The following is a 107,654-nucleotide window of genomic DNA, read 5'->3' as shown; positions in this document are numbered from 1 at the left end:
GGTGGCCCCTTGCTAAGGGCCATCCAGTCCCTGTACCAAAGGAGCGCGTGGCCGGCAGTAAGTCGGACCTGTTCCCGGTGAGGGTTGGACTCGGCCAGGGCTGCCCTTTGTCACCGGTTCTGTTCATAACTTTCGTGGACAGAATTTCTAGGTGCAGCTGAGTGGTGACGGGAGGATCTCGTCCCTGCTTTTTGCGGATGACGTGGTCCTCCTAGCTCCATCGAATGGTGACCTCCAGCTCTCACTGGGACGGTTCGCAGCCGAGTGTGAAGCGGCTGGGATGAGAATCAGCACCTCCAAGTCTGAGGCCATGGTCCTCAGCCGGAAAAGGGTGGATTGCCCACTCCGGGTCGGGGGGGAGGTCCTGCCTCAGGTGGAGGAGTTTAAGTATCTCGGGATCTTGTTCACAAGTGAGGGTAGGATGGAGCGGGAGATTGACAGGCGGATTGGGGCGGCGTCAGCAGTGATGCAGGCGCTTAACCGGTCTGTTGTGGTGAAGAAGGAGCTGAGCCAGAAAGCGAAGCTCTCGATTTACCGGTCGATCTACATTCCAGCCCTCACCTATGGTCACGAGCTCTGGGTAGTGACAGAAAGAACGAGATCGCGAGTACAAGCGGCCGAAATGAGTTTCCTCCGCAGGGTGGCTGGGCTCAGCCTTAGGGATAGGGTGAGGAGCTCGGACATCCGGGAGGGACTCTGAGTAGAGCCGCTGCTCCTCCACATCGAGAGGAGCCAGTTGAGGTGGTTCAGGCATCTGGTAAGGATGCCTTCCGGACGCCTCCCTTGGGAGGTGTTTCGGGCATGTCCAACCGGGAGGAGACCTCGGGGCCGCCCCAGGACACGCTGGAGGGATTACATCGTCCGGCTGGCCTGGGAACGCCTCAGGTTCCCTCGGAAGAGTTGACGGAAGTGGCTGGGGAGAGGACTGTCTGGGCTTCTTTGCTGAGGCTGCTGCCCCGGATAAGCAGAGGACGACGAGTACGAGTACGAGTAATTGATAACAAAGTTCTGACTTATTTACACCTGCCCTGTTTGCTTTGGTTCATTTGAACTCAAGTTCATTTGCCCCCCTAAGTGCAGTTCGTTTGGGCAGGTGTGAACACAGCAATCACACTCAGGTGTGCACCAAAACAACCAGACCGAGACCTTCATGAAGAGACGGTCTCGGTCCGGTTACAAACCAACATGAGCATGTTACAGTCCTGGAGGATTATTAATGTGCACCTCCTCCTGTACTGCCTTAATATGCACATTCAGCACATCCAATGCATCAAAACATTGTTTTCTAGTTGGAGCCACGCCTCGTTTTCAAACTGTATGCTTTGACTAAAATGAACAATGACAGCAATATAGTCCACGATGAGCAGCGCTAAAATCAACCTGCGTAGTTGTCCCTCCATTGTGACATTAGAAAGTGTCACATTTATCTTGCAAGTGTACTCTTCTTCAATGTTTGCTTTACTTCCTGGATTTTTCCCACATGGAAATTCTGACCAATCAAGAGCAGCTTTCTCACACAAGGCATTTGATCTGGTCCTCTTGTAAATGCTGCTGTGAGAGTTCTGAAGGCACCCTTAAAATGACTAACGATCATTCACTACAGATTGTGGTCAGTATTTGTCTGTCGCTGTGGTCCAACAAAATGTTGTCAAACATGTTTCTGAAAAAGGGGAACATCCCTGAACAAACACACCGCATCATCTCCATGAGCTTATGAATAATTAAATTCAAGTTTGTGCGTTGTCAAAGAATTGTTGTCTGGACCCACTTTGCATGAAGTCAAATGATACGGAGGTACTGTACTCTGCTCAATTTAACAATGAGCCATTTCAGCAGCCGCCTGTCTCAAGTCACACATTAAGATAAACAAAGAGCAGCAAACAAAGATGGACACAGTTCTGCTCATTATGGCAGGTAAGTGTTTTATAACTGTTTATATTCTTTTCTGACAGTACACTGAGAAATCCTCGAGGCTACCAAGCTAACAAATGTTATGATGCACTATAATAATTGATGTACGGATTAATGCAGACTGAATACGCACATTCTTCACACGGCTGGATAAAGACCGACAGTACCGAGGCCTCAGGTCTGAGGGTTCTGCCACCGTCACCATGTCGGCCACTTGCACTGAAATATTTCTGTTTCTCCAGACTTCATGTATTTATATTATGTGCTTACAGAATCAGCAGTAAAATGTCTCGTGTGACGCTGATCTGATTTTATAACATTATTAGATCGTTAATACTGAAGCTTCAGTGTTAGAGCAAGTTTTAATTTCTTTATACACAGTTAGCTAGTTTAGTTCAGTGGGTACCAACCTAGGGGTTGGGTCCCTGCAAAGGGCCGCCAGATAAATCTGAGGGCTCATGAGATCATTCATCAACTTATTCTGATGCACACATTTGTAATGATTTATGGGACTTTTATCTTTGTTTGTTTGCGAAGGATTGGATCATGTTAGCAGTTACTGAAGACGTATGACATTTGCTTTAATATAGGACGATGTAATGTTTACATTTGTCATGTTTTAAGGTAAAATCTGAAAAAGAAACAGTGTAAAATGTAATGGAGTAGAAGTAAAAAAGTAGCATAAAACAGAAATACTCAAAATTGTATTTATGATCATGTTTGTCAGAACAAAACATGTGAAGCAACGTTTTGCAATCGTGCAGCACGAACCTACAATAACCTCCCAGATGATGTTAGACGAGCCCCGCCTCTGACCACTTTAAAGTCGTTCCTTTTTTACACTGCGTACTCCACCCTGTAATGACTGCAAACTTATTTTTAATTTCAAATTTAAATCATTTTAAATAACTGCTTTATCTTTGCACTGCCAGACTGCACTTTTTTTTAAAGATTGTAAACCATTTAGTAATTCATTTGGCCTTATATATCTTTTTTCCCCTCTATTGTAAATCTGTATAAAATGTTTTATATTTTGCTGTGTATAGCACTATGAATTGTCCTGGTGTATAAAATGTGCTGTGCAAATTAAACTGCCTTGCCTTATGTGCAGTACATGTACTGTGTTATATTCCACCACTGATGTTACTATAAAGACAAAGACATGTCTGAATACACTCTGTTGCGACGTGACGTTATCTGTAGTCTGAATGTGATCACTATGCATGTGTGTCACTACAGGGCTGTGTGCTGTCTCATCACATGCTGAACGTCAGTACCATGTTGTTTATGACCCAAAGACCTGGACTGAAGCACAAAGTTACTGCAGAGAGAAATACACAGACCTGGCTACTGTCGACAACATGGAGGACGTGATGACCCTGATCAACATGACAGATACAAGCAAACTGACTGACACAGTATGTTCCAGCTATTTGAGTTCACTTTTCTCTGTCTTTCATTTCAAAGTCATTTTGATAAGTGTGTCAGTGACAGGTGGTTTGAAAGTATTCAAATCTGATCCTACATAGTAACTATAGTAAATATCTCCTGTAAAATGTAGTAGAGTAGAAGTATAAAGTGTTTTTAGTATAAACTTCCCTCATGGTGTTTGAGCAGACAGTGGGTGTTTCTCAAAGTCAGGGAAGGATCCTCAAACAGCCGAATTTCAAGGACGCTACGTCATCAACCCCGCTGAAGGACTGTTCCAATGTCAGGGATCCTTCTGAAGTTCACTGAGTCCTTCTTTCTTGCATGTGTTTATCCTGAGCACGTATAAAATCCCCACAATGCTTTGCAAAGGATTCGCTGGAGGTGAAGGCGGGGCCTCTTTGATGAAACCTGCGCCAGCAGAGCTCGGCAGGATTTAGATAATGCAATGGCGGTGACAACGACCACAGTAAAGACACTGGAATATCCTGCAGGTCAAAGCATCACTCATTTGTTTTGAGGTGAACATATTCCAAAAGATTACACAGCAGTATCATGTACAGGCAGCAGGTCAGCTCTTTCATATCAGATCTGTTCATATTACTGTAGTGGAGTGTGTGGTGACACCAGGCCTGGAATTTCCTCATTTTAGGGGCAAGGCTACTTGGCCTTTCGCGTTGTCAATTTTTTGAGGGCACAAAGGCCAAAAGCCAGGGCAGCGAGGCCATACAATAAAACAATGATTTTAAGTCCACGTCCATAATGAATTTAATTTAAGGACTGAGGATGTATAACTATCTCTGAAATGAATAAATAAAACGAGCTCAAGTAATAATGAGTATAATAAGTAGCCTAATAATGTGATTTATTTAACAGCACTAATAAGCCCAGTGTGTTTTAAATATAGAACAACCAGGTTCATGTATTTATAAGCAAACAATCTTAAATATTAGGCCTAAATATTTTTTGAGTGTACATGATAAACTGATTCACTGAACAAGACTGGCTTACAATTATTTCTGATGTGTTGTTAGACAGCTAACAAACTACAGCAGGGCTATTCAATTACTATTTCAACTGGGCCGCATTTCAAAACCAGATCATGTCGATGGGCCACGTTTTTAGCAGCGAGCAGCAGATCCACTTTTTTTTGCATACATATATATATTCATATATACAGGCATGGCCCTCCTCAAGTTGATGCATAAACAATAAAAAATCAATCAATCAATCAATCAATCAATCAATTTTATTTAGAAAGCCCAATATCACAAATCACAATTTGCCTCACAGGGCTTTACAGCATACGACATCCCTCTGTCCTTAAGACCCTCACAGCTGATCAGGAAAAACTCCCCAAACCCCCCCCCCATTAACAGTATCTAACAACACACACTATCTCTCTACCAGCATCTCACTCTCTCCTCTCCTCCACACACACACACACACACACACACACACCTCACCTCCTGATGCTTTCCTTACAGGTCAGTTAGACAGGATATAGTTTTATACAGTCCATGGCAGCAACAGTCATGTTTACAACAACAGAGTCACTGTTTAAAACCCAATAATATCTGACTGGAATATAAATATTCCTCCTGACATCACAACACTGAGTGAAGAAAGTCACGTTATCTCAGCATGAAGACAAACATCAGTATCAGTCATTCATCCTGCTCTCTATCCCTCCTCTACTGAGGACACTCACTGTCTGCAGGTCGCTGCCTCAGGTGCATGTTCAGATAAAGTGTTAGCCTACACACAGACAGCCTTCATTTAGTTTGTCTTTAACACTTTGCTGTTAGCCTCGCGAGCGTGATGTGCTTGTGTCGACCGCGATCATAAATCATAATAGCGGTGAATGAGAGACTGTGCACAGAGCAGATTTAAATATGGCTTTCTACATGCTGATCACATGTCTTGATAAAGTACTGGCTTGGCTGGCAGAGGTTTTATCACACTTACTTACTTACAGTAACAGGAAGCGTAGTTGTTGTCAACTAGAGTAATCTTGAAGTTATATTCCTTTCATCTGCACCGCGGCCTCTCTGCTGTTGAGTTTGTGTGTCTAGGCCCGTTTCCACCGCAGGAACTTCGGGGTAATTTTACAGGGCCGGGGCTGTTGGTGCGTGTCTCCACCGCAGGAACCACCCCCGAAGGACAGAGTTCCGGAACTTTTACAGGGGCTAAATAAGTCCCTGCCTCGGAGTAGGTACTCAGTACGACCCAGAGAAACTCCTGGCTGGGGCTTGGGGCTTACTTGGTGCTGATTGGATATACTCAAGACGGGATGTGACGTCAACAGAAAGCAACAAAATAGCCGGCATTTTTAAAACTCAGCAGACAAAGGTTAGCTCGTTCATAGCTTCCGCCGTTATGTTAACAAACTCAAACAGTCCGTGAAAAAAATATTTTTTTCCAGCGGATATCTTAGTTACAACATGATTGAGCTAGCAAAGCAGTTTTGTGTTGCTATGTGTGGTATTTATTTAGTTTTGGGAAATCACAATGTCTAGAAAGCATCAGCTGACAGGGACAGCAAAGCTAACATCAGGACGTCATCTGCCTCCCGTTGTCAGATACAACATGAAACTACTCCAGTTAGCTCAATCATGTTGTAACTAAGACATCCGCTGGAAAAAATATTTTTTTCACAGACCATTTAGTGTATTTAGTGTATTTAGTGAGTTATTACAGACACCGCTATCGGCTAACAGCTAACGGTGTCCCTACGCCGCTACGTCGCCCCGGTCAAAATGGTCGCGCAACAATTACGTCACATCCAGAGCCCGTAACTTTACAGGAACCTTCCTCCTACTCCGCTCTCTCAGTGGAGACACAGCGGTTGAGAGGGCCGAGCGAGAGGACGTTCCTGTAGTAGTTCCTGCCCCCCAAATAGTACCAGGAACTTCTTCAGTGGAAACAGCCCTTCTGTGTGCGCACGCACTGTGAGGAGTGACATGCAGAGAGCAGGGGAGAGGCTGCAGAATGATGATGAAACCGAAACTTTAAAAAGTGACGCCGATAATGGCGGAGCTTACTATTATTACGGTGTTGATTAAACTTGCCTTGGGTTGTTTTATACCGGGTCTCGGTGCCGATCCCCGCCCGGGCGTTTGATGAAGTCTCCTGGCTGGCCGGTGATAGACTGGTGTCAAACTGTCGTTACAGCCCGTCCGAGCAGTTCATGCCAGGCTCGAATCAAACCCCCCCCACTGGTGATGTACCCATCGTCTCATTTGATGTTGCCCAATAAGAATCCAGGATGTCATCGCATTATTTTTTTCTCAATAGACGCAGGTGTCAAAGCCGTGTTGACAGGAAAGAGGCAGAGGAGAAAACCGCAAAATCACCTGGGGCAGAGCGGGCGGGGCATCAAGGCCACTGTGGCCTTAGAGCAGATATTTTTTCCAAGGGCACAGGGCCAAATTGGGAGGCCCTCCTGAAATTCCTGCCCTGGGTGACACACACATAAAATATGGAACACTTTGGAATCACAGTGTGATTCTGTGTGTGAGTCTGTGTTCATACTGTAAATGATCATTTAGAACTTTTGTCAGCTGTTGTCTTTACTTCATTACTCCACTTAGGTGGAATTTATATTTCTGCATTGAATCGACGGCGTAGCGATGGCGTAGGCTCTGCGTCGACATGGAGCCTACGCCATCGCCTGACGTGCACCTTCCCAGAAATGTTACTACACACCACAGGACGCAGACCTCCTGTCTATTTCTGTAAAGTGAAACCATTTCCCTCAGTTTACTTTAATTTCACAGCAAAGAAACAACAAATGAATAAATTAGCATTTTAAGTCCTGTGTGTGATTTATCCTGGCTTCATATGTGCAGAGGAGATTTTCAGCTCGCCGCTAGGCTAATTTATACAATGTAAAATGCCACAGGCTTGTGCTAATAATGTTATATGTTTGTGTTCTTGTGTTTGAAATCGTCTCACGACTTTACAACACTGCACAGAAACCTCCGCCGCCAACTAGTGTTTTGAAGGTGTAACTGCAGAGTGACACAGACACACCACCGCACAAGTATAAATGCTCACAATGCTGTAGGCGACGTGAGTGGGCGACGTGCGTAGGCTCTGCTGCAAAAGTATAAATCCCACTTTACTCTTCAGTATGATCCAGAAATATATTCTCCCTAAAAGTCGCGTGACTCTGAAAATACTGCTACATTTATTAAAATGGTACAACAACATTAGAGAGTGCCAAAATAATCACAGCACCCAGAAACCTCTCAGTCTGCTGAGGGTTAGTGACAAACACCTGGGGACACTTGTTAGCCTGTTTCAATGTGTGTCCACTGAATGCTAGGAAGGACTCTTGCCTTGCCTGTGGAGGATCCCTCCTTGGAAGGACTCATCCTACCAACAAAGGATCCTTGACTTTGAGAAACACCCACCATTTCCCTGTTGAGCTCAAAATGTAACAATCAGCATATAATGTACGAAAATCCTGAGTGCTTAACATAAGAACAGTTTTGTGCATAATGTAGTAAGATATTACATTATAGGAAAACTATTACAGTATTAACTATATGTTGAATAATGTACCTGTAATTAATTCAGTGTATGGTGTAATAATTTAACAAAACAAAGAGTACTCTCCTTGTTTTCTTAGAGCAAAGAAAGTCTTCTAATTTCACATGACACCAGTGTTATTACAAAACTGTTATCATGTTATGTGCTAATGTTTTTCTTACATTATGTGCTGATTATTACATTTAAATCATTTCATTATGGGCTGTTATTATATTTCAAGTTGCTACAACATCACTTACACTGAAAGTGCATTAGCAGGAGATCTCAACCCCTAAAGTCCCCCAACTGGACCTCTAGAGCTTCTAATAAAGGCCTGGTGTGTATCAATACACTGATCAGAAGATTATAGTGATGTTGCCCATCAAATTTAACAGCAGAACCTACAAGGCTGTAATTTTTTTTACATGCCCCAAACTCAGTTTTAACATCAACTAAATAAACAACAACAACAACTAACTCCAACAGCACCGATATTCCGACCCACTCTGTATATTTCGGGCTCTAACTCGACCACATGTTATTCAAAACACACGCCATTCATCTCAAATGAAAGCTGAGACTCCGCTGTTTCCACGTGTATACTCCAAATCACTCTCCCTTTAACCATCACAGAGCTACAGCCCAAAGAACAACAACAACAGAAATCTTTGCCAAAATATATTTGTAATATGGCTCTTACCTTATTAATTTCGCCGTAAAATGCGCATTCTGCCGTTCATTCACGCTCCGTTTGCGTACTACCGAAAGTTGTCCGTCATTCAAATGAATCCGGGCAGAAAAAAAGGTTCCGGGGGAACAAAAACAATGACCACTCACAGCAGCCGACATCTCCCCGCAACACGTTCTGCTGACTCTGATTGGCTTACAGTGCTGTCAGTCTCTTTTTGGTGGGTATAGCGTCATTCTATTGGCTCTAACAAATCAAACGAGGTGTCAGTCACTCAAATCGGCCAAGCCGTGACGGAGATACGGGCCTCCAAAACTCAGAATAGAAACAGGTTCACGTGTAGTAGGTGTGTATTGGTCAGTTTGGAGTGGGAAATAGAGTAAAAAAAACGAAACAGACAGTTGTATATGTATATCCTAAACATCAGTAGGGATTTACAGAAACAAAAAATGAAAGATACAGGATTGTACATGACAAAAATCAATCAATTTTGGAGAGCTCGCCTGAATTTTCTGTACTAAAACCTCTCTAATATTGTTCTGCTTCACTTTATGAGAATCAACCTTTGCAGAGTTAATGTTCACATATTGTACTATGATGTGATAGAGGTTTAGAGCTGCAGCTGCATCATTCCAAAGGGATACTCATCCTGAAAATGCTTTGTTTTTTTAGGCGAACCTCAAAATGTTTCATTTGTGCTGTGTGCCATCTTCATTTACTCCTCACATATAACACATATACTGATATTTACACATCTTAACAAATCTCACAAGTGTTCCCTTTACCATGACACCAAAAGTATTCAAATGCACCTTGTGGTTGCAGAGATATATGCATTTCATTATGGATATGCAATTTTCAAGCAGGGGCCTATAAAATAGGGCCAGGTACCAACAGGTTTTAATGTCCAGTATGAACAGCAGGAATGATTACAGGAGGCAAAACTTGTTTCACTGTTCATATGAGCTCCTGAATGTTGTTTGAAGACAGACTTCAATTTTGTGAACCTGTCCTTTAAGAGTTTTACACATTGAATCTCTCAGCTGTAAAATCCTGTAATAAAGTGGTGGAGGATCAGACTGACAGGCAGCATCAAGACTGTTAATGGCAAGTTTATGTAAAAATGTTGCCTTGAACAAAAGCTAGAGCGAGCTCTAATTCTTTATCTCACTGTCAAATATTGCTTTTAGCAAGCCTGGATTGGACTGTACGATGACGTCAACAGCTGGAGGTGGTCACTGTCAGACACAAGTTTCTACAAAGACGGGGAGACAGAGTTCAGACGATGGGGGAATACACAACCAGACAGTTACGAGAGTAACGAACACTGCACAGCGATGTATGAGGATGGACTATGGAATGATCTCTCTTGTAATAACAGCCTTAAGGTCGTCTGCTCATATGTCAGAGGTGAGAATATGAACTAGTGAAGTTTTCCTTCTCTGCTTCTCTTTGCCTCTTTGTTTTCATTATTTGGGCCTCTGTAGTATCAGTCAATCCATCAAACCAACTTTATTTGTAGCACCTTTCATACAGGTGAGAGCAGTTCAAAGTGCTTTAAAGGTGACTGACAGGCTGAGAATAAGACAGAACAAATGGAAACAGTAAAACAGCTCAGTGTGTCTCCTGATGACATCACAGAGGGCTGATATGGACAGACTGCACACTTGTATGTTCACGTGAACACAGTGTGTGTGTGTGTGTGTGTGTGTGTGTGGTTCAGAAATACTGTTATTAATGTATTTTATTTGTTAAGATGATAATGTTTTACTTTGTTATTATTACATATTCATTAGTTTATCAATATTATATAATGGTTTGAAAAGTACCACAGAGAGGCATGGATGGGAGGCTGTATGTTACGGTGCCTCTACACAGCGCCTCACTGTGCTCTATTTTCAGGGTCGGATGTGACATTTATCCTCATCACCAAATCCATGACATGGACTGAGGCCCAGAGCCACTGCAGAGTAAATTACACAGACCTGACCAGTGTGAGGAACATGACAGAGAACCAGAAGGTACAGGAGCTGATACCTGCAGGAGAACGTGTCTGGATCGGCCTCTTCAGAGACTCCTGGAAGTGGTCGGATGGAAGTAGCTCCTCATTTAGGCCCTGGATACCAGAGCAACCTGATAACGCTAGAGGGAATGAGGATTGTGTGGCTGCACACTTTGGCTACTCCGGACAATGGCACGATGACAGCTGTGACGACAGGAGAGCGTTCATTTGCTACAGCACACGTGAGTTCTGACCCGTTATTCAAATAGTATCTAGATTTGTGTTTACTTCAGCATCAAATGAGAAAATACCAGAAATGATACAAAACATCAGGCTCTGGACAATAAATTTTAACCCTCATGATGCTGATCATTTTTATGGAGTTGTTTGTAAAGTGAGCAGCAGTGGTGATCAGCTGCAGATGATCAGTTTGTGTCGACTTAATGCTGAAAATATGCAACAGATGGAGGATGTAACTACCACATTTTCCCTGTTAGTGTTTAAACTGATGAAATTCTGAAGAAGGCAAATATTATGTCAACATATTATATGTTTGTTGTTTTAGCTGTGGGAGAAAAAACCAAACAGCAAACTACGACAAAACAAGTGTTCAGACTGAAGTTTCACACACAGGACTCCTCTCTGGATCCGAATGACCCTGCTGTGATGGAGGACACCTTGAAGAAGGTAAATCATGTTTTCTAATTTGATTCAAAACCAATCAATTGACTCTAAAAGCAAATAAAAAAATACAACTTTATTGATCCCCAGAGAGGAAATCCACATTGCAGCAGTACAAGAAACAGACTGAGGAGGAAACAGATAAAGAGCTATTTAAAATCATAAATACAGTAAAATAAGAAGATTTAATAAATGACATTCAGAAGCTATATACATGATATACATTACAATACTTTGGTCACATACAGGACATGACTTGAGCATTGTGCCAATCCATATGTGCAGAAGTAAAGAGTGTGTTAGTGCCACTCTGCAGGCCTTATTGATGTGTGACTAATGAAGAATCAACAGTCAGCAGAAACTTCACTATCTGCCACCAAATGCAGCAGGAAACTGTACAAATACAATCCAGCAATCTGAGAAAAGACAGAGAGTTTACAAGAGAAGACAAATCTACAACAGACCAACAGGTCGGCACCACCTTAGGAAAAACAAGTATATATGAAGCAGAGTGCTCCTAAAATAGAGCTTCCAGATGAGTCCAATATAAATAAGAATGCAGAATGTAATCTGTGTATGTGAGTGATGAGAATGATGAGGAGTTTTGTGTCTCAGCTCAAACAGAAGCTGAAGGACCAGGGGCTGGGTGACAACATCAAACTGAGCTGGAGGAAGCAGCCAGATGGAAAAGTCTTCCACAAGGAAGAGAAGAAGAAGAAGAAGACCAAAAAGGATGAGCTTTAAGGCTGAATTGTTGTGTTTGGTTTCATCAGAGAAAAGTGGATTTCTTTCCTTAAAGTCTTCATGTAATGGGTCAGAATAGATCTGCAACAATTAGCTGATTAATCCATCAGTCGCAACTATTTTGAATTAATCCTTTTAATTATTTTGCAAACAAAAAAGTCAAATATTTTCTGCTTTCAGTTTACGAGATTTGAAGATTTGATGCTTTTCTTCGTCATATATGGTCATGAAGTTAATATCTTGGGGCTCTAGATGAAAGAAGAAGTTTAGAATTTATCTGTTTTTTATTGTTTTCTGACATTTTGTAGATGAGATGTGGTGAGAGTAGAAAAGATATTTTAAGATGAGAAGGAAGCTCCAGTGAGGAAAAACACCTCTGGCACTCCCCCATTTTGTAGCGAAAACGCCTAACATGACGTACCCAAAGAAACAGAAACACTCTAGGTGATACAGAGACAGAGTAATGGGCCTCTGAAGTCAGTAAAAAATTGAATTTTTTGCCTAAGATAAAATAAAAAATGTGTTTCAGGATGAATAACTGTCTGTGGCTTCATCTGAGCAGGTAAATGACACTGTGGGGCTGTAGGCACACTATCAATGAACACTTGTTTCAAATTTGAAGAAGACTGCTCAAAGTATGACCATTCTACAGTGTTTTTACCATGAAAAGATCCAGGCGGAGCTCCAAATGACAAGGCGCTCACTCGGCTTCAAAAGAGTACTATCAGTGATCAAACAACACTCAGCCAGCTTCAAACATTGTACCTTATTGAAATCAGGTGTGATTATGATAGCTGATGTTGTTTATGACACAGAAACACCATAAAATATCACCAAATAAAGCCATATGAAACGTGAAAGTTATGATCCCACTTTCTAGATGGTATATCTCAGCCAAAAATAGTGGTAGGAGTGAGACTCTTACCTTTATAAACCAGCTAAGTCCCCGCTAACAGCTCCACATAAGATTGCGAGTAATCCTTTAACTTTTCCCGTCGAAAAACGGCATGACATGACTTGTCACCGCTCATCGCAATTTTGGACTTTGTGTGTTTAGGCTGCTCTGGTGCCAAATACATAATAAATAAAAGAAAAACGATGTTATTTTTGAAAAGTCGAGAGCTTCCTGAATCTGGCAATACCATCTGGCTTACCATGCCCTAAGGTGAGCCTATAAAGCACCAGCTGGCATGTAATCACTCATAGTTTGACTGAAACCCGTCTCTGAGCAGCCTTAAAGCTGGAGAGATAGTCTCCTCACTCAGAGAACCAGGGTTACAATGTAACTGCACATTCTCTTTTACATCAAGACTATCTCTCCACTCCGTTACATGTTCCATATGTTCGGGGAACTCTCTCGGACACCCTGTGAGGAGACAGTGCTGTTCCTAAGCCCACACAACAGTAACAAACAAACTATTTACAAATGTTCATTGTTTACACAAATAATGACACATAGATGTTGACACTGCTCTCAGTAGATACAAACTGAACTGTTCTTCAGAGTCAGTTATGAAATTCAAATCACTCTGTTTGCATAAAGTCAGACAGGTGAAACCAGTGATGGAGGAAGTATTCAGATCCTTTACTGGAAATGAGCTTGTGGCTAAATGTGGCACAATACATCTGTTCAGTCTGTATGAGATGAATGTGTTTTTGTACATGTTTTCTGAAAATTAAGTTATACACTAAAAGTACCAACACCACACTGTAAAAAATACTCCACAACAAGTAAAAGTCCTGCATTGAAAATATTACTTTAATAAAAGCATTAAATTATAGTCAGGAAATATACTTAAAGTATCAAAGTAAAAACAGTCAATGCAGAGAAATGACTCATTGAGAATGTGGCATGATGGGATATTATTAGATTGTTATTATCACTAATGCATTAATGTTCCAGCTGCTTTGCACTCTTGTATTTGGTTGAGGTGGGGTACATTTTTAAGGCTACAGCTAATGACTTTTTTCATGAAGGGTTATTCTTCTGGTTATGTTCTTGTTCAATTCATTGATTTTTGGTTCATAAAATGTTTAATTATACAGAGCTCAGAGTGACACCTGCAAATCTTTTCTTCTGATCAGCAATATCATGCAGCCCTAATCTGAATCTACAAGGTAACCACAGTTATTTTTTTAAAAAAGTGCAGTAAATTAAGGCCTGATGACACAGAAATCGTTTTAGCAGCTGGAGGCAGCTTTTGTACTTGTTTTTAATTAGAATGAAGATTTTTGCTCAGTGTTTGTGTGCTGCTACACACCTCACATTTCTTCACTCTAGGCGTCTGCTGTTTTTGCCAGAGTGCTCTGAACTCCTTCAGCTGCTTCAAAAACTTCAAGCCAGAGACGAAAAGCACCCAGTGTCATCTTTTTTTTGTATTTTTTCCCCATTGTCCAATTGGATGATTTGAGAGGCGGGCCTTCAAGTTTACAGTTGGTAACCACTGGAGGAGAAACTGGTGGTAGCGGTTGCTGGATACCCAGAGCTATACGGCCCAACGATAGACAGCAGGTTGTCAAACTCCCCGAGTCATCCTAAAATCTGCCTGTAAACGTCCATGATGGAGGAGAAGCTCCTGGACCAACTGGTGGTACTCCCCATGATCCAGCCTCTTTTTTAGGGTCTCATGTACCCACACAGATCTCTGTTTATCAGCTGACAGCCTCTCACCCTCAACCAGAGCTACAGACAGCACCCTCTGCCTCAACATGGCAGCAGCTGCACACTGATTACTGTGAAATAAATAAACAGTAGATTGATTACAGAGGAAGGTTAGTGTGAGGATGCGTTTTGTTTTTAAAGGCAGTGACGTTTACCTTGAGTTTTTTTAACCTGCAGAATGCTCTCTGTGTCATCAGGGCCTTAAGTAGCAGAAAATTGAAATACTCAATAAAAGTAGCTCAGAACTGTTGTTCAGTACAGCACTGAATGTACTCAGTTTTCACCACACTGGAAAAATGAAATATCGACCTGGTGATTTTGGTTCGTTTTCATTTGGTTCATCATCTTTTAGTTTAGTCAGATAAACCATTTAGTTCCATGATAGCGTGACGTGTGTGGTTGTGCTGCTGCCGTGGTCCTTCCAGATGCCTCCTGCTGCTGCTGTTATCATTAGTCATTAGTCATATTTCTACTGTTATTATACACATATGACTATTGTCACACATGTATACTGCCAGATATTAATACATACTTTCAACATATTGTACCACAGTAACCAGAACTATAACTATAATATTATTACTTTCATTAATGTTGTTGTAAGCTACTGTCATTACCGTCTGTCTCTCTTTCTCTTTCTGTCTCATTGTGTCATACGGATTACTGTTAATTTATTATGCTGATCTGTTCTGTACGACATCTATTGCACGTCTGTCCGTCCTGGAAGAGGGATCCCTCCTCATTTGCTCTTCCTGAGGTTTCTACTGTTTTTTTTTCCCCGTTAAAGGGTTTTTTTGGGGAGTTTTTCCTGATCAGCTGTGAGGGTCATAAGGACAGAGGGATGTCGTATGCTGTAAAGCCCTGTGAGGCAAATTGTGATTTGTGATATTGGGCTTTATAAATAAAATTGATTGATTGATTGATTGATCTCCCGAGTGTCTCTCTGCTCTCTGTCCTTCACAGATGTTTTTGGCTTTCTGTGGCTGTGGTCAGTAAGGAACCCTCATGTTGGACCATTAAACCAGGGCCGTGCAGAGAAATTTAGAGGGGCAGGTGCTAAAAGAACAAGTACAACTGTGCAGTAAAATGACATGAAATTTGACATGGATGTAGTCAGGGTCACCCTGAGCAGGCATCATCTTAAAATCATTTTAAAATTTTGAAACATGTAGGAATAATGTGCATATAAAAAAACTGGATGTAGTTCCCCTTTAAAGGGAAATTTCGTTTTATTTCGACCTGTCTCCTATCGTCCTAAATTTGTTTCAAGTGACTAGTGACATAAAAATAATAGTTAGCATGTTAGCCGTTAGCCTAGATACAGCCGGGGCGCATAGTAGCGTCAGACCTGTTAAAACGTAAGTGAACGGGCAACCTTCAAGTGCAAAGTTAGTCCACTAAACAAGCTTTTTCTCCACAAAGACCGCCTCATATCGTTAGGATAAATGTCAGAGAACATATAGAAAACGACATGTAAACGTGTTGTCTTACCTTACCGGTATGCTGCCATGTTTGTTTATCATTTAGCTCTGCTTTCCAAAGCGCGGCTGAAATCCCGCGAGAACAAGCAGCAATCTCATACCGTGCTTGCTCTTGCGATATTTTGGCCGCGCTCCTTGTCTCTACAACAAACATGAATATTCAGATCTCCTATGATCAGGCACCTATCAAATGTCACGAGAATATTAGACAGGAGATTTTCAAAGTCCTGAATAAAGTTCTTGTTATATTTAGGAGGGCGATAAATTAATGCAAGTAGCACAGGAGGAGACGAGTTCAACTCAATGAGCTGCAGCTCAAAACTAGACTGAGTGATATGTGGAATCTGTTGGCAGTGAAAGCTGGATTTATACACACACGCCGTCCCACCTCCTTTACTAGTTGTACGTGGGGAACTAAAAAAGTTACAGTCAGGAGGGAGAAGCTCAGAAAAACATACGGAGTCACCATCTTTCACCCAGGTCTCTGTGATAAACATCATGTGTAGATCACGGGAGGAGAAAAAGTCCTTTTACAGGAAGGTCTTATTTGTTAGCGATCTAGCATTAATTAAGGCCATGTTTAGAGTGATGTGGAAGTTTAGGTCGGGAGTAGTGCCATCAGTTGTCCCGGACACTTTTTGCAATGGGCGAAGGTTCTGGTAACTGACACCTTTAGAAATGTTGATAGAACAGTACTTGGGTGGCGGTGGTCTATTACTAATTATGGTTGGTATGAATGAGGGGGATACTGGTGGAGAATGAGCTACTGATGTATTAAAGATAGGCCCATCTGGGCAGCCAAAAACAGTGGGGGAGATGACCATGGGCTCAGTGCTGGCCTGAACATAGGAACTGATAGAGTGAGAGGGCATTGAAACAGAGTGCATTGTCTGCGGTGGCCTGTTGGGGGCGATAGTGAAACTGTTATTGCAGCGAGAGGGCACAGAGGAAGATGAGGGGGCGTGTGATGTAAACACGAGTCAACATGGTGATGACATAGACATATATACATAGACGCCGCATCGACTGCCTGAGCGCGTCCTAGCCGGCTGCCATCTTGGATGGGTCTCGCTTCGCCTCCACAGGGCATTCACTTCTATTGAGGAAGGAGCTGTAGGCACAAGTAAAATAGAATAACTCACTGAATTTTCAACTGATTGTCATGCGGTTTGGTTTGTTACAAACGGCACACATGTAGTTATGATACAGGATGCTTTCGTACATTAAAAATGCAGGATTTCATGCTTTAATACTTTCTGCAGATAGCAACAGCATGTTATTTAGGTCACAACACAGTTCTTTTATTCACCTCAACCCCAGAGTGGGATGGAGATATAAGGATGGATATATATATATATATATATATATATATATATATATATATATATATATATATATATATGTATATATATGTATATATACATATATACACATATACACACACATATATACACTGTATAAACACAATATACACAATACAAAACATAGTATATTAATAAATTTATTAATATAGTTTAATAAAGAAAAAGCTTGATTGTTGATTGAGTTTATTTCTCACACACACACTCTCTTTTATACCCACAGCCATCAGACTTAATAATTCTTTGTTAAACAGATGATCTTACAGACTTCTCTGAAATTTTCTTTTCGGGGATTAATAAAGTTCTTCTTATTCTTATTACACTGACTACTGTGATCCTTCAAAAGTAGTAAAAAACATTTTCAGTATTTACATAAACACTGAAATTAATTTTGGTATTGGTATTATAACTATGAAAATGGGACTGTGGTCAAGATAATTTGAAAAAAGATACAGAAGGATGAGCAGCAGGGGATATTTGCAGCACAGCTGGTAGAAAAGTGAATATGTGCACAAAGGTGTGCTATACATAATATGCTATACTGTGTTTTGTATTACATACATTACATACATACATATACTGTGTATATATATGTATATATATATATATATATATATATATATATATATATATATATATATACATATCTCACTCTGGGGTTGAGGTGAATAAAAGAACTGTGTTGTGACCTAAATAACATGCTGTTGCTATCTGTAGAAAGTATTAAAGCATGAAATCCCGCATTTTTAATATACGAAAGCATCCTGTATCATAACTACACGTGTGCCGTTTGTAACAAACCAAACCGCATGAAAATCAGTTGAAAATTCAGTGAGTTATTCTATTTTACTTGTGCCTACAGCTCCTTCCTCAATAGAAGTGAATGCACTGTGGAGGCGAAGCGAGACCCATCCAAGATGGCGGCTGGTGAGGACGTCGGCTCCGATAGGCAGCGGCAGTCAATGCGGCGTCTATGTATATATGTCTATGGGTGATGAGTGGATAGCATGCTGCATGTTAGCCATTAGCACTGAGTAGCCCAGTTTGTTTGGGTGAACTCCGTCTGACTGGAAAAAAGAGCGGCGGTTCCAGAACAAATTGAAATTATCGAGGAAGGAGAAGTCGGCTTGATTGCAGGCATGCTGGAGGTGGGTGTTGAGAGCCACAAGCCTGCTGAAGCATTCAGAGCTGGGGGATAGCAATGGCAGAGGACGGCTAATCCAGACAGACAGACCACATCTTTTTAGCAGACTGAAGAGGGTGTTGAAGGTGTTGAAGGTTGCCTGTTCACTTACGTTTTAACAGGTCTGACGCTACTATGCACCCCGGCTGTATCTAGGCTAACGGCTAACATGCTAACTATTATTTATATGTCACTAGTCACTTGAAACAAATTTGGGACGATAGGAGACAGGTTGAAATAAACTGAAATTTCCCTTTAAGTTGCAGAACTGGTCCAGTCACCACAGTCACGGAAAGCCACCACCATCATACACGACCCTTCACATCCGCTCCACAACTCATTTCAACTCCTTCCTTCAGGCCGTAGATACAGTGTCCCTCGAGCAAGAACAAGCTTAGTCAAAAAATCATTCATTTCATCCACCATCAACGTCATCAACAACTCACAATGAAATCTTTTAATGTCCTCACTGTATTTATTCTGCATTGATGTTCTATGTTTAAACTTGTGGTTTTATTCTATGTATTTGTGAAAGACGAATTTCCATTGCTTCTTGCAAGAGACAATAAAGGTTTTCTGATTCTGGTAAATGGACTGCACTTGTATTGTGCCTTTCTAGTCATCCAACCATTCAAAGTGCTTTTTACGTGACTAGTCACATTCACCCATATTCACATACTGGTGGCAGAGGCTACCATACAAGGTGCCACCTGTTGCAGAGTTTTTTTGACACACTCACACACCAATGAGACAGCCATTGGGAGCAATTTTGGGGTTCAGTATCTTGCTGAAGGATACTGTACCTCGACATGCAGGCTGGAAGAGCTGGGGATCGAACCGCTGATCTTCAGATTAGTGGAAGACCAGCTCTACCTCTGCACCACCCACGAAAGTAATAATCAGTCACACAAATGAAACTCATTATCTAAATGTCACTGCTGAGTCTCTGCCCATGGCCTCCTGTGTTGCAACAGAGGTTACATCACATGACCTTTCATCTGCAGCAGGTGAAAGGTCATCATATGATGTAAACTGACTGATAGCAACCAGGTCATTGTATTGATAGCTAAATTATTATTCATTGTTAAATGTTCTGCTTGATTACAATCACGTGCGGCCGTCGTGAAAAAAATGCCTTGACAAAAGGGCACTTTGGACATCAAGGGGCAAAGAGGCAGGTGGTGGAGCACCTTCAGCCTCCGCCTCCTACACATGCCTGCATCAGTCTAAATATCAACACAGGGAAATGTAATTCGTGGCCTGTTCAGTACAAAGTGAGCAACGATACATATGAGTCATCATGATAAATGAGCTTAGGCAAATAATTGTTCCCATTATAATTTCGCATGAAGTTGAAAGCGCAGTCAGAGGTTAATGTTTAACATGATAAGTAAATTTAACCGCTGCACATCTGCAGTCACAGACAGACCGAGAGGAACGGTAACACACAAGGATGGAAAAAGTTCTGAGCATCATCGCTCTGTCAGGCAAGTAATTTATACATTTTTAAAAATTACTTATTTCCCATTTGTAATATTATGTTTTGTTGCCTCTCTGTGACTTCAGTGTTCACTGTTCAGTGCTTCTCCTTCATCGGTGTTCAGTCTAACTTTAATGTAAAATGACGATTTGCATTAGTGAGTTAAATATCAAAGTACCAAAACCAGTGGTGGAAAGTATCAAAGTACGTTCACTCATTTACTGTGCTTAAGTACAAGTTAGAGGAACCTGCACTTTACTTAAGAATCTTGATTTTCTGCCACTTTAGACTTTTACTCCACTACATCTCAGGGGTAAATACTGTCTGTTTTACTGCACTTCATTTTGTGATAACTTAGTTAAGTTGCAGAATCAGATGAATAATTTAACATATAGTCAACACATAAATTATGATGTATTATTTCGATTAAGATAAAACTTAATTTATATATTATATTCACAGGCTACCCAGCAGTATATATATTTAATTGAGCTTTATATTCACCAGCTGCTACATTAAAGTGATGAACACATTAATGCATCAGTTACATAATCCAATGATGTTATATCTATTATTCTGAAATTTGCCATTCTGTATAATGAATCCCTTTACTTTTAATACTTTTAAATATATTTTGACGCTGACACTTTAATTAAAGAGGCAACAGACAGCATCTTTTCCTAAATATATCATGATGAAAATAATGTGGGCTGCACAGGGTAGTGGCCACAGTAAAATCAGACTATCAGCGTTTACATAGGTTACTTAGTGGCTTTGCAATCTTTGCAATAAGCTTCTGCCACCGGTGCTGAAATTTCGCGGAAAAATCTGCTTTACAGCAGGAAACGCGTCATGTTTTGTGAAACTGGTCGGTCAGCCAATCAGGGACTGGAGCTGGTCCTTATGAGGAGTTGGGCATGAGATAGTTGAGTCACGAGCACAATGGCAGACGGACAAAGTTTGGAGACAAGTGAAAAACGGCCTAGCAAAAGAAAAGGAGCTCCTCTGTGTGAGAAGGCAAAGAAGAGCAAAAAGGAGAGTGATAAAAGAAGAGGAAAAGCAAGAGTCAACCTCAGTCAGGCGTTCAAGAGATGGAGGGAGCTCCGTGACCAAAGAGGCTTCAAAACCCATGTCCAGCTAGCTTTCTTTCTAATGGATCAGTAAGTAACACGGCTAAATGTTAGCTAGACCAGAGAGGACTGGACTGTACTGGCTGCTAGTTCATTCCTAGCTGGCCAGCATCGCAAATCGGTCGGCTGACATCCTGGTTGCCATTCTACGGCAGCCCTCGGACAGTGATACCCCCCTCCCTTCCTTCTGTTCTCTTCTCACGGAGGCAGCTATCCACGGACATCGCCCAGCTAAGTTACGCCCAGCTAAGTGAACACTGGACTTTGTTTCCCATTCAATTTTAGCTCAAACAGGACGCATGGTTTCCATACTGTAGCGTTTATTCTAGAATGGGGACTGTTTACATGTGCATATTGGTATAATTCCACTGTGTCTACTGTTGTTTGTACTGGTACTGTACATATTGGTATCATTTACTGTGAGCTGTTTGTACTGGTACTGTACATATTGGTATCATTCACTGTGAGCTGTTTGTACTGGTACTGTACATATTGGTATCATTTACTGTGAGCTGTTTGTACTGGTACTGTACATATTGGTATCATTCACTGTGAGCTGTTTGTACTGGTACTGTACATATTGGTATCATTTACTGTGAGCTGTTTGTACTGATACTGTACATATTGGTGTCATTTACTGTGAGCTGTTTGTACTGGTACTGTACATATTGGTGTCATTTACTGTGAGCTGTTTGTACTGGTACTGTACATATTGGTATCATTTACTGTGAGCTGTTTGTACTGGTACTGTGCATTCTGCTATAATTATTTGCATTACTATTTGTTTTTTCTTCAGATAAATCTGATAATTGTTGCTCAGTCTCTTTACTCATTTATTCAGTAGAGTGTCCACACACCTTCTCATTCTACATATACATAGAGGTATACTGGTGGCTTTACAGCCTACACTTTACTGATTATCTCTGATCCTCACGGTCAATTTGGTCATTGAGACAGTGCGAGCAACACCGCTGACGCTAGGTGGCGCCAAGCTAAAAAAAAAAAACCTGAATCCTATCTGTTGCCTCTTTAAGTCAGATTTTCAATGCAGAACTTTTACTCGTAACATTTACACTGTGGTATTAATAATTTTACTTCCACCACTGCCTAAATATAATCTAATCATTGTGTGTCACTACAGGGCTGTGTGCTGTCTCATCACATGCTGAACGTCAGTATCATTTTGTTTATGACCTGAAGAACATGACTGAAGCACGAAGTTACTGCAGAGAGAAATACACAGACCTCGCCACTATCGATAGCATGGAGGACGTGACGACCCTGATCAACATGGCAGATACAAGCAGAATGGTCTACTCAGATGGATACAACAACGTTAGTTCACTTTTCTCTGTCTTTCATTTAAGTGTCATTTTTGACAATAATGTTAAAGACAGGTGGTTTAAAAGTGTTTAAATTTGATCCTACATAGTAACTAATTACTAAGTGTAGTACAGTAAAAGTACAGTACTCCCTGTGAAATGTAGTAGAGTAGAAGTATAAAGTGTAGTATAAGGCTGCTGTCAGCCCTAGAGTCGTCTCCTCTGGTCTGAATCAGGGACTCATGTTGTTCCAAAGTTGTATAATTGCCTAGAGTTGGTTCGTGTTCTCACGGCAGCATTTACAAGAGGACCAGATCAAATGCCTTGTGTGAGAAAGCTGCTCTTGATTGGTCAGAATTTCCATGTGGGAAAAATCCAGGAAGTAAAGCAAACGTTGAAGAAGAGTACACTTGCAAGATAAATGTGACACTTTCTAATGTCACAATGGAGGGACAACTACGCAGCTTGATTTTAGCGCTGCCCATCGTGGACTATATTGCTGTCATTGTTCATTTTAGTCAAAGCATACAGTTTGAAAACGAGGCGCGGCTCCAACTAGAAAACAATGTTTTGATGCATTGGATGTGCTGAATGTGCATATTAAGGCAGTACAGGAGGAGGTGCACATTAATAATCCTCCAGGACTGTAACATGCTCATGTTTAACCCAAACAATGTGTCATGTGACTGCAGAGTTCATTTGAAACTGGACTGAGACCACCTCTTCAATAAGGTCTCAGTCCAGTTGCATTTGCCACCATTTCTCACAACATCCTCCTTAACAGACTGGCCTCCATTGGAATCACTGACACACCCCTTTCCTGGTTTAAATCCTATCTCTCTGACCGTACTCAGATTATCCAGCTCAAAACATTCAAATCTCAGCCATTTCCAGTTCCTTCCGGTGTTCCTCAAAGTTCTGTCTTGGGCCCCCTTCTGCTTATCACCTACTTACTTCCTCTTGGTTACATCTTCCGTAAATTCATCATCCATTTCCATTGCTATGCGGATGACACCCAGCTCTATCTGTCCACCAAACCTACCTCCAACCTCCCACCCTCCTCCGTCTCTGACTGCCTTCAGGAAATCAAGTCCTGGTTCTCCTGCAACAGTGATTAAAATGAGTTACTTTTCATTGGCACCAAATCCACCTTAGCAAAAATTAAGAGTTTCACACTTGACATTGATAACTCCTCAGTCTCCCCCTCCCCGCAGGTTAATAGTCTGGGTGTCATCCTCAACAGCACTCTGTCAGCCTATTCAGTATGACTCCCATCTGCCTAGCCACACACATCCATAATTTACACAGAATTTTATTTACAGTAAACTTGTTTTGCTCTTGTTATTTATTTGTTTATTTTATGTTACTTGATTCCTTACCTCGTTGACTTTTTATTTGCTGTTATTTTCTCTGTCTTTGCCTGCAAGGTGACCTTGAGTGTCGTCAAAGGCGCCTATAAATAAAATGTACGATTGTTATTATTATTATTAGAATTATTATCACTTACATGGAAAGCACATTACAAGGGGATCTCTTAATGTCCAGTATGATTAGAGGAAGCAAAACCTGTTTCACTGTTCATATGAGTTCCTGAAGACAGACGAAAAACTGTGAACCTGTCCTTTATGAGTTTTGCAAATAGAAACTCTGTTATGAAAGCTGAGCCAAATCATATGCAAAATCCTGTCATAAAGTTATAGAGGATCAGGCTGACAGGTGGCATCAAGGCTGTAAATGGAAGTTTTATGTAAATATATTGCCTTGATCAAAGGCCAGAGCGAGGTCTAATTCCTTATATCACAATCAAATCTTGTTTTCAGCGAGCCTGGATAGGGCTGTACGATGACGTGGACAGCTGGAGGTGGTCACTGTCTGACACAAGTTACTACAAAGACGGGGAGACAGAGTTCAGACAATGGTCGCCTGGAGAGCCAAATAATGAATACAGTGGAGAACACTGCACATGGATGTATGACAGTGGCCTTTGGAATGATGCCCCATGTGAATGGCAATATAAGGCAGTCTGCTCAGACGTCAGAGGTGAGAATATTAACTCATGAAGTTAAAAACATATCAGGTTAGTTTCTTGACCTCTGACCCTTCTCTGCTTCTCTTTGCCTCTGAAGCAGGTTCATATAAAGTCTGTTGACCCTTACAACTGGAATATTAACACAGGTTCATTTCTAATTCAAAACTAGAATTACCGCCTGTGGTTGTGTGCCTTTGTAAACTAGTCAAGTTACAGTTTACATCCATGCCTGTCCAGACTCATGTAGCCATGACAGTCAACAATGCTGCAAAGACGCTACAGATTCTAAAACATGGATGCTTCACACACATCTTCAACTCTGAATATCTGCCAGTAAAGTGTTTTTGCAGAACGTTATGATGTCACAGTGATGCTGACCTTTGACCTTTGGGATATAATCATCACTTCATGATTTCATCATGAGACATTTGTGTGAAATTTAGTCATAATTAGTGTATCAATTCTTGAGTTATGGCAAAAACAAAATTTTTGTGACTTCACGGTGACTTTGACCTTTGATGCCAAATTTTAATCAGTTCATCCTTGAGTGCCAGAGGACGTTCGTGCCAGATTTGAAAATATTGCCTTAAGATGTTCTTGAGATCACATTCATGAGAATGGGATGGACAAATGGACGGAGGGACAACCTGAAAACTAAATAAAAAACTAAATAATACGTATTTATGTTGTATGCAATGGTGTCTCTTCACAGCACTTCACTGTGGTCTATTTTCAGGGTCTAATGTGACATTTGTCCTCACTGACGCCTCCATGACATGGACTGAGGCCCAGAGCCACTGCAGAGTAAACTACACAGACCTGACCAGTGTGAGGAACATGACAGAGAACCAGAAGGTACAGGAGCTGATACCTGCAGGAGAACGTGTCTGGATCGGCCTCTTCAGAGACTCCTGGAAGTGGTCGGATGGAAGTAGCTCCTCATTTAGGTACTGGAAACTGAAACCTAAGGAACCTAATAACAACTATGGGAAGGAGGCTTGTGTGGCTGCAGACTTTGGCCAATCTGGAGGATGGGAGGACTGGAACTGTGACTTTGAGAGAGCGTTCATTTGCTACAGTGGTAAGCTGTCATTTGTTTAGCCTTTAAATGTGGAGTTAGATTTCCTTTATTTGCAGATACAGTAGACAAACTCCTCAAACAACAAACAAAGAGAAAAGAAAATGTCCAAACTCATAAAGTTATGTAGATAATACATTTTAACATCTGTAATGTTGATAATGTTCATGAAAATATTTGGACAATTAACATGCTGTAGGGATCAGCTGCAGATGAGTTTTTGTTGTGTCATAAGTCCAGTTCAGACCAAAGATTCAAGATGAGGCAAATTGAAACAAGCAACTACTTGAGATGCGCCGCACTGCAACCAGATGAGATGGTGTATCATCTCTACTCAACAACTCTCTGTACTTCTGATCTGTAACGTTGACAGGAAGTGACCTCACGATGAGACGGTGTATCATCTCTAGTCAACAACTCTCTGTACTTCTGATCTGTAACGTTGACAGGAAGTGACCTCACGATGAGACGGTGTATCATCTCTAGTCAACAACTCTCTGTGCTTCTGATCTGTAACGTTGACAGGAAGTGACCACCATGAGGCGGCGTATCATCTCTAGTCAACAACTCTCTGTGCTTCATTCTGATTTGCAGCTTTTCAGACTTATTTTGTGGCTGAATATAATTTGTAGTTTCTTAAAATCTGAATGAGGATAGTGATAGTGAGATACTGGCTACAGTGATGAAACAAAACCAGCATCAGATGGACTGTATTCATAATCAATACGCACAATAATATAAATAACCAGCACCAATTCATCAGTCAGTGAGAATGTGTGTGTGGGCGGGTGTGGGCTGGCACATACAGCCAGCAGCAGCAGTGACCCACCGTCTGACACCAGCACACTGTGAGGACAGAAACAGAGGGCTCTGTGGGGATGGAGCACCTGCTGCAGCAGGCAAACACATCATCTGTGGTCATTTTGACTTGACCAGCGGACTTCACTACAAGCTGATTGGCTGTTGAAACAGGTGACGTGCTTTAAAACCAGCCGCCGGCCATTTGACCAGCTGAGTGTCAGGTGACACCATCAGCCAGCTTGAGTCGAGCTCAGACCGGTCAGTTCACACTGCTGCTACTTTTCTCTGCAATGTTCTAAAACAGTTTCGTCTTGTCGCGGATGTTTGGTCTGAACTGGGCTCAAGACTGGCAGAAACCAGCAATAAGGTCCATGCTAAGATAAGCTAAGATTTTCTTGGGCCATAAAACAGCTGCCTTTAGAGATTAAGCTGATGGAAAATGTAATACCTTATTTTTCCTCTATCGTTTAAAGTGTCAGTGCCTGTTTCAAAGAAAGCAATGAAAGTGATGAAGGTGAGGTTTGAGACACAGGACTCCTCTCTGGATATGAATGACCCTGTTGTGATGGAGGACATCTTAAAGAAGGTAAATATTTCTAATATTACAATAAACAGAATGACCAGGTCATTTGTTTGATTTGGCTGACTACTAAGAACGTTGTAAAAATGCTATATGCAGCGTAAGCATGTATGTCTCCATTATTGAGGGCAGATGTGTCAAAAATCATGCAAACAATGAAGCAGTTACAGTTTAGTGAGGAGTTTTTCTCTGCTGGTGATTTTCAGGAAAGCAAATGTTTTTGTGTCTCAGCTCAAACAGAAGCTGAAGGACCAGGGGCTGAATGACGACATCAAACTGAGCTGGAGGAAGCAGCCAGATGGGAAAGTCTTCCACAAGGAAGAGAAGAAGAAGAAGAAGACCAGTCCGAAAAAAGATGAGCTTTAATCTTTCAGTCCACTCTTCCGTCATCTTCAACTTGCTTTTCTGCTTGTTCTTCACAATAGCCCTCATTTATCAACCTAACTTAGAAACCAGCTCAGATCTGAGCATAGAAATCTTATGAGAGGATTTGTGTGTGACTCATGAAACATTCCTATCTTCAGTGTAGGAACGATCGGGTGTTGACAAATGTGACAACTGAAAACAATCGTCATTTACAAATTCTGCCCCAATAAATTCTGGGTTAATAGGCCACACCCCTAGAGTTTACAACATGGAGATACAGCAAAGAAGAGAGACCTCTCTAGGCTAGAAATGGAAACACTGATGTCCCACGTCCAATTTAATCAACTGTATGTGCAACCCATGTATACTTGTAATAGCATGAGTTGGACAGACAGTTCAGTGTGGTGTCAGCAGTGATGCAGTCGTTTTTGAATTACAGAATGAACTACATTCCATCCCTTACCTGTGTCATGAGCTTTGGGTACTTACCAAAAGAATGAGATCAAAGATACAAGTGGCCGAAATGAGATTCCTTCATTGGGTGTCTGGGCTAGACCCTGGAGGCAGTGAGGAGAGGACCTCCAACATCCAGAAAGAGCTCGGAGTAGAGCCTCTTCTCCTTTGTGTCCAAAGGGGCCAGTTGAGGTGGTTCAACATCTGATCAGGATTCTCAAGGCGCCTCCCTTTTGGATGTGTTCCAGGCACACCCAACTGGTATGACACCCCGGCGTAGACCTAAAACACACTGGGGAGTAGGGTGACCATATTTTGATTTCCAAAAAAGAGGACACTCGGCCCGGCCACGACATAGCCTACTTAAATGATACTCGCAGTTTACTCAAAGATGCCTTATCATTTTAATATATTTAAAATGTATATGTATGGATAGAAAATTCAGTAATATTACAAAATAATATCTCTCAAAGACAGAAATTCAGATAGGCCCCAATAGGGGACACATAGACACACTAGAGTGTGGCGATCCAAGCCCGATGGTACCCGACGGGTCGGGCTGGGTTTGGTCGAAAATGTAGCTATAAACTGTATTCGGGCTCGGGTCGGATTCGGTCAGCTTTATGTGAAAATGTTGTGTAAAAATAAATAAAATCCTATTGTCTGTCCTGTTTATTGCTTGGGCACTGTTATTTACGTGACAACACCTGAACATAACACACACAGACACACACACACACATTGGCTGTTTGTTTCTACCTCTCCCCTCGCTGGAAGTCTCGGACCTCCAGCCGCCCGCCTCCACCTTGATTAAACGCTGAAAATAAAATGAAAGCGGAAGACATGTTTTTCCTGTTTTATCTTATTTTGTTTTATTTCTCTCTCTCCTCTCGCTAGAAGCGTCGGACCTCCCGCCTCCCGCTCCCGCCTCCCGCTCCCGTCTCAATCACGGCGGTCTCCCTCTCCGCAGCGGAGCACCCACGGTGCACGCTCGGCCTGTTAAATAGCCTGTAACCGTAACACCTGTGTGACACAAGCTCAGTGCTTTGGTCATTAAATAATGTCGGGCTCGGTTCGGGTTCGGACAGAAATATGCGGCCCGTGCCGCACTCTAACACACACACAAACACACGGGGACATTATCATCAGTTTATAAAAACCCCCCGGACGGCCCGGGCGGGATGTGAAAAGTGGACATGTCCGGGCAAAAGAGGACGTTTGGTCAGCCTACTGGGGAGGTTATATATCTCATGATGGATGGATGGATTTTTTTTTGATAACTGATTACTCATTTAATTCGGGTTTCATTTTGAGGTTTGAACTGTTGGTCGGACAAACTAACATTTGAAGGCGTCACTGTGAGCTCTGGTCTTTCTCAATATTTTCTTTTCTTACATTTTACAAACTAAACAATAAATGAATTGATCAAGAAAATAACCATCAGATTAATCTACTATTGCTCCACCTCGACCAAGTACCAGAGTCAAAAGCTGCTGTAACATTCATGCACGAGTAATAATGATCTCATAAATTATATAATAGTATGCAGGATGTATCATACCAAATGCTCTCAATGAGCCATTTCTCTGCAGTGACTGTTTTTACTTTGATACTTAAAGTGCATTTTCTGATAATAATTAAATACTTTTATTAAAGTACCATTCTTAATGCAGGACTTCGTTCGAAAGTATTTTAACAGTGTGGTGTTGGTACTTTTACTTATTACATTTTCTTTCATAGACCATGTACAAAAACCATTCCTCTCACACAGAGAGAAGAGATGCATTGTACCAAATGTTCAGCCATGTTGGCAGCGTGGCTCAATGGATGCCACAGTTGGCCGGTCTCCACACTGATATTTGCTGTGCTTTGGTATGAAATTCATGAACCTCAGAGGATGAACCCAACTGACTTTGGTGAATTCCTGACCTTCTCCTCTAGCGCCACCGTGGGGTTGGCCTTTGTGATTCACACTGAAATATCTTGATAACAATACGATCACACACCATGAATTTTACCACAGATATTCAAGGTTCCAGGAGGATACATTCAAACAACTAAGGTAATCCTCTAATCTCTTGAATCAGATATCTGCATGCAGAATCTGTAGGCAGCAGTACAAGATTTTGGTATCAGATACATTCTGGTTTCCATGTGCATTCCAAGCAGTGTTGACCAATCACGTTTTAGCAGGCTTTGGTTCGCTGCAAGTAAACAGTTCATCTGGAGAGTAAGGAGACAAAAGCATGGGCCAAAATGCAGTCTTGGAACCCTTCAGCTGATGTCTGACAATTAATAGACTCACAAGTCAGTCTTTAGATGCTTTGCTTAACTAAAGACTGATGACTTTCTCCCTAAGTTTGTGTTTAGATGGGTGGATACAATTTCAGAGTTTAAAAAACTCCCTACGTTGCAGAACCAATAGTAAATCTGCAGGGCGGTCCTTCGGTGGCTCGCTGAACTCTTGTGCTCGTAAACATAGTCCCACTAGAAACACGTGTAGCGGTACAAAATGGCTCAGCCGCGCTCGCAGAAAACGCCGTCAAAGTTAGTGGATGTTTGTTGCGTTTGCGGCGACACATTCTCACCAACTAAAAGAAAACATAATCTTTTACAAGGCCATGACTCATCCGTCCGGCCGGACTATAGAGGGAATCACCTTGTTGTTTACAAATACTTCCGAGTAGAAACCCAGCAGAGCTTTTAGCTATATATACACACACATATATATCTATCTATATATATACACACATATATATCTATATATATATATATATATATCACATTTTTCACATCACTGTATCACCGTTTAGACTAATCCGACATTTGTAAAGTCTATAAACACAATGATTGAACAAACATTACTATTTCTTAGCCGTTAGCGGTGTCTGTAATAGGTAATAACTCATTAAACGGTCCGTGAAAAAAATATTTTTTCCAGCGGATATCTTAGTTACAACATGGTTGAGCTAACAAAGCAGTTTTGTGTTGCAATGTGTGGTATTTATTCAGTTTTGGGAAATCACGATGTCTAGAAAGCATCAGTGGCTGCAGCTGACAGGGACAGCTAACAGCAGCAGCAAAGCTAACATCAGGACATCATCTGTTAAAAGCCTCCCGTTGTCGGATACGACATGAAACTACTCCAGTTAGCTCAATCGTGCTGTAACTAAGACATCCGCTGGAAAAAATATTTTCTTCACGGATGAGCACACGTTTGATAAAACAGAGTTAAATCTCTCGGCATCCATTTTCAAGCTCTCTGTGTGTTTGTTTCCTTGCGGACGAGAAAAGGGGGAGCGCACATTTCCGGGAGGGCGTGTCCTTTTCAAAAATGCAAGACGCGTTGCTTTGTTGCTGGCCGTTTTCGCCGGTGTGTTAAACACACTTTAGAAAGGAGTGTCCCCAGACTATCAGAAGACGGAGATCTCTGATTGTCTGGTGGTGAGACTAGACAATTAATGTCTGACACCGTTTGATTAATCTGCATTCATACATTCATTCATTCATTCATTTTCTGTAACTGCTTATCTTGTTAGGGGTCGCCATGGTGCTGGAGCCTATCCCAGCTGACATCGGGCGAGAGGCAGGGTTCACCCTGGACAGGTCACCAGACTATCACAGGGCTGACACATAGAGACAGACAACCATTCACACTCACATTCACACCTACGGACAATTTAGAGTCACCAATTAACCTGCATGTCTTTGGACTGTGGGAGGAAGCTGGAGCACCTGGAGGAAACCCACGCTGACACGGGGAGGTCAGACTCTGCACAGAAGGACCCAGGGTTTGAACACTCATCGTGGATTCATACTAGGAACCCTCTTTTATCATGTATAGTAAAAAGGTGTTTTGCTTATTTTTTAAAAGATGTTTTTCATGTGAAGAAGGCCATGTTAAAGGTTGTTTCACCACGGGAGAAGCCAAGAAGTGAGATTCTGGTCTTAACTCAGTTTTCTCTTTTACAATTTTTATTGATTTTACATTAAACAGTATACTTTCGTTTACAGTGTACATACACCTCATAGAATATAGGAAAATAATAGCATAGTAGATGTAACATTCAAATACTTACAAGTATGTAAGATCCCTCACCCACTATGCCTCACTCTCAGAATAATGTTTTAATTGTCCTTATTCAGTGGTGTTTGCAAACCCTCATAATACTCTAAAAAGGGGGCCCATATTTTCCTAAATGTTTTCACTGAGCCTTGGAGGGTATGCCTAATTTTCTCTAATTTCAGAAAATACATGATGTCTCTAATCCATTTTGTGAAGCTAGGAGGAGCTTGTTCTTTCCAGGAGAGGAGGATGAGACGTCTAGCGATCAAAGAGGTGAAAGCTATAATTAGATGAGCTGTGCTTCTAAGGGAGTGAGTTTCAGGGGTGAATCCAAATAGGGCACATATAGGGTTGGGATTGATGACTCTTTGAGGCATCTTAGTATAGGCGCTAAAGATATTGGACCAAAATGTCCTAAGCCAAGGGCAGGACCAAAACATATGTATATAGTCCGCTGGTTGACCCTTACAGCGAGGGCATGAAGGGTCAACATTAGGGAAGAGTCTCGCCAGTCTTGCCTTGGTCAAGTGTGCTCTCATAACAATTTTCTGCAATAGATGGTGAAATGTCATTTAACTTAGAGTTTCTTGCTTTTTTTTGCCCTGGAAGAGTATTCAATTATTTGCCCTCGAAAATAAGCCTCGAAGGTCTCCCATAGGGTAGAATGGGAAACTTCTGGGGAGGTGTTGGTTTCAATGAAGAAGTTAATTTCTGAAGATCGTGATTTATAAACTGTTCATCGGCCAGGAGGAGAGGGTTAAGTTTCCAATTGCGAGAGCGCCTGGGGCAGTTGGGTAAAGCTTTGTGAAATGAGACAGTACCGTGATCTGAGATTGTAATACTATGATACGTACATGAACTAATGTTCCCCAGTAGTCTATTGTCTATCAGAAAGTAGTCGATCCAAGTATATGTGTGATGAACACTGGAGAAAAAGGAAAAAACTTTTTTGTTATAAAAAGATATCCGAAACGCCATTCTGAGCAATGAAATCATTAACAGCTTTGGCAGATTTGGTAAGGTGTTGGGCCCTGTTAGATGGTCTGTCTAATACTGTGTTTAGTGTGCAATTGAAATCGCCCCTTATCATCAAGTTGTAATGGTTATCACTTGGAAGAGAAAAAAAGCAAAACAAAACAAAAAAGAGAGAGAAAGGACAAAAATAGGGGAAATAAAATATGTATAAATGAAAAACTAAATATGTAAAAAAAAAAAAAAAAAAAAAAAGGTGACATACAAGCTTCTAATCATAAGGTAAAAGAAGGCATCTGGAAAGGAACAGGGGGCTTGGTCAGCACTTTTAACTAGCAGCTTGAGAACAACAGCTAACTTGCACTTGAACTCTGTTATAATGAACAAAAAGTACATTAAAGGGGATTACAGATTTTTAGCACAGAACTCTGCGCAGTAATACTACAGGCTCTATAGGCAACTGGAACAGTTATAAACTACTATCGCTAATAATAACAGACATCTATTTATATATGTCCACATGGACAGTGAACAGAACAGCAACATAAATAGCAGAGGGGAATTGTATATGTGTAGAGTGCAGCTAAGGTTTCCTTAGTTTCGTCTATCAGTGCGGCGCTTAGGGCATGTGCATATGTGAGTGTTTATATGTGCATGTGTATATGTGCGTGTGTGTGTGTGTGTGTGCGTGTATGTATATATGTGGGCCTGTATGTTATAGAGAGTGTGTCTATCATGTAAACAGTAGCCCGAGTCATGTGACTGAGCCGAGGTCCAACGGAGAGCCGTGGCTGAAAGAAAAAACAACAACAAAATACAAACAAGCCTGTGACCAGGGGCATATTACACAAAACTAGGATAAGGGATTAAGCCGGAATATCTTGGTTATCCTGGCTCAACTTATCCGTGATCCGGTTGCACAAAAGCGGGATAGTGGACAGCGGGATATGTTATGACCTAAGTTACCATGGAGATTTATTCTGTGGAGCTAGCCTGCTCCAGACCAGGGGCCTGTATCACGACGCGAGATCAACCTTTCCTGGGTTACCCAGACCCATCCGGGGTTGACTAACCCAAACAATGACAATCAGGATAATCGGTATCATGATGCTGGATATCAACTCGGTAACTCAACCCAGGGTTGCTTTATCAAGAGCCGTGAACGCGCATGCAGCGGACCAATCACAATCATGAGAGAAGCGCAGCGTCACTGAGCGTCCTAACTGAGCGTCCTCATAGAGCGCCGTATGTGAGGAAACGAAAACGTATTTCTCATGAGGATCAGAGATTAATTCTACTAAAATATGAGGAGGAGAAAAGCAAAGTTAGAGAAAAGGCCAACACTGTGGCAGCTGCAGGAGGAGGAAACATGCGTGGCAACGCATAACGGGATGAATAATGTTTAGTTTTAGTTTAGATTAGTTTATTTGCACATAATGTTAAAAACAGACAGTATAACATTTACAAGATTAAAAAAAGAAAAGTGCCGGAGAGGTTAGAAGCCACTAAAAGTTTATCAAAGAAATTCCCCTGTCAAAACATCAATGAAATCACATAATAGAGAAGAAAAAAATGGGTAAGGAAAGAAGAAATAGAGGAGAAGAGAAGGAAAAATCAAGACAAAATAAGGCAGCAAATAAAATGATGTGTAGGTTAAATGACTCATCACTGGTTCAAGTAGCTACAGTACCTGTACCTGTACATCTGACACTGATCACACCCATGAATCCCATGAAATCAATGCTGCGCAGATGAATTGCGTGTATTACAATTATCGTCTAACATCATTGTGTCTGATGAATTGGTCTTCTTTGTCATAACGTTATATATGCTACAATAAAGCTTAAAGCTGACGCCACAATTAAATCATATCAACACCAAATTGATAGTCTGAATAAAATCATCCTGATATTGAGCTGTGTTGGAAATTAACAGCTGTGCAGAAATATACCTAGTGTCCCTCTTTAAAAAACAAAAAGGAAAATCCCTCAAACACCATGAAGTGTAGACATGATAGGCTACTTTCCACATTTCCAGCAGCAAAGCTGTCAGTTAGGCCCATTATCTTTAACAGGGATCATTTCCTCCAACAAAACAAAATGTTGGCACTAATTAATGGTGCTATTAAGTGTTCGCAAATGATCAGTTTCTTTCTTATGAAGGGGTGGGATGAAAGTTTGACTTCTTCCCACTCCTTTTTGAACAATCTTTTCATTGTCTGTTGTTGTTGCTTTCTTTTCTTTTTTAATGTTCAAAATAAACTTTCAAATCAAAATCAATCAAATGAATTAAATTTGTCGTCATGACTGGGCTGCATTTCTGTCAGCGGAGTCATTTTTTTCCGAACAGCTGATTGGCCAGTGGGTGGTGCGGTTTATAGGATCAGATTCAACCCTGAACTTACCCTGCTCCGGAGCAGGATAGCCGTTCAGAGTAAGTTACCATGGTGATCTACCCCGATAAGAACTGAACCGGCTTCGTGAGACCGAAAACCCAGGGTTAACCCTGAAGTTACCTCGCTAAGACATTAATCCTGCTTCGTGATACAGGCCCCTGGCTAAGTTCCAAGATCTATTTAATCTCATCTCAGTCAGCAGTCACCACAAACGGAACCCAATAGTTATTCCACTGCCCACTGCACGTTGTTATCACATTCAGCCAGACCCACTGTCATTATTTAAACATTTGTGATCATTAATTGCAATCATTTTAGATAAATGATGATTTTAGATGATTTTGCAATCATTAGATAATTTACAGTTTCTCACAGACTATCTATAAAATACACATCCCATATAAATATAAATACACATCAAAGAGCAACATGATGTTCCTTTATTGAATAAGGATAAATCAAAGCAAGTAAACCATCAGCTCCTTTCAAAACTGAGGTCACACTCTGATTCTACAAGATAGAAAGCACGGAATCAAACATATTATACAACACAAGAATAAATACACATTCAAAGGTCTGTATACGATACACCCCGCATGTCTGCACACTGAAATAAATGCAGGACAAATCCATACACAACAAATGAACAGACAAATGAATGGATGCAGTAGCCTCCCTGCAAGCTTGTATACACACAGTATACAGCACAAACAACATAAGAGGCCAAATCAATTTAAATAGAATTTAAAAAAAAAACCAAATTCCTCTGCCAATGCAGGCCACATTTAACTGAAATTCACAGCATGCATGTTAACTAAAGTAATTTAACACATATTGGTCCCTGACCAGCCGACCACTGTCGTCATCAGGGAAGATGGCAGGATTGTCCCAGTCATGTGTGATGGCACTCTGGGGGCCCTCTCCTTCCTCAGGCAGGCCACATTGTGGAGGACACCACAGGCCACAGTGATGTCACATGCTCTCAAAGGGCTGACCCTTAAGTGGTGAAGACAGTGAAAGCGTGCCTTCGGGAGGCCAAAGGTCATTTCGATCCTGGCCCTTGTCCTGGCATGGGCATGATTATAGGCCTGCTGTGCTTCCTGAGGGTCTGTGTATGGTGTGAGGAGAAAAGGCCCCCAGCAACACACCAGAGAATTCACCTGTCAATACAAAATCTCATCATCACAACCTCATAAATAGAGGGACATTCTCGACACAGCCATGATGTAAAAAGTCGTTATTAACAGAGGTTGTGTGGCTCACCTTGTGATAGGCGCCGATAGATTCCAGAGGTCCGAAAGACTCGAGAGTCATGGACCGAGCCAGGCCACTTTGCCACAACATTGCTGATCAAATAGTCAGCATTGCAGACCATCTGAAATTATAAGATGAAGACTATTAAATGCTGTGAAAGGATTTCCTATTCACAAAATCGGGGGATATATATATATATATATATATATATATATATATATATATATATACTTATGATCAATCAGCATACACATGCACGTACACACACACACACACACACACACACACACACACACACACAAAATTGCATACATATAATGAAACAGCAGAGGAGCATGAAGCATGAGGAGCTAAGATAAGATAAGGTAAGGTAAGATAAGATAGAAGGAACTTTATTTATCCCAAAGGGAAATTCAATTAAGTCAGTGAGCTCATGTATTTATCAAAGAGTTATACAGTCTGATGGAGTTACATTTACACAATTTCACTCACATCTGCAGTCAATTTCACTTACAATTTCAACTGATTCATAATCAGAGTACAACTACGTTTTCGGAGATGTTAATTAACTATTTGGATTGTAACTGTGATGGTTTCAGCGGAGCAGTGAGTGTGTATTTGTGCACTACTTACGCATTCAGGCCGTCTGCAACTTTGCCATGCTTTCTCTCGTTGTTTTATTACTGTGGCGGTGTTGCCTTTCTTTATGATTTGATCCTTTACCTCTTCGTAAGCCTCCATGAGGATTTCTGCCTGCGACGGGGAAAAGTACGCCGCTCTTGTTGCCATGGTGAATCGGTGAATCTGTGATCGATGGCGGGGTCTATTTGAGGAAGCCGCGTGCGTGCACTGATCCAGGATTGGTTTCACCTGGCTTGATGAATCCGTGTCTGCTCATCCTGGCTTGGTCTTTGTACAACCAATTAAGCCTGGACGCTCTTGTTTTGGATTCGCTGAACCCAGCTCAGTCATTTATCCTGGATGTCTGAATCCTACTTTTGTGCAACGGGCCCCAGCATTACACCCAAAGCACCTACTAGACTAGATTATAAACAACTTTGATAACGAAAAAGGAACAGACAAAAAGCATTATGATTCCTGATACTTCACAATGTGTCGACACCAGTAACTTATCCGAGAGGTTGTAATATACTCAGTATGAAAAAGGAAAAGAAAGAAAAAAAATACGAGCATTACATAGTCAGAATGGTTTATGATGTGGAAGGTGTGGGAGAAGTACCTTGCCGGCTTTTTTGAAGAAAGGTGGAAACTTCATCAGGAGAGAAAAAAAACAGTTTCTGTCCGTTCTTGTCAGTGACTTGCAGTTTGGCAGGGAAGAGCATCCTATATCCGAATCCGGCGTTTCTCAGCTGAGACTTGACCATGAAGAACGCCGCTCTTTTCTTGGAGACCTCCGTGCTCTAGTCTGGATAGATGTGTATGTCGGATCCGCGGAAGGAGAGAGACCCAGCCTCTCTAGCCAGCTTCAGGATACGCTCCTTGGTCTGGTAATGGTGGATACGTGCGATGAATGGGCACGGAGGGTCGTCCTGTTTCTTTCGAGGTATGCCTATCCTGTGCGCCTTGTCTACAGCTGGAGTGGTGGGAAAAGCCTCTGCGCCGAAAGTTTCTTTCAGGAATGCTTCCATAAAAGCGATAGGCTGCGGGCCCTCTACCCTCCCAGATAAGCCAGTTATACGGATATTGTTGCGCCTCGATCTGTTTTCTAAGTCATCGGTCTTAAGTTTGAGCGCATCGTTTTCTTTGGATAAGGCCATGCAGGTGGACTCGAGAGTTAGTAGCCTGGTTTGCATGTCCCTGAATGACGTTCCCAGTTGTTGAATATTCTGGTCGTGGCACTCAATAGTTGCTCGGTCAGCAGAAAGTTCAGCAGGAAGTTTGGCAATGATGCAATCCTCCACTGACTTTAGTAGTTTCTCCATGTCAGCCAGCGTTAGCGTCGTGTCGCTAGTAGCATGCTGCTCGGTTTGGCTAGCATGTGTGTCGTTGTCATGATTATTTTTGGAAGATTGCTCGTCTGTAGGTTGGGTTTGCTTTCTAGTAGTTTTTCCCATAATTATGAGCCTTTCGTACAGGTCTGCGCAGGTTAACTGCAATAATGGAACACGTATGGTTCAAATTTTGGCCGGATTTTTAACAGAGCTCTTCCGGTTTGCAGCTTACTCCGTCATCGATTAAACCGGAAGTCCCGGTCTTAACTCAGTTTTGACAGAATATGTAGTTTGTAACACACTTTGTCTTTGTACAGCACAACACTCCTGCCAAATGTTTGAAAGTATGAAAAAGTGGATCCATTGTAGAATGAATCTTTATAATGTAATGGAAATGTCACTGCCTTTAAATGACTAATGATCATTCACTACAGAGTGTGGTCACTGTTTGTTTGTGGCTGTAGTCCAACAACATGGCAGGCCTGTCAGACATGTTTTTGAAAACGAGGAAAACTGCTGAGTTTTTTGCCTATTATGCAAATAATTGTTGCGTCAGAACACTTTGCATGACGTTAAAATGACAGTGAGGTACTGTGAGGCGTTTGTGTTGAACATCAGGAGCTATTTCAACAGCTGCAAGTCTGAAGTCACGCATTCAACAAACTGAGAGCGAACAAGATGGACACAGTTCTTCTGCTCATCACAGCAGGTCAGTGTTTGTTTTATCAATGTTTATTCTTCTGTTACAGCACTTTGATATATCCCTGTGTGGTACACATTATGATGCCAGTTGGGGAAAACAAAAGTTTGAATTGTTTTTTTCTAAATGAAATAGACCAAGTAAACATAATTTAAAGACATTTTCAAGAAATATTATTATAGGCTTACACTTATGGGTACGTTACCTTAACGCAACACAGAACTGTGATAAGAAATGTTTTTAAAGTCTTACTGTTTAGAATTGTAATTAAATTGAATACAATACTAATGTCTGAACGTTTCCCTCAGACAACACTGTACCACTGTGGAACAGCCCATAGAAATGAATGCTTAGAGAGTGTAAACATGATTTATTAAACTATCATAACCCTCTTCTTAACAAAGTCAGTTATATTTCAGTGTTTGAGGGCACCCCTTAAATTACACACAGCAGCACATCTTTTACTCATATTTATTGAGACTATTTATTTCAATATCCTCACAGTCATACAGTCAGACATGTTCGTCTGAACATGGGTGGGGACACATACTAAGTGAGGGGGTGTGGGCCCTTTTCAGCATCAAACACTTAATTTCCTTTTTTCTGGAGAAGTTTTCTGCATCAATTTATGACGCAAATGTCTTGATGCCGCTCTGACACACAGACACACTTGTTTTATTTCACAACAGTGACATGGTAAGACCTTGGGCAAACATTGAAATGTAACGTGACAACGTAAAGAGATATAAAAAGTTATCTGTAGTCTGAATCTGATCACTATGCATGTGTGTCACTACAGGGCTGTGTGCTGTCTCATCACATGCTGAACGTCAGTACCATGTTGTTTATGACCTGAAGAACTGGACTGAAGCACAAAGTTACTGCAGAGAGAAATACACAGACCTGGCTACTGTCGACAACATGGAGGACATGACGACCCTGGACAACATGGCAGATACAAGCAGAATGGTCTACTCAGATGGATACAACAACGTTAGTGCACTTTTTTCTGCCTTTCATTTCAAGGTCATTTTGATAAGTGTGTCAGTGACAGGTGGTTTGAAAGTATTCAAATCTGATCCTACATAGTAATTATAGTAAATATCTCCTGTAAAATGTAGTAGAGTAGAAGTATAAAGTGTTTTTAGTATAAACTTCCCTCATGGTGTTTGAGCAGACAGTGTTTCCCTGTTGAGCTGCAGTGGAGGGATGGTAACAAAAGGAGGAAGACTCTAACTTTGGAAGATCTCCACAGACAGATGAAGTTTGTTCCCCAGCTGTAGCAGCTCAAAATGATAATAATAATAATAATAACAATAATGGTAATCACAATAATAACTAATAATAACACTTTAAATGTAATAAAAGCTCAAAATGTAATCAGCATACATTAACATTAATTAAGAGACAATCATTTTTTTAGTTTATAATGTGAAGAATTGTAAAATGTCACTTTTATGTGGTAGTTCAGACATCGACAGTGACGATGTGTTGTTGAATGTTTGCATCAAAAGTCCTACAGTTCACTCAGTGTGATGATGTGTGTGAGTGTGTGTGGGCTGGAGAGCTGTTCAGATCGCACAGTCACACATTCAGTAAGAAGAAACGGTTCATGGTAATGTTAATGATGTGTGGAGGCTACCTCACCTTCAAAGATAAACACTTTATTTCCTGTGCGCTCCTTTTGAGTTAAGTTAGGGCAAACTTTATCAACTTTGAAAACTGCCTGTGACAAATTCTTAACTAATTCAGAATTTGCTACAAACCCATTTAACACTAGAAGCACCTTATGGAACATACTATGGAATCAAATCTGTTTCGTATGTACTGGAACCGTGTGGAAATGTTTTGTAACTGCGTGAAAAAGTTTTGTATGAATGCATTCAAATCTGTGAATATGTAAAAAATATCCAAACAAATACATTTAAATTTTGAATCCATACAGAGATCCGCAGGTGTGCATGACATTTTCTGAACAAATGAAAAAGATTTGCACAATCATGAAAATATTTTGCAGTTATGGATCAAAATTTCACAAGTATAAAAAACGGACCTGACGACCCTGCTTGTGTGCACAACTATTACTGTTCTCTTCTCAGTCTTGTTTTTCGTTTCTTCAATAAAAACAAGTACACAAATCAGCTTCACTATAACTCGCAGCACTCACAGACAAACACTTGTCTTTATCTAGACACATTTTCCCCACAAATACAACATGCTAATATAATAAGCACAAGCCTGTGGCATTTTACATTGTCTATATTAGCCTAGCAGCTAGCGATCTTTTCTTCTTCTCATATAAAACCAGGGACAACAGCAACATGTAACGGCACATAATTTGGCTCCATAACAACTCCCAAGGTTCACTGACAAAACAACTGTCGTGTACTAAACACATTTTTTTAACAATACGACATGCTAACGTTATTAGCACAAGCCTATGGCATTTTACATTGTACTGATTAGCCTGACAGCCGGCGATCTTTCCCTCTTCTCATATGAAACCTGAATAAATCCCGAAGTATAAATCCCTGAAGGATAAATCACACACAAGACTTAAAATGCTATTTTAGTGGAGGCTTTACTGTCTTCGCAACTTATTGTTTTGTGGCGATACGGGGGGGATGGTGCGGTATAAGAGGGTCTTCAGTCAATCTGGTTAAATTGTACACTTCAACTATATTGTTGCCAACAACGCCACCTGGGGAATTTCGCCCCAGGAATTACTTTTACACCAAGTGCACCTTAAGACACGCAAGTTCGTTTTACTCAAAGCAGATATGACACGATTCCTTGTTTTTAAAAAAGGCATATGCTTTATTACAAAAAGACAATTTAAAACGATAAAACACCAGTTACACAGGGGCAAATAAATGGGGGACTAAACTAGGGCTGAGGCTTACCGGGGTGAAGAGGCTATTGATGGTGTGGAGAAACCCCAACCAAAAATATAAGCACCCAGACACTTGTGAGAGTTACACAAGCACACAGTGAGGAGACCCAGAACCCAGGGGAGCACAGCACACGAAAAGGGGGGGGGGGGGGGGGACCCCGCCACCAGGTCACCACCACCACCACCGGACCTCAGCAACTAAAGGGAAACGAGGGGAAATTAGTGGGGTCACACCAACACAATTCAATAAACAGAAATATCCTAAACAAAACAGGCCATTGGCAGGCAATATAAATCATAAACTAAACAAAAACACAAACTGCCAACCGCCAAATAAAGAAAAGACAAACACTGAAAAAAATTAATCCTCTGCCCAAACAAAATATCAAAGCCAAAGAAATTAGGGAAATCAGACAACAGGCAGAGGGAACTGAATACAGTAACCAAGAAAACAAAACCAATCCACCACAAAAAGGGTTTAACCCCACTCCCCAGTCGAACTTCGTTAAAATTGAGTTAAATGGTCGGTAAAACATAATACCAAGGCGTACAACGCAGGCAGATCAACCAAAACGAGTAGACAAAACAGGTTAAAGCAAAAAAGGAAATCAAACAACAAAAGCTAAGCAGCCGCGGTGAAAAGCAGCAGCTGTGAGAAACAGCGATCCAAAAGCAGCCGCAAAAGAAGCAGCAAAAAGCAACAAAAAGAAAAAGCAGCAGTGGAAAGCAGAAAGCAAAAACAGAAAACAAAGCAGCAGCGGTCCCCCGTAGCTGGTGGTGATGTGTCCCTTTAAACCCTGGCCGCAAACCCGGTCAGCTGGTGCTGACGTCACTCACGCACCATTGGCAGAGGGATCTGAGGACCCGATAAATTTATTATCTATAAATTTCGCATGTGCATACAACAATTGGGAATGCAGGAAGCTACATACCAGTTAGCAGGTCGACCAGTATGACACACACAGCAGAGGAAGAGGGAGAAGGTAACGAAGGTACCTGTTATCTCACTGTTTACCTCGCAGGCATGCGCAGGCAAAAACAGATGTAATCTGTCCTCCTGTTGCAGCCCGTGGGAGTGACAGCCAGGCGCACATAAAACGTGCGCAAATTGTGCAAATTAATGAAACAACTACACAAAGAAATAGTAATAAATTAGAAAGCGCATGTGTGTTTTTAAATAAATAACATATGCATGTCACCTCCCAGTCTCCATAAATAACAAAACGCTGAAGCATAATATTTATGACCTATGATATGGTACCCTGATAATCATTAAATATGCTCTGTGTGGGAAGCTCTCTCAGTAAAAAGAGGCGCAGTAAACTGCTTCAGCTTCCACACTCACTGCTCCTCCTGGTGGATAGACAGACCATTGCAACTGGTTTCTACAAATTAAACCTAGGGGCGTTACCAGTCGGCCCTGTATTCTCTACATATTTTCTCTAGCTATGAGCCCGGCCAGGTGACGACAGAGACCTGTCAGGGATCGGTCAGGGCTCTACCACGGGACAAACGGAAACTGGAAGTGGCTGCATCTGTGTAATGTAAGACAATCCTGAGGGCTTAACATAAGAACAGTTTTGTGCATAATGTAGTAAGATATTACATTATAGGAAAACTATTATAGTATTATACTATATGTTGAATAATGTACCTGTAATTAGTTCAGTGTATGGTGTAATAATTTCAAAAAACAAAGAGTACTCTCCTTGTTTTCTTAGAGCAAAGAAACTCTTCTAATTTCACGACACCAGTGTTATTACAAAACTGTTATCATGTTATGTGCTAATGTTTTTCTTACATTATGTGCTGATTATTACATTTAAATCATTTCATTATGGGCTGTTATTATATTTCAAGTTGCTACAACATCAGTTACACTGAAAGTGCATTAGCAGGAGATCTCTTCATGTCCAGTATGAACAGCAGGAATGATTACAGGAGGCAACACTTGTTTCACTGTTCATATGAGCTCCTGAATGTTGTTTGAAGACAGACTTCAATTTTGTGAACCTGTCCTTTAAGAGTTTTACACATTGAATCTCTCAGCTGTAAAATCCTGTAATAAAGTGGTGGAGGATCAGACTGACAGGCAGCATCAAGACTGTTAATGGCAAGTTTATGTAAAAATGTTGCCTTGAACAAAAGCTAGAGCGAGCTCTAATTCTTTATCTCACTGTCAAATATTGCTTTTAGCTAGCCTGGATTGGACTGTACGATGACATTAACAGCTGGAGGTGGTCACTGTCAGACACAAGTTTCTACAAAGACGGGGAGACAGAGTTCAGACACTGGGGGAATACACAACCAGACAGTTACGAGAGTAACGAACACTGCACAGTGATGTATGAGGATGGACTATGGAACGACGTCCCTTGTAATAGCCGCTATAAGGTCGTCTGCTCATATGTCAGAGGTGAGAATATGAACTAGTGAAGTTTTCCTTCTCTGCTTCTCTTTGCCTCTTTGTTTTCATTATTTGGGCCTCTGTAGTATCAGTCAATCCATCAAACCAACTTTATTTGTAGCACCTTTCATACAGGTGAGAGCAGTTCAAAGTGCTTTAAAGGTGACTGACAGGCTGAGAATAAGACAGAACAAATGGAAACAGTAAAACAGCTCAGTGTGTCTCCTGATGACATCACAGAGGGCTGATATGGACAGACTGCACACTTGTATGTTCACGTGAACACTGTGTGTGTGTGTGTGTGTGTGTGTGTTATATAAACATATATCTGAGAAAAATATAATGTATTTGTTTAATTTTTGTAGATTTTACAGATATGTGGAGAGATGGTTTAGAAATACCGTTATTCACTGATTTCATTTGCTAAGATGATAATGTTTCACATTTTTATTTCGACATTTTCATTAGTTTATTGATATTACATACTGCTTAATAAACAGTGCAGTGCACAGACATGTTGCAGAGCAGGTGCTCATGTGGAACAAAAAGGCATCCCTTTCACTTTTTTTTTTTTTCCCTCCACATGAAAAAAATGTGCGCATGCAAAGTGCACCCTGCCGGGAGGTTTCCGTCCACCAGCACCAGAGAGTTTCTTAAAATAAATAATCATCACATTCAACAAATAATTACACAAATTTGAAAAATACTGTTTTTTCTGAATTAATAAAATAATAAACCAACCAATCTACCCTCTAAACAACAAAGTAGGCCTGTGCAGTGTTACTTTCGTTGACAGGTTGTCGATTAAAAAAAAAAAAAAAGTCAAAGTTTTTGACATTTTTTTTTTAATCGACAACCTTTTTTCCATGACAAGAATGAGACAATGACGGGCTAAAAATAGATCTTGATAAAAAAAACTAAGACAAAATCTGTGTTTCATTTTCGCTGATGCGACGAGAGTGTTGGTGGCAGACTATCAGACACTGACAGCCGAGATCAGCTGTACTTGTAATGATCTACAAATGCGTGTGTTAGCTGCTGAATGGCAGCAGAACAAGAAGCCACCTGCTGCTGGACTTTGCATCTGTTGATCCCCGCAGGACTCCATTCAGTCCAGACTGGAGAAGGTTTGTGGGTTGATGGTGTTTGACAGGCAGGTAGGAGGCTCAGTTATCTGTGAGTGTAGCTGTGCTGTAAGTAAACAGTCTGAACTCAGATCAGTTTTCTCTGACAGAGATGAAAGTTTAGTTTGAATCACCAACTCTGTGAGAGGACACCAGTTTAAACCTCCAGACTAACATGTTGCACATGAAGAAACAAGTTATGTTTCTGCTTCTTAACAGTCACATGGATAAGTCAGAGTTTACAATGAACCTGGGGACAAATCCTAGTTGGCTCACATTAGTTATTTGTTGAGAGCATAAATAGAGAGATGTTAAGCTTTTCAGATGATGATCAGTAAGTGTGTGCTCGTAAATCAAACACTGCTGGAGAAATAACAGTTTGTGAGTGTGTAGAAATGATTTGGAGTTGTAGGGAAAAAAGTCAAAATGGAATTTTTATACAACCTGTCATCTTGATTCTTATTTCTGATACATGAATCAGCCTCAATGGATTAGTTTAAGATTAAAAACATATAGAAAACATAGTGACTAAAAGTTGACTAAGATGTCATGAATTTTGTGTCTGTTCTCACACCGGGCAGTTGGTGAACCCAAATCTGACAGATTAGTACTACATCAGAGCGACACGGATGGGAGGCTGTATGTTACGGTGCCTCTACACAGCGCCTCACTGTGCTCTATTTTCAGGGTCGGATGTGACATTTATCCTCATCACCAAATCCATGACATGGACTGAGGCCCAGAGCCACTGCAGAGTAAACTACACAGACCTGACCAGTGTGAGGAACATGACAGAGAACCAGAAGGTACAGGAGCTGATACCTGCAGGAGAACTTGTCTGGATCGGCCTCTTCAGAGACTCCTGGAAGTGGTCGGATGGAAGTAGCTCCTCATTTAGGCCCTGGAGTCAGATGGAACCAAATAACGTTGAAGGGACTGAGTATTGTGTGGCTGCAAGTTTTGGAAACTCTGGACAATGGGAGGACTGGCCCTGTGACGTCAGGAGAGCATTCATTTGCTACAGTCGACGTAAGTGGTAAACTATAGTATCTAGAATTGTACTTACTTAAGCATCAAATGAGAAAATACAAAACATCAGGTTCTGGACAATAAATTTTAACCCTCATGATGCTGATCATTTTTATGGAGTTGTTTGTAAAGTTAGTATGTTGACAGGATTAGTGTTGGTACCTGTTCGGCATTCCTGCCTGTCGTACCTCCGCTAGCGCCTAGGACCCAGGTGCAGGGTCTGTAGCCGCGGGATCTACATGGCAGGGACGTCCTTCTCCCTGAGCCAAGCTTGCATACCTGATGGTGAACAATGACAGGTAGGTGTTGGGACCTGTGTGGCACTTCTGTCGGACCCTCTTCAGCCAGTGCTTGTGTACCAACTGCAGGGTCTTCAGCTGGGAGCCATCCTTCACTCATGTTTCGCACCTTTGATCACCAGGGCCCAGTATTTCAAAACTTGTAATCTGGATCAGAATAATCCGGATAATGAAATCGTCCTTTTCTCAGTCAGGGATCAAGGTGATCCTGCTGACTTTATCTGGGTATTACAAAACACTGGCAGGGTGGATCACTTTGATCCCAATCTGACTGGATACTGATTTCCAAATCTCACGACCCCGGATCTGAAACATGGCGGACTACTTTACAAAAGGAGCAGTTGGTAGCACAGCTTTCACATCAAAATGTAAATTTACCGTTATCTAATGTGTCACGTTTTTAAGACCATACGAAGGCCACCCACCATCTGATGTGAGCCAGCTATTTGAATTGTCACCTACTTAAAACGTGGGCGTACCGATCTCTAATTGAGCCGAGGTCATGCTAACGGTAGTTAATGCGGCTCCATTGACTTGCATGTTAAGTAGCTAGCAGGCTAGCGAGGTAGCTGGCTTTGTTGAAGTATTTTGCGGTCTATGGTTTAATTTAAAAGGGAATTAATCTAAGTACGTCATACATGAACTCTTTAAACACCAACCTGTTTAGAGTTTATTGTTATGTTATTGCCAACACAGCAGACTTTTAAAAACTAGGAACTAGGAAAAATACACAGTGCTAGTATGAATTATGCGGTTCATTCAGAAGTGTCAGAGGACTGAGTTGTTGTCCATGTGCATATTATTTTAATCCCTGTGTTGTTTCTTGCAATCTGTGTAAAGAAAAGAATGTGCTATACAAATAAATTTGCTTTGCATTACATTTCCCTGCCTTTGTCTGACCACAAACATATGTTGGATGTTTTGGTACAAACAGGTTACAATGTTAGGTGAAACTAGACGTTGAGAAATAGGTCTGTATTTGTTCCTCTTATTTACAGCAGTTTCAGGAAGTATGGGCAAACTATATTTTTCTATGCTTGAAATTACTCACAACTAAAACACTAATTTAGATTAAGTGTAATGAACATCTTGAGTAACAATATCTAGGAGAAGTGGAGCTGAGGCTTTGTCAAATCCACCTCTGAGGTGGGATCCAAATAATCCTGAAATTTGGTATCAAATCGATGCAGATCTCTGCCTTAACTTTTGAAATACCCAAATGCAGCCTTTATCTGGATTAAAGGGAGGATTGGATTACCAGATCTGAATCCTGAACCTCAGAATTGAAATACCCAGTTTTCAGATCAGATCAGGATTTAATCCAATCCGGCCAGGATAATCCTATCAGATCACTTTGAAATACTGGGCCCTGAACATCTCAGGATGGTGGGGCAGCAGTCAGGGACGTCTCCCTGCCGCTCCCTGCAGCTGGCACTTGATGGTCAGGTTTGTCCTGAGTGGGTTCTCAGTTTCCCCAGTTCTTGTCCTTCCTTCGCAGCCATAGCCAGAAACTTCCCTTTTCTGCTTCTTCAGCGAGTTCTTTCAGGATGTTCTTGATTTTTCCTGCCGTGAAGCCAGTGTCCCTTAGGAAGCGTTTGGTTGAGAGGCTTGCAAAGCCACGACAGCCGACTTCCACTGGATAGGTTGTTGCTCTCCAGCCTTTCTCCTGGCATTCAGCCACCAGGTCAGAGTACCGCAGCTTTTTCCTCTTGTATGCTTCCTGGATGCCCTGTTCCCATGGAACTGTCAATTCAACCAGCAAGACACGCTTCTCAGCCACCGACCACAGGACGATGTCGGGCCTCCATGTGGTGATGGTGATGTCGGTGTGGAACTGTAGCTGCCTGTCGAGGTCTGCTTTCATTGACCAGGTACCTCCAGGGGCCAGGACTGATGTTCTCTCCTGGGGGCAGTTCTTCACAGATTGTCCCGCTGTGACAAACTGGACACGCTGCTTCTGCTGGGATTTGGGTCTTCCGCTTGCCAGAACTCCCATGCTCTCTGCGTGTTCTGCCAGCTTCCTTAAGACCTGGTCATGCCACCACCTGTATTGACCTTGAGCCAAGGCTGTCCGGCAGCCACAAAGGATGTGACGTAGGTTTCCTGGGGCTGTTCCACACAGATCACAGTTCTCCTCTGCGCCATACCATCTCATCAGGTTTGATGGGCTAGGAAGGGTGTCGTATGTGGCTCTGACTAGCTAGCTGAGCCTTGCCTGGGGCATCTTCCATAGGTTGTTCCACCCCACTGCCCTTGGGAGAATGCCCTCCCACTTTGTCCATTGGCACTTCTGTGACCACCATGGCCTTCCGGTCTTTTGCCGATGCTTTGGACCAAAACTTCTGTGGCTCTCCCCAGCCCAGGCCATGTCTTCCTTGTTCGGTTATTCCAGCTAGCTGTTGATGTTTGAGTCTGGAGATGGCATCGTCCGCACAGTCTTCTGCCTTCCAAGCTCTGCCTGTTCGGGATCATAGCTCCGGCAGTCCTGACCAGTTTGGGCAGTAACGCGTTATTAGTAATGCGTTACAGTAACGTCTGTAGTTTTGGCAGTAACTAATACTCTAATGCATTCGTTTTTAAATTCAGTAACTCAGTTACCATTACCAAACGGTGCGTTACTCCGTTATTTTTGGCCAGGTTTTAAAATGGCGCGCAGCATGCAGCATTCCTTCACAAACTGAAGTTCCTTTTCACTAAAACATTTTAGCCCTAAACAATAAAAGATAGAGTCAGACAGTCAAGTCAGATAGAGATATATGAACAATTCTTAGCAGAGCATCTTAATGAAACACGTCTCTCACCATCTCTGAAGTCACTGTCAACCTGCTGGCCTCACCACAGTACTGTAAATTAAGCGGTAGCGCTTCTGTAGATTTTTAGTCCCAGTAACGTTAGGCTATATCCAGTGACGTGATATCCGTTGTTATCCCGAGGAAGCTTTTTTTATGGACAGACAATGTCTGCGGTGGGCGACAGACTCGACATCATCCTGTAGCTCTTCAAATGTTCTCTTTAGTTCATTTCCATATTTGTACCCAAGTACTGTAGTTGTAAAACGTTTAGCTGCCTGACAGCGAGTGACTCCACTGTAGAAGACAGTTGCATGTTTCCTATACCGTTCAATTGGTTTCTCAAGTTGTAGTCTAACAGCCCCTTGGTTAAGCTCCATCTGCTGTCGCTTAGGCGATGTAGCTACGAGCCAATACAGTTAGGAAATGTTTTGGGCTGCAGGGCTGAGTTTCCCAAAACACGATCCCTCTTAGCAACGTTGTCTTCTTTGCTGCTTAGAATAACTACACTGCAAAAAAGAAAACCACCTAGCGCCCTCTAGCGCCCCCACTCAGTCATGTACAGCCAGGACGTACTTAGAGTATAGATGACACTAGTGCACGTGCGTCAAGGTCATGGCGTGATGGCGGGCCAAGACGAGAGTCCTAAGTCGAGTTTTTTTTCGGGGGGGAAGTAACTAAAAAGTTACTTTTCTCAGTAACGCATTAGTTTTTGTTTTAAGTAACTGAGTTACTAACTGAGTTACTTTTTAATAAAGTAACTAGTAACGGTAACTAGTTACTATTTTTCAGTAACTAGCACAACACTGGTCCTGACCAAGTGGTCACTTGACTGAGTTCCAGCACCAGCCTAGTCTTCTCCAGCCTGTACCCAGTTGCAATGCTCTTCAGTGGTAGCTGCAGGGCATTTCTCCACTTCCGGATGTATTTGTTGGCTTTGGCATCCAGTTTTTCCACTGTTGTTGATGTTATTTCACTCATCTTTAGTGGCCACATCAGGCGTTGGTAAAGTGTGAACTGGTAACACCAGACTTTGTATTTGCCGGGAAGATAGCTCTGGTCAATCCTCTTCAGGCCCTGCTTCAGTTGGTTTGTGATGGTGTCCGCCATGTACCTGTCTGTGAGATCAGCTGTATACTCTCTGCCCAGGCTCGCAATTGGTTCTCTCTCTGGCTGCTTGGAAGGAGATTGTGTCTAGATGTTTACCCTTGCGCATTGAGAGGCTGCGGGACTTGGCAGATTTTATCTTCATCCTGGCCCAGGATAGAAACTTGTCAAGTTGAGAAGACGCACTTCCAGTGACCATGCGAGCGAGATGGGTGTGTGATGGAAGAGCTCCCCAGCGACAACCTGTTTTTTGTTTAAAACTATCATTACACGCCAAACCTGCAGTTATATTTTTCAGTTTAGTGCTTGATAGGTCACCAGGATGCCTGATACGAAAGGGAAAGCAACAAAGACGCTCAAAGAAGAGGACTTTAAGTCCATTGCTGAAGTAGTGAGAATGCTACTGTGAGAGGAACTGGAGGATAGCACGCAGCTAATAGCTAGCAAGCGAGAAGCGGTGCAATCTGAGCTAGTGTCATTGTCCACAAGAATGGGCTCGGCGGAGGGGGAGCTAAGTGCCATGAAGGGTGATACCAAAAATGTCTCGGCCACCCTTTACAAAACGCAGCACAGGCTGCTGAACTTTGAGAGAAAGATTGCCATACAGAAACAGGCATTGCAATGTGTGGGTTTATGGCCTATCTGAGCTCATGGAGGAGGACGCGCCAGTGCAGTACCTAGAGGGGATGATACCAAGATGGTTCCCCACCTTGGGGAGTGCGAGGTCGGAGTTTGAGCGTGCCCACAGGATTGGTCACGGTCCCAGCCGGGAGGAGGTGGAGCGGCCACGGACCTTCATCTTCTGCTGTCTCCGGTTCTCCACATGTCAGGCCATCCTCCGCGAAGCGAGGAAGCACCCTCCCACGGTGGACAACTGTACGCTCTGCTTCGCCACAGACATCTCGGATTACACCGCGAAAAGATGCCGCGCATTCTCCAGGGCGATGAATATCGCCTGTGAAAAGGGAGCTGGAGCATACCTGCTCTACCCCGCCACTCTGAAAATTGGATCTGGCCCCGACGTGCGCGTATTCACGACCCCGCTGGAAGCAGAGGAATACCTGGGCCGGCTCCCCCTTTCGGACTTGCGCACTATGGACCTCTAATATCTCATTTTGCATTTCACTTTTTATTCCCGTTGATGATGCAGTCATGTTCTCTGTTGCTTTCACCTGACTCTAGTCTTTCTTTATATTTTTATATTCTTTATTTTCTTGACATCTACAGACACATGGAAGAAGTCCAGGGCGAAGCATATCAGCTGATGTGGAACCGATCCATATGCGTTCTCCAGGTCAAGCCATATCACATGGAGGTCCTTCTTGACTCTCTTGGCGTATTGAATCTGGTCCCAGATTATCGTTGCATGTTCTGAGCAACCTGAGAAGCCAGGGACTCCCGCTTTCTGGCAGCTTGTGTCGATATAGTTGCTTTGCAGCAGGAACTTGGTCATTCTCTTCACAATAATTGCAAAAAAGATCTTGCCTTCTACATTCAGCAGTGCGATGCTTCTGAACTGTCCAATAGTAGATGACTCCTGCTCTTTTGGAATCAAGGTGGCCACAGCTCTACGCCACTCTGTGGGAACTCTCTGTTGTTTCCAGATCATCCTCATTAGTTTCCATAGCTCTTTCAGGACTTGGGGGCATCTCTTGTAGAGCTTGTATGGAATGCCATTTGGCTTGGGGGCGGAGCTAGACCTTGCTTTCCTTAAGACATCCTCCACTTCACTCAACTTAGGTGGTACCACTTCAAACTCTTCTGTTGGGACTGGTGGTTGGGGAACATAGCCCAGGGACCCTAGAGGGAGATGCCTTTCTGTGTCTGAAATCTGCCTCCTCACATGGTCTTCCAGATCTTCTTTGGCCATGACCAAAGTGCAGGGCCGGCTCTTGGCATAGGCCATATAGGCAGTCGCCTGGGGCATCACATGCTGGCAGGGGCTCAGCTGCAAGCCCTCAAAAAAAAAAAAAAAAATAGAATAAATAAAATAAAATAAATTCTAATAATAATTTACAGCCCCGACTGGTGCCCTTTCCTCATACTCTGTCTTGAAAAAACAAAAACAAATAAAGACAAAGTAAACAACAACAACCCCCCTGTTATTTGTCATTATTTGACCTGGCCCTGAACCTGTTCTGCATCGTGCTCAGTCACGTCACTGTGGGAGAGGGGGGTGGGACGAGTTATCTGTGCGCATCTCAGGTACGTAGCGGTTGTGACTGACAAACAACAAGAGGTCATAATTTGTCAAATTACTGAGTTATCATCATGAAAAGACCTCCAAGCCCTCAGGTGCCACATACAGAAAGCAGAGGAAAGAGGAGGCGGAGGTCCCAATATCGAAGTATTTCGTCTTTTATAACATTAAAAAATGCTGTTTGACTTTTCATTTGTACGAGCTAGCAGCTTGCAAAGTTGAAATAAAGCAAAGTTGCCTAATAATGCTACTGTGGATAATGATGTGATCGCTGCCAAGGATTGAGTTAAGCTGCTGAGCTGGTTTATTGCTGTTTCTATCTGGTTAACTACTGGCTGCTTAGTGCTGAAGAATATAAGTTTAGCCAATTATTTGTGGTCTCTGATACACTGCTATGTTGTCATTTTTATCATTATTTTTGTTGTTGATATTAATATTATTATTATAATGTCATTATTAGTACTATTGAATGTTCCAGTTTAACCTTGTTTCTAATTACAGTAAATGTAGGTCAAATAAAATAAAGTCTATTTGTACAGTGCTTCACTTTATATGAAGTAGAATGACACAACAGACTTAAAGCAGTGGTGTAACAGTATGGATGTACTGTATGTTTGAATACAGCTACAAGTCAGACAACAAGCAGCAGCACGGCTGGATTCAGCACACCACCTCACTACCTCACCACTTCCAGTGAGACACAGCCTGAATCAGGTGAGTTCTGTAACTGTATGTTACTGCTGCAGTCATGTTTCTAATGTAAATATGGCCACATCCACAAACATTTTTGCTACAGTTCTATCAAATATTCACAAATACTCTTATCACAATATTCACATCACTTCCACATGCAGCTCATCCTGGCCTGTACATCTGGAGTGTTGTTGTCCATTTGTCCACACATGGAGGCTATGGAAGTCTATTTTTACAATGAAGAATATAAGTTTAGCCAATTATTTGTGGTCTCTGATACACTGCTATGTTGTCATTTTTATCATTATTTTTGTTGCTGTTATTAATATTATTATTATACAACAGTTAGTTCCGGCCCTGCAATCTGATTGGTCGAGAGACAGTAAAACCGTGACGATATTGGAGTACAACATCACAGTCATTTCACTGTGTATGTATCACTCCGCCTCACAGCTGATTGCAATCAACAATCAAATCAAAACTGACGGTTAGTGTCAGTTAGGTCAGCAGTTGCGTTGTAGGCTAATTAATTCATCCACTGTCAAACAGCCAAAAATATGGATTTATTTCCTAAAATAAGTTTTGAATTGAACTATGAATGGTCATCAGAGAAAGATGAGGGAGAGGAAAAGCTGAATCCATCTGAGCACACATCCAGGTTTGTCAGTGTTTCATCAGCGGAGCTCAATGACTTGGAGAAAAGCAACATACTGTCAGATCAGAAGGCAGAGTCGGCTGTGCCTGTGAAGCCACAGTCCACCGTGTAGTCACCAGAGACTTATTTCACCGGCTGCATAATTAATAGAAATGTGCAGATAAATGTGTATAAAGAGTAAGTGCCTGGTGCAACATGTCTGCATTACATAGCAACGGTGACAGCAGAGTCCTGAGGGAACTATTTTTGTTGGCGGAAGACAAATAAAATGCTTAAATTATCTATTTTGTCCTCATTTTTCAACATTTCTTAATCAGCCTTGCTTATTTAACTGTTGAACCGTTGTATAAAAGCAATATCACACGAGAGGGAGTGATGTTGTACTGTGATATCGTCACGGCTGTGATTCGGTTGTAGGCACGAGGCCGCAGGTGACGATATCACAGTACAACATCACTCCCTCTCATGTGATATTGCTTAATTATAATGTCATTATTATTACTATTGAATGTTCCAGTTTAACCTTGTTTCTAATTACAGTAAATGTAGGTCAAATAAAATAAAGTCTATTTGTACAGTGCTTCACTTTATATGAAGTAGAATGACACAACAGACTTAAAGCAGTGGTGTAACAGTATGGATGTACTGTATGTTTGAATACAGCTACAAGTCAGACAACAAGCAGCAGCACGGCTGGATTCAGCACACCACCTCACTACCTCACCACTTCCAGTGAGACACAGCCTGAATCAGGTGAGTTCTGTAACTGTATGTTACTGCTGCAGTCATGTTTCTAATGTAAATATGGCCACATCCACAAACATTTTTGCTACAATTCTATCAAATATTCACAAATACTCTTATCACAATATTCACATCACTTCCACATGCAGCTCATCCTGGCCTGTACATCTGGAGTGTTGTTGTCCATTTGTCCACACATGGAGGCTATGGAAGTCTATTTTTACAATGTCAATAAGTTGGCCAAGCCTTTAAACATTTCTAAACCTCCATAGCAACAGAAAACAATGGGAACCGTAGCTTGCACACAGATCCCAGTTTTCATTTGAATGCAATATTGCCACATATTTGACTTTTTTAAGAGGAGTCCATTCAAGAATACCAACAATATCTATTATTAAAACCTAATCCAGCCTAGGGCACCAAAGTGGCTAGAGCCGGCAGTGCCACTCTTTTTCTCCTCCAGCAGGCTTCTGGCTATTCTGTAAGGATTCTTCAGGAACTCGGAATGCTGGCTCTCTTTCCTCTTTCTCCTCTTCCTGATGCGTTCAGCCCTCCTGAGTGAATTTTTTCTTTTTTATCATCTTACTTATTGTTTTGTTTTAGTTTTCTGATGGTGGAGAGAGAGGAATCTCAGGTGCAGGGTCCATTTAAATATGATTTGCATATTTAAATCGAGGCGTGGACGGGGAGGGGTCGGGTACTCCAACACATGCGCTCAATTCAACGTTGATTGGGATGTAAAAAGGAAATGTGCTTGGATTTTTTGCGTACGACATTTTCTCGATTTAAGCGTACGTCATGTTTCAGTAGGAAATCCACGCAAGTCTTTGTACATGAGGCCCCTGGTCATGCTGCCACCTGTATCGACCTTGAGCCAAGGCTGTCCAGCAGCCACAAAGGATGTGACGTAGGTTTCCTGGGGCTGTTCCACACAGATCACAGTTCTCCTTTGCGCCATACCACCTTGCCAGGTTTGATGGGCTAGGAAGGGTGTCATACGTGGCTCTAACTAGGTAGCTGAACCTTTCCTGGGGCATCTTTCATAGGTTGTTCCACCCCACGGCCCATGGGAGAATGCCCTCCCACTTTGTCCATTGGCCTTGCTGGCATTGGCCGACAGACTTCACAAGGAGTTTGTCTTCCTCCATCCTTAGCAGTGGTGATCAGCTGCAGATGATCAGTTTGTGTCGACTTAATGCTGAAAACATGCAACAGATGGAGGATGTAACTACCACATTTTCCCTGTTAGTGTTTAAACTGATGAAATTCTGAAATGTTTCCACAGCTACGACAAAACAAGTGATCAGACTGAAGTTTCACACACAGGACTCCTCTCTGGATCCGAATGACCCTGCTGTGATGGAGGACACCTTGAAGAAGGTAAATCATGTTTTCTAATTTGATTCAAAACCAATCAATTGACTCTAAAAGCAAATAAAAAAATACAACTTTATTGATCCCCAGAGAGGAAATCCACATTGCAGCAGTACAAGAAACAGACTGAGGAGGAAACAGATAAAGAGCTATTTAAAATCATAAATACAGTAAAATAAGAAGATTTAATAAATGACATTCAGAAGCTATATACATGATATACATTACAATACTTTGGTCACATACAGGACATGACTTGAGCATTGTGCCAATCCATATGTGCAGAAGTAAAGAGTGTGTTAGTGCCACTCTGCAGGCCTTATTGATGTGTGACTAATGAAGAATCAACAGTCAGCAGAAACTTCACTATCTGCCACCAAATGCAGCAGGAAACTGTACAAATACAATCCAGCAATCTGAGAAAAGACAGAGAGTTTACAAGAGAAGACAAATCTACAACAGACCAACAGGTCGGCACCACCTTAGGAAAAACAAGTATATATGAAGCAGAGTGCTCCTAAAATAGAGCTTCCAGATGAGTCCAATATAAATAAGAATGCAGAATGTAATCTGTGTATGTGAGTGATGAGAATGATGAGGAGTTTTGTGTCTCAGCTCAAACAGAAGCTGAAGGACCAGGGGCTGGGTGACAACATCAAACTGAGCTGGAGGAAGCAGCCAGATGGAAAAGTCTTCCACAAGGAAGAGAAGAAGAAGAAGAAGACCAAAAAGGATGAGCTTTAAGGCTGAATTGTTGTGTTTGGTTTCATCAGAGAAAAGTGGATTTCTTTCCTTAAAGTCTTCATGTAATGGGTCAGAATAGATCTGCAACAATTAGCTGATTAATCCATCAGTCGCAACTATTTTGAATTAATCCTTTTAATTATTTTGCAGATGAAAAAGTCAAATATGGGGCGGCACGGTGGTGTGGTGGTTAGCACTCTCGCCTCACAGCAAGAGGGTTGCCGGTTCGATCCCGGGCGTGGGAGCCCTTCTGTGTGGAGTTTGCATGTTCTCCCCGTGTCAGCGTGGGTTCTCTCCGGGCACTCCGGCTTCCTCCCACAGTCCAAAGACATGCAGGTTAATTGGTAACTCTAAATTGTCCGTAGGTGTGAATGTGAGCGTGAATGGTTGTCTGTCTCTATGTGTCAGCCCTGCGATAGTCTGGCGACCTGTCCAGGGTGAACCCTGCCTCTCACCCGATGTCAGCTGGGATAGGCTCCAGCCCCCACCGCGACCCTCAAGAGGATGAAGAGGTTAGAAGATGAATGAATGAATGAATGAAAAAGTCAAATATTTTCTGCTTTCAGCTTCCCAGATTTGAAGATTTGATGCTTTTCTTCGTCATTTATGGTCATGAGGTTAATATCTTGGGGCAAGAAAAAGAAGTTAGAATTTATCTGTTTGGGTTGTTGGAAATGAAAGCAGACATTTTTCATTGTTTTCTTTTTATTTCATTTTATAGATGAGATATAAAGATAAGATGAGAAGGAAGCTCCAGAGAGAAAAACAACTTTAAATCAAAGCTCCTGCTCAGCTGTGAGTCAGGGCTGGGGAGAAGGAAGAATAGGGAGATATAAAAAGTAAAAAGGGTAAGAGAATGGAGTCAGCAGAACTGTCAGATCATAACTGTTTTAAACGTCTTACATCAAAATATCTTAGAAATCATGTGTCTCTAAACCACAAAGCACAACAGGCCTTTTTCACAGGAGTTATTTTGACTTGTCACAGTGGGAGCAAAAACACAGGATTCCATTTAGCTGCATCCTGCATCTCACTGGAGCACTTCGTTAGCCATCATTATTACAACATATTGTACCACAATAGCCATAATTGTTATTGTCATATTATTACTTAAATTAATGTTGTTGTAAGCTACTGTCATTACCGTCTGTCCTGCATCTCTCTCTCTGTGTCTCTCTCTCTCTCTCTCTCTCTGTCTCATTGTGTCATGTGGATTACTGTTAATTTATTATGCTGATCTGTTCTGTACGACATCTATTGCACGTCTGTCCGTCCTGGAAGAGGGATCCCACCTCAGTTGCTCTTCCTGAGGTTTCTACCGGGGAGTTTTTCCTGATCAGCTGTGAGGGTCCAAAGGACAGAGGGATGTCGTATGCTGTAAAGCCCTGTGAGGCAAATTGTGATTTGTGATATTGGGCTTTATAAATAAAATTGATTGATTGGTGGATATAGGTAGTAACACTTGTGCTTTACCTACTACAACACGTCAAAATGTCTGCAGGGTGAACATGTTTATTCTGCATCACCCAGAGCTCAAACTCAAAACCTCAAACACCAACAACAAGCCAGGATCTTGTTGAGCTACTTGATTGGTATCACAGTGCGACCTCGACAATCACCAGAGCTGCACGTATATAAAGGCAGATTTCAAACTAACTGTCAAAAAGTCAGTCAATAAGACACAATTCTGAGATTTTTTGCACTCTCTACACAACATAGAGATGTCTGAAAATTCATTTTAACGAAGGTAGTTTTCTCTGTAAGTGACAAACTGATATTTCTTATTTCCACTTACTGCTATAGATTTAGGGTGTTTTCACACTGCAGCACAAACACTGAGGTTTTCCACCAATTTAAGCTCATCTGAAAGCGCGGGGCTTCATAACCGCACTGCAGTGCCACGTCAAAGTAAAAACAAAACTATGTCAATATATATATATATATAGTGTGAACAGAGAGAGGACTGAGGCCCCATCAGAGCTGAAGTTGACCAGAAAGAGAACTGAGTCCTCTTTTAAATGAACTGACAATGTGAACACAAAAAGAACTGAGTCCCTTTTCTGTTTGTCCACTTTTTGGTGCACTTCAAGAGGACTGAGTTCGGTTCATTAAAAAGGACTTTATTTGAAAACACCCTTAATTAGGATATCAAAAAGAGCAGTCAAATTCTACAAACGCCTCCTGCCATTACATGGCTCTCCTTTTCAGCTGTTCCTGAGGCTCACCTCCTCTAACAGCACACCAGGAGAACCCTCACACAATCCAACCCAAGAAAAAAGAAACTTTATCTACTATCGGACATCTATCACAAAAACCCCAAAACAAACTTCAGCGCCATTTGGCTCTAAAAAGACACGATGCACGATGGCAATCAACAACATGCAAAATATATTTGTATTCAAAGACGTTATATAGTAAAGAATCATCTGGATTATTCTTATTCTGTAACCTTATTAAGAATGCAAATTTCCTTAAAATTATTCATGTGTTTTTTTTTAATGTTACTCTAACATCTCAAATGTTCAGATCTATAATTTTCTTTGTCATATTCTATATTTTGCAGTAAATGTAAAATGTTGTGGTTTGGTTTGAGAAATAAAATTATCACTGGGAAACATGCTATTTGTATGTGTGCTTTTTTTTTTTTTTTAAACTAAAAATGATTCATTGAGAAATCCAATAATATGTAATGAAGTAATGTTACTATGAAAATGAATGTTGAGTTCAGGGTAAATAATTTTAGTAAATGTTGGTTCATTTATATATTTTAATAATAATAATAATAATAATTTTATTTGTATAGCGCTTTCAAAACACTCAAAGACACTTTACAAAAACAGAAAAAAACAAGTTAAGATTTTTTTACAGAGTTCATTCATATGATTATTTATCTTGTAATCCTTTTTTTTTTTTTTTTAAAAAACATGTATTAAATACTTTACTTTAAATATAACTTCAGCATCAATACACCAGAATGATTTTTTTTCCTGATTTAAAGAAATGAGCGGCCTCTGTGATCGACAATGTTTCTATAAAGTTGCATTCTCTCTGACAGCACTTGAACGCAACGTGTTGTCCGAACGTCATCACGTCCGGCTGTTGCCATGGAGACGGAGTAGCAACAGCGCTGTAAGTTCTGATGGTTCAACAGAAATTAACGTTCAAAACCTGCTTCATTCATCGCACGACACGTAAGTTCAGCTTTAAATATTAGTCCTGGATATATCTTAACATGTATTTTAATATGTATTTGAATAGTTTTTGTGACTTATTTTGACGCGACGCTCACCGACACGTGAGCTAACTAGCTTATTTTCAGTTTCCACCGTTTCCACAGACGCCCACGGTCACAGTAACAATAAGATAGAAACGGTTTTGAATGATATATCTGCTCCGTGGAGCTGTATTTTAAATGTCTTTGGGGCTTTTCTTTAAATTGAGAGACTGACGTACAAACATCTGGTTTCATTTTACTTTATTATCAGAAAAAAAACCTGAAACTTGTCTTGCAGGACGTCAGCTGTTACACATAAACACACAACAAACCTTTAACCACACAATAAAACTACATTACGAGGAAAAGCGGCTGCAGAGCAACAAATTATTTAAAATATCTAGTGTTTAATTAATTAAAGGTTCATGTGCTGTTGCACTCAGTCTGGTGGAGGCAGCATCAGTCCACTAAGTGCAGTGGCGTTAGACACCACAGAAGAAGAAGACAGCTGAGCTGAAACAGTTGTATGATAGTACTGAACTGTGCAGCCTGTGTGTGTCTGTATGACATTTACATACATGCACACACATGCACTACATTCTGTCTGAGCTACAGATAGAGTTTATGAGTGCACTCCAGGGTAAAGCAGCGTCCACACAGATGCCCAAATATTTACAGGTGGAAACTTGTTCAATCTGTGTGTCCTGGACAAAAACTGGTGGAGGATACAAGTTCATTGGAAGACCAAAACCTTCTTCTGCTTGTGTCGTCTTTGGATTAATTATAAGTGAATTCCTCACACAGCCCTGAGGTGCTCCCGAGATAGTAACAATCAGCAACTTTAACTGCCTGTGCTCTGTTTGCAAAAAATAAATGATGGTGGTTTTAGGCTCGTCGAAATGCTTCAGGATGAGCTGAATGTTACAGCTGCATCTTCTGTGCTACCATCCTGCGTACAGTCAAAACAGGCACAAGCTCAGCTACGAATGTTGCAGGACAGAAATGAGTCACCGTGAGCTGCCGGTCAGATTCACCGTGTCCACGTCTGCAACCATGATAAGATCTCTGTCTGTGACGGCTTCTCTGTGTTTTCCTGATAAAAGATGGAGACTGTACTGGAGTCAGAGCGTGAGGAGGAAGTCAGGGGTGGAGAGACATGGGAGGAGGAGGAAGAGGAGGAGGAGGAGGAGGAGGAAACTCTGCATGTTTCAGCTCCTCAGGAGCCTCTGTGAGCCCTCACAACACACACACACTGAAGGAGGACAGGAGTTGTCTTTAAGTGACTGATCAATAACTGGTGTTGTGTTCAAATTATCTATTAATATACTGAGGGCTTGAAAAAGGTCATTTTTGTACTGGCTGAAAATCAGTTGGAAACACTTTCCTCAGTAAAGTCATTTCTAAATCGTCTTTAATGATTGTAGAGTGAATATCTTCAGGTTTTGGACCTTTGGAGAGACAAAGTAGTCAATTTCAATATGTCAACTTGTGCTTGGAGAAGATGTGACGGGCATTTTTCACAACTTTCTGACATTTTATCGACCAAACAAGCGATGAGGTAAATTGAGAAAGGTTAGGGCTGGGCGATGTGGCCCTGAAATAATGTCACAATATTTCAGCTTATTTTTGCGATAACAATATTCTTGACAGTATGACAAATTAGTAAAAAACTAAATAAAAAATAAATATTATTAATTTAAGAAAACAGAATTGCAACAAAGAATTACAGTTTGCTTCAAATATTCAGTAAAAACTAAAGAAAAATGATCTCTCATTTCTTTAGTTTGTGAACGACGACAGTAACTCAGAGTGAGATTCAGATTCTGCTACAATATTATTAGTTCAACAAAATAAAATCTACCACAGTTTACACATTAAACAGCTCCCAAATACAAAAATGGCCCCCTGGGATCTCTCTATATATGTATATATATGTATATATGTATAAGTATGACACCTTTTGTGCTTAGAGGGGAGCTAAGACACACCTGGCCACTCTCAACCTGCAGACATGCAAAACCAAAGATACTCTAAAACTGAAGATAACGCATTACAAGCTGCACCAGTGGTATGAAATGATTTACACTTGTCTCTGAGGTGGGCGTCTCTCCCCCACATACCCTCACCTCATTTGGAAATGTAGTAAATGTCATGTGGATGGATGAAATCAGATTCAACCAATACAATGCCATCGACAGTAAAAATGTAATGTTTGCTTCTAATTTTGCTGCTCGTTTTATCTGCTACTTTAAAGTCTGATATCACCTGAGTGTAAGATCACGGCAGTTGTTGACAGATCTCACAAGAGTATGTTGCAAAAACAGAGACAAGTGACTTGCTCCTGATATGTGTGTCTGAAAAAAGTGTCAGAATCTTTAGAGGGGGTGGAGCTTGTGAAAAATGGGCCCAGTTTTTACTTCAGTGACTGAAGCAAATAATCTGTACTCACGTTCACTTCTCCCGTTGAGATGAACGGACCCAGGGCTGCTGCTAGTCTCCTAAAAGGCCGGGACAGTGGTGAAACCCACGTGACACAGATACAGGAAATGAATCCAAAGTGGGCCGTCTCAGTCTCTGACAAAACCAAACACAAACACACACAAACAGACGTAATGATTAGCTTTCTTAGCTCTGAGTCAAGCAGCAGACACTTTTGAGACAGAAAGGTTGTATAAAGTAGAGGACTTCTTGTGTCCAGAGTCTCCTGTCAGCCAAGACCAAGGCGACATCAACTCTTTAAAAATCACCCCTGCAGAGACCAAACAACTTAAACCCCAGAGAAATGCAAGTGAGAAGGAGCCGGTAGACGTAAAGATGCATACAGATACTTGAAATACACTGTTTTACAAGCCAGTTATAAACGGCTGGTGTATTAGATAGCAGAAACACTCTGTACAATAACAGCTGCATCTCCTGTTAGAAAAATGTTTTCATCTAAAAACATAAATGTGTGTGATGATGGGTGAAGACTCTATGACAGTCATGATTCACTGTCTTCTCCTGCTGTCCTTCACCAGCCTGAAGTGGGACACAGCAGACGAGCTGTGTCCCGAGTCCTACAGGGTTAACTCCCCCGACGAGATTCGACTGTTGGCCATCGCCGACAACTTCCAGCGTCAGTATTCACACCTGTATCCTGACCGCAAATCACTGCTGCTGCTCTGCCCTGTCAACGAATGTGGTGTGAAGGTAACTCTCACAGTCCAACTCATCTTACGAGACGTGTTTTTGCTTCGTCCTTCTCTTTTCTGTTTTTGTACCTCAGAAAGACAAATGCCACCTTGTCCTCTAATCTTCAAACAGCTCATGTACTATATCTACGTCTAATTCCTGTGTATTTTTTTTACATTCAGAAGTTTGTCTCCACGACTCTTCGGCCCACGATGACAATCTACCCTGAACTTTTCACCTGGGAGGGCTGTGCCTCCTTTGTGGCTGACTTCCTGTCTCTGGTCCCTTTGGAGCCGCCTGTGGACCTGGTGAGAAAGAACTCTAATGCAGAGATTATAATTTGATCCACTTAGGCTCCGATCACAAAGAAAGCGTTTTAGCAGCTGGAGGCGGCTTTTTGTTATTGTTTTTAAATGAGAACTAGTCCATGCCCATTGGTAGCTTTGTCACCTTCTACCTATGCCAATCCTCAATGCCTATGTGCAGTTTCACATAGATTGACCACGTCAGTGAGTAGAAAAACGTGGGACAGACAGAATGACTGACTGACAGAATGACACACTGACAGTTTCCGTGATTCGCATTTCGCATTTTAGCCATTTTGAAGCATTTTTCTGTTGTTATAGCGCCACCCAGTTGCCAATTAGAGTTAAATTTCTCCAGTCACCTTGAGGCGTCCTGTTCTACATATCTACCAAGTTTAGTAAAAATCCATATGGCAGTTAGGCCTAGATAAGAAATGAGCTCTCTAGCGCCCCCATTTTGTTTGATGGGGTCAATAATGGAGGGGTCCCCTCAGATTATGTGTGGTCATATGCCTACAAAGTTGCGTGGTGATGGGTGAAACCCTTGAGAGGTTATACACCTTTATGTGATGAGCCACGCCCTCCGCAATATTCATTGCCTTATAGAAGCTCAGTTTTAGGAAGTTTTCCAACTTTTGCTTGAAATGTTGAAATGTTGTCGTGGGACAGATAAAGCTCTGAGTTGCCCTGCACTAAAATGATCCACTTCATCATATTTACAACACACTGATATTTAAGGATGATGGGAGACAAAGCTGTGGTTGGTTGTTCCTCGTCACATACGCACCGCACTGCTGTGCTGAGTCAAGTTTCAGAAACGCTGGATCCTACACTTCCCATGATGCAACTCAGTAACATCTTTCATTAGAGCCCTCGTCTGCAAAACACACTCATTTGTAACGCAGACTTTCTGTTCAAAGCGTATTTTCTACTTCTTTATTTTCAATTTCTGTTTATGTCGAATAAACTGACCTTTATGTGTGAAACTAGTGGAATGCCCCTTTAAAATGACAGTACAGTCGTAGATACAGGCAGAGCACCTCAGGAACATGTTTCATCTTTTCAGAAAGGTGGATGAACAAACTCTTTAGAGGAAAACAGAGAATACAGTAGAGACTTGTAGAAGCCAAGGCAGCTTTGAGAGGCAGCTAAACACATGTTCACATACACATCCATAAATACACACAGACTGTCAGTGTGTATTGCTGATAGTGTCGGTGTGTGCGTTGCTGTCCCAGCCCAGGTACCTGTTCTCCCCCAGCTCGGTGCTGCAGAGTCAGAGAGCCACATGTTTTGAATCTGCCGCCCTGCTGTGCAGCCTGCTGCTCGGCGCCCACTACGACGCCTACTGTGTCAGCGGCTACGCTGTCAAACAGATGTGTCTGCTGGACCAGAGCCTGCAGGAGTGCCCCCTGCAGGACACTGAGGTCAAGGTAAGTGCTGCTCTCAGTGCTGTGTATGTTCCTCCCACAGTCAGACAGCTCGTTGACTCACAGATACAAATGTGTCTGCTTGGTTGTGTCTTGTATGTGCAGAGTGTGACCTCAGAGCAGGAGCCACAGGAGAACAAATACACAGTGAAACATGTGAGGGAGCTGAAGAGTCACTTTCTGATGCAGCAAGAGAAGAAGAAACAGGATGCGGAGGCTGCATCACTTCAGAAACAAAAACTCCAGGAGGTAACGTGATCTTTTTACTATAAAACCAACACAGTGTGACAGCTGTAGTTTAACTGTAGTTACAGAACAATGCCGGATCGTACTGATGGAAATAAAATAGCTCATTAACTCTACACCATGTTGCACCTGAGGGTCCAGGGGTCAAATCCACTGTCCTTATGTAAAAAAGTCATTGTGTGGGGCTGAAAGAGTTGAAATCACTGTCAAAGTCACTAAATCATTATAGTTCACTGGACTGTTATTCATTGATTCATACTGTAGATACACGGAAGTACCAGATATTATCAGGAACAAAAATTTGAATTTTTAAAATGTAAAAACAATTCTGTTCTACAAGACATCACATATTAAGCTACTTATGGGTCAAATAACAAAGAAGACCAGAAACAATACACACTGAAAATGACGTTTTGATCTAAAGATGGAAAATCTTCATTTTGTGCGTTTTTTCATGCTGATCGTGATATATATTTTTGAAACATATTGTCCCTGTAATAAAGGTCCAGCTTGTCATTTTGAGAGCGTCAGCAGGTTCCCATCCTGAAACACAGCCATCAACATTTACGTGTTTCAGTTCTCTGAGTGAAATTGTGTTCTGATCGTACACCATGTCCTAACTCGATGTGACGCGACAAGAGCGTCAGCAGCTAAATTAGTTTGACTGTATTGTTTTCTGTTGGACTGTCCTAACTGCCCGTGAGCAACGCGACACGATGCACGTTGGAAGCCCCACAGTGGATGAGGAACGGCTGATTCACGAGGTTTTAATGAGGAGTTACCTACAGGATACCTCCTTATTTTACTACAAACTAACTGAGGCAACGTCTGCTCAGCACCGTTTGATTTGAATGGACACAACATGAGGATTTTCTACCTGGAAATTATTGTAAATTAACATTGAGATTCAGTCTATAATGATTTCTTTGTTTCCCTGGCACAAAAGGGGAAATAAATAACGACAAAAACAAAATGAACAACATTATAAAAACATTGGTATCAACTATCAGCCAAGTTGTTCTTTTAAACATCAGTTGAGTTTCTAACCCAGTGAATCCCTAGTTTCAAGGTGTACACCTAACATTAGTGTCATCAGTTCAGCATCTGACCAAATGTCTCCCCTTCTGTTCCCCCGAGATACGACGTTGAGTAATGGCCTCAAGTTCGGCATTCCGGCTGTCGCCATCTTGGTTCAGCAGACAGTCTGTCACTCAAAGCAGCCATGCCCTTAATTATGCATAACTTTAAGCCTTAATAACATTTAAATGGGTGAATTATATAAAAATGCACCCTCTGTACGGCTATCGAGAAGGGGGAATTAGCTATAGACGCCAATACTGTTTTTGTAAGCTTAACAAAGTTTTTTGTAGCTTAACCATTTTGAAGTCTATCGTGTTTTGTGTAATTCCAAGTACATGAAAAGCTCCTTGGGCGCAGACCAGTTAGACCCCTATCTTTTAAAGGTTGCTGCCCCCATCATTGCTGTGCCTTTTACGCACATTTTTAATTTAACGCTCAGTTTTGTTTCAGTTCCAAAAGTCTGGAAGTCAGCCCTCGTGACTCCTCTACATAAGGGAGGCGGCACTAATGATCTGAATAGCTATAGGCCTATCTCAAAACTATCTTGCCTGGCTAAAGTGTTGGAATCTTTTGTAAATGAACAGTTTTGTATTTTTCTGTCTGCAAATGCTATTTTAAGTCCCTGTCAGTCTGGGTTTAGATCCGGCCATAGCACCATTACAGCAGCAACTGTGGTTCTAAATGATATAGTTTGAGCGTTAGATCATAGGAGACACTGTGCAGCCTTATTTATAGACTTGTCAAAGGCTTTTGATACTGTTGATCACATACTGCTTCTGCATAAATTGAGAGTTTTTAAGATTAAAAAATGGTGTGCCACAAGGGTCAGTTTTAGGCCCATTGTTGTTCACTTTGTACATAAATGATGCCTGTGCCTCTGCAGAAAACTGTAAAGCATATTTTTATGCAGATGACACAATTCTTTATGCTTGTGCACCATCGTCAGAGGAAGCTGTATCAAACCTTCAGTGTGCATTTGACTGCGTGCAGAAAACTTTTGATTCTAAATGAAATCAAAACTAAATTCATGTTATTCACAAGGTCAAGGAAGTGTGATCCTGATGCCTTTTCCGTCTGTTCCCTTAATGGCACCCACATTGAACATGTTACAGATTACAAATACCTTGTGAACTCACGCATAGCTGTAAAACAGCTTAATGCTCAATCAGTTTTCCCTGAATAAACAATGGTTGATGATGAACATGGCGGTCTGTGGGGACTGACTGGCTTCTGGAGCCAGCCTCAAGTGGCCGTTTGAAGAACTGCAGTTTTTAGTACTTCTGTGCTGGCTTCATTTTTCAGCCCTGGAGGTCGCCGCTTAGTTCTGACAAATCATTACAACTTCCACAAGAAACGTCCCTTAAATAAAACTTAAAGTTAGATAATAAACTTGTCTGTCTCTTCTCTTTCTACTTTGACCTTTGACCTTTTCTTTATGAATAGGACAGTGAGCAGCGACCTGCCGAACCCCTGCAAGGACTGTGGGTGCACTGTTGGGTGCTGGTGCTGTCAGGGAGTCGGAGCGTCGAGGAGAACTTCTTCATCGACCCCCTGACCGGGAGGAGCTACAGCACTGATGATGACAACTTCCTGGGCATCGAGAGCGTGTGGAACAATCACAACTATTATGTCAACATGCAGGACTGCAGGAACGGCTGTGCTGTGAGTCCACCACTAAATACACTCTATACATGCCTGTTTCCTGTAAATCTGCTCATGCGTGTGTGTTTATGCGTGTGTGTGTGTAGGATATGGTGTATGACCTGGAAGATTTAAAGATGTGGGAGCCAGTCCTGTACGGTGCAGCCAGTAAAAGGCAGCTGATTCTTGACATTGTGAAGGAACAGGAGAGGGAGATGATGAGCAGAATAAACGATGGTGATGAGGTGTGTATGTGTGTTTTTTACATCTGTGTATATGTAGTGGATATTTAGAGGTATGACTGAAATGAGGTTTTGGAAGCAGAAGGCGGCAGGCGGGCAAAAACCTATAAGAATATTTTTTGTTTTTGGCAGTAAATCACATTGAAAGACAGATAAATCAGTCAACTCAAAATTAGATTCAAATGTTTGGACTGAGCAGCAATGTCCAGGGCTGAAAAATGAAGCCAACACAGAAAAACTTCAGTTCCTTGAACGGCCACTTGAGGCTGGCTCCAAGAGCGGGTTGTCTCAACAGCTGATTTTCCTATTTATGACAACTGTATGAGGCTGATTTTTTTTAAAAATTATAATTCACCAGTTTAATTTCATAAAAATGTAAAATTATGTAAAATTACAGGCGGGCCTCTTTAAGTGATGGACGCTGTCTGCTGATAGTGTCCCCAGCTTCTCAGTCAGATCTACCCCTTGTCCTCCACAGCTCCACCCTCTCGTCCAGGGCTATCTGTCTATCTATCTATCTATCTATCTAGCTGAGAGTCAGCTTGGGGTGCAGACTTTAGCAGACTTCACTGATTTAATAACCCAGAATTCCTTTCAATACTGACATGATGTTGTGGGTTTTTCAACTGAAGAAAAAAAACAACTTATGAATGTTTAATAGGGTTGACCCAAAAAATTCGAAGCTTCAGCGCTTTTTTTTCTCCGTTTTTTTGGGGGAGGCCTTAAACGCAACACTAACCCCCACCTGTCCGATACTGACAACGAGCGCACTGAGAGCTGGCAGACATGTCCAAGAGGTCATCAGATGTGTGGGTACACTTTAAAATATGCCCCGACAACCCCCAGAAAGCAGAGTGCCAGATTTGCCAAAAGCAATTGGCATATCACAACTCAACAACAAATTTGGGAAATCACTTGAAAAACGTAAGTAGTAACTAGTAGGCCTAATATGCATTTTCCAGTTCCACCGGTCCTCTCTGAGTCTGGTGTCAGAGACACTTCTGATGCTCTGAGTTGCGCATCTGTTTGATTGTGCTGCAGTGTGCGCCAAGGGTTTTAATTTACTGTTCAATCAAAAGATAAACACTACTTATCACCGACCATTAGTGTTTTTCGTTTGTGAATATTTTTATCTTAATTCTAGTGTTGGAAGAAACTACGTTTTCGCCATAAATTTTCGTAGTCGAATGCTTCGAATTAAATTCGTTCTGAGCTCCGAAGCTTCAAATGTCCATAAATGGATTCGAAGGTCAGCCCTAATGTTTAAAACAGCTATTGATAGTGAGGTCTATTAAAGTGTTACTTGAAGGGGCGTCGGTGGCTTAGTGGTAGAGGAGGTGCCCCATCAAGGCTGTTGCCGCAGTGGCCCGGGTTCGACTCCAGCCTGTGGCCCTTTGCTGCATGTTGAATCACCAGAGGCTCCACAATACCATATTATCAGGATACTTTAGTTACGACACAATATTATTTCAATTTTAAATGGGTTGCGATATTTTTGCAATATATTGCGATTTATTACCTGTTTTCAACTGTAAATAATGTCCCCAAATGAAAACTTTGTCAACATCTGTTTTATCTGCTAAGATAGACATGTCAGACTGTTCATCTCACTTGAGTCATTTTGTGTGCAGCAAAATGTATCGAGTGGACTGTAATGCCATGATTTACCAGAGTTACAGCCAAACAAACACATGCATTGACATTGAAACAGGAATGAAATTTATTGTAAAGTCAACATTATGTTGTTGTTGTTTGTTTTAAAGGAGGAGGAGCAGTCCAGAGTTCTTAAGATGCCACGATCCTGGGTCAGTTACATCAAAGTCTCAGAAAAAGGTACATGAACATGAGTTATTAATCTGATGCTACAGTGAACTGATGCTGCACGTTACCCTGTACCCTCTTTACCTCTTTATTGTCAAGGTCAGGTTAGTGTCTATTTGTAACCAGTTATGGTGATGACACACCGTTAACCTGTTTTTTGCATCTTACTGGTAATCTTATTTTTTATATTTGTTTATTTAGCACTCTATATATCAAGTATCCCTCCTACTTTGTGATGCAACCGCCATGCAACAAAGTCCGTCAGGATAAACACAGTTATCCATTACATCTATAAAGATGGTGATGTTAGTTATCCATTAAATCATCTGAGTATGAGTAGTAAATAAAGTGCATACAGCAGAGAAAACACATGTGTAGTAAAACCAAACACATGCCACCTGATGCTGTGACACCTCCACAAACTGTTGCCTCTCGTTTCTCGTTCAGACCTGGAGACCCGCTGGCCCGAAGGACAGAAGGTGACTCACTACAGAAAAGCAAAGCTGGAGAGGTTTGCACTGTACCTGAGGTCAGACGGCCTGGTCACACGACTGACTACATACAAAGACCTGGACTGTGAGTGGTTAACAGAAACCTCCCACTTTTGAAAATAATTCAGCTGTTATTGTCTCACAAAGTTGGCTCAAAGTTAGAGAGTGAAATAGCAGAAGAAAGGAAGAAAACCAAACTGGAGAAGAAGGTTAAACTTCTGGAGGAATACATTCATAGAGAGCACAAACTACAAAGTTAATTTGATCCCCAAAACGATTGTAGCACGAAATTGCAATGAAATTTAATTCAGTTGAATCCAAAGCGTAAAATAAAAAGCGTATCCATCTGGTCGCAGAACACTCTTCTCGGGGTGTGTTGGTGTGTGTGTGTTACAGACAATGAGAAAGAAAAAATTAGCGGCATACAGTTCATTCAGATAATTTGGAAACAGGCTGCACTGAAGTAACTCTTAGGAGGAAAGAGAAATTCCCTCGAGACACGACCAAAAAGAGAAATTTTTGCAGAGCTTTTCATATGACAAGCACACACACTGGATTTATTTTAATAACTTAAAAATGTTTGAAGTGTGCAGCTGTATTATCTAGTACAATAGAACAAATAGAAATCCCTAGTGTGCGTAACATGATGTGTGTGTGTGTGTGTGTGTGTGTGTGTGTGTGTTACAGGCACAGAGGTCGTCATGGTGAAGGAGTGGTATCAACACAGAAAGGACCACCTGGAGGAGCGGGAGGTCAACAAGGTCGAGAACTTCACCTCAGAGCGCTTCAAACGTGGAAGAAGCTTCCACCTCTTATGTACGTCTGCTTTCTGCTGCTGTCCAGTTAAAACCTCACATTGCCTTAAGATGCATTTTAACCATCCTGTAGCACTCCATGAGGGTGACATGAGGGCCTGACGTCCTCTAGTGGGACCTGTGCTCACAGCCCAGCATCGTGCAGCTCCATCATTCCCCAGAGAACACCAGAACTGGCAGGTCCACCATCAGCGCCCTGTTCTCTTCAGATGAGAGCAGGTTCACACTGAGCACGTGTGACAGGCGTTAAAGAGTCTGGAGATGCTGAGATGAATGTTTTGCTGCCTGTGACATCATCCAGCATGACCGGTTTGGTGGTGGGTCAGTGATGGTCTGGGGAGGCAGATCCTTGGAGGGTCACACAGACCTCCGTGTCACAGCCAACAGTACCCTGACTGCTGTTAGGTACCAGGATGAAATCCTCAGAGCGACTGTTAGACCTTACGCTGGTGCAGAGGGTCCTGGGTTCCTCCTGGTGCAGAGGGCCCTGGGTTCCTCCTGGTACAGCGGGCCCTGGGTTCCTCCTGGTGCAGAGGGTCCTGGGTTCCTCCTGGTGCAGAGGGCCCTGGGTTCCTCCTGGTACAGCGGGCCCTGGGTTCCTCCTGGTGCAGAGGGTCCTGGGTTCCTCCTGGTGCAGAGGGCCCTGGGTTCCTCCTGGTACAGCGGGCCCTGGGTTCCTCCTGGTACAGCGGGCCCTGGGTTCCTCCTGGTGCAGAGGGTCCTGGGTTCCTCCTGGTGCAGAGGGCCCTGGGTTCCTCCTGGTGCAGAGGGCCCTGGGTTCCTCCTGGTGCAGTGGGCCCTGGGTTCCTCCTGGTGCAGAGGGCCCTGGGTTCCTCCTGGTGCAGTGGGCCCTGGATTCCTCCTGGTGCAGAGGGCCCTGGGTTCCTCCTGGTGCAGCGGGCCCTGGGTTCCTCCTGGTGCAGAGGGTCCTGGGTTCCTCCTGGTGCAGAGGGCCCTGGGTTCCTCCTGGTGCAGTGGGCCCTGGGTTCCTCCTGGTGCAGTGGCCCTGGGTTCCTCCTGGTGCAGAGGGCCCTGGGTTCCTCCTGGTGCAGAGGGCCCTGGGTTCCTCCTGGTACAGAGGGCCCTGGGTTCCTCCTGGTGCAGAGGGCCCTGGGTTCGTCCTGGTGCAGCACGTCCTGGGTTCCTCCTGGTGCAGAGGGCCCTGGGTTCCTCCTGGTGCAGTGGGCCCTGGGTTCCTCCTGGTGCAGTGGGCCCTGGGTTCCTCCTGGTGCAGAGGGCCCTGGGTTCCTCCTGGTGCAGTGGGCCCTGGGTTCCTCCTGGTGCAGAGGGCCCTGGGTTCCTCCTGGTGCAGAGGGCCCTGGGTTCCTCCTGGTGAAGAGGGCCCAGGGTTCCTCCTGGTGAAGAGGGCCCAGGGTTCCTCCTGGTGCAGCAGGCCCTGGGTTCCTCCTGGTACAGCAGGCCCTGGGTTCCTCCTGGTGCAGTGGGCCCTGGGTTCCTCCTGGTGCAGAGGGCCCTGGGTTCCTCCTGGTGCAGAGGGCCCAGGGTTCCTCCTGGTGCAGAGGGCCCTGGGTTCCTCCTGGTACAGCAGGCCCTGGGTTCCTCCTGGTGCAGTGGGCCCTGGGTTCCTCCTGGTGCAGAGGGCCCTGGGTTCCTCCTGGTGCAGAGGGCCCAGGGTTCCTCCTGGTGCAGCGGGCCCTGGGTTCCTCCTGGTGCAGAGGGCCCTGGGCTCCTCCTGGTGTAGGACCCGGCCTCATGTGTGTGTAGGCAGTTCCTGGATGATGAAGGCATTGATGCCATTGACTGGTCCTCTCGTGTCCCTGACCTAAATCCAACTGAGCACCTTTGGGACGTTATATATCAGTACATTTGACGCTGCCACGTACCACCACAGACTGTCCAGGAGCTCACTGATGCCCTGATCCAGGTCTGGGAGGAGATCCCCTAGGACACCATCTGCTGACTCATCAGGAGCATGCCTAGACGTTGTCGGGAGGTCATACAGGGACGCAGGGGCCGTACACACTACTGAGTCACATTATGAGTTGCTGTGATAAAATCCATGCAAGCTGGAGCAGCCTGATGGGTTGATTATTTTAGTTTCCATTGACAGTCGTTACATCATTTTGTTCTCAATAAATTATGTAACATACATCAGTAAAAATTCTAAACTGGAATAATGCGTTTATGAAACTAATGTGTGATTTAAGTGTTCTCTTAATTTCTATGAACAGTGTTCTATGAACAGTGTTTGCTCAGTTCACAGGTACACATCGTCCAGCACAGGCACAGAACACGAGATGGAGTTCGGCAGTGCTCATCTTGACAATTTGGTGCGGAGGGTAAAGTCACCAAGTTAGATGACGGAGACCTTCGAGGGCCGGGGGGACTTCCTCTACTATCGACATGTCGTCCTCGGTCGACACGTCCAGTTCTCAGAACCAGATGTGGACACCGATCCAGATGACCGACCGCTGCTGGTAAAAATATAGAAACCAAAAATTCTCACTTCGTTTTATGAACCTTATCAGTAGCTCAGGATAGTTGAGAGTCGCTTAATGTGCATGAGTGTGTGTTTTTGTGTGCAAACAGAAAATAGTGGAGCGTTTCCATAGGAACAGATCCAAACCGGCCAGCGAAGACGTGGCCGAGCGAGTGTTCCTGTTAGCTCAAAGACGCATCGAGGTGACCTATCACTTAGGGGATCACAGATTTATCCCTTCAAAGAGGAGCTTCACCAAACCCCGAGAGTCAACAGAACAAAAGAAGGCCGGGGTCTTCACATCTCACATGGTCACCAGCTTCCAGGTACAGACAACAAACACACACGAAGGTATACAGGAAGTTTCAAACTAAAAGCCTCTGAGCAATGGCGATTTTGAGGGGTGACCTGGGGTGGCCGGGGCCACCCGTGAAAACTCATTGGCCACCCCTGTGGCCACCCCAGATCTGATAGGTAGTTGGTCAAGTCCGTCAACAAAAGAAACAAGAGAAATGCTGCCAATCAATGATGATCAGCTGATTTAGGGCCAGTTTTACATTTTTAATTAACACAGTAATGGTCGTACTGAAGCTGTGAGAGCTGATTTCTGCTCAGCGGACGTTTGGCCAATGGCCATGCAGGTCTGATAGGTGAGCCATCAGCCATGAGATGAGCACGCCCCATCTGCTGCTGCTGCTAATGAAACGGGAGGACGGTCACAGTGACAACGTCAACTGCAGAACTGCTGGATAAAAACGGCACGCTGAATCAAAGCCAGCGTTTCAATTTATGCCTTCATCAGGGCCCTGGACATGAATACTGTCTGGGTTGAAAACCACTTTTTGCACATTTTCATATGGTGCCGTAGCATTGTTTCGACCTCTCATTGTTCCGACCTCTCATGAGTCCAACGTCCCGTTGTTCCGATATGTGATTATTACTGTATTTGTGTACGATAGAGGATCAGCAACACAACAAAAGTAGGCTACTGGTCGAGATACAAGTGTCATAGAGAGGAGAGAGTGAAACACCATAACCTCCTGATATTAATTCTGGGGTCCGGGTTGTGTGGGGAGCTTTCCGCGGTGCTGAACGGCTCCCGGCGGGCGTATTTCGGCCTTGATGGTGCGCCACGCCCGCGACCGGCTCTGGGTCAGCTGGGAAAGGCTTGAGGCGGAGCAGGCTCACAGCTTATGTGTTTGCCACTTTCTTTTTCATTTTAACCCACACCATGATCTTTTCCTGACCCTAACCAAGTGGTTTTTGTGCCTAAACCTAACCAGACCTTAACCACAGGGCATCATGATGATTTTGGAACAACGGGACTTCGGAACAATGAGTTTAATATGGTCGGAACAATGGGATGTCGGAAAAATATATGTATATATAATATATGTATCTCCAACAAATTATATCTAATTATATCTGTAAAGAACAACAAATATTCCTTTTTTTAGGCTACAAGCTTATTTTATCTTTTTGCTTACAGATGGACTTTTTAATAAGGCCTATCTTTAAGTATTAAGCTTTGATTTGAATTTTTTGGCTTGTTCTGTTGCCTGGATTGCTGTGTTTTTATGTAACCACAAGATGGTGCCTCAATTAGTAGAACAAACACAGGTAACAATACAGGTGACACAGATGATGAGCTGATGACTGATTAATGTTATTCTATAGGATGAGTAATCTAACTTGTGGAGAGATGAGGACTTTAATCCGCTATAAGGAAATGGCTCTTAGAAAATGTGTACCCTATTCTGAACATAATTACTGATTAAAAATCGACATGTTAAAATGACCAGAAATTCCTGAGGACTGTGTTAGGTGGAGATGGAATTTAAAAAAATGACTTTTTTTTTTCCAAGTATTTTTTTACCTGCATAGACACCTTTATTTGACAGTTACGAGACAGGAAATCACAGGAGAGAGAGGGGATGTGACATGCAGCAAAGGTCCTCCGACCAGGATTCGAACCGGGGTTGGCTGCGTACGTGGCATTATACTTTATATCATTATATTATATGCCATGGCCACCCCACACTAGCTTTGTGTCCCATCTTGGCCACTCCAGTAAAAATGTCCTGGATACGCCACTGCCTCTGAGCTGTTTCTGGGATCGTACACTCCAGTAATAACATTTGTGTGTGTGTGTATCTGTGTGTGTGTGTGTGTGTGTGTGTGTGTGTGTGATCAGGTGGATCTGTCTGAGAAGCCTCTTCAGACTCTGACTCTGTATGAGATGCTGGCGGCTCTGATGACGGACGAGGAGGAGGCGGTTCTCCAAATCAAAGCGTCTAAGAAGGAGGTAACTGTAGCATCGAGCTGTGTCACAGCTCATAATGTTTTATAGATTCTGGATTTTTGAATGACAGAAAATGGTCACCTGAGCAAACTATTTTTTTTTACAGTCCTCCCTCAGTCAAACATGTCCCAGTTAATCACCAGTAGAGCCCAGTTCAGGTCAAAGATTTGCAATTTGCCAGTTTACACCAATGAGACTAGACGAGACGGTGTATCCACAGCTCTCTGTACTTCTGTTCTAACCTCCAGCTTTTCAGGATTATTTTGTTGCTGAGTATAATTTGTATTTTCTGGAAATATGAATCGGGACAGTGACAGCACAGGACACTGAACTATAACATGAGTCCTCATTATAAATGTCTTGTATATAAAATGTCTGTATTCTTGCAGCCTTTGACTCTGTGCTCCTGCCCCCCCCCAGATGGGGGCGTAATGCTGGGTTCATACTACATGACAATTTTGTTCCGACAGTCATCTTGTCAGATTAGGCGACTGTGGAGTCATCAAATTCAGGGGTTCATTCAGGACGTGTGTGATGTCATCAGATTATTCTTGTTCTATTTTTATTATTATTACTATTATTTCAGTCACTGTGTCTATTCATGTCCCAGCTGAACTGTTACCATAGTAATGTAAAAAGCGCCACCAGATGGGCGGAGCTACATTTGAAGTCCTGCAGGCAAACTATGACAGTCACTCCACAACAAGTTCCTGAAAATGTTTCACAATAAAAACCTGTTTAGAAAATGAAGGGATTCTCTCAGCTGAAATGATCAGGGGCTTTTAATTTGAAACTGATACAGGAAGTGTTGAGTTTGTAATGACAGCGCGATGCATTAAATGTAACAGGACAAATGGGAGCGGATTAAAACTGAAAATAGAATGAGAAATGACAGTATGTTTCTAAAGTAGTGTGTTTGAAATGTAGCCTCTGCAGCTGTGCTGAGTAAAGGCCCAGACACTATCTGTGAGTTTGATTCCTTTATATCCTCCATTATGAAGAAAGAACATTCTTTGCTAGCTTGATGCTAATGACAGTACTCAGCGTGTTGATAACGTGCCTCTGCTGTTTCCTTTTTACTCTGTGTGCTAACAGGAAACGACGCCGTACGTCGACAGTGTAAAGCTAACATTGTGTAGTCTGAACCCGGCATTACAGTTAGCACAGCGTGGTGTTGCTACTTTTACTCAAGTTCAAGGTGTGAATACTTCTTCCACCCCTGATGTGTGTGTAGGTGAGAGACATTGTGGCCTGTAGAGAGCAGGAGGAGGGAGACGTTCAGCTTGACTTCTCCCCGTGGACGACAACAGGAGCTGCCAGACATTGTGGCCTGTAGAGAGCAGGAGGAGGGAGACGTTCAGCTTGACTTCTCCCCGTGGACGACAACAGGAGCTGCCAGGGCCCGCAGCCAGAGACAGGAAATGGTGAGACATACACACACACACACACACACACACACACACACACACACACTACATGTGTAACTTGGTTGTGTCAGATTTCCAATTTTTAACAGCTCTTGTGTAAAGAAAAGTTTACCTGTGGATTTACCGTATCTGTTTTACTCCCCACTGATCAATTCCTGGATATAAAATACCTTTAAAATTGCCACAAAATTCTAGCCCATCATCGCCAGACCAAATCACAACTGCAAATCAATTTGGACCCTATTTTTTATTTTTGATCTATCATCAGCCGTGGATCAAAATGCCTCTAAACACAACCAATCAGAGCTGAGCAACGGACAAAACAGACTGCCGCGTGCATCATGAGCTGTAATGGTGTAGCATCAATGTACTGTGAACAAGTGAAGATATTTTTGCCATCAGAATTTAGATAAAAGGTGTTTTTCATTCATTTTCTAACCGCTTCATCCTCTTGCGGGTCACGGGGGGGCTGGAGCCTATCCCAGCTACATCGGGCGAGAGGCAGGGTACACCCTGGACAGGTCGCCAGACTATCGCAGGGCTGACACATAGAGACAGACAACCATTCACGCTCACATTCACACCTACGGACAATTTAGAGTTATCAATTAACCTGCATGTCTTTGGACTGTGGGAGGAAGCCGGAGTGCCCGGAGAGAACCCACGCTGACACGGGGAGAACATGCAAACTCCGCACAGAAGGGCTCCCACGCCCGGGATCGAACCGGCAACCCTCTTGCTGTGAGGCAAGAGTGCTAACCACCACACCACCGTGCCGCCTAAAAGGTGTTTTTACTTTACTTACTTAAATATTTGAAACACAAGGAAAAGGCCAAACTGTTTTTGGTCAACTTGTTGATCCTTGAAAATGTATCAGGGCGCTCCTCTCTACTGGTGTCAACACCCCACATTAGATAAATGGTTGTGATTGGCCTGTCGCATCTCCAAATGTTGGAAATCTGTCCAAAGCAGAGAGAGAGCAAATGCATCTGCCAGAGCAGGAACACTGCTCACAGATTTGTCTGGTTCCCAGGCAGCAAAATTCTCCTAAAAATGTAATTCTGTTTAAACGACTAAAAAACCTCTAGAATTACTGCTGTGTGGTTTCACACCTCTGCGAACCAGTCAAGTTGGATTTACAGTTTTCATCCATGTCTGTGAAAACAACTGGTTCTTCGTACACACGTACTCAGCAATCTGGAAATCCATCGGTTAAAAAAAAAAAACAAACAAAAATTCTTCCTTTACCTCTGGAGGCACAGCCTGGAGTTTTTCGACTAACCGGAAGTGAAGGGGCCTCACGCCCTTCACTTCCGGCGGTGCCCCCAGGGAATCGCCGTGTTGTTTACAAATACTTCGGATAGAAAACCAGCAGAGTTTAGCTATATATCACATTTTTCACGTTACTATATCACCGTGTAGACTAATCTGATGTTTGTTAAGTCTATAAACACAATGACTGAACAAACGTTACTATTTCTGTGTGCACATAATTGATATGGTTATCGTAGATTAGCTGGGCTAACCGTTAGCTGTTAACGTTAGCCGTTAGTGTTGTCTATAACCATAGACTGTATAAAAATAAGGTAATAACTCAATAAACGGTCCGTGAATAAAATATTTTTTCCAGCAGATATCTTAGTTACAACATGATTGAGCTAGCAAAGCAGTTTTGCGTTGCTATGTGTGGTATTTCTACGATGTCTAGAAAGCATCAGTGGCTGCAGCTGACAAGGACAGTTAGCAAAGCTAACATCAGGACGTCATCTGTTAAAAGCCTCCTGTTGCCGGATACGACATCAAACTACTCCAGTTAGCTCAATCATGTTGTAACTAAGACATCCACTGGAAAAAATATTTTTTTTCACGTTGATGAGACGGCATTACTGGAGCGGTCGCTATGGACGCGGAGCTTGCTGTTTCTGTAGGTACACATTTCCTGGGGACACGTCTCGGCCACGCCCCCTCCATTGTGATTGGTTAAAGCGCAGCATCGTTCAGACTGAAAGCCCCCCCCCCCCCAGTCGTCTTTCACACAGGGCTGCCGACAGATTCTACAACGTAGATTGCAGAATCTGTCTTGAGAGGTTACCAATTCAGTATCTGACCAAACATCGCTCCTTCTGTTGTTGAGATACGTTGTGGTTTCTGTGCTTGTTGCAGGAGCGTGTGGCTGCAGAGGAGCAGAAGTGGCTGCAGGAGAAGGAGAAGGACATCCTGGCTCCCCACCTCATCCGGCTGGGCAACAAAGAGACTCTGAGTGCCGAAGACGCCAGGCAGCTCCACCAGGACTGCTTGACCGAGTTTAAACAAAGACTGGTGGAGCACGCCAATCTCATTCAGGAACACTATGAAAAGGTACAGCCAGGGCTCCAGACTGTTTTCCACTGGTAGCACTGGTGCAACCAACTGAGGAAGTTGGTCTCACCAGCACATGATTAGTTTGCACCCTTTTTATGTTCTTATTATTATTGAAATCTTTTTTTTTTAAGCCAAAAATAAAAAAAAAAAAATAAAATAAAATTGAATAATGTGATACTTTGGCTCTGATGCAGCTGCCTCTTTGTTACCTCACACAGCGTCCTGCCCACAGCGCCATCTGTAGGGTTCAACTTTATGATTAATGGCCTATCAACACTAAAGGCAGCTGTGCCACAGACGAAATGAAATGAACTGAACTCTCTGACTCAGTGACCAAGGGGACTGGTTGATGAAAAAAATCCACCGGCCAAACATATTTTCTACCGGTCGAAATAACGGGTGTGATTAGCAGATGGGCGGCAAGTGATAGTTCAGTCAAGCTTGTTTCAAACATGCATATTTTTACTGGTCAACATGTTTGTATATTGAATATGACTTTAGTAATTAAGTATTTTAAAATGCTGCAATAAAACAACTTTAAATGATCAGAGAGATAATTGGGGACCTGTTGAACAAGAACATTGCTGATAACAACCTGATCTGATTTTTTAATAGACATTTTAATTTAATTAAAATTTTAAAATTTCATTTATTAATGTATTTAGTTATTTATCTTCTGCAGATACATATTTCTTCTAGCGTACTTAGAGAATTGTATTTATTATGCCCTGTCATGTCTCTCTTTGGCTAATAATGTGTGTAGTATGTTCATGATCTACAGGCCACTCTATGAATAGGTTGACCCGTCTTGGTCACGGGTGGGATGGGTTGCCTATGTAGAAATAAATGGGATACGTTATGATTTTGGCATCTCATTATTAAAAACTATGTAGTGACACTACAGGAAAGAAATGACACATCTGTTTTAACAATGGTAAACAAGACAAAAAAAGAAACCCTCCTATATGAAATAACCTTCGTGACCATTTGAGTATAGATTACAGTTTACAAGGTGTACTTGAATGCACCAAGGTTGGTGTTCAAAGGTGTGTCTCAAATCACCTCCCTTAGTACACTTCTGTGTAGTATACTATGTGCACTATGTATTCATTTCGACAGGGTAGTGTTGTCTCAAACCAAACACAGCTGTTTTGCACTCCCTGGAAATGACGACCGCAAATTAGCTAGTTAGCAAACTAGCATTAGCATTCGCGTGATTGTTTGCTGTACCAAATCATTACAGACTGCTAAATTAACCCAACAAACATACTGCTGGCTTATACCCGACAACAGTATAGTGGTACTTAGTGCAAAAAACACATGTATTTGTACAATGCAGCAACATTCACGGTTGCACAGTCCTTGGCCGCTATTTCCAGTTTGAAAAGTGGTCCCTCCCCTTCTGCTACGCAGCCAAGATGGCGACCATTGAGTGTGAGAAGTGTCCATAGTTCCACACTCAGCTTCTTGACAATTTTGAGTGCACCATCCAGGTACTGATAGTGCACTGCATTTTTATAGACTTCTTAGTGTGAACGCACTTCTGCACTCTAAATATTAAGTGCAAGTACAGAAGTACGCGATTTGAGACACAGCATAAGTCTGTGCACTTTATCATACAAAGCAATGTAGATTTCAGAGTTTACAGGGTGCAACTGAATGCACCCTAAAGTCCTTGTCACTGCATGAGTGTCAAACTGGTCTCAGACAGAGACAGAAGCAGTAAGGCAAGGCAAGGCAAGGCAGGTTTATTTGTAGAGCACAATTCGTACACAAAGTAATTCAAAGTGCTTTACAGAACAAGAAAATGCATTAAAATCACAATACAAAATAAAAACATAAATAATCATTATAAAATGAACTTTAAAAGAGAAGAGTGCAGATAAGATCCTTTCAGTCATATGCACAGTGAAATAGAGCTGTTTTGAGCCTAGATTTGAACATTGTCAGAGTAGAGGCCTGTCTCACATCTTCAGAAAGACTGTTCCAGATTTTAGCTGCATAAAACTGGAATCCTGATTCCCCATGTTTAGTCCTGACTCTGGGCACCAGCAGGAGGCCGGTCCCTGAGGTCCTCAGAGTCCGAGATGGTTCATATGGTACTAACATGTCAGAGATGTACTTTGGTGCTAGGCCGTGGAGAGACTTGTACACAAGCAGAGCTGCTTTAAAGTCTATTCTCTGAGCCACAGGAAGCCAGTGTAGAGACCTGAGGACAGGACTAATGTGCTCGTAGTACGACTGTAAATGACTCCAAAACGCAGCAGAGACTCAGCACAGGTTTCTATAATGTGACTATGGCACAAACATTTACCCGCCAGTGTGGCAGATAGTCTTCTGAGATTTAATCAGCACACAGAAATTCTACCCACATTTGGTGCTTGGCAGATGTTAATGTCCACCCTGACTGGGAGGTTTATTAGTCCAGACTTTGAAAACATGTATCTCCATTTTGACTTTCTACAGTGCATGGAGTGTCCATGATATTCCCTAGCAACCGTTAGCATTGGTATCCAAATGACCAATGGAAAGACGTTTTATTTCATCATCTTTTCAGCACATTGGGTGTCAGAAGTTTCCATCAAAGCACATAGAAAGTCAAAATCGTCAAAAGTGGAGATACGTGTTTTTCATCGGACCGACATTTAGTAACCAACGAGATAGTTTCCCAGCATAACTGTAGAGTAAAAACAAGAAGAAAAGAGGTTTGTCCTGGTTCTCAAGAATGAGTAACTCATAGTTTTATGATTTCTTGCAGTTGGTCCTGCTGTTGCCTTTTTAATGACATCTGAAACATCCTGTGTGCTACATACTGTCCAGTGGAAACCTAGAAAGACTCACGCTTCTTTAAAGTTCAGGTTGTAGAAGCTTCAAGTGACAGGGTGTTACGTCTCTGCAGTGAAAATGGGCTGTCCAAGTCACATGACCTCAGCTGCTTTTATCTGTTGTTGTTTACACCAGAGTCACTTTTCTCTGAGGAGACGTGCTGTGTGTTTATTGTTTGTTTAGAGTTTATATGTCCACAGAAAGAATCTCTGCATGAGAACTAATCCACTGCAGGAATCACTGATGCTCTGTAAAATCTGTGTGCAGGAGACGCGGGAGCTGCAGAGGAAACAGCAGTGGTACCAGAAGAACCAGCTCCACATGACGAAGGAGGAGGAGGAAGAGTACCAGACCTACTGCTCTGAGAAAACACTACAAATACATGTTGCCAAGAAACGCCTCGTCATGTAAGTACTGTTCTTCTCTTGTGATTCTTGTACTTGTATCCTTGTGAGGACCCTCACTGACATGACGCATCCCTAGCCCCTGACTCTCAGGGACTGTTAAACTTGGTCTGTGAGCCGCTAATAAAGACAGAGAAGAAGAAGAACAACTGCAGCAGCTGTCTAGAGGGTAAAACATGTCGCCGTGTGGACGTCTTTCACAGTTCCACAGGAAGACAGCAGGACTGCGCCGAGGGTCTAACTCTGCCAGCTGCTGGACAGAACCATGATCTGTTCAGAGATCAGTGACTGGTTGATCAGTAGCTGCTACTGCAGAGTGAACAGAAAGTATTTTGGCCTAACAGCAGATGGTGTGTGTGTGTGTGTGTGTGTGTGTGTGTGCGTGTGTACACGTGATTCCTGATGTGTGTTTCTTTGTGTTTGATCCAGGCACAAGGAAGCAGCTTCTCAGAAGTACCAAACTCTTGATCAGAAGCTGAAACGAGACCCCCGACTGGCCCCTCACCTGCTCGGCTGAGCCTGACACCCGCCATCTAAGATATTTCTACTGGAGGAGTGGATTTAATGAGTTATTATCTCTATCGTCTGTACCCTGTGAAGAGTCTCATGTCTGGAGCAGTTAGACACATTTCAAATAACAAAAATCAAGAACTGAAAATATTTCCAGCAGTGCTGCGAAACATATATTTCTAACAGTTTGTATCTATGAATGATAATGTGTCTCAGTCTGTTCATCTGACGCCTGTGTGCACCTCAAAGTGCCTTTAAAAGCAGCAGCTGGATTTACATCAATGTGTTTTGGATCTTTACAGTCCTGATGAGTCCCAATATCTTGAGTGACTCCCGTGTGTAAGTTGCACTAAAGATGATAAGACACGTTCACCAGAGTCAGCATTATTAACGAGTAGGTTTTCACCTAGGCCAGGGGTCGGCAACCTTTACTATGCACAAAGCATATTTTAACCTTATAATGAAGGTATCTAAATCAGCTGATCAACTTTACTAAAGGCTCCAAACGAGCATTCATTAATATCTTAAAGTGGCTCCTCTGCAGTGGGCTATCCATGATAATCTGCTGCTTTAACTTTGCAGCGTTGGCCATGAAAGCAAAAAAAAATCTCTCCTCACACTATTGAATTCTCTGTTTTCCTTTTTTGAATTTGGAATCAATCGTTAGCCTCACTAGGAAGAGTCAAAATGAGCCACCGCCATTAAGGTGTGGCAAAATGTAGAGGAAAAGGTGCCAGGTCGTAGACGTACGACGCACATTTAAGTTGAAGAAATGTTAAAAAAAGAAATGTTTTAACGGTATATTGGCTTCACATTTTTACAGTCGGAGAATGTAAGAACAATGATGTATGAAAATAAAAATGTTAAAAAAATAACAGTTATTTATTTCCTTTTCTTTTTGACAAATCCATCGGGATGTTTAGGGAACATATGAAATTTTTCCTTGGTGTTTTGGTGAATAACCATGTTAAGAGAAAGTATAAGATGGCAGCACACAAAAACTACAACAGTCAAGAACCACAAATGAAACAGAAACATTGAAGCTAAAAATAAACAATATCATGTAAAATATTTACAACCCTGATTCCAAAAAAAGTTAGGATGCTTTGTAACAGAATGCAACAACTTGTAAATCCTTTTTGACCTATATTCACATGAATACAGCACATAGACAAGATATTTTATCTTCAATCTGATTAACTTTATTGTTTTTTGTAAAGATAAACTCATTCTGAATTTGATGCTTCAGCACGTTCCAAAACAGTTGAGACAGGAGCAATTAAAGCCTGGGAAAGATGTGGAATGCTGGAAAACCCAGTTTAGTACATTCCACAGGTGAATAAGCTGCAGGTGATAGTGTCATGACTGGGTATGAAAGAGACATCCTCAAAAGGCTGAGTTACTCGTGAGTAAGGATTGTCACTTGGTGAAGAAATGCTCTGGCAAACAGTCCAACAGTGTGAGAACAACAGCTCTCTACACACAGATACAAAGAAGAACAGTTTCCCACTTTGTGTCGGCCCATCTCAGAGGAGTTCGGCCTCAGAGACGTCGGCACTGTTTGTGGACGTTGTTGATATCTGGCTGGTCATTTGTAGGTGCAGCGATGTGTTCACTGACGGTGGTTTTCCAAAGCGTTCCTGAGCCCATGTAGTAATGTCCTTTGTATAATCATGTTGGTTTTTAATGCAGTGCAGCCTGAGGGGTCAAAGGTCACGGGTATTCGGTCTTGGTTTTCAGCCTTGCCCCTTACATGTAGAGAATTCTCCAAATTCTCTGAATCTTTTGATGATTTAACAGATTGTTGATGGTCAAATCTATAAATTCACATATCTGCACAGGAAAACTTCTAAACAGGTGTTTTTGATCACTCCACATCCTACCCAGTCTTTTGTTTTATAATTTTTTTTATTTTATAAATAAAGTGTATCACAAAACTAAATACCTTGTCTCTGTACTGCATTCAGCTAAAAATATGTCAAAAAGGATTTGCAAATCATTGTACTCTGTTTTTATTTACATTTAATACAGTGTCCCAGATGTACTTCAGATGATGCCTCAGTTTAAAAAAAAGGATGACATTTCAAATTATAAAATCACAGAGTCACATAAATATCACACACAACCTACATCACACCTGGAATACACACAATAGAGTGTATACAGTAACAGTACACAATATCACAATAAAAACACTGCAGTAAAGTAAAACAAAAAATGTCTCCTCAACCATAGCTTATTATCCAAACTACATGTCTTTTATATATCTTCCTGAAACCAAACTTTTGTTCGGTATGCATTTGTAATTAGTTTTCCGAGCTATTTAGGCAGTAGGACCAGATAATTATACATAACTCAACAGTGTCAGCCATAATTAAGTCCCAGTGTCTTCAAACAAGTACTTCCTAAATAACAGCGTCTTAGCTTATTACTGTTGCTAAAATTGGTCAGATTTGTTGCCATATCAAACATAAACATTATTAATCATAAATAAACCCGTTTCAAACATAACGTGATCAGGTTTTGGACCTTGGGATCAGCTGCAGACTGACCGTGCAGAGATGACTGCCATCTTGTTTTTACATGGATTAGTGTATCGTGCTCTCACTACCACATGATGGCACACATAGTGTCCACGAACGAGGACAACAGGTCTGAGTTAAGTAGAATGAAGAATAATGTCAAGTAAACCCAAAATGTGACGTCCTCATATGAGGACAAACAACAAACATTTAGGTTACAACTCACCTATGAAGCCTTGGTTTAATCCACCTAACGATAACAGTCTGACAAAAATGGTCCTCAAACGTTAGCAAAGGTCCAGATGATCCAAACCCAGTAAGTTATTCAGTCCAAACACATTATTAAATTCATGAAAAGCCATGGACTCCCACTGCATCCTTTCAAATGCTCTAATCTCTCCAAAATGGCCGCTGCACTCTGACCTTTTAATTGACACCTCATGTGACCCAAAGGGAGCTTTCATGCCCTGCCCGCAGCCTACAATAGCCAATGAGAGCATGGGTTCTAAGGAAGGCCCCGCCCCTCTTTATGTGGGGAGAAATCCAGCCAATAGCAAGTGGTTGTGTCTATGACTGACGCTTCATATAGCCAGTTAAATACCAAGCAGGACAATGTGCAGCTTGAGAGTTTTTTTTCCCCCAACATAGACCATTTCAATATATATGATTATAATATAAATAAATAATAAACAAATGTTTTTTTCGTTGTTGTTTTTTTTTTTTTTTTTACAATAAAATCTTGAATAGACTTTTTTTTTTTCTTTTGGAAAACCATCTGGACACAACCTCAGAAACAGGGAAGGGGCTTCAGAGGCATGAAGCCTCACAGCTGATGGATCAGCTGATAGATCACATGGCTCCTTTCTATTCAACCAGTTGGAAAAAAAGTTAAAAAAAACCCTGACTCATGCACACCTTTGAAGAGTCTCCTGAACAGGTGCGTATAGGAAAAACTTCAGCAGGTCAAGAAAGAAAAAAGATTCCGCACACTGTTGTCAAACTTGCAAAACATTTAATGGGACAAGGCAGCTACGTTTCGGTCATTACAACCTTCGTCAGGCAGAGTTCAACCAGTTGGCAGATCTCATTCAGAGCGTCCTATTTAAACTGCTCTGGCCTGCCGACTGTTGCTGCTTCCTCTGCAAGCCACATGACAACCTGCCTCCACCAGAGCTACTGGACTGATTCAAAAGATTGATCCAGGCCATGTTTGTTAATAACAATCATACAGTCTCAGTTGTGATTAAAACTGAATTAAAACAAAGGTTTGGGAAGTGATGGTTACAGTGTATGAGGGGCTTCTGGTAGATGTGGCGTGGGGTCTGCAGTGCATAATGTGGCCTGTGGATATTGTGTGTGACAGTAAATAAGACAAAAAGATTTGTTTGCGTATATGACACATTACTAGTTGATTACACATCAGATGGAAACAGGTACAGAAGTTTGTAGTTTGATCTGAACAGATTTTTAGAGAGTAGGCTCTATTGTACGTCAACTGTCTTAAAGCTGCGTACATTTTGCACTGTAGGCCATACGTCACAATGCGCTTAAATATTCACTCCCAGCACACAATGTTGATGTTGATGAGTTCACTCAGTAAAACATTTAAAGATGCCGAGCTTTTGACCCTGAACACCGTCCAGGCACTGATTTGTTTCTTCCAACTTAAAAGCCTCTGCACCAAACTGCCTTCAGAAAACCTGTCATTTAAACCTGCTCTTCTTTTTGCAAAACTTCACCTGGGGAAATCTGGGAATCTTGTGAACGGTTTTGGTGCTCTGATGGTTTGAGCGTCTTCATTCTGATGTGGGAGAATATCCAGAAAATCCAAGTGTTAAAAATCATTAAAACATGAAATGATGGAACTCTTTCATTTGTTGTCGTTAGGCCCCGATCACACAGAAAGTGATTTGCCTTGTTGTTTGTTCAATTGAATGCCACGAGTAAAAAATGCTTGTTACGTCACTTGCTGTGTCACTCTGCAGTTACACCTCCAAAACACTAGTCGATTTCTGTGAAGTGCTGTAAAGTTCAGTTGATTCAAAACACACATTAAACACACATTAAACACACATTAAAATGCTTAATAGAGACAATTTCAAACACAAATCAGCTTCACTATAACTCGCAGCATTCACAGACAAACACTTGTCTTTATCTGGACACATTTTCCCCACAAATACAACATGCTAATATAATTAGCACAAGCTTTGGCATTTTACATTGTATAAATTAGCCTAGCAGCTAGTGGACTTTTCCTCTACTCATATGAAGCCAGAATAAATCACACAAGACTTCAAATGCCAATTTGTGGAGGCTTTATTGTCTTCACAATTTATTGTTTCTTATCTGTGAAATGAAAATAAATAAAACCTCCTGAGATGAAAAGTGTGTACATAATCAACAGGATGCATCATACGCTGACTGTATCATTAGAGACGTTCAGATCCACCCTCCATTCCAATGGACGGATATTTAAAATAAGAAATTCGGAGTAAAAGCTGAAAATCTTTTCTATGATTTTTGACATGTATGTTAATATAACATCTCATGTTTACTATAAACACAGTTAAACACCAATTATGAACTTTAACAATATGATTAATAGACTGAAGCGTCCCTCGCACTTCCTCCTTGCTTCACAGTCGGCCATGCTTGTTCAAAAAGGGGGCGTGGCTCTAGTGCAGTCCACTTTAGATGAGACACACTTTGGTTTATAGACATCCAATCAAATGAGTCTGTGAACTTGGGTGGAGTCACATGACAGTAATCATAGATCTACACATCCTAGAAAAGTGACATCCATTGGAATAGACAGGGAATCTGAACAGGTTAATTTACCACAACACAAGCAGATAAATTCTGATGTCTTATTTTAATCAACCAACAGCTTAAGATATTAAGTTTATATATGACAAAGAAAAACATCACATCTTTATATCTGAGAAGCTGAAACCAACAAAGAAGACGTTACAGTAACATTAAAAGTGACTTTGGTAACTTTTGGGGAAAATGCTTAAAGGTTGCATCCATGATAAGGTGACAGCATGAGAATAATACATATCATTATTTTCTCTATAACTTGTTTGTATATGTTTGACACATCACAGGGAGACAACAACACATTTCTGGATGCAACATTATTCTCAAATTAAGACATTTTTCCTCATAAAAATACATTTTAAAGGATTTAACAAAACATTAAAGGCTCTTTTTTAAGGTGTTTTTTTTCATTGGAGTTGCCTTCAGTTGAATCCTATTTTATCTCATCTGATAGTATCTTAATATTTACAAAATCATATCGTGTACTACCTTATCTAAAACTATTATATGTATAAAATGCCACAAATAAGAGAAATATGTTTGTCAATGTTTGGACAGGTCACCAGACTATCACAGGGCTGACGCATAGAGACAGACAGGGAGAACATGCACAGAGGGCTCCCCCACCCCAGGGTTCAAACCAGGAACCCTCTTGCTGTGAGGCAACAATGCTAACCGCTGCACCACTGTGCCATCCTAAAGAGAAAAAATACATTTTAAAGATATCGCAAAACATCAGAGCTCATCTTTTTTAAAGGTGTTTGTTTTTGTTTCCTTGAGTCAAATCTTATTATAAAGTATCTTAACTTATTTTATCTCACAGTATTTGAAGTGAAAAATGTCAGGAAATAGTGAAAAAGGCTGAAATAATTTCCAACAGCCCAAACACATAAAGACTAATGTCTTGTTATAATTGACCAACAGTTTAAGATATTGAATTTGTGATAATTTATGACAAAGAAAATCATCAAGTCTTATATTTGAGAAGCTGGAACCAGCTAACAAAATGACTAAAAGGATAAAGTGATTGTTGAAATAGTTGCGACTGATGGATTAATCAGCTAATTGTTGCAGATCTATTCTGACCCATTACATGAAGACTTTAAGGAAAGAAATGCACTTTTCTCTGATGAAACCAAACACAACAATTCAGCCTTAAAGCTCATCCTTTTTGGTCTTCTTCTTCTTCTTCTCTTCCTTGTGGAAGACTTTTCCATCTGGCTGCTTCCTCCAGCTCAGTTTGATGTTGTCACCCAGCCCCTGGTCCTTCAGCTTCTGTTTGAGCTGAGACACAAAACTCCTCATCATTCTCATCACTCACATACACAGATTACATTCTGCATTCTTATTTATATTGGACTCATCTGGAAGCTCTATTTTAGGAGCACTCTGCTTCATATATAACATACTAACACACTCTTTACTTCTGCACATATGGATTGGCACAATGCTCAAGTCATGTCCTGTATGTGACCAAAGTATTGTAATGTATATCATGTATATAGCTTCTGAATGTCATTTATTAAATCTTCTTATTTTACTGTATTTATGATTTTAAATAGCTCTTTATCTGTTTCCTCCTCAGTCTGTTTCTTGTACTGCTGCAATGTGGATTTCCTCTCTGGGGATCAATAAAGTTGTATTTTTTTATTTGCTTTTAGAGTCAATTGATTGGTTTTGAATCAAATTAGAAAACATGATTTACCTTCTTCGAGGTGTCCTCCATCACAGCAGGGTCATTCGGATCCAGAGAGGAGTCCTGTGTGTGAAACTTCAGTCTGATCACTTGTTTTGTCGTAGCTGTGGAAACATTTGAGAATTTCATCAGTTGAAACACTAACAGGGAAAATGTGGTAGTTACATCCTCCATCTGTTGCATGTTTTCAGCATTAAGTCGACACAAACTGATCATCTGCAGCTGATCACCACTGCTGCTCACTTTACAAACAACTCCATAAAAATGATCAGCATCATGAGGGTTAAAATTTATTGTCCGGGACTTGATCACAACAACAATCTGTCCTTTAACGCTGAGAAAACAAAAGAGCTCATCACTGACTTCAGAAAAATGAAAACTGTTCAGCCACCTGTTGACATAAACAACACCCCTGTTGAAATTGTTAACAGCTTCAAGTTCTTAGGCATCCAGATCACCAGCTCCCTCTCCAGGTCTCTGAACACCAGGTGTGTCATCAAAACAGAGACTTGACTTTCTGAGGTGTGTGAGGAAACACAGCATGTCAACAAAAACCCTCATCTACTTCTACCAGTCCAAAATAGGAAGCACCTTGACTGGATGCATACTGGTATGGTTTGGCAGCATAACAGCACAGGATCATAAACACCTGATGAGGATGGTGAAAATAGCGTCAATAATCATAGGATCACCATTACATCAGATACAGGACATGTACACCACCTGCTGGAGGAAGAAAGCACTTTGTATTTTAAAGGACACGAGTCACCCAGCACACAGCCTTTTCTCTTATCTTCACTCAGGGAAGCATCTGCAGAGCATCAGAGCTCCAACCTCCCGCCTCACAGATAGTTTTTACCCCCAGGTAAAGAACTCACGTGTGCTGTAGCAAATGAACGCTCTCCTGATACCACAGGACAAGTCCCCCCATTGTCCAGAGTAGATGAACATGTGAACCACACAATGCTCAGTCCCTCCTTTGTTATCAGGTTCCCACTGTACCCAGGGCCTAAATGAGGAGCTACTTCCATCCGACCACTTCCAGGAGTCTCTGAAGAGGCCGATCCAGACACGTTCTCCTGCAGGTATCAGCTCCTGTACCTTCTGGTTCTCTGTCATGTTCCTCACACTGGTCAGGTCTGTGTAGTTTACTCTGCAGTGGCTCTGGGCCTCAGTCCATGTCATGGATTTGTTGATGAGGATAAATGTCACATCCGACCCTGAAAATAGAGCACAGTGAGGCGCTGTGTAGAGGCACCGTAACATACAGCCTCCCATCCATGCCTCTCTGTGGTACTTTTCAAACCATTATATAATATTGATAAACTAATGAATATGTAATAATAACAAAGTAAAACATTATCATCTTAACAAATAAAATACATTAATAACAGTATTTCTGAACCATCTCTCTACATTCATAAAAACGTCCTTAAAATCACCAAAAATAGACACATACAATATATTGTTTTTTAAATACGGATATTTTTGTCGTTATTACACACACACACACACACACACACACACACACACACACACACACACACACACTGTGTTCACGTGAACATACAAGTGTGCAGTCTGTCCATATCAGCCCTCTGTGATGTCATCAGGAGACACACTGAGCTGTTTTACTGTTTCCATTTGTTCTGTCTTATTCTCAGCCTGTCAGTCACCTTTAAAGCACTTTGAACTGCTCTCACCTGTATGAAAGGTGCTACAAATAAAGTTGGTTTGATGGATTGACTGATACTACAGAGGCCCAAATAATGAAAACAAAGAGGCAAAGAGAAGCAGAGAAGGAAAACTTCACTAGTTCATATTCTCACCTCTGACATATGAGCAGACGACCTTAAGGCTGTTACTACACAGGAGGCTGTTCCATAGTCCATCCTCATCCATCGCTGTGCAGTGTGCTGCACTGTTAATATTGCTTGGTTCTCCAGCCCTCCATCGTCTGAACTCTGTCTCCCCGTGTTTGTAGAAAGTTGTGTCTGACAGTGACCACCTCCAGCTGTACGTGTCTCTGTACAGTCCAATCCAGGTTTCTTCATACTAATATTTGACAGTGAGATAAAGAATTAGAGCTCGCTCTAGCTTTTGTTCAAGGCAACATTTTTACATAAACTTGCCATTAACAGTCTTGATGCTGCCTGTCAGTCTGATCCTCCACCACTTTATTACAGGATTTTACAGCTGAGAGATTCAATGTGTAAAACTCTTAAAGGACAGGTTCACAAAATTGAAGTCTGTCTTCAAACAACATTCAGGAGCTCATATGAACAGTGAAACAAGTTTTGCCTCCTGTAATCATTCCTGCTGTTCATACTGGACATTAAGAGATCCCCTCATATTGGACTTTCAGTGTAAGTGATGTTGTAGCAACTTGAAATATAATAACAGCCCATAATGAAATGATTTAAATGTAATAATCAGCACATAATGTAAGAAAAACATTAGCACATAACATGATAACAGTTTTGTAATAACACTGGTGTCATATGAAATTAGAAGAGTTTCTTTGCTCTAAGAAAACAAGGAGAGTACTCTTTGTTTTTTTTTAAATTATTACACCATACACTGAACTAATTACAGGTACATTATTCAAGAATATTCTACCCATTAATATGTTTATATAAGTGTATAATCGCTATAAAATAAAATTCGTTTGGTTTTCGTAGCCTTATAATTATGCTTTTACATACATATACAGTACAGGCCAAAAGTTTGGACACACCTTCTCATTCAATGCGTTTTCTTTATTTTCATGACTATTTACATTGTAGATTCTCACTGAAGGCATCAAAACTATGAATGAACACATGTGGAGTTATGTACTTAACAAAAAAAGGTGAAATAACTGAAAACATGTTTTATATTCTAGTTTCTTCAAAATAGCCACCCTTTGCTCTGATTACTGCTTTGCACACTCTTGGCATTCTCTCCATGAGCTTCAAGAGGTAGTCACCTGAAATGGTTTCCACTTCACAGGTGTGCCTTATCAGGGTTAATTAGTGGAATTTCTTGCTTTATCAATGGGGTTGGGACCATCAGTTGTGTTGTGCAGAAGTCAGGTTAATACACAGCCGACAGCCCTATTGGACAACTGTTAAAATTCATATTATGGCAAGAACCAATCAGCTAACTAAAGAAAAACGAGTGGCCATCATTACTTTAAGAAATGAAGGTCAGTCAGTCCGGAAAATTGCAAAAACTTTAAATGTGTCCCCAAGTGGAGTCGCAAAAACCATCAAGCGCTACAACCAAACTGGCACACATGAGGACCGACCCAGGAAAGGAAGACCAAGAGTCACCTCTGCTTCTGAGGATAAGTTCATCCGAGTCACCAGCCTCAGAAATCGCAAGTTAACAGCAGCTCAGATCAGAGACCAGATGAATGCCACACAGAGTTCTAGCAGCAGACCCATCTCTAGAACAACTGTTAAGAGGAGACTGCGCGAATCAGGCCTTCATGGTCAAATAGCTGCTAGGAAACCACTGCTAAGGAGAGGCAACAAGCAGAAGAGATTTGTTTGGGCCAAGAAACACAAGGTATGGACATTAGACCAGTGGAAATCTGTGCTTTGGTCTGATGAGTCCAAATTTGAGATCTTTGGTTCCAACCGCCGTGTCTTTGTGAGACGCAGAAAAGGTGAACGGATGGATTCCACATGCCTGGTTCCCACTGTGAAGCATGGAGGAGGAGGTGTGATGGTGTGGGGTGTTTTGCTGGTGACACTGTTGGGGATTTATTCAAAATTGAAGGCACACTGAACCAGCATGGCTACCACAGCATCCTGCAGCGACATGCCATCCCATCCGGTTTGCGTTTAGTTGGACGATCATTTATTTTTCAACAGGACAATGACCCCAAACACACCTCCAGGCTGTGTAAGGGCTATTTGACCAAGAAGGAGAGTGATGGAGTGCTGCGGCAGATGACCTGGCCTCCACAGTCACCGGACCTGAACCCAATGGAGATGGTTTGGGGTGAGCTGGACCGCAGAGTGAAGGCAAAGGGGCCAACAAGTGCTAAACACCTCTGGGAACTCCTTCAAGACTGTTGGAAAACCATTTCAGGTGACTACCTCTTGAAGCTCATGGAGAGAATGCCAAGAGTGTGCAAAGCAGTAATCAGAGCAAAGGGTGGCTATTTTGAAGAAACTAGAATATAAAACATGTTTTCAGTTATTTCACCTTTTTAAGTACATAACTCCACATGTGTTCATTCATAGTTTTGATGCCTTCAGTGAGAATCTACAATGTAAATAGTCATGAAAATAAAGAAAACGCATTGAATGAGAAGGTGTGTCCAAACTTTTGGCCTGTACTGTATACATATATATATATATATATATATATATATATATATACATATATATATATGGCTCTCCTCTCAAGATGGCGGCCTCTCTAAAGCAAGGGGCTTGCTTTAGAGAGGTCGCCATCTTGCGCTGCCATGTATGTACGGCAGACCGAGCGGACAATCCAGCCAGCCAGAGAACATGTTTCGCATGTATAAATAAACCAACGAAGACAGCGGAAGGAAGAAGGAGGAGGAAACAGCAGAGTGTTAGTAGTTCGTCGATAGAGAGTAGTGAAAAGTTTTTTTAGTTATAAAGTTTGCGAATGGACCACACTTACCACGCAACAGGAGAGAATGAACCCGAACCGTGATCTGCGAGGAAAAGAAGACGCAACTTCACTCCTTGTGATGCACTCTCTGCGGCGCTTTTCCTCCTGATGATATATCTCCCCAACGATGGTAGCAGTAGCACCGAATCCCATTCTGTGCAGCAAAATGGGAGCGGAGGATTCAGCCTCTCTTCTCGTCCGCTCAGCGGTGTGTCTGTTACGCTAGAAGAGTCAGAGTTTGGGACGGAGTCTTTTACCCCCTGGAGTGTTACCGGAGTTTCTGGAGTGCTCAAATAAACGGGCCTTTTTCCCGAACGCTCCTCTGGTCTCCTGCTTGTGAGTGATTCATTACAATATCGTAACATAGTTTAGATTTCTAAATAAACATTCAACTCATCGCTAGATAGACCTACTCCTGAAAAACTTGTGTCTGCACAAGGCTGTTTGTCCCTACGAGGCCACCGTCATTTACTCGACGGGAGGGGCGAGCGAGTGAGCCCTGCAATCTAGAATTTGACCACTGATGTCACTGTTTTCAACGGTTTTCAACCCATTTTACACAGTGGCCCTTTAAGCACTCAGGATTTTCGTACATTATATGCTGATTGTTACATTTTGAGCTCAACAGGGAAATGGTGGGTGTTTCTCAAAGTCAAGGATCCTTTGTTGGTAGGATGAGTCCTTCCAAGGAGGGATCCTCCACAGGCAAGGCAAGAGTCCTTCCTAGCATTCAGTGGACACACATTGAAACAGGCTAACAAGTGTCCCCAGGTGTTTGTCACTAACCCTCAGCAGACTGAGAGGTTTCTGGGTACTGTGATTATTTTGGCACTCTCTAATGTTGTTGTACCATTTTAATAAATGTAGCAGTATTTTCAGAGTCACGCAACTTTTAGGGAGAATATATTTCTGGATCATACTGAAGAGTAAAGAGGGATTTATACTTGTGCGGAGGTGTGTCTGTGTCACTCTGCAGTTACACCTTCAAAACACTAGTTGGCGGCGGAGGTTTCTGTGCAGTGCTGTAAAGTCATGAAACGATTTCAAACACAAGAACACAAATCAGCTTCACTATAACTCGCAGCATTCACAGACAAACACTTGTCTTTATCTGGAAACATTTTCCCACAATACATGTTAACATTATTAGCACAAGCCTGTGGCATTTTACATTGTATAAATTAGCATAGCGGCGAGCTGAAAATCTCCTCTGCACATATGAAGCCAGGATAAATCACACACAGGACTTAAAATGCTAATTTATTCATTTGTTGTTTCTTTGCTGTGAAATTAAAGTAAACTGAGGGAAATGGTTTCACTTTACAGAAATAGACAGGAGGTCTGCGTCCTGTGGTGTGTAGTAACATTTCTGGGGAGGTGTACGTCAGGCGATGGCGTAGGCTCCATGTCGACGCAGAGCCTACGCCATCGCTACGGCGTCGATTCAATGCAGAAATATAAATTCCACCTAAGTGGAGTAATGAAGTAAAGACAACAGCTGACAAAAGTTCTGAATGATCATTTACAGTATGAACACAGACTCACACACAGAATCACACTGTGATTCCAAAGTGTTCCATATTTTATGTGTGTGTCACCACACACTCCGCTACAGTAATATGAACAGATTTGATATGAAAGAGCTGACCTGCTGCCTGTACATGATACTGCTGTGTAACCTTTTGGAATATGTTCACCTCAAAACAAATGAGTGATGCTTTGACCTGCAGGATATTCCAGTGTCTTTACTGTGGCCGTTGTCACCGCCATTGCCCCAAAAAACACACTCCAACTGAAGCTGACAGAATGAGAGCAGTTATCATGTCGTTATCATGTGAATAGAAGAGGGGAGGTGGACACTTAGCGCTCCATCTCTGCTGTAAATAATTCTTTTAAAAACTTTCATGTTTTATCTAAATCATGTTATTATAAAAATCTCATTACATTGGAAAGTGTAAATTAGGAGGTTTCTGTCAATATTTTCTTTTCACGCTTGTATGATAAAAACTCCTGAAGATATTAATCCAAATAAATGACATATTTATCTAAATCCTGTCGAGCTCTGCTGGCGCAGGTTTCATCAAAGAGGCCCCGCCTTCACCTCCAGCGAATCCTTTGCAAAGCATTGTGGGGATTTTATACCTGCTCAGGATAAACACATGCAAGAAAGAAGGACTCAGTGAACTTCAGAAGGATCCTTGACATTGGAACAGTCCTTCAGCGGGGTTGATGACGTAGCGTCCTTGAAATTCGGCTGTTTGAGGATCCTTCCCTGACTTTGAGAAACACCCACTGTCTGCTCAAACACCATGAGGGAAGTTTATACTAAAAACACTTTATACTTCTACTCTACTACATTTTACAGGAGATATTTACTATAGTTACTATGTAGGATCAGATTTGAATACTTTCAAACCACCTGTCACTGACACACTTATCAAAATGACTTTGAAATGAAAGGCAGAGAAAAGTGAACTCAAATAGCTGTAACATACTGTGTCAGTCAGTTTGCTTGTATCTGTCATGTTGATCAGGGTCATCACGTCCTCCATGTTGTCGACAGTAGCCAGGTCTGTGTATTTCTCTCTGCAGTAACTTTGTGCTTCAGTCCAGTTCTTCAGGTCATAAACAACATGGTACTGACGTTCAGCATGTGATGAGACAGCACACAGCCCTGTAGTGACACACATGCATAGTGATCAGATTCAGACTACAGATAACTTTTTATATCTCTTTACTTTTGTTACATTTCAGTGTTCGCCATGAGCCTCAGCATGTCACTGTTGTGAAATAAAACAACGATAAAAACATCTAAATACAGCCTGACTAACGTAGGCAATAACCCACTATTGAGCTTAACAACAAGTAAGCCAGTCTGGCGCACAATCACACCGTGTCCCTCCAACTTTCTGGCAGATTCAGGTTCACTGACAGTCTGGTGCGAGTGGAGACAGACGCTCAACTGCTTTCCTTCTTCCACGTCTTCATAACCCAAAACTTAACTTAAAATAATGTTTGTGTCTCTCACATCACGGCACTGATAATTTTTTTTAAAAGAAATCTGACATGTGGTTTGGTGCTGCAGGAACACTGTGTGTGCAAAGAGCTGCAGCCACTGCACGATGCGATTCCTTCGGAATATTTTACAATTACAATTTATTTATTAAAGGTAGGGACAGTACATATTAATGAACATAGTACAGTAGTACATGTAAAAATGCCAGATTGTAGCCCACAGCTAATTTCAATCTGTCGTCCCTAAGCAGGTTGTTGTTACATTAGTTAACACGTAAATTACAAATTTTAAGGCGGTGGATTATATCTAAAAAATGTGATTTTAATTTTATGAACCAACAGTGAATATAGCAAACGTGAACCGGACCACAGGTTAAGTTAAAGGGTTCTGATGGGTAGGTAACAAAAGAAATGTAGAATAGAAATATGTTTGTAAGAGGCTAAATTAAATGTCAATAAACCAAACTCCCCCCCCAGAACACTCTTCCTCCTCCTCAGCACTGAAATCTAAGAAATTGTCCTCAGAGTGTGTCTGTGTGTCAGAGCAGCATCAAGGCATTTGCGTCATAAATTGATGCAGAAAACTTCTCCAGAAAAAAGGAAATTAAGTGTTTGATGCTGAAAAGGGCCCACACCCCCTCACTTAGTATGTGTCCCCACCCATGTTCAGACGAACATGTCTGACTGTATGACTGTGAGGATATTGAAATAAATAGTCTCAATAAATGAGTAAAAGATGTGCTGCTGTGTGTAATTTAAGGGGTGCCCTTTAGTGTTTGAGCACCAGACTTCAAAAATGTATTCAAATGTAAAACATATAATCAAACACTGAAATATAACTGACTTTGTTAAGAAGAGGGTTATGATAGTTTAATAAATCATGTTTACACTCTCTAAGCATTCATTTCTATGGGCTGTTCCACAGTGGTACAGTGTTGTCTGAGGGAAACGTTCAGACATTAGTATTGTATTCAATTTAATTACAATTCTAAACAGTAAGACTTTAAAAACATTTCTTATCACAGTTCTGTGTTGCGTTAAGGTAACGTACCCATAAGTGTAAGCCTATAATAATATTTCTTGAAAATGTCTTTAAATTATGTTTACTTGGTCTATTTCATTTAGAAAAAAACAAATCAAACTTTTGTTTTCCCCAACTGGCATCATAATGTGTACCACACAGGGATATATCAAAGTGCTGTAACAGAAGAATAAACATTGATAAAACAAACACTGACCTGCTGTGATGAGCAGAAGAACTGTGTCCATCTTGTTCGCTCTCAGTTTGTTGAATGCGTGACTTCAGACTTGCAGCTGTTGAAATAGCTCCTGATGTTCAACACAAACGCCTCACAGTACCTCACTATCATTTTAAGGTCATGCAAAGTGTTCTGACGCAACAATTATTTACATAATAGGCAATAAACTCAGCCGTTTTCCTTGTTTTCAAAGACATGTCTGACAGGCCTGCCATGTTGTTGGACTACAGCCACAAACAAACAGTGACCACACTCTGTAGTGAATGATCATTAGTCATTTAAAGGCAGTGACATTTCCATTACATTATAAAGATTCATTCTACAATGGATCCACTTTTTCATACTTTCAAACATTTGGCAGGAGTGTTGTGCTGTACAAAGACAAAGTGTGTTACAAACTACATATTCTGTCAAAACTGAGTTAAGACCAGAATCTCACTTCTTGGCTTCTCCCGTGGTGAAACAACCTTTAACATGGCCTTCTTCACATGAAAAACATCTTTTAAAAAATAAGCAAAACACCTTTTTACTATATATGATAAAAGAGGGTTCCTAGTATGAATCCACGGTGGGGATTCGAACCCTGGGTCCTTCTGTGCAGAGTCTGACCTCCCTGTGTCAGCGTGGGTTTCCTCCAGGTGCTCCAGCTTCCTCCCACAGTCCAAAGACATGCAGGTTAATCGGTGACTCTAAATTGTCCGTAGGTGTGAATGTGAGTGTGAATGGTTGTCTGTCTCTATGTGTCAGCCCTGTGATAGTCTGGTGACCTGTCCAGGGTGTACCCTGCCTCTCGCCCAGTGTCAGCTGGGATAGGCTCCAGCACCATGGCGACCCCTAACAAGATAAGTGGTTACAGAAAATGAGTAAATGAGTGCATAATAATAATAATAATAATAATAATAATATAATAACTTTATTTATATAGCACCTTTAAAAACAAAAGTTTACAAAGTGCTTTGACAAACAAAGCAAACGCAGGATATCTATAGCAACAGAGGCCTATAGTTTGGCACACCGTGCGCCTGGTGCAGCTACTCCTCTTTCCCACCTCCGTCCCTCCTACCTGCGCAAGTCGGAAAGAGGGAGGAGAGAAGGCGTGGAGTGGGTTTTACACACATCACACCAATCAAATGAGCCCCTCTCCTCGCCCTTAAATGCGCCACGCGAAAGCGTAATGAGAGTTTACTCAATTTGCCATGGCAGAAGAGAGCAGCAGCGTCAGACGGCCAAACTTCTCCCAGGAGGAAACTGATGTTTTGGTCCAGGAGGTCCAAGCTCGCAGTGTCCGAATATACGGAACTGCGAGCAGACCTCCACGGGCTGATGATGCAAAGGTAGCCTGGGAGGAGGTCACCACAATTGCAAATCAATGTTGCCTTTCTCTCCTGCGCGTGCGCTCTCTCTTTCTCTCTCGCAGTCTCACTCTGTTTCTTTTCTTTTGACTTTTCTAAGATGACAGATGCTGAATATATACTCCCTATCTGATGCTGTGGCTGTTTGTGCTTGGCTGAGAGGGATGTGAACTCGTTCGTTTGCAGCTGTGTTAATCAAATCAGGTTGGGTTTCCATTACGCGTGCCAAACGTGCCAAACGGTGCCAATCCCCTTTGATCTGACATCAGATGTGACAGGACAGTCGGTATAGAGATACATTTATGTGCTGATTGCAGATAGTTGCATTGAATAATGTTTTTTGGGTATTTATTGCATTGTTAATGTGCCTGATATTCTGGAAACCTGCCTGTGAGGTTTTGGTGACGTGCGCACTGTCCGCCGGTCAGCCAAACTTCAGCTTACACCGGATGCGCTCCGCCTGCTCTGACAGTAGACCTGGTTTCAGCTGGCGAGCTTTTAGCGCACCTTTGGCGAAGCCTTTTGGCACGAAACTGTCACTGCGCCAAGCTGGATCTGTCGACACCTCCTCCTGCTGCGCCGCCACACCCATCTCAGCACACCTCTGTCTGCCAAACTAAGAAACTGAGAGCACCTTGGGTTGCGCTGCTCGAAACTAGCTCTGCGCAGGGTTCGCCATCCTGCACCGCGCCGGGAAACTAGAGCCCAGAGAGTCAAAACAGTGAGGGCAAACAAAAGCAAGACAAAATTAAGCTAAAATTGAGGTGAAGTAAAGCAAAACACAGACAGAATGATAAAAGAGATACGTAAGAACAATAAAGGCAATAAAACTATTATTTCTAAATACTTAGAAACAAAAGAATAGAAGGATAAAAAGACAACATTGCATAATGACAATAGAATAACAAAGAATAAACAATTAAAAGGAATAGAATGAAATAAATAAAAAGAATAAATGAAAAGACGACATCACATAAAGGCAAGTCTATAAAAATGGGTTTTAAGAAGAGATTTAAAAGATGTTACTCATTCTGCAAGCCTTATCTCCTCAGGCAGGTCGATCCAAAGTCGAGGGGTCCTGGTGGAAAAAGCGCGGTTGCCTTTAGATTTAAGTCTCGACTTTGGAACGGCCAGGAGGGCCCTGCCCGAGGATCTAAGGCTGTGCACTGGCTCATATGAGGTACACATTTCTGCTATGTAACTTGGGAGCAGACTCAGACGGGCTTTAAAAGTGATCAGTAAAATATCAAAATCAATTCTAAAACGCACAGGGAGCCAGTGGAGGGAAGCCAGGATTGGGGTGATGTGATGCTGTCTGTTAAAACCAGTAAGAACAGAATGCAGATTAATCAAACGCTGACAGATATTAATTGTCAGACATCAGCTGAAGGGTTCCAAGACAGCATTTCGGCCCATGCTTTCTGCCTCCTTACTCTCCAGATGAACTGTTTACTTGCAGCGAACCAAAGCCTGCTAAAACGTGATTGGTCAACACTGCTTGGAATGCACATGGAAACCAGAATGTATCTGATGCCAAAATCTTGTACTGCTGCCTACAGATTCTGCATGCAGATATCTGATTCAAGAGATTAGAGGATTACCTTAGTTGTTTGAATGTATCCTCCTGGAACCTTGAATATCTGTGGTAAAATTCATGGCATGTGATCGTATTGTTATCAAGATATTTCAGTGTGAACCACAAAGGCCAACCCCACGGTGGCGCTAGAGGAGAAGGTCAGGAATTCACCAAAGTCAGTTGGGTTCATCCTCTGAGGTTCATGAATTTCATACCAAAGCACAGCAAACCATCCAATAGTTGCTGAGATATATCAGTGTGGACCAAAGACCGGCCAACTCTGGCATCCATTGAGCCACGCTGCCAACATGGCTGAACATTAAAAGATAGTGAAACAGAACGTTTAACAACATGACTATTATGCTTCTTCTTTGATACACCTCTAGTTACATACATAATGGCATGTAGATGTTGACACTGCTTTCAGCAAGTTCCTCTTCTGAGTCATTTCTAACATTCAAATCATTTTGTGTTTGCATAAAGTCGGACTGGTCAAACCAGCAGAAAGAGGAAGTATCCAAATCCTTTACTTTCTTCACTGGAAACGAGCCTGTGGCTACATTTAGTACAATGCATCTCTTCTCTCTGTGTGAGAGGAATGGTTTTTGTACATGGTCTATGGAAGATAATGTAATAAGTAAAAGTACCAACACCACACTGTTAAAATACTTTCGAACGAAGTCCTGCATTGAAAATGCTACATTAATAAAAGTATTTAATTATAATCATAAAATGCACTTTAAGTATCAAAGTAAAAACAGTCAATGCAGAGAAATGGCTCATTGAGAGCATTTGGTATGATACATCCTGCATACTATTATATAATTTATGAGATCATTATTACTCATGCATGAATGTTACAGCAGCTTTTGACTCTGGTACTTGGTCGAGGTGGAGCAATAGTAGATTAATCTGCTGTCAACTTCCTGTCAACGTTACAGATCAGAAGTACAGAGAGTTGTTGACTAGAGATGATACGCCGTCTCATGGTGGTCACTTCCTGTCAACGTTACAGATCAGAAGTACAGAGAGTTGTTGACTAGAGATGATACACCGTCTCATGGTGGTCACTTCCTGTCGACGTTACAGATCAGAAGTACAGAGAGTTGTTGACTAGAGATGATACGCCGTCTCATGGTGGTCACTTCCTGTCAACGTTACAGATCAGAAGTACAGAGAGTTGTTGACTAGAGATGATACACCGTCTCATGGTGGTCACTTCCTGTCAACGTTACAGATCAGAAGTACAGAGAGTTGTTGACTAGAGATGATACGCCATCTCATGGTGAGCACTTCCTGTCAACATTACAGATCAGAAGTACAGAGAGTTGTTGACTAGAGATGATACACCGTCTCATGGTGGTCACTTCCTGTCAACATTACAGATCAGAAGTACAGAGAGTTGTTGACTAGAGATGATAAACCGTCTCATGGTGGTCACTTCCTGTCAACGTTACAGATCAGAAGCACAGAGAGTTGTTGACTAGAGATGATACACCGTCTCAGGGTGGTCACTTCCTGTCGACGTTACAGATCAGAAGTACAGAGAGTTGTTGATTAGGTGTATCATCTCTAGTCAACAACTGATTGACTAGATCAGGGTGTTCACGTCCTCCATGTTGTCGATAGTAGCCAGGTCTGTGTAATTCTCTCTGCAGTAACTTGGTGCTTCAGTCCAGGTCTTCAGGTCATAAACAAAATGATACTGACGTTCAGCATGTGATGAGACAGCACACAGCCCTGTAGTGACACACATGCATAGTGATCAGATTCAGACTACAGATAACTTTTTATATCTCTTCACTTTGTCACGTCACATCAGAGTGTATTCAGACATGTCTTTGTAGTAACATCAGTTGTGGAATGTAACCAACTTTATACTTCTACCCCATTACATTTTACACTGCAGTTGTTTTTTTTTCAGATTTTACCTTAAAAACATGACAAATGTAAACATTATTTCATCCTATATTAAAGCAGATTATTATCAAAAAGACATTTCTCCTCTAAACTTTTGTTTCATTTCAACTATCCAGTACTTCGCAAACAAACAAAGATTAAAGTCCCATAAATCATTACAAATGTATGCATCAGAATAAGTTGATGAATGATCTCATGAGCCCTCAGATTTATCTGGCGGCCCTTTGCAGGGACCCAACCCCTAGGTTGGTACCCACTGAACTAAACTAGCTAACTGTGTATAAAGAAATTAAAACTTGCTCTAACACTGAAGCTTCAGTATTAACGATCTAATAATGTTATAAAATCAGATCAGCGTCACACGAGACGTTTTACTGCTGATTCTGTAAGCACATAATATAAACACATGAAGTCTGGAGAAACAGAAATATTTCAGTGCAAGTGGCCGACATGGTGATGGTGGCAGAACTGTCAGACCTGAGGCCTCGGTACTGTCGGTCTTTATCCAGCCGTGTGAAGAATGTGTGTATTCAGTCTGCATTAGTCCGTACATCAATTATTATAGTGCATCATGACATTTGTTAGCTTGGTAGCCTCGAGGATTTCTCGGTGTACTGTCAGAAAAGAATATAAACAGTTATAAAACACTTACCTGCCATAATGAGCAGAACTGTGTCCATCTTTGTTTGCTGCTCTTTGTTTATCTTAATGTGTAACTTGAGACAGGCGGCTGCTGAAATGGCTCATTGTTAAATTGAGCAGAGTACAGTACCTCCGTATCATTTGACTTCATGCAAAGTGGCTCCAGACAACAATTCTTTGACAACGCACAAACTTGAATTTAATTATTCATAAGCTCATGGAGATGATGCGGTGTGTTTGTTCAGGGATGTTCCCCTTTTTCAGAAACATGTTTGACGACATTTTGTTGGACCACAGCGACAGACAAATACTGACCACAATCTGTAGTGAATGATCGTTAGTCATTTTAAGGCAGTGATAGAGGATATGACAGAACTTATTCATTCATGAATTAAGAGGAGTTTGTTATTGGGCTAAATGCTCACACCATCATGCTATGGTGCTTACACTGGCATTCTTAACATGTTAAGGAGCATGCGTCTAATCTCCATGGGTGACCAGGGCTGACCTTCTCAAGATCGAGCCACAAGAGAAAGAACCTGATTTTGGAGATGCTCCTTTATTGATAGAAAGAGGACTGAACAACACTTGTCATTTGTTTTCAAAGGTGAGGTCACTGTCAAATATCACGCCAAGGGTTTTGGCTGCAGACTTCAGATTTTCAGATGAAAGGCCAAGATGGTTTTGTAAAGTAGTCTGACTGCAGTACATGTCATAAAGTGTGTGTGCGTAAATATACAGTATATAGCTGGTGTAGCTGGTGCTTGGCTCCCCTGGTATTACTATGTATTGGGCCATGTGCCTATTCATCTTAGCCGCTATGATGCCTGACAGGAGCTTCCATGTTGTACTGTATCCATCTCTGTTTGCTGCTCTTTGTTTATTTTAATGTGTGACGTTAGACCTGTGGCTGCTGAAAGAGCTCTTTGTTTTGAACAGCGTACTGTACCGCGGTATCATTTGACTTCATGCAAAGTGGCCACAGGCAACATGTTCTTCTTTATTTAAATGTAATTTTTGGGATCATAAACTCACACTGTGGTCTGTTTGTTCAGGTGCACCAAACGTCTGGGTCAGAAAACAGGTCCGCTAAGACTCCATGATGAACGACTGAATGCTGATGGTGATGAACCTGTCAGTTTATTAGTTTATGATCTGCTTTCACAGGTTGTGTCCCTTTAAAGGGCCAGTGTCCCGTGTTCAGGATGATCTCTGGCTTTCATCACAGACAAAGAAAATGACTTACTTACGTGACAAGACTACTCTAGTTATCATGGCAATTGAGCCAGGTTAACTCCATAACTGTTTTTCCAGCCTGGTAACCATGTGGCAACCTGCAGGACTGAAAAATGAGGCAGATGTGAAACTGCCAAAAACTGCAGTTCATCTAAAGACCACTTGAGGCTGGATTCCAAACAGAGTAAGTCCCCATAGACATCAATGTTAAAATGTTTACAGTCTGGTACAAAAAACAGTTTTGATTTCCGTAGCTAATTTCAACTTACGTGAGCAGTTATGTCAGTCGGAGGCCTCCATATGGGGAAGACAGGCAGGATGCTTGGAGTTTTCTAAGAACCTGATGAGAATGGTACAATTAAGAGTTTTTATCTCTGGTGGAATTCACTTACATTTTAGTGTGCCATCAGCTTATTAACAGCATTTTAACCTAAACAAATAAAAGCGTAAAATATCCAGAAAGGTAAGTGTCACTTTAAGGGTGCAGCTGCTTGAGTGACAGGCTGTCTGTAACTACATCCATTATTTATAGTCTATCAAAGCTAGCGGCATTACTCGTGCAACATGCTAACGTTACCTTTAACAGGCTGACTTGCAAAATAAACCATTAACAACATAAAAATGGAAAAACTCATGGCTGAGTTTTCTGACCGAGGCGGCCCACAGAAAAATCAAAATCACTGGGTTGTCTTATTTCACAGTTTGTGGCCAGTTTGTACTCCAGATACCTAAATGTACGCGCATAAGCACTGAAACAGTGAGCTTTTATTTATTTGTCACCTTTAAAACACACATGGCTGATCAGAAATGAGATTTCAACATGAACAGATGAAAATAATATAGATATAACAACTCAAAATACACAATGTAATGAAGAAAGAACCAGTTTAATTCAGCCCTGATCCTGTGCTGATGTGCATCTGAATGTGACATTGGTGT

General features: G+C 41.9%; 3 protein-coding genes across 3 annotated transcripts; 2 read left to right on the top strand and 1 right to left on the bottom strand.

The window, feature by feature from the left end:
* Window positions 1-1,811: 1,811 nt before the first annotated feature.
* LOC125892356 (macrophage mannose receptor 1-like) lies at window positions 1,812-59,918 on the top strand. The gene is made up of 18 exons (XM_049582328.1): window positions 1,812-1,914; window positions 3,151-3,329; window positions 9,754-9,973; window positions 10,466-10,807; window positions 11,131-11,252; window positions 11,862-11,892; window positions 22,429-22,622; window positions 24,430-24,649; window positions 25,375-25,719; window positions 26,991-27,103; window positions 27,329-27,461; window positions 40,055-40,248; window positions 44,345-44,564; window positions 46,367-46,708; window positions 53,728-53,817; window positions 55,115-55,204; window positions 56,481-56,575; window positions 57,185-59,918. Exons 1-18 carry the CDS (start codon window positions 1,887-1,889, stop codon window positions 57,311-57,313), a joined length of 3,087 nt encoding a protein of 1,028 aa, XP_049438285.1. The 5' UTR covers window positions 1,812-1,886; the 3' UTR covers window positions 57,314-59,918.
* Window positions 59,919-60,412: 494 nt separating this feature from the next.
* ccdc135 (coiled-coil domain containing 135) lies at window positions 60,413-84,876 on the top strand. Its single transcript, XM_049582228.1, is given in 18 exon segments — window positions 60,413-60,504; window positions 61,631-61,755; window positions 63,545-63,716; window positions 63,881-64,006; window positions 65,242-65,436; window positions 65,539-65,682; window positions 68,203-68,421; window positions 68,508-68,645; window positions 70,406-70,475; window positions 70,911-71,039; window positions 71,642-71,770; window positions 73,987-74,207; window positions 74,320-74,535; window positions 76,404-76,514; window positions 77,825-77,935; window positions 80,102-80,296; window positions 83,393-83,532; window positions 83,959-84,876. Coding segments are annotated over 17 exon segments (2,529 nt in total). The 5' UTR covers window positions 60,413-60,504; the 3' UTR covers window positions 84,047-84,876.
* A 4,541-nt stretch (window positions 84,877-89,417) lies between these two features.
* On the bottom strand, window positions 89,418-100,106 carry LOC125892272 (macrophage mannose receptor 1-like). The gene is made up of 6 exons (XM_049582194.1): window positions 99,969-100,106; window positions 98,211-98,389; window positions 92,910-93,135; window positions 91,959-92,300; window positions 91,090-91,184; window positions 89,418-90,668 (listed from the first exon to the last, which is right to left on the bottom strand). Exons 1-6 carry the CDS (start codon window positions 99,997-99,999, stop codon window positions 90,540-90,542), a joined length of 1,002 nt encoding a protein of 333 aa, XP_049438151.1. The 5' UTR covers window positions 100,000-100,106; the 3' UTR covers window positions 89,418-90,539.
* Window positions 100,107-107,654: the final 7,548 nt, after the last annotated feature.

The sequence above is a fragment of the Epinephelus fuscoguttatus genome, linkage group LG7 (genome assembly GCF_011397635.1).
Source record: "Epinephelus fuscoguttatus linkage group LG7, E.fuscoguttatus.final_Chr_v1".
In the NCBI taxonomy this organism is placed as follows: Eukaryota; Metazoa; Chordata; class Actinopteri; order Perciformes; family Serranidae; genus Epinephelus; species Epinephelus fuscoguttatus.
This window is presented reverse-complemented; position numbering and strand designations above follow the sequence as displayed.

Coding starts and splice junctions, on each gene's coding strand:
- LOC125892356 (XM_049582328.1), top strand. CDS start 1,887: ATGGACACAGTTCTGCTCATTATGGCAG. Junction 3,330..9,753: donor CAAGCAAACTGACTGACACA/GTATGTTCCAGC, acceptor TATTGCTTTTAG/CAAGCCTGGATTGGACTGTA. Junction 22,623..24,429: donor ACTCAGATGGATACAACAAC/GTTAGTTCACTT, acceptor TCTTGTTTTCAG/CGAGCCTGGATAGGGCTGTA.
- LOC125892272 (XM_049582194.1), bottom strand. CDS start 99,999: ATGGACACAGTTCTTCTGCTCATCACAGCAG. Junction 93,136..98,210: donor CAAGCAAACTGACTGACACA/GTATGTTACAGC, acceptor GTCAAATATTAG/TATGAAGAAACCTGGATTGG. Junction 92,301..92,909: donor CGTCTGCTCATATGTCAGAG/GTGAGAATATGA, acceptor CTCTATTTTCAG/GGTCGGATGTGACATTTATC.